The 135,000-nt window shown below is 41.5% G+C and overlaps 8 protein-coding genes and 1 long non-coding RNA gene across 28 annotated transcripts in view; 4 read left to right on the forward strand and 5 right to left on the reverse strand.

Annotated features, from left to right (window-relative positions):
- Nucleotides 1-3,380, reverse strand: part of LOC135103453 (uncharacterized) — a 28,347-nt gene extending 24,967 nt beyond the window's left edge. Inside the window, exon 1 of the mRNA XM_064009761.1 lies at nt 2,258-3,380. Within this exon, the coding sequence (XP_063865831.1) occupies nt 2,258-2,465 (208 nt within the window). The 5' untranslated portion in view covers nt 2,466-3,380. The remainder of the gene's footprint in view (nt 1-2,257) is intronic.
- A 12,621-nt stretch (nt 3,381-16,001) lies between these two features.
- On the forward strand, nt 16,002-56,088 carry LOC135103456 (ciliary microtubule associated protein 1A-like). 9 transcript variants are annotated; one of them, XM_064009766.1, is made up of 9 exons: nt 16,002-16,167; nt 21,606-21,762; nt 40,143-40,251; nt 49,291-49,416; nt 49,870-50,049; nt 50,905-51,164; nt 51,880-52,086; nt 52,964-53,179; nt 54,556-56,088. In XM_064009766.1, the coding sequence occupies exons 2-9, from the start codon at nt 21,751-21,753 to the stop codon at nt 54,631-54,633; spliced, it is 1,188 nt and encodes a 395-aa protein (XP_063865836.1). In that variant the 5' UTR covers nt 16,002-16,167; nt 21,606-21,750; the 3' UTR covers nt 54,634-56,088. The 9 variants fall into 9 exon arrangements, with proteins under 9 accessions (XP_063865836.1, XP_063865842.1, XP_063865837.1 ...); XM_064009767.1 differs by lacking the exon at nt 16,002-16,167 and adding an exon at nt 20,725-20,827; XM_064009772.1 differs by lacking the exon at nt 52,964-53,179 and having other exon boundaries at nt 16,005-16,167.
- A 5,746-nt stretch (nt 56,089-61,834) lies between these two features.
- On the forward strand, nt 61,835-73,718 carry LOC135103457 (ras-interacting protein RIP3-like). 6 transcript variants are annotated; one of them, XM_064009774.1, is made up of 14 exons: nt 61,835-61,999; nt 62,203-62,299; nt 62,861-62,922; nt 63,133-63,202; nt 63,289-63,513; nt 63,653-63,789; nt 64,463-64,682; nt 65,017-65,132; nt 65,426-65,500; nt 65,913-66,092; nt 66,334-66,387; nt 67,860-68,088; nt 70,781-70,859; nt 71,150-73,718. In XM_064009774.1, the coding sequence occupies exons 1-13, from the start codon at nt 61,835-61,837 to the stop codon at nt 70,810-70,812; spliced, it is 1,662 nt and encodes a 553-aa protein (XP_063865844.1). In that variant the 3' UTR covers nt 70,813-70,859; nt 71,150-73,718. The 6 variants fall into 6 exon arrangements, with proteins under 6 accessions (XP_063865844.1, XP_063865845.1, XP_063865846.1 ...); XM_064009775.1 differs by having other exon boundaries at nt 65,429-65,500; XM_064009776.1 differs by having other exon boundaries at nt 63,307-63,513.
- On the reverse strand, nt 71,563-79,259 carry LOC135103460 (general transcription factor IIE subunit 2-like). Of its 3 annotated transcripts, none has more exons than XM_064009788.1 (7): nt 79,110-79,250; nt 78,933-78,950; nt 78,642-78,746; nt 78,143-78,305; nt 77,060-77,227; nt 76,559-76,738; nt 71,563-76,119 (listed from the first exon to the last, which is right to left on the reverse strand). In XM_064009788.1, exons 1-7 carry the CDS (start codon nt 79,151-79,153, stop codon nt 76,009-76,011), a joined length of 789 nt encoding a protein of 262 aa, XP_063865858.1. In that variant the 5' UTR covers nt 79,154-79,250; the 3' UTR covers nt 71,563-76,008. The 3 variants fall into 3 exon arrangements, with proteins under 3 accessions (XP_063865858.1, XP_063865856.1, XP_063865857.1); XM_064009786.1 differs by having other exon boundaries at nt 77,060-77,263; nt 79,110-79,249; XM_064009787.1 differs by lacking the exon at nt 78,933-78,950 and having other exon boundaries at nt 77,060-77,263; nt 79,110-79,259.
- A 747-nt stretch (nt 79,260-80,006) lies between these two features.
- LOC135103459 (enoyl-CoA hydratase, mitochondrial-like) lies at nt 80,007-87,762 on the forward strand. The gene is made up of 7 exons (XM_064009785.1): nt 80,007-80,254; nt 80,934-81,134; nt 84,133-84,319; nt 85,457-85,599; nt 86,189-86,308; nt 86,680-86,747; nt 87,394-87,762. The coding sequence occupies exons 1-7, from the start codon at nt 80,128-80,130 to the stop codon at nt 87,457-87,459; spliced, it is 912 nt and encodes a 303-aa protein (XP_063865855.1). The 5' UTR covers nt 80,007-80,127; the 3' UTR covers nt 87,460-87,762.
- On the reverse strand, nt 87,146-100,867 carry LOC135103458 (tectonic-like complex member MKS1). 4 transcript variants are annotated; one of them, XM_064009782.1, is made up of 15 exons: nt 100,807-100,825; nt 99,561-99,851; nt 98,955-99,033; nt 97,602-97,772; nt 96,064-96,202; nt 95,689-95,762; nt 95,040-95,177; nt 94,462-94,572; nt 93,725-93,833; nt 93,438-93,612; nt 92,730-92,858; nt 91,786-91,884; nt 89,073-89,236; nt 88,317-88,413; nt 87,146-88,134 (listed from the first exon to the last, which is right to left on the reverse strand). In XM_064009782.1, the coding sequence occupies exons 3-15, from the start codon at nt 99,020-99,022 to the stop codon at nt 88,019-88,021; spliced, it is 1,590 nt and encodes a 529-aa protein (XP_063865852.1). In that variant the 5' UTR covers nt 99,023-99,033; nt 99,561-99,851; nt 100,807-100,825; the 3' UTR covers nt 87,146-88,018. The 4 variants fall into 4 exon arrangements, with proteins under 4 accessions (XP_063865852.1, XP_063865854.1, XP_063865851.1 ...); XM_064009784.1 differs by lacking the exon at nt 99,561-99,851 and having other exon boundaries at nt 100,807-100,867; XM_064009781.1 differs by lacking the exon at nt 100,807-100,825 and having other exon boundaries at nt 99,561-100,006.
- A 3,073-nt stretch (nt 100,868-103,940) lies between these two features.
- Nucleotides 103,941-109,779, reverse strand: LOC135103461 (calcipressin-2-like). Its single transcript, XM_064009790.1, has 4 exons — nt 109,427-109,779; nt 106,548-106,721; nt 105,929-106,103; nt 103,941-105,453 (listed from the first exon to the last, which is right to left on the reverse strand). The coding sequence occupies exons 1-4, from the start codon at nt 109,658-109,660 to the stop codon at nt 105,317-105,319; spliced, it is 720 nt and encodes a 239-aa protein (XP_063865860.1). The 5' UTR covers nt 109,661-109,779; the 3' UTR covers nt 103,941-105,316.
- A 6,664-nt stretch (nt 109,780-116,443) lies between these two features.
- Nucleotides 116,444-135,000, reverse strand: part of LOC135103462 (neural proliferation differentiation and control protein 1-like) — an 89,260-nt gene continuing 70,703 nt past the window's right edge. The window contains exons 2-4 of the mRNA XM_064009791.1: nt 122,348-122,509; nt 121,781-121,883; nt 116,444-121,292 (exon numbers count right to left, since the gene is read on the reverse strand). Coding sequence (XP_063865861.1) covers nt 121,179-121,292; nt 121,781-121,883; nt 122,348-122,509 — 379 coding nt within the window. The 3' untranslated portion in view covers nt 116,444-121,178. The remainder of the gene's footprint in view (nt 121,293-121,780; nt 121,884-122,347; nt 122,510-135,000) is intronic.
- The window catches only part of LOC135103463 (uncharacterized), a 152,920-nt gene continuing 140,404 nt past the window's right edge, over nt 122,485-135,000 (forward strand). The window contains exons 1-2 of one of the 2 annotated variants that reach the window (XR_010270051.1): nt 122,485-123,594; nt 127,788-127,855. This is a non-coding gene — a long non-coding RNA (uncharacterized LOC135103463). The remainder of the gene's footprint in view (nt 123,595-127,787; nt 127,856-135,000) is intronic. The other variant, XR_010270052.1, reaches the window with a different exon arrangement.

The following is a 135,000-nucleotide window of genomic DNA, read 5'->3' on the forward strand; positions in this document are numbered from 1 at the left end:
TGTGTCTGAGGTGGCAGGGCGTGTGTGTAGCCTGTATGTATCTATTGCACACGAAAGGAAACTCTGACTATAAATTTTCATCATTTTAAAACAGTTTTATGCACATGGCAGGGAAACAGAAGCGGAGTTAAGTGTATCTGGTGTGACCTTCCAGGGCGTGTGTGTAGCCTGTATCCTTGCACACGAAGGGAGCTCTGTATAAATTTCCTCATCATTTTAAAGCAGTTTTGTGCACATGGCAGGCGAGGTATGCGACAAGCGCTCACTGCTTCAAGGAGAACAACCGAGTGAGCGAGAGGCGAGCTGTGCCACGGGGAATCCACCTGATAACGTGGGTACACCGAGGCCTGTCAACAAAGGCTGGTTCTTTATGGCCGGGCCGCTCTGACAGCCTGGCGCAATGTTACCTGCTCACCATCACGCCGGCCGTCCTGTCGCCTCGCATCACGACTGCCTCTGTCTACTGGACACTTGTGAAAATGAATTAGGATTGTAGTTTCATAGCTCCTGGCATTCCTGTTGGCGTCCGTGTCATGGGTTTGTGTGTGTGTGTGTGTGTGTGTGTGTGTGTGTGTGTGTGTGTGTGTGTGTGTGTGTGTTTGTGTGTGTGTGTGTGTTTGTTTGTTTGTTTGTTTGTGTGTGTGTGTGTGTGTGTGTGTGTGTGTGTGTGTGTGTGTGTGTGTGTGTGTGTGTGCGATGTTCTCTCTTTACCCCAATACCTGGGTGATGGAGCTGAGCACAGCGGGAAAGCGTCTCCTCAGACTTTACATTTCCTACAGTTAATTTGCTCGAAGTAACCAACCCACTTTACTGTGCCGTGTCGTGTCCCTTGAAGCTGGCCATTCAGGGGAGCGTGGGAGCACAGGACTTATTAACTAAACACAGACACGTTAATGAGATCACATCACGCAACTTGGCCGATGTCTTCTTTTTCATTCCCTCTTTTCCGCTCGGCTGCCTCTTTCTCGTTCACCATGCCAGTCTTAATGTGACCCCGCTGGAGACAAAGAAAACTCTGCCAGCACTGGGACTCTCAGGACGGACTGTTGCCTAGGTCGGGGTCCCTTTGGTAAAACATCCGAGGTTCACTCATATAGCTCTGTCTCTTTTCGTGAGGCAGATGCGTGGGGGACTAATGCGTGCAGTGCAGAGACGATGTTTCGCCGTCCTCAATTTCAAAAGGATGAATTGCAAGGTAAAAGAGGAAGAAAACTGGGAAAGAAAACGTAACAAGGATGGATCAGGGCCTCGGAGACCTCCCCTTCCCTCAACGCTCCTGGAAATTTGCTTTGTTCTTTCTTTTTTAACGGAGAAGTTGCCTCAGTGAATCTCTCCGCGCCTCTTCCCCATACTCGCCCCAAACACATACATTCTAAATTCAACCAGCCCTATCCAGACACTTCCACTTCACCGTCTTGCATGTTATTCCGTCACTTCCCATGACCTCCACACATGCCCTTCATCAGCCATTCTTTTTACTCTCCCATCACTTGCCTTTCGTCTTCTGCTTCCATCTGTTTCCTATCTTCGTCCCTCCCTCCCATCACTACATCGTTCATACTGTTGTTATAGATACCCTTCACCTGCACCTGAATCCGTCACCATTACCATGAACCTCATCACCATCACTGGCACCATTACCATTACCAGGAAAGGATCCCCATCACCAAGATCCAGGAGGCACCATTGCAAATACTTCAATATACCATCGCACAATCACGTCCTGTCATCACTGTCCATCACCGTCACTGCCCACACACTCCTCACCAGCACCTCATCGCCACCACCACCACCACCACCACCACCACCAGCGCCGCCACCACCACCACGTCTCCTTCACCGAGCGGAACGCCTCAGTGACATATTGACACATATTTTCTGGCACCTCTCCTTGAACAAAGAGAACATTGAACAAAGGAGAGACAGACGAAAAAAAAAAAATGTGCATTATGCTATGAGAAAACAAGAACAAGAATAAGAACACACACACACGCACGCACACACACACACACACACACACACACACACACACACACACACACACACACACACACACACACACACACACACACACACACACACACACACACACACACACACGCACGCACGCACGCACGCACACAAGAAGCAACAACTACATATAGAGGAAGAAAATCAATTAGTCGTTACAAATGCATAAACACAACTTACAACTCGACGTGAGCATCTTTCACCCACTCCCGGTCCGCCCCGCCTCTCCTCACGCCCCAGCACTCACCCGTGTACTCGTAGATGCCCGGGCATATCTCCTCTAGCTGGCGGTCTTGCCCCTCCACCGTCAGGAAAAGGTTGGGCAGCGTGAAGCGCCTCATCTTCACGTCCGTGCTCGTGGTGGTGGTGGTGCTGGTGGTGGGCCGAGGGTTCCGGGGGGGCAGTGTGGAGGGGACCCCATCTCCCCCTTCCCCGGGAGCCGCGCTAGAGCACATGGTCTTGTCGGCCGCCTTGCTCAGGGGCGGCTCTGCTTCTACCGCACTATCCACGGCGAAGAGCGGGCATTCTCATCCCGTGGAAGGACAGACGCGCGGGGATGAGGCGTTCGTGGTGTGGCGTGTGCCTAAGTTGATTCAGAGGGTTTGTAGGTTGAGACAGAGGTGTTACTCCTTAGGATAAAAGAGAGAGAGAGAGAGAGAGAGAGAGAGAGAGAGAGAGAGAGAGAGAGAGAGAGAGAGAGAGAGAGAGAGAGAGAGAGAGAGAGGTTGATGGGAGTTACAGGAGCAAGGTGAGGGATAGTGAGGGGAAGTAACGGGATGGAATATGGTCTTCAAGAGGGAGGGTGTGGGTGCATGGAGATCAGCAGGTGAGGGGCGTGTGAGGGGCGGCGGAAGCGTGGCAGTGATTCATGGCGACGTGAACACCGTTTTTCTTTCGTACTCTCGCTGTTTCACTTTCGCAGTGTCTGGTGTGCGGAACACCAAGAAATGGTGAATATCTCAGACAAGAAGCTTTGCCGTTCACTATTTTCCCTGACGCATCACCGCACCGTCACCAGGATGCTGTGCTCGTAATGCCGTTCCGCACACATCCACACTCCGCCCCCACGGCGCGTCGCTCCTGGGGCACAGTGTTCCCCGCTTCGTAACTCCTCCTCTCTTTCACCGTAAAGTGTGGTCGCTGATGGAAACCTGCCCGGCGGAGGCGCTGCTCGCTCCTCTGTCCCTGTCGGGAAAGTGGCGGCGGCGGCGGAGGCGGTGGTGATCGACGGGCGACACACACTTGTTGAGCGTCCTGCGCCGACTGCCGCCCGCGCTACCCCAGACCCGCCCCGCCCTCGCTCACAGCCCCGAACCGTGTGAACGGGACGCGCGCCGCCCCTCGCCTCTTCTTGCACCTCAGGGCACCTGTTGGACTTTGTCCCCCAGGCTCGCGGCGTCCCTCGCACCGGGGACTCTCAGTCTAGTTGGAATGAACTAGAGAGTCGTTCATTCTGCGGCATACGCGCCTAGAGTCAAAGAGTGGTCCTTTGTATGCAGGGGTGTGGGTTCTGCACCTGAGGTAGAATAAACCAACGATAAAATGATGTTCTGAAAATGCCGAAGCCTTAAGGGATGCAACATTTTACCAAAGAAGGAAGGAAAATACAAGTATGGACCCTCTCCTCCACTACACAATACAATATAAGGCACCTCAAACAGATTATAAAGAACAGAATCGAAAACCTATTATGCCTCAGTGAATGCAGCGCTGAATGCCGCCATCCACACGGCGGGGCGCACCAACCCAGGCAGGACATCAAAGGCAGCATGGCGCGGCACTAAGGGGGGGTGGCGAGCGGCGGGAGAGGATGGGCGTGACCTGGTGCTGAAAATTACACTTTTGCACCGTAGAACAATCAGAGATGGAAGGCAAAGTGTTATGTACGATACATTGTCACGTCCTCACCACCCTCCGACAAACCTACACTGCGTGGACGTCGACTGTTATCTGCGTTTCCTTGATCATATTCTTTCTTACTGATCCACACGAAGGTAAAGGAAAGATGAACAACCTAAGTGTAGGCTGGACTCGGGAACCAGACACTGGATATATATATTGCACCAACCATTGTTTTCCCGGGCTTGTCATTGTCAGGAGTCGATCAATTTACCGCACTCGCTTCCAATGTATTCTGCGTTTCCCTCCAATTCCAAGTCCTCTGATACTGCAAAACCTGACCAGTGAGAGATTGTCAGGACGAGAGGCACTGAGAAACAGGGCCATAAGATTATATATACGAAAATAAACTAAGTAACAAGTATTAGATTGAAACGGTGAAGGGTGAAAGTGTGTGTGTGTGTGTGTGTCAGGGGAAGGAGGTATAAGAGCCTTCAGGTTATGAATCTCTGATGGGAAAAGTTGGGGACGTCGTGTCTCGTAAATCATGAAAGGACGAAACTCCACCTGCGGAAGTTTATGAGTGACGGCACGAGAGGGTGCTTTTTAAATAAATGGAATAGTGAGTGATTGGGTGAGGAGTTATCAATACAAGAAGGAGTGGATTAGTGAGTGAGTGAGTGAGTGAGTGAGCGCTTTTCAGTTGAGTAAATGGAATAGTGAATAAATGGATGAAGAGTTGTCATTGGATGAGTGAATTGATTAGTGAGTTAGTGAGTGAGGGAGGGAGGGAGGGAAGACATCAGATTGTGAATGAATAAATGAGTGAGTGTGAGTATATGAGTGTGAGTGACTGAGTTCGTAATATTGAATGATGTTCTCACTCACTGACTGGTGTACGCAATCCTGTCTGCTTCAGAAACGTGCGACAAACTAATGTTGTATTCCTATCAAAATCCTTATAAGATACCGGATTACCGAAATAGTAACAATTTGACGTCCTGCAAATGAATAATGGTTTTGGTGAGATTAAAATGTGTTTATCTATCTATGACTGAAAAGCATTCAAGGTTATTACGATCCCGAATAGTCTATGTTTTATGTAACTTTTTATTCATTATTTAAAAATACAAATATAACTAGCCATTTCATTTCATTTATATGTATATTTATGCAGTTCAAGTTTTATGGTATTTATTTTTCTTTGTTTCGGGATGCAAATGTGATCATCCATTTTATTTCATTTCTGATTTTGTATTTTAGATTTTTTTTGCAAAAGCAATTTCACACGTTATTTATTCTTTTTTAACGTGATGTAACAATTTTATTTATTTATTTATTTTTTTTTTTTTTTAGTCTGTTTCCAATGCTTGAGTGTCTGCTGCAATGGAACACGTAGAATATCCCTCGTAATTACTGAAATTATAAAACTCTCTCTCTCTCTCTCTCTCTCTCTCTCTCTCTCTCTCTCTCTCTCTCTCTCTCTCTCTCTCTCTCTCTCTCTCTCTCTCTCTCTCCTCTCTCTCTCTCTCTCTCTCTCTTTCTCCTTGATTATTTGTTAGTTTAGTTAGTTGACGTTGATGATGGTGAGAGTAGTGGTGGTGGTAGTGTTTGTAGTGGTGGTAGAGATAGCGGTGGTGATAAAATTATCTTTCCTATTGAGTATAGACGGTTATAAATGGACAGATGTGATATAAGGTCGCAAATGACTCAGATACCTAGCATGGACCGGCAATGTTTCCCTCTCTACATCTGTCTGTCTCACTGTCATGCCGTCATTGTTGTCGGGGATGACAAAGGAGGGGTATAATGATAGGACAGATTTTTTTCTTTTAATCTACACTTTCAGAAATCATTATTGATATGTGCTTTACTCCTCTTTTAGGTGTGAGGATTCTAAGTTCTCGATACCCATTATGATAGCAAGAAAAAGTGTCTTGAATTATATTATTAAAGTTATCCCTTGTCCCTCCCACTCATAGAAAATAAAGGTTAGCTCACAAGAGAAAACTAATTTAAGGGATTTCTGTGTTAAATATGCTTCGGTTGTCAGTCGAGGTCGATGTCTGTATTGCATCAGACTTGCGTCACAGCGGCACTTTTTCAAATTAATTATACGCGTACAGGCACAACAAAGACAGGGCAGCAATGGAAATGCTTCACGTTTCCATCTATAAATAAATATTCAGTAATACAAAGGTGAACGTGAATACATTTTGCTGATATGATGTTCCTCACTTGAAAGTGACATGCAAAGGGCTAGGCAGAGGCAGGTCATGAATTGCATTGAGTGTGTGCTGTGTGCCCGATGACCGCTTACTGAGTGTGGTAGTCACGAGGCTTTGGTCACCAGCCAGCAATTGACACAGGAAGACTGCTCTGTGGCCCCAGAAACTCAATTCCCAGGAGTGGGTCGTGTGTGGTGGCTCTGTTGCCGCTGCTACTCATATTATTCAATGTTGGGTGGAATGTTGCCGAGTCGCTGCTCCCTTTAGCGCTGCAATGTTCACATGGAAATGTTAAGCTATTGATCTAAGAGTGATGTGTAGGGATTGTTTCTGTAGCCGTGACCCCTCCCCGTCCCGCACTGCCCTGCGTGCTGCTGAGCGGAGGACGTCCACCGCCAGCAGTGACACCACCACCAACTCCACCGCCACCACCATCACCACCACCGACACCAACACCACCTCTATCACTACCACTACTACATAATCCATCGGCCACGCCAGCTTGATATTGTCTTAGCTGAGAGGCGCGCCATACTTCTGAGCAAGCATTAAACTTAACAGCATTGTTAATTAACCCTCACGCTGGCTCTGAATGGAAGGTCGCAACATTCGGGAGAAGGATGAGAGTAGCATCAGCTAAACTGCACTTTCTTTCCTTCACCGCTCACCTCATCTCCTTGGCCCCTCAGCCCGTGGGGGGAACACGCGTGGGACACCATTGTGACATCCGGTTTCCCACAGTTTACCTTCACCAGGTTTCCCAGACCGCCATTCATTCGCCGACCTGAAAGGAAGAATGAACAGCTGGTCTCTCCTTCATCTTTGTTGAAGAGGAACTTTAGTATTCTATGTGGCTCCTTCCTGCCTCACTCGCCTTGCCTTGTCTGCCGTAACTGCTCAGCTCTCCTTGCTCGGCTGGTGGTGGTCAGCCGTGGATGAGGTGATAACTGACCTCGGAATCAGCTAAGGCGTGGGAGGCTGTGTGACCTTTTGACAGCGGCCTGGCAATGCCGACTTACCGCAGTCAGGCCGCCATGAGCTGAGGGGTGGATAGTAAAGCCTGAATGTCACCGATCCCCACCTGCACCTGTTACCGCGGCGCTCTCTGCCTCGCCTCTCCTTCTTCAGGTGCTGGTCACAGCATCTTGATGAGTAACTGTCGCTGATGCCACTAACCAACAGCTGTGCAAAAACTGATTGACTCTTACTATAATTACCAATATCAAGAGCGATGATAAAATTAATAAGTACCAATAATATGAAATGCGGTAAATGTTCTCCTTAGATTTCTGCCATTGGGAAATCTGCGGGGCGGAGGTCAGGTGGGGGGCGGCGCGGTGCGGGTCATGGGAGATGGTCTGCTTTTCCCCGAGCTTAGTGAATGTTGCAACTGTTCCCTCGGATGCTGCCTGTCTGCTCTCTCCTCGCGTGAAGATCTAAGCTTAAAGAGAAAGAGAGAGAGAGAGAGAGAGAGAGAGAGAGAGAGAGAGAGAGAGAGAGAGAGAGAGAGAGAGAGAGAGAGAGAGAGACTCATATTACTGAACATTTTAATTTCCTTTATTTTCTCTTCAGCTTCAATTCCAACACTACAAACATTTTCACGTAAACAAATAAATGACTGTCCTACATTTCATCCACACGCGTGCCAGGCGACATCCACGAAAAAAAAAAAAAAAAGACATAAATAAAGGGTGGAAGAAAAACATGAATGATGGAAGAGAGAAATCACAGACGGTAACTTATGCGACAACAACAATAGTAAAAAAAAAAAAAAAAACATAGAAAGTGCTAATTGAATAAAAATTAAGGTGACCCACAGAGCGCTCGTGCCAAGGGAGCAAGAAAATGATTCTCGAGTACCTGTTTGTTTGCACGGCTGCTTCATTAACGAGAACAGGTGTTCAATTAATCCTGAATCCTCCCTAAATCCACGCGTGACTCACCTGCCAACACCCACCTGTGGCGCCGCGAGGAGACAACAGGTGCACGCCTCACCTTCTCAGCGCAGGTGACATTTGCGCACCTCAGTACGTCATAATTATTAGTGCAAGAGGAAGATTAAAAAAAACAGTATGTGTGCCTTATTCTTATTAGGATGCTTAGAACTAGTAGGTGGAAGGAAATGCAGTCGGCAGGATTAGCACAGGGCAGGTACATAAAAGAGTATTAGGGAAGGTAGCGTGAATAGAAGATAAGAAGCGTGTTACTCTTAATACGAGTAAAGTTTCCTCTGATAAATGTAATACGAAAAGAAAATTAAGCCTCAACAGCGAGATCATATAGCGATGGGAAGTCACGAGAGGAAAAAACGCTGCCTCTCCTGCTGAAAGATTGCCGAGGGCTAGGATAGAACTCACAGGCAGATTATGGAAATGCTATCACACTATAACACTAATTCATACATCAAATACCAAAATTAAATACGCGAAAGAAAGTATACAATAATATTACTGACTATAATAACTCCCTGTAATATCCAAGGACACACAGCAGTTAATAATACGAACCGGAAGCCCAAATAAGAACCACTAAATAAGAAAACATTATCCTCTTCCTTATAGCACCGAATGAAAGGGAGACAGGCAAAGAAAACGGCCTTCTAATAGTGTGGGACGAGTAATGGGTACAAGAAATGCAGCACAGGGGGGAAAAAAGGTGAAAGGCAAGGCAGTGGAGGATAACCCATAAAGGGAGAGTGTCGTGGGTGTCTTGAGGAGAGGAAGTGAAAGCAGACAGGCAAGCTCCCTCATTATTTTATTGGATGGTGGAGCGTTTTGTGCTGAATGTTTAGCTTTGTGGAGTGTGTGGGTCTAGACTGTGGTGAGAGAGAGAGAGAGAGAGAGAGAGAGAGAGAGAGAGAGAGAGAGAGAGAGAGAGAGAGAGAGAGAGAGAGAGATTATTTGTCTATCGTTCTATCTACTAATATTATAAATTCTCTTACTACTACTACTACTACTACTACTATTGCTACGTCTACCACCACCACCACTACCACCACCACTTATCATTATCCCTACTACCACCACTACAAAGATCACAACACACACACACACACACACACACACACACGGGGTCACTCTCTCGGCAGGTGTGATGGGCAACGACTCACACCAACACCTTATAAGGCTTCTCTTCCCTTGCTCTCCTCCGCCCCCTTCTCTCTCTCTCTCTCTCTCTCTCTCTCTCTCTCTGGAGTTCTCTTTTATCTACCTTTTGTCATATGTCTGATTTTCCATAAACCCATAAAGTTCCTGTGTGTGTGTGTGTGTGTGTATGTGTGTGTGTGTGTGTGTGTGTGGTGTGGTGTGGTGTAGTCGTACGAGTAGTAGTAGTAGTAGTAGTAGTAGTAGTAGTGAAAGAAGAGTAGGAGGATATAATAAGCTAAAGGGAAATAAATGACTTTCGAGTAACAGAAATACAAAAGAAAAGAGAAAATTTGAGAGAAACTAGGAGACCGAAGGCAACGAGGAGGAGGAGAACGAACACGTAAAAAGAAATCGGTGAAGGAGGAGGAGAAGGAAGAGGAGGTGGAATGAGTAATGATGAATGGAGCCTTGCTGATCTTGGCGCCTTTGTACCCTCAAGGCTTCCACCTCTCCTGCAGCCACTATCACTTCCTTACCGCCCACATCCAAGACACAACCGGGGAAGTAAATTGGTCTCTTCAGCTTCTTCATTTCCAGACTCCGTGTAATTGAAACAGTTAGTCGCGTTCCGGGCCACCGCTCAGAAACTGTTTCACATCCCTACCTGCTCTAGCTTTCTTAGGTGATGGGAATGCTGTAGGCTTCCCGTTGTTTTATTTTCATTTGTTTTATGTAAGTTAACTGGATACATCAAATCACACACACACACACACACACACACACACACACACACACACACACACACACACACATGAGAGCCTCAGCTTCATTTATCTCGAAGTGTCATATCTGAGCGAAAGTTTCTTCCATAAACCTGAAACTGCAAGAAAAGGCAGACGAGAGAGAGAAAAAGGGTTGAAGATGAAGATGAGAATGAAGGAAAATAGAAAAATGCCGTTCTCTTCACCCTGTATGAAAAACGATAATGTTGCAGTCTGTTCTCTTCCACTTAGTAAGAAAAATAAGAAAATAAGGGAAGCTGCAAGACGCCATCGGGTCTACACGTGGCGGCCCATGGGCAATGCGAGCACGTGACAAGGCAGGTAGGCTGAGACTTAGTTAAGGGATTCAGAGGGAGGTGACAGGTAATCATGCGGTGACTCTTCATAGCATAAGGGGAAAATGGCGCACGGGTCTTAAGTATATATAGGTGCTCATTTGAAGGTTTGATATAATATTACTTTTATTTATATGGATAGTCTGCTTTATTATCTTATTATAACCTTTTTTTTTATAGATAACGCTGAACAATAAGGCAATTTTAACCAATTTTCACTCCTACATCCTCCTGAGCCTTCCCACGCTTACTCGTTAATTAGGAGACTCGATATGGCATTAGTCTCACGCGTGGATGACCTGCATTATTTTTTTTGACCTAACCCTAAATCACACGAGCCGCCTTCCTACATCATCTCAGTCCTCCTACGCAGCCTTTCCCCCCCCCCCCTAACCTCCCGTATAATGTCCCATAGTCTCTCTCTAAAAGGCACTGGGCAGCCCTAACCCGTTCCTCTGCAGCCCTAAGAGTGAGGATTAAACAGCCAATACACGCAGTCCTTTCCTTCACCAAACATTTACTCTAGCCGCGATGTGAACACTTATGCGCCGCACCTACACTATTTTCAAAAGGCTCTACTAGATGAAGTTACACGTGCTTTTAAGAATGTTTTTTTACGGTTCTAGTGACAGATTGACAAGATTTCTACATTATCAACGGGAGAAACAGTCTTGAGAACCTGGCTTATCATCTATATAGCCTTTGAAAATAGTCGTGGTGAGAGAGCAAAGCGGTTCTGAATACTACCCATGAGCAGCGGACAAGCTTGCTGCCAGATATGCCTTCTTCGTGCAGCTCTTGCCGGTCCACCTCTCACATTCCTCGCGGCTGTCGTTAACCTGACGATAATGCCGCGACCGGTTACTGCGAGGAGGAGGAGGAGGAGGAGGAAGAGAATAGGAGGAAGAACAGGAAGATGAAGGAGAATAAGGAGAAGAAGAAAACGAAGAGGAAGATCTAATTGATGTTCATGAATAAAAGAATCTCAAGTAATATAAACATTGAGGGAAGGAAAAGAATAAGTTGCTGGATTATGCAAGTAAAGACGATGAGGAAGACAAGAAAGAGGAAGATGAATAGCGGGGGAGATTGTAGAGGTGGATACAAGGAAAGTTCAGAGGAGGAGAGAAAAAAAAAAGTTGGAGGAATGGACGGAATAGGACGGAAAGGTGGATGAGCTGGACAGACGGAAGAGAAGACGAAAAAAGAAGGTAAGAAGCAGCAGACTTGGGGAACCTTTAGGAAAAGATTAGTTTTGGATATTTCTTCTCGCCTTCAATAGGCAGTGCGTGGCTGGTGTCTTTCCATATGGCATTTTTCTTCACTTTTGATTACCTAGTGAGATTTTTGGTCAGCGTGTTTTACAGTTGAAAAAAAAAAAAAAACCGTTTGACGTGTTAAACGTGTTTCACAATTGAGAAAAGACAATATTAGATGCGAAAAAGAGAACTTACGCAGCGCATATTAAACAAAACAGGTGCTTCTTTTAAAAATCCGAGAATCATGGGTTGTAGTACCGATTCAAAACAGAATCATTGCAATGTTAGACGCATTTTACAATAAAGAAAAAAACAGCATGCACAAGACAAAGACAGGCGCCTCCTCCACACGTTGTCGCCGGCGGAGGGTGTGGAGGGCGCGTGTCAATACAGCGAAGTCTTATTTATAGATTCCAATCCTTTTATAACCTTACCGGAATAGCGCCCCCCAGTGTGCGGTTATAAACTTTTAGCGCGAAACAGACAGGTGGTGTGAAAGGTGGTGAGAAGGGGGGTGGCTTCTCCATGCTTATATTTTTTTCGATAATAGCGTGAAGTATTACATCATCTATAGTTTTATCGGGAGGGAAGATGGGATTGGCTTCGTAAACCTTAATTTATGACCCAGCTCCTCCCTGCCTTCTGAGTAACACCTTCCCCAGCTCTCCACAGTTCCCCTCATTGTCTTCCTTCCTCTGTCTTTCATAAATTGTGGATTCACCTCCGCCTGTGTGTGTGTGTGTCTGGGGCTGATGGTGATGGATGGAGGAAGAATAGGGTATAAGGGAATGAGGAGATAGTGAGTAATAGTGAACTTATTATAGATATGTTGAGTAGTGGTGGCTTTGATAGTGATGGTAACTGAGTGTATGTGTGTGTGTGTGTGTGTGTGTGTGTGTGTATGTGTGTGTGTGTGCATACTATTGAAGTCTTGAAGAAAAACTAATGTAAAAGAGTTGTATGAATCATAGTAGAGGTAGTAGTAGTAATAGTAGTAGTAGTAGTAGTAGTAGTAGTAGTAGTAGTAGTAGTAGTAGTAGTAGTAGTAGTAGTAGTAGTAGTAGTAGTAGCAGCAGCAGCAGCATCACCAGCAATGATGGTAATAATAAAAAGAGGAAGAAAGAGAATCAGGAACGGGAATAATAAGAGGAGGAACAGAAAACACACTGAAATAGACAGAAAAAGTAAAAACACATGTTGAAGTCTATTAGGTCTCCTCTTTTTGGCAGCACACTTGCTCCTCCACACCTCCAGCATGTAAACACGCAGGATGCTATCACACACACACACACACACACACACACACACACACACACACACACACACACACACACACACACACACACACACACAAGCATGCGCGCGCGAGGAAGAGAAACAAGAAAATATAAAAAGGGTAACCTAAATTTTTTTTCTTACCGGCAATTGCAAGCTGTTTAACGTCTGGTAATTTGAACATGAGATTCAGTTTTTTTTGTTTCTTTTTTTTCCAAAGACAAACATTGCTAGTTTTTTCTATATGTTCTTTATTTAGTAGGAAAAACATTACTGGCCTACTTTCCGTTTTCTTTTGTTTGTATCTTCGCCGTCATTTTAATCCCGTCTTTTAAATCAAGCGAAATCAAATCCTTTATTCATACAAAAATAAAAATATACAGTAGCGCATTGCAAAGTAATCTCTACCAACAAAAAGTAAAGGTAGACCATGAAAAAAAATAATAAAAATCTAGACGCTCATTTGTTTTCTTTACTGGAGCAAGAGAAGACAAACTTAATTTTCTGTGCTCCTCTTCTATGGCCTACGCCCTCCGCGTCGCGCCGCGCCCCGCCCCTCCACGCCCTGCAGTGTGCCGGATGACTCATGGGGCGGCGGGTGCCTCCTTCCTCCTCTTTTTTCCCACTCCTTCTCAAAGATCCTGCAGAAAGGAAAGAGTCCTTGTGCTGGCCCAGAATGTTGTGAGAGGCAGACTACTACTACTACTACTACTAATAATAATAATAATAATAATAATAATAATAATGATAATAATAATAATAATAATATTACTACTACTACCACTACTACTACTACTACAACCAACAACAAAAACAACAGCTTCTACTACTACTACTACAACCAACAACAAAAACAACAGCTTCTACTACTACTACTACTACTACTACTACTACTACTACTACTAAAGGATCTCCTCTATAATTCCCACAATGACACAAAACCTGACGTCTTACAAGGACTGACGTGTACAAAGACTGCATAACAACAACAACATTTTCCATGCTTCTTTAGGAAAACCAAAACAAAGACAAAATTTTCGTTTCAAAACAAAGACAAAATTTTCGTTTCAAAACAGACAAAATTTTCGTTTCATTTAAGAAAACTAAAACAACAACTTTTTGATGCTCCTTTAAGAAAAAAACTAATAGTACAACAAAATTTGAATTCTCCTTAAGAAAAATCTCAGGCCGGAGAGGTGCACGGAATTATAGAAAGACAGGGAAAAGTTAACAGACCTTAAGTTATTAATGGAAACGAAAAGACAATAGAGAAATTAATAAAATTGCTACAGAAGCCAAAATATACTAAGTGAAAAAGATGTTATTTGTTATCTGGTGAATGGAAGGCGTAAGAGCCAAGCAGTTGTGGCCTTGATGAGGTATGAGTCAGTGTGTGTGTGTGTGTGTGTGTGTGTGTGTGTGTGTGTGTGTGTGTGTGTGTGTGTGTGTGTGCGTGCGTGTATGTGTGTGTGTGTGTGCGTGTGTGTGTGTGTTTGTGTGTGTGTGCCGGCGGCGAAGGTGTGATGAAGTTTGAGAAAACGAGATGTCAGTAAAGAATGGCATGGCGGCGGGAGCTGATGACACATACACGCAAAATGATTAAAGGTAAATGTGGGCTGGTGTGAGGTAATGGTGTGTGGGGGGGGAAGGTTGCGTGTGAGGAGTGACGCTTGGCCGCCGCGCTCAGTTCGCTTCCTTGCTTGTCACACGATGAAGAATAAACAGCGATGAGAAGATAACCCTTTGACTTTCATGCCTTCTCTTCAGCTTTAATGGAATAATCTGGTACAAGTTAAGAGCATAATTTCGAAATACACAAATGATAGCAAGAATGATGGACTTCTTCAAATTTGTTAAAGCTACAAACATAAATACACCCAAGTTTTCACTCATATCTAGCCGCTCCTTCTCTTCTGTACCTCACTCCCTCCTTTATTTTCTCCACCCGTGTATCCTCCACTCCTCCACTCTTATTCTTTGCCCTCCCTCTCGCCATCTCTCTCTTTCCCAATACTCATAGTTATGTTCTTGCTCTGTAAAAAAAACGTCTAGTATTATTGAAATGGAGTGATTTTAGAAGTTAAAGGAGAAAGTACAACGAAGGATGGTGACAGCTGTTGACCTTTGACGAACAGGTGTCTCTTGCAGCACAACCAGGCTCAACGTGGCGGTGATGTTCAGTACTCAAACCAATTAAGATGAGTGAATTCCACGGTGATGACTTGTATGGTAAAGAAGACATTTTTACGAGCGTTTTAGGGAATGTACTGAATGATTATTACGTCCTTCACTAGCCAGGCAACGGAGACTTAACATTAAGACGAAAGTACGTAACGAGAGTGAAGTAGTACAGAGAAAACGTTTCATGAGCACTGAAGGGAGTGATGGATAATTACGTGTCTCCCACTAGTCAGGCAACTGAAAGCAGCGTTACGTTAAAGACAAATCTTGGCTTGTTTTTTCATCACCTAGTAACTGTTACGAAACTCAATGGAGGGAAACATTGGCCTCCGACAAGAGCTGTGAATAACTAATTTTCTTAATAATATTTTCATTATTACGTAGAGACAATGAGTATGTATTTTTTGTGGCTCTTTTTTTTTTTTCTCGTCATTACACCGCATCACAGAGCAGTCATAATTTCTGGATTTCTACTTAGAGCAGATCTCCTTGACATAGTGCACATATCGGTACAATTACCAGTCCAGGCTGTCAGTTATCTAAAATTCACCTTAATTTTCATTCGTTAATATGAGAATTTCAAACATTCGACAATTTTCATCCTCATTTCCAAAAAAAAAGTACAGGAAATTACTTCGGTAGTTTGTTTTATGAAGATGACGGCATGTTATTTTTAGGCCTACACTCGCCTCCAAGAAAAAATAATGACGGGGATGGCGGGCAGCGAGAGGCCGCCGTGGGAGGTGATGTGCTTGTATGGAGGTAACGCCAGGCTCTCGGGGGCGTGGGGGGTCCTTGGGGCTGCCTTGTGTGGGGATTGTGATGGCAGTATTGCCTGCGAAGTGCTTACTGATTTCATTCCTAGTCCGTGTTATGATCTCAGAGACGACAACACATGGCAACAAGTCTGCAATGACGAGCTGTTTATCTATTGCTTGCACGGCTGGCAGTGGACACGAGTGGCATGAAATGAAGCACGACTGGAGGTGTTCGAGTGGAAGGCGTAGGAGTGTGTAATGTACTGTGTGCGCGGAGAGTGCTGTGCTCTTATCAACACACACGGGAAAGCACTTAAGGCGAGACGAGCAAAGTAGCAACATGCACAATACTATGCTGAGAGAAGACGGAGAGGAACAGGACAATGAGAAATGAAGATGTAGGAAGGATGACTGGTAGGACAGGGATAAGGTTGATGTATTAGACTCCCTTGGCATACTACTGCTCTTAACACTGTATTATTTTTTTTTTTCCCTTGCCACGCGTTAAGGAAGCTGACCAAGAGCATGAAAACAAAGCAAAACAAAACAAAACGCTCATTTGTTTGTAGTTTTAACAAGTTTGAAGAAGTCCATCACTCTTGCTATCATTTGTGTATTTCGAAATCCTCCTCCTCCTCCAAAAATATGATAAATAAGATAAATTAATTGAATAAAACAAATAGGGTAATAGATAAAACTCTAAAAGAAAGAATACACAGAAATATTGAGAAGACGAACGGAACATAAAATCCTTGCCCACATCATTGATCTGAAATAGTAGTAGTAGTAGTAGTAGTAGTAGTAGTAGTAATAGTAGTAGTAGTGGTGATGGTGGTAGTGGTGGTGTAATTTTAGTAGTAGTAGTAGTAGTAGTAGTAGTAATAGTAGTAGTAGTAGTAGTATAGTAGTAGTAGTAGTAGTAGTAGTAGTAGTAGTAGTAGTAGTAGTAGTAGCAGTTGTAGTAGTAGTAGTAGTAGTAGTAGTAGTAGTAGTAGTAGTAGTAGTAGTAGTAGTTGTAGTAGTAGTAGTAGTAGTAGTAACAGAAGAGCAGCAGCAACAGCAGCAACAACGGCAGCAGCAGCAGCAGCAGCAGTAGCAGTAGTAGTAGTAGTAGGAGTAGTAATAGTAGTAGTAGTAGTAGTAGTAGTAGTAGTAGTAGTAGTAGTAGTAGTAGTATCGTAGATCTAGGCGTACATCCCATATGAGGTCAGCTGTGTGTCCCCTGCTTCCTTTAACCATTCCAGTCCTTCTTTCGCCGCGTCCTTCCGAGAGTGGTGATGTCAGGACTCATAGCCTCCCTTCCTCACGCCCTTCCCTCTCACTCATCACTCTCACCTTCACTTGCACTCACTCTTCCTTTTCCTCCTCCTCCTTACCCTCCTTTTTCATCATGTCTCCTTCTTTTCCATCTCCTTCTCCTCCCGCTGCTCTTCATCTTCGTCAACATCACCATTTCCTCGTTTTGGTAGAAAGAGACACAGTTCTTCCCACACCGCCAGCGTCACTCACTCAGCCTCGCGGTTTCCAAGGCCACGTGCTCCCCCCCAGGAGTCCCACGCCCTCCCAACACTCCCCTAATATGCCGTTGCTCTGCCAATATATCTCTCAACATTCAGATGTGCGATATGGCTCACTTATATGGCGGTACACGGCTCTCACGTAAATATTGTTCATCCCTCCTGCAGAAGCAATTGATAAGGAAATGTCGTACGCTTTTACTTTTGAAATTAAGTTCTTATTTTTTTCTTTCTTTTTTTTTTCTTTGTACTTTATTTTGTTTTATGAGTTTGTTTGTTTTTTCAGTGTATAGTGTCTCCCATCTCTCCTCCTCCATGTCCTTCTAGCTGTCCTCTTTTTTTTTTTTTCATCTTGCTCTCCTTCTCTTCCTCCTCCTATTATGAGTGTTTTTTTAGTAAAGGTGACCTCCTCCTCCTCCTCCTCCTCTTCATCCTCCTTGGTGTTCTCATCTCCTTTATCGTGTTCTCCTCCTCCTTCTTCTCCTCCTATTATGAATGTTTTTAGTAAAGGCGACCTCCTCCCCCCCCTCCTCCTCCTCCTCCTCCTCCTCCTTGTTGTTGTTCTCTTCTTCCTTATCTTGTTCTCCTCCTCTTCCTCCTCCTATTATGAGTGTTTTTAATAAAGGTGATCTCTTCTCTCCTTTCTCTTCTCCTCCTCCTACTCCTACTCCACCCCCCTCTTCCTATTATGATTGCTTTTACTATAGCAGGCACCCTCGCTTCGCCTCGGCGGCTTCCCACGTGCCCCGTCGTCCCCCTCCGCCCCTCTTCGCTCCCCCCCCCCCCGTAGCCCCCTCCATTACAACACACACTCTGCTCTTTGTATGTTACGTCACGCTGGTAATTGTCTCTTTGGTGGCAGCGGTTACGTGGCGGCTCAGGTTTCGGCTCTCACGACGCCTCGCTCTCGCCCCCGCCGCCTCTGTCATCGCCCCGAAAACATGACTCCATGTAAGGCCCATAGGCGACGTTGACGTAGGGTGGCCACGCTGCCCCGCGCCGCGCCGTGACTTTCTCAGCCGCGCTCCGGGAAAATGACGTGATTAAGTGACTCCGTTGTTTATTTTAGTTGTACTTTCACTTAGGTCTATATCTTGAAACGCTTTGCTCTCTCACATTCCGACTGTTTTCAAGGCCCACGGTGATGAATAGCAGAGTTTTCAAGGGTGTTTCTCCTGTTAATAATAGTTTGCATAGTTGTACTTTCACTTAGGTCCGTATTTTGAAACGCTTTGCTCTCTCACATTCCGACTGTTTTCAAGGGCCACGGTGATGAATAGCAGAGTTCTCAAGGGTGTTTCTCCTGTTAATAATATGGAAATCTTGTTAATCTGTCACTGAATCCATAAAAATACCATTAAAAATTCGTGTAACCTCAACTATATAGAGCTCCCTTCTGTCTGTTTCATGACTAGTAGATAGATCTCTCTTTTACTGGGATTGGTGCGGCGCAGGGCAAGGCGGGGCGGGGCACAGCGGGGCAGGTTGACGTCACACGCGGGGGCAGCAGTACAGGCTGACTCACCTCCGCCCCGCCCCGCTCCGCCGTCCCACACGTTCCCACCGCAGTGCTGAACGTCACAGATTCTCGTCAGTCGGTGCATAGGGGGGCTTGGGGTGTGCGTGCGCGAGGGCGTTGGAGAGTAGCGCATGAGGGGTGGGGAACGGTATAGGGTGAGGGGGGGGAAAGAGGGTGAGGGCGGGGCGGCGTGGGCGGGGTATTTGGTTGTTCCCGTCCCGTCGATACGTGGGTGTCTACTGCTGGTCTGGCGGTCACCTGGCGGGAGGAGGACGGGGGAAGAAGGAAGAGGAGGAGGTGGGAGGGAGGGGCTAGAAGTGACCTCCCTTCCCCTACTCCTCCATCTCACGCGTCTGGCAGCGCGACTCGGCAGGACACACTTGTAATCGGTTCACCTGATAACCATACCTCACCTTCCCCCTTCCCCCTTTCCGCGCCTCCCTCTTCCCCTCCTCCTTGTGTCTCGCTACCTGCTACTTCCCATTACGTTTTAGAGCCGCCGCGCCCTCCACTCGCCAAACACTAACTCATCTCGCCCCGCCCTGGTCTCCTGTGACGCTCCAGTTATTCACCACGACTTTTGTTTTGCTTTTTCGTTCTCTTATCGTGAACATTCTTTCTCTTCCTTAGCTTTTTCAGTACTACACACCTTCCAAACTTCGTCAAATCACCTTTTAGTTAGTGATAATGTAATAGATCGGATATAATTGTGTTGAATGAGTAATTATTAGTTTTTTATTTTTTTTTTCGTTTAAGAGGGATACTGGCCATGGTAACGAAGAAGAGAGAAAAAAATGATAACGAAAAGTATCATCTTAAACTTGACAAAAATTTCTAATGACGTCTAGAATATAACGAAATCGAAAATAATACTGTTGCTTTTTTTCTCTCTCTCTTACTGTAACAAGTGTAGAGAAGCGTCGTTGAATTAAACAGGCCAGTCAGGATCTAAGGGTTTGTTGTGGTTTGAAATTCACTTGTATTACTTGTATTCACTTGTCGTCACATCCACAATACTGCCATTTTCTCTGTGTGCCTCCTTCCTTCTCTGTCCTCGTCCCTTTCTCGCTCTCTGTGTCTCTGTCGTCTTCCGTTTCTCCATCTTGTGTTTGTGTCCCCGTCTCTGTCTGCCTGTCGGTCTGTCTCTATGTGCTTAAGTCTGTTTTGTCTGTCTGTTTGATGTTTATTTTTTTTCTCTCTTTCTTGGTGGGAAACAGATAATGTGTGTAGAGTTTTTCTTTTATAAATGTTGATACTGCTCATGAATAAAAGTGTTGTCTCTCTCTCTCTCTCTCTCTCTCTCTCTCTCTCTCTCTCTCTCTCTCTCTCTCTCTCTCTCTCTCTCTCTCTCTCTCTCTCTCTCTCTCTCTCTCTCTCTCTCTCGGGACAGCACCCTGACCTACATTCATGGTTTCCTTAAAGGGACATTTAGGGAACGTAGTACACTTGTTATGATTTGTTACCTCTCTCTCTCTCTCTCTCTCTCTCTCTCTCTCTCTCTCTCTCTCTCTCTCTCTCTCTCTCTCTCTCTCTCTCTCTCTCTCTCTCTCACTTATCTTGGGAGGAACTCTATGACCACTTCCATATAAGACGAACTGGAGGGACCTCTTGGGACACACACACACACACACACACACACACACACACACACACACACACACACACACACACACACACACACACACACACACACACACATCGGCCAGCATTCATTCTATAAGGAGGAAGGAAGAAAAGAGCTGTTACCTGAAAAGAGAGAGAGAGAGAGAGAGAGAGAGAGAGAGAGAGAGAGAGAGAGAGAGAGAGAGAGAGAGAGAAGGGGGAAATGAATGTGTGGGCGAGGTGTAGGAGTGTGCTACTGGCTGGGAAAGCGACACACACACACACACACACACACACACACACACACACACACACACACACACACACACACACACACACACGTTCAGGAAATGGCCCACAACATCCGTATTCCATCTCGCACTGAAGGTTATGGCTAAAAAATATACCTGCCGTTCACAGTCCCGCCCTCGCACAGGTAAGAATGTTTCTTACCTGTCCACGACTCCTCCCTCTCACTCTTACCTGTCTCCTCCTTCCTCCTCTTTTCTCTTTTTCTCTCTTTTCCTCTTTTCTTTAACATTTTTCTTTTGTTTGGGCCTGGTTGTTTTTCTTCACCTTTTTTTTTTTATCTATTATCCTACTTTTCTTCATTTTCCTTATCTTCCTCCTCCTCCTCCTTCTCCTCCTCGTCCTCCTCCTCCTCCTCCTCCTCCTCCTCCTCCTCCTCCTCCTCCTCCTCCTCCTCCTCGTAATTTACTATTAGCAGTTTGCACATCATATAAAGAATGATGTCAACGTAATCTCTCTCTCTCTCTCTCTCTCTCTCTCTCTCTCTCTCTCTCTCTCTCTCTCTCTCTCTCTCCTGCTCATGTAATCATGTGATATCTTTCCTCTTCTCCATTCTATTCTTTTCCTCACATTTTTTTCTCTCTCTCACTCTCTTACCCTTAATATCTTTCCTCCTTCCTCATCTCTTCCACTTCCTCCTCCCTCTCTCGTCTCTCACAAATCACTTCATTATTTTCCTTCCTCTTGTGTCATTTCCATTCCTTCTCCCTCTTTTCTTCCATCTTTTCCTTCTTCGTTTTAATTTCTTCTATACTCTTCCTTCAGGTCCTTCCTCTCCGCCTTGCAACTTCCCACTCTCTCTCCTTCGCCTACCTTTCCCCTCTCCTCTACTTACCCCCTCTCTCCTCTTCTCCTCCTCCTCCTACGTCTTTCCCTCCTCATCCCCCCCATCCCTCCCCCTCCAGTCCCGCGGCACCCCTGGCAGCGGGCAGCAGCAGCAGCAGCAGCAGCAGCAGCGGGCTCTAGGGCTTGGGCAGGGTGGCAGTCAGTCAGTGAGGATCCGCCAAACGGGACGGACATACGCTCGCTACTCCACGCCTTGCAGTCCACATGCGTTCAAAGGTACAGTGTCTTACGTGCATCACTCCCCCTGTCTCCCTAAGTGCCTCTATGCTTCCTCCTACAGCCTCGTCCCTTCTTGCCCTCCACCACCACCGCTTTTGCTTCATAGCCGTGTCTCTATTGGGGCTGTCTCTGTTCTGGAAGCAATTGGCTGCGTTTTTCTTTACGGATTCACTAAGCGTCAAGGTTGCTGGGCATGAAAGCACAGCCACCACGACACACACACACACACACACACACACACACACACACACACGTACAGGTAACAGTGGTGTGTGCAAAAAAGAGTAATGATAAAGGAGTGACATGCGAAGTTTCCTCTCTCTCTCTCTCTCTCTCTCTCTCTCTCTCTCTCTCTCTCTCTCTCTCTCTCTCTCTCTCTCTCTCTCTCTCTCTCCGTGGACAGAGAGAGAGAGAGAGAGAGAGAGAGAGAGAGAGAGAGAGAGAGAGAGAGAGAGAGAGAGAGACTCACTCGATACTGGTTCTTGAGGCTGCCTGTCATGTGTGTGTGTGTGTGTGTGTGTGTGTGTGTGTGTGTGTGTGTGTGTGTGCGGTGAAGTAACTCAGCACCGTGCATTCTTTCTTTTATTTTCCGCTTTCTTATTCCTGTCGCTGTTTCATCATGATTTAGTTATGATTCATTGACTTCTTTTCCTCTTATTCTACGCCCCCGTCCTCCTTTTACCCTTCTTCTCCCCTCCTCCTCAGGCAGTTTAGCAGAGGAGGAGCAAGAGGAGGAGGAGTAGGTTGGGTGGGTGGAGGGGGGGGCAGGTTCCGCGTAGTCATAAGAAAAAATTAAGGAACTGATAAGAAGCCAAATCATGAACGTTGTCCCCCTTCAGCTATCCACCTGCTGAGAGAGAGAGAGAGAGAGAGAGAGAGAGAGAGAGAGAGAGAGAGAGAGAGAGAGAGAGAGAGAGAGAGAGAGAGAGAGAGAGAGAGAGAGAGAGAGAGAGAGTGCCTAATTTGGTCATACTGGGAAAAGTTGTACACGAGAACCTGTCGAGAGTAAACTTATGCGACTGTCATTTGTTTGCGCCTTTGTCTCTGTCTTGTAGTAGTAGTAATAGTAGTAGTAGTAGTAGTAGTAGTAGTAGTAGTAGTAGTAGGTGGTGGTGATTTTAATGGTTGTTGTTGTTGTTGTTGTTGTTGTTGTTGTTGTTGTTATTGTTGTTGCTGTTGTGTTGTGATGGTGGTGGTAGAAGGAGGTAAAGTAGGAAGAGGAAGAGGAGGAGAAACAGCAAGAGTAGGAGCTAATGATAGGAGAAGGAGGAGGAGGAGGAGGAGGAGGAAGAGGAGGAGGAGTATTGACGTGAGCCTGACCTGTGTATAGGGCGCCAGCTGACTTGTGGGTCACCGCTCTCTCTCTCTCTCTTTCTCTCTCTCTCTCTCTCTCTCTCTCTCTCTCTCTCTCTCTCTCTCTGATCCTTATCTCCACTAACTTGTTCTTCCTTTCCATTTTCATTCTTTTCCTCTATTAATTTTTCTTACCTAGTATATTCCTTCTCTTTCTGTTAGCCATTTCCTCGTTTTCTGTTGCTTACCTCATCTTTATTCACTTATCTCTATTTCATCCCTTATTATATACTTTTAAAAAATTTTCTTGGCTAAATATTTCTTTTTTCTTCATCTCTTTTTCTCAGCTTTATATAAGTCATTATTTCCATCTTAATCCGTTTATTTTAGACTATTATTTGCTCTTTACCTCCTTTCCTTTTCCTGATTCTACGTTTCCTTTGCTCAATATTTCTTTTAATTTCCTCTCTCTTTTCCTCCTCTTCATACTTCATTATCTGGATCCTATTTCTTTTAGTATTCCTATTAATCTTTCTTTACCTTATTCATCTCTATTTAGCACTGGCACTCGCTCTTTACCTCCTTTCGTTTTTCCTGGTCTCATGTTTGTTCCTGCTTGACTTTCCCAGCCTCGTATTGCTTGTCATATCCGTCGCTGCCTCTCACTCCTTATATCTTGTGGCGGCTCGTGTTCTCTCTGGGGTGGGAGCGTGGCTGATCATAATGCTCTCTGGTGGTGTTTGTTCCTTGGCCTCTCTCACTCCAGCTGTTCCTGTGATGCTGTTATTATCGGTGTTGTTGTTATTATCATGATTTTTTTTTTATCTGTGCGTCTTGAGTTGGCTATGCAAGGAATGTTTTCTTCTGTTACTCGATCCCTTCTCTAAAATTTTCCTCATTCCGTGATTTTTTTATTTTCTTCCTTATCTTGTTGTTGTTATTTCCTCTATTGTCTATGCAAGGAATGTGCTTTCACTTTATTCTCTTCTCTCCTACACAACCTCTTCCCTAAACCGTATCCTCTAGCATCTCCTGCCTCTATTATTTTTACTTTTCTCCCTCAACAACACCCTCTATCTCTTCTCTCTTTTTTTTTTCTCTCTCTCTTTTCTTTTGATATTTCCTCGGTTATCCAAGCTAGGAACTGCCCTCCTCTCTCCCTCCCTCCCCTCTCCTCTTCTCTCCTCTTCTCTCCTCTCAATTCCTACCTCCCCAGCCCCACGCCTGCACGCCTCCTGCCTTCCTGCCTGCCTGCCTGCCTGCACCCTCCCTCTCTCCCTCCCTCCTTGTGTCCCTCCTTGAGTTGCCTTGCATAACATCACATCTTGCTCTTATACGAATGTGTCAAGTATAAGTAGTTCTTTCTATTATTGTACGGTGAAATGTTGTCTAGATCCAGTTGTTCTGACTGACATTGAGATCAAGTATAATTTTTTACTCGAGTTCAAAGTTATTTAAGATGAGCGTAATGATTTCTGAACACTTGACTTCTCTATACCAGCATCTTTTCACCTTTAACGTACTCCAGAATAAGAATCCTTTGTCTCGAAAGAGCTTCAGACTGACAGAGCGTTTAAATACCATAACACGATGTTCAGTCCCTCAGTTAGACAATATAACTCTTCTGTACCAGGATCTTTTCACCTTTATTGTATTCCAGAATAAGAATCCTTTGCCATAAACGCGCTTCGGACAGACATAGCGTTTAAATACCAAATCAAAGCGTCAAATCCTACTTTAAATACTATATCACAGTGTTCAATCCTACTTCAAACTCCTCCACTACCTTTAACCTATTCCTCTCTCCCTTCAAATCTTCCCCTTGCAACTGTTAATCGTCCGGCACCAGACACGTACCCCGCCCTAATTGCTCGTGCCTCACCGCAAGTCAATCCAGGGACAGAGCGATGCCTGGCCGCTCTTGTTCTCTTGTTTTGCAGCCTTAGCTCAGCGGGGGCCTGGGGCGGTGCGGAGTGGAGGCGGGGGCGCAGGGACGAGTTAGCGTTGTGGAGGCGATTCTGGAAGGCTCAAGGATCTGTGTGTGTGTGTGTGTGTGTGTGTGTGTGTGTGTGTGTGTAGTTTTTTCTCCTTCTTCTTCTTCTTCCTCTTCGCCCTGAGAATGTGTACGTGGTTTTGTTTGTGCGTTAACCCTTTTTTTTATCTCCTCCTCCTCCTCCTTCTTCTCATAATGCGGATTGAACCGGTAATATTAATGCGTTGGGGCTCACTCACACACACACACACACACACACACACACACACACACACAGAGAGAGAGAGAGAGAGAGAGAGAGAGAGAGAGAGAGAGAGAGAGAGAGAGAGAGAGAGAGAGACGAGTTGAGAATTGAGAATGTGGTAAGCTTAGCCATCTGTGGTTGTGTTGCGGCGGGTCACGGCTTGTGTGTGTGTGTGTGTGTGTGTGTGTGTATGCCTAGCAGCGCCCTTACCTTTACACCAGGGGAGGGAGAGACAGAAGGATGATTCACACAAGCCCAGACAGGCGTGTGGTGTGTAGGCGTGTGTGAGTGTGGGCGGCGCGGGGCACAGGTAGAAGGAGAGCCGCCGCCCATCTCCCGGCTCCCTCTAGAAGGCCACAGACGGCGCGGGCGTGGGTGTAGCAGCTCGAGTGTGGGCGTGAGTGTGGGCGTAAGGTGTAGTAGGGGTGTAGGGTTCCCTAGCGAAGCCTTAAGAGCCGTGAAGGAGGAGGAGGTGTAAGCAGCAAAGAGAGAGAGAGAGAGAGAGAGAGAGAGAGAGAGAGAGAGAGAGAGAGAGAGAGAGAGAGAGAGAGAGAGAGATTTAAGTATTGAGGAAAAGAATTATAGATTGATAAGAGAAGGAAATAAGAGTTGAGAGAGAGAGAGAGAGAGAGAGAGAGAGAGAGAGAGAGAGAGAGAGAGAGAGAGAGAGAGAGAGAGAGGCACATCGCCATATATAAACAAACCATGTACGTGCAGTAATCATCCTCTGTGCACACAAAATTGTTGTCGCGTGTAGTCATCTGCTGCCATAATGCGCACACAGAGGAGCAGGAGGAGGAGGAGGAGGAGGAGGAGGAGGAGGGGGGAGGAGGATGAGACTATGCATACTAACCCTTCCTAAAAAAAAAAAAAAAAAGTATCAGTGCACTTTAATACCAAACATTATGACAAAGGGAACAGAGATACACAAGCTATAATTATTGTCTGAAAACGGTAAACTTTCATTTCGTTTTAACACCGTAAGAAAATGAACGTGTCTCTGCATAGCTGTGTATGTTTTTTTCCGCGAAGTTCTCGTTGTATTTATGGATATGTAGTGAAGGAAAAAACAAGTAACAGTTCTGAGGAAAAAGTTGCAGCATTGTTTTAATTAAAGTGAGTAAATCGTCATTAGGTTTGTTTTGATGAGAAGAAATGGAAGTAATGGTTCTTAAAATCATCATAATGTGTATTTAATTGAAGGAAAAGCAGCTTACACGTCTGAAAATTAAGAGTCTCGTTTTGATTGAAGAAAATACTTTAGCTGGTCTGCAAAAAAAAAAAAGAAAAAGAAAAAGAAAAAAGAAAAAATACATCCTTGTTTTGATTAAAGAAAAAAAAAAAACTAATTGCTGCGTTTTTATTAAAGGAAAACAGGTAACAGTTTTGGAAATTATAAAAGCTTCCTGTTAATTAAACTGAAAAGAAAATGACCACACCATCTTTTAAAATTCAAAATAAAAAAAAAAAAAACTGAAAACGATCACAGCTGTTTTAATGGAAGAAAATGCGAACAATCCTTAAAACCACCCGGCTTTGTTTTAATTAAAGAAAAGGGTATTAAGAGTCTGCAAAACCACCACACCTGCATTTCAATTAAGAGAAAAAAACAATTGACAGTTCTGAAAATATCACCTTGGTTTTAATTAAAGGTAAAGAAAACGAGCGGACCTGAAAAACCATCACAACTTCGTTTAAAATGTAAATGTGTGTGTGTGTGTGTGTGTGTGTGTGTGTGTGTGTGTGTGTGTGTGTGTGTGTGTGTGTGTGTGTGTGTGTGTGTGTGTGTGTGCGTGCGCGCGCGCGCGCGCTGCCTACTTTTTATACAATGCTGAGGCGTCTTGCCCTGTGTGCTAATCGCTCCTTTAGTTGTTCTGAGACGACACGCTGCCAGACGTTTATGATGATCCTTCCTTTAATCTCAAGCAATCTTAATGCGACACACAGCGGTCATCATAATCCTGTTCTCTTAAGGCTAAAATATTGCTAATTCCATTCTATTTTGCCTTGTATTCTTTGTCTTTGGCTTGTCCTGCCTGGTATAGATTATGGGAATGAAGGTACGTGAATGACTGGGAGGTTAAAACAATATACATGACTAAAAATGAAGTATGTGTTTGGAATTAAATGCAGGACAAGAGGATTTAAGGTCTCACTATAATGCATTTTTGTTAGCCCTTGTATTCTTTGTCGTTGGCTTTTCCTGTATGGTATATTATGAGCATGAAGATACGTACGTTGATGACTGGGAGGTTAAAACACTATAATAAAACTGAAGCTAAGTATAAGAGATTAAAAACAGGATAGGAGGATTTAAGGATTCAGTATAATGCATTGGTTAGATTAGTTAGGAAGTTAACGAGATCAGCTGGGTAAATTGTCACGGGGGCTGCTTTGATTAAGATAAAAAGAAAACATGCATCAGAAGTTTGTGTATTTATTGCTTAATTAGTGTTGTCTTTGTATCATAGTGTGTAGTTGCTGTCAAAAGAGGAATTTCAAGGCAACTTCAAATATTAACTGGTTCTTATTTTGGAATTCTTCGTTTCTTTTTTTCTTTTCCCTTCTTATTTTCTTCCTTCCTTCATTTTTATTTTTGAGTGAAGAGAGACAATTAGTGGTTTTTCTATCCTAAATTTGTTTCTTGTCTTTTATCTACTTTCCTTGTGGGGTTAAAAAAAGAAACACTGTCAATTGAGGTAATGTACGCAGGGTTTTCTTTTAAAATATTTCCAAAGTTTGTGTGGTAAAGCAGAGGAGTAATTCTCGCTTTCGTCTTACCGAGTCGAGGTTATAGCATGTACGAAGGCATCTGTGTGTGGCACTAATGTAGCAGTGTGTAGCCGAAACAGTGACTTTACGATATCACTAGAAACAGCAGATGAGCCTAATGCATGATAATGATGTTGTTTATGATGATAGTACAGTAATGGTGGTGAAAGTATGTAATAGTGATGATAATGAGAACATGGGTTTATTAGTAAAACACGACACACACACACCACACACACACACACACACACACACACACACACACACACACACACACACTGTATACGATCACACCGCAAAACATCCTCCATTAATTCACCACAACTAGGCCTAAAGTAACTCCTCCTCCTCCTCCTCCTCCTTCTCCTGGCGGCCTCGTCCCTAAAAAAGCCACACTTTCTTTCACGCCCTTTAGGATCCCGTTCTCCCACCCGTAATAGACCCCAGTCAGTCCCCACCGCACATAACACACCAAAAACACAGTCCTCTATAATCAATATCACCTTACACTTAACAGTCCCATTACCCTACAGTTTATCAAGTCAAGGGTCCCTCCAGTCAACAGTTCATTGAGTAATCACGCCCTCAGTCAAGTCGCTTCCATTCATCAAACTTTTAATTAACAGTCCCTAGTTAACAGTTCTTCCAGTCAACAGTCTTTAATTGTCAATATCCCCAGTAAAAATCTTCCCAGTCATATGATTTCACAGTCATCTAGATCACAGATAACACCTGCAGAAATCCTAAGTTAAGAGCCCCACTCTGTTACTGTCCTCCTCAGTCAACAGTTCCCAGTTAACATCCCTCTTCTAGTCACCCAGTTAACAGACGCCACCTACAACAGGCTCCTCAGTCGCCAGTTCTACAGTCAACAGCCCTTACAGTTGAGAGCCCCAGTCGACGTCCTTGTTTCCTATTACGACGCCAAAACTCAGCATCCTTTACAGTTGCAAATCCCTGTAGTACACCTCCCATCACCTACTACAGATACCCAGTCAGCAGCCCCTACAGTAAAAATCCTTATAATCCACCTCCTTTTCATCCACTAGAGGCGCCCACAGCTCCGTATTTTCCTAACAGTTAAAGGTCCCTAGTCCATCTCTCTACAACCTACTGCAGACCTCAAACTCACCAGACCCCCATGAGTTAAAAGTCCACAGTTTACGTCCCTATTATGTATTACAGCCGCCAAGTCAGCAACCACGACAATTAAAAGCCTCTACAACCTACTACAGGCTATCACAACAGTCCCCTTATAGTTAAAATTCCTTACCTACCTCCCTATAACCTACCTCCCTATAACCCAGCTCAGTCCTCCCTACAGTTAACACACCCATACACAACTCCAGCCACCAACACCACTCTCCATTCTTCTTTCTACAGTTGATAATTATACCTCGCGCTACACCAGCCACCCACACCAGCCTCCCTCTTCTTCTTCCACCCCAAGCGCCTCCCAGCTCACTTTCCACGGCAGTTGTCGAAGTGGCGGTGCTTGGTTCTGGGTCGTTGTCATTAGCAATTGTAATTTGATTCATTGATTCGCCTTGTCACCTTTCTCTTTCTCGTCTTGATTGCCTGCCTGTGTGTTCATCAGCTTATCTGTCTGTATGTCATTACCAGTGTGTGTGTGTGTTTGTGTGTGTGTATGTATGTATGTATGTGTGTATGTATGTGTGTATGTTGTATGTATGTATGTACTATGTATGGATGTATGTCAGCTTGTCAGTTTCTAGATGTTTGTTTATCTATTATTTTTGTATTATTCTTGACTCTCTCTCTCTCTCTCTCTCTCTCTCTCTCTCTCTCTCTCTCTCTCTCTCTCTCTCTCTCTCTAACATTGCTTATAGGTTGCCTGTGATTGGCTGTTCATATGACCCAATCACACCGTACATGGCGTGCTTGTGGCCAGCTGTGTTGTGCCGAGAGAGAGAGAGAGAGAGAGAGAGAGAGAGAGAGAGAGAGAGAGAGAGAGAGAGAGAGAGAGAGAGAGAGAGAGGGACGTTGGTAAGGTATGAGTCACAATACCATAAGGAGAGAAGTGGTCCTTCCTCTCTCTCTCTCTCTCTCTCTCTCTCTCTCTCTCTCTCTCTCTCTCTCTCTCTCTCTCTCTCTCTCCCCTTAACTCTCAGTATTTTGTTTCCTCCTCTTAACACAAGTTTAAGTCTTTTCCTTATATAACTAACCTCTCGTGCTCTCATTCCTATCGTTCTCTCTCTCTCTCTCTCTCTCTCTCTCTCTCTCTCTCTCTCTCTCTCTCTCTCTCTCTCTCTCTCTCTCTCTCTCTCTCTCTCTCTCAAATAACGAAAATTAAAAACAGAGTAGTCTGTGTACTTATCTCTCTCTCTCTCTCTCTCTCTCTCTCTCTCTCTCTCTCTCTCTCTCTCTCTCTCTCTCTCTCTCTCTCTCTCTCTCTCTGTATGGGCCACTCATCAAGCAAACATACCAGCAGCAGCAGGCCCTGAAGTAAGCGTGTCCACCTCCTACACACACACACACACACACACACACACACACACACACACACAGACAGGTTGCGTGTGTACGTTGTTTTTATTTGTCTATGCAGGATTAAATGCATTCACTCTTGTTAACCTCCCCTCAGTGTGTGCGTGTGTGTGTGTGTGTGTGTGTGCGGAGGTGTTCCTGTGCACCTGAAGCATTGATTAGCCCACCACTGACCTTCACCCTCCTCCCTCCCCTCCTCCTCCTCCTCCTCCTCCTCCTCCTCCTCCTCCTCCTCCTCCTCCTCCTCCTTTTCCTCCTCTTCCCCTTCTCCCTCCTCCTCCTCCTCCTCCTCGTCCTTTTTTATTCCATTGCTAAATTTTTCTTTTCATTTTTCACAAAGTTTCATTCTTCCACTTATTATTTTTCATCCGTTTTTTTTTTTTTACATCACAACAACAACAACAACAACAAAACAATCTTCGCCTCTCCAGTTGTTGATTATTCTACTGCGGCTGTGTTTATTATTTTAGAGATTGTAGTAGCAGTAGTAACAGCAGCAGCAACAGTAGTAGTAGTAGTAAGAATAACAACAGCTGCATTACAACACGTGTATTAATGTAATGGATTCTATGAGACAAGACGACGAATTAGTTAAAAGCAACTGCCTCGTCCCTGCAACGTAAGGCGTAAGCAATATCGTGAATTACTTTCCCTTCAGCGAAAGGCAACTGCAGGAGCGAGGGGAGGGAGGAGGGGAGAAAGGAAGGGACAGGACAGTAGGAGAACAAAACGAAAGTGAGAGTGAAGAAGCAAGGGGACAAGAAGAATAGTAAGTGATGAAGGAAGGGAGAAAGAAGTAGAGAGGACACTAAAAGAAAAAAAATTGAGAGTGAGAAAGCAATGGATTGAAAAAGGAATGAAAAGTATGACGAAAGGAAAAGTAATAATGAAAAGTAGGAATGAAGGAGAGAGGAGAAAGGAGAACGAAAAAAAACAATGAAGAAAGAACACAAGAAAGGAGGAGGAGTTGGAAAGGAAGAAAGAAAAATCAAAAGAACGAAGGAAAAACTGAAGAGAGAGAGAGAGAGGAGGGAAAGAAAACTAAGAAAAGGTAGAAAGAAAAGAAAGACAAAAGTTACAACGAGAAGAAATGACGGGGAAAGGAGGAGAGAGGAATAAGGAACACGAAGAGAAAAAAGAAAAAACAGAGACGAGGGAAGGAGGAAAATAGAAAAGGAGAAATGAGGGAGTTGGAGGGAAGGAGGCCATAAAGAAGAAAGAAATGTGAGATGAGGGAGGAAAAACAAAGGGAAAAATAAGAGAGGGGAGAAAGGAGAATGACATTAAGGAGAGATAAAAAGTAGGAAAAGAGTATGGATGAGAATTGAAAGACTGAAGCAATATATGAAAAGAGGAAGAGGGAGAAGAAAGGAAGACAGAAAACACTGGAGTAAAAGAAGGAAGGAGAACGAGGGAAGAAAAAAGGAGACAAGGGAGAAAGGAAGAGAGGGGAAGGAGAAAACAAGGAAGGAAAAACTGGGAGAGGGAAAGAATGAGGAACGGGAAGAGAAACGTGAGGGAAATATCTCATAAACTGTTGTAGTGGAGGCAGTAATTACAGATGCAAAGACGTGTGTTGCAAATTCTCTATTTTCTCTAATTACACTCTTCGTGGGCGCGGTATAACCATTCCTCGTCTTTTAACCTGACCCAACATTGATCCCAAACAAAACAAACCTTGCCCGCGTTTCACCCAAAGTACGATAGTTTCAGATCAGATTCTCTCGCGTTTCTCCGATTTAAATAAAGGTCAGAGGGTATCATAAACTCTCTTCGTTTTCTTCCAGACGCAGTCTCTGAATACGTGTCTTGAAATCTCCTTCGCCTCGTAACTATTGCTCCGTAGTGGTTTGATAAATGATGATTCGCATGTTTCTTTTCTTTTCTTTTCGTTTCACATCGTTTGATTTTTTTTTTTTTCCACGACGCAGGAAGTCACGTCGAGTATCAAGTATGCTTTCTCGCACCTATTTTCTGACTCAGGCTGTTTATAAGAGTAGTTATGTAGAAATTTATTTGGTATTGTATTCAGCGCCCTGCAATTTTCTGATAAGCAATTTCCTTCGCTTTTCCTGACGAGATATATAGAAACCTCCCTCACATCGTATCTAACACCCTGAACTGGTTAAATAAGCCATTCGTATTTTACTTTTTCACTTCTTGCCACGTCGAAAACTTTATTTACGTTTACACGACGCCAAGTACGAGTACATTATAGATACGTTCCTTTTACTCTTCAGAATCTCTACATTATATAATACTCTATAGGGTTATCAAAAAAAAAAAACAATACCATGTCTTCTCAACACATTTAAAACCATCGTCAACATTCCTTACATTTCACACCACGTTAGGTAGGCCACGTTAGAAAGACCAGAGATAAGTATTCTTTCTCTTCTTCTTGTCATAATTCATCACCGTGCTTAGGAGATACTCGACTTAATGCGTAACTAAGTAGCGTGTAAGCCGGACCCTCTCTCTCTCTCTTTCTTTCTCGCACATAATTTCTACCCGATGGCTTTGGAACATGATGAGCGAGTAACATAGAAGAATGACCCGTGACTTGTGTTGTTTGCCGTGCCTTCCACACACTTAACACTCTGCTGGTCCTCCTGGTCCTTGGTGGCGCCGTCTAGACACTCATCAACACAAGGAGAAAGAATACAAGGAATGAACTGCCATGACTCCGGCGTTAATGTTTATTGTCTTGTGTGCGATTCAGGCGCCATCTAGATGTGAGAGAAACAAGGAAAGGGAGCAACAATAATAACTTTACTGCTTATATTTTACAGCTTACAGGCTTTGTTTAGACTATTATTCTTATAATTTACTACTTTTTAAGCGAATAAAGATTGTAAGAATACGTATATAAAGTAGACGAAGTGCATATATATATATATATATATATATATATATATATATATATATATATATATATATATATATATATATATATATATATATATATATATATATATATATATATATATATATATATATATATATATATATATATTTTTTTTTTTTTTTTTTTTTTTTTTTCCATGTATTTTCTTGAGGAGGAGGAGGAGGCCTGATGGTGTAGAGAACAAAGGACCTTAGATGGCTTTAGGTCCTCCTCCTCCTCCTCTCCTCCTAAGCAGCGCGAGGGAGGAGAGGTAGGAAAGGGGAGGCGGGGTTGTCGTATTTGGAGGAGGAAGGGAGGAGGTCTTCTGGCTTAATATTAAAATACAAGACCTTGATTCATTTTTTTGGTTAGATGTGTGTGTGTGTGTGTGTGTGTGTGTGTGTGTGTGTGTGTGTGTGTGTGTGTGTGTGTGTGTGTGTGTGTGTGTGTGTGTGTGTGTGTGTGTGTGTGTGTGTGTGTGTGCGTGCGCGCGCGCGCGTTAGAAGGGGGAAGATAGGATGGTAAAGTTTAATTAATCATGTCCACGTAATTACAAGGAAGGAGAGAGAGAGAGAGAGAGAGAGAGAGAGAGAGAGAGAGAGAGAGAGAGAGAGAGAGAGAGAGAGAGAGAGAGAGAGAGAGAGACTACAAACACACATCTCATCAGAACACAACTCGTCACAACAAATCTCTGCTCGTATATCAACAAACAGTCACACGCACACAGCCCTTCCATTGAGCTATCGGTAGCGGGGGTGTGGCGCCTCGATTAGCTAACCTTCTGCCATCCCGCGCTACCTTGATGCTTCCAATTATACCAAAATGGCTTTGTAATTGTACCTGAAGGCTGGGATGTCGGGGAGCAGGTGCCGCGGCCTCGGGGTGTGGGGATTGGAGGTAGGGGAGGTAAGTGGGGAGAAGGAGGGGCTAGGCTATGGAGAAAGAGTCCGCGGGGCATCAGCCTTGCGTGGCAGTTCGTAAATAACACTTGACAGCAATGGAGTTATAGGGTCGGGATACCTATGATTGGGGGAGTGGGGAGGGAGGGACCACACACACCTGGGCGTCACAAGGGAAGCAGGTGAATGCGAGTAATCCTGCTTGTGTTGGAGGCCGTAGCTGGTGCACGGAGGGAGACACGATACTCTTAAAAGGCGAAGAGGAAGAGAGGTATCTCGTGGTGGCGAGGGCGGTGTTTTAGCGAGTCAATGGCAGGCGGGGCGCAGCCAGGAGGGAGGACCCGCCCGCCCGGCAGCCTTCCCTCCCGCAGGCACGCACGCTGCCACCCATTACTCCCTGCCCTCTCCGTCACATGATGATTGGGTCTTTAACGACGCGGCAATTATCGACACTCACTTTGAGTTTCGTTATTGAAATCTCTGTTGTCCGCCGCGCTAATCACAGCGGCTGTTTATGGACGTGTGATTTGCGTCCTGTCACCAAGAGCAGCAGCAGCAGCAGCAGTAGAGGACGCAGCTCACAATTACACCAACAACTATGGATGTGTAATTTGAATTTTGTCAATACAATCGCAGTGGAGCAGGTTTGCTAATTAATGCTGCTGTTTTTGGCCGAGTCCTTGTTTAGCGCATCACCGGCCAGTGTGAAATACCGAGGGGCAGTGTTGAATAATTATGTGGTCTGGATTTTAACACGACCGTCTCGAGGCAACTCGCTCCTGTCCACAAAAACATGTCTCCGGTGCGAGCTGCTTCCGCTGCAACTGGTCCCTCCGGAGGCCGTCGTGCCCCTGCCGCCCCGCCCGGCAAGAAGCTCCCGTCCAGTCCTCTACCAGGTACGAGGCTTTGGTCCTTCCACGCCAGGTACAAGACCCTCATCCTGCCCCGCCAGATTTTAGCCTCTTTTTTTTTTTTTTTTTTTTTTATCTTGCAAGATGTGATGTCCTTCTCTTGTCTTGGTGTATACAGGGCTCCTGCGTCTTGCTCTGTGTGATTTCGACCTTCGTCCCGCCCAGATGTGAAGCTTGGCCTACACTATCACATATATTTTTGTCTTCGTTTAAGTACAAGTCTTGGTCTACACTGCCAGGAGTAAGTCCCAGCCAGCGCCGTGCCCGGGACCACCAGGCCGCTCTTTGGTGTAGGCATGGCGGGCAATAAAAAGTGGAACCTACACGCTCCCTCGGATAATTTCTCCCGCCAACGCCCACGCTCCGAGTCAACACCCGACCGCCCTTAGTCATGTCACCTGACGCCCACTCTCCAGGCAGCCCACACCCGTGTCTTCCCGGGGGCCTCCGCCCATTCTGTAGCAGCGGTATGATAAAAATAAGGTGGAGGTGGAGAAGGAGGAGAGTTTAAGGAAAGTGAAGAGAAGAAAGAATAGATGTCGGACGAGGCAGAATTTAGTAACATCTTCATTGCGCAAAAGATTTAATGTGTTAATATTTTGTTTTATTCCCTTGGGTGCAAAAGAGTAGAGGCCGCGGCAGGTGTGCAGGTAAACCTGAGGCCAGGCGGGTAACACGATTCAGGTGTAGTGCAAATTGACTCATCCACGGAAGTACAGTAGTTGTTCTCAAAATCATAACAAGCGCGGGACATACGAGAGAAGTTCATGGACCAGTACTGATTTACTCACCTAGAAGATTACTGGTAAAAGGTGAACAGCAGGTGGTGATTCAGATGTATACAAGTATCCTGAATATTGAGAGTAAAGGTTAACAAAATCCTGACGGGCGGGAGTGTAGTACATGTGAGAATATATTCTTTCTCGCCCAGAAAATTGTTACTTATCAGTGCACAAGTAGTGGGAACACACGCACACGCTAGCATGTTTCTGCTCACCCTCAGAAGAATTAGTAGTGATGCAGACATTGCGTTATTTATTTTTCCTCACCCACATCGTCTTATTTACGTACTGATCAGAAAGCTCACCAAAGACGAAATGTTACTTACAGAGGTACTTATTTACATACTCATAACTTCAACTGGATATGGATGTCAATGCATAAGTAGTCATTTTGGCGTAAGACAACATGACTTGAAATGCGGCGTTTTGTCAAGGGCCGAGAACCATTGACTTTATTTATATAATACTCAATGAAACAGTGATGTCGCACTCAGATAGCATTCACCACGTGTAGCTACTCAGTATTGTAATGAGGCGGCGGCTAGGTGCGGCTTGGCATGGCGGCAGGTGTGCAGGCGAGCACCCCAGGAATCCTCGCTCAGCCTTGGTCGCCTTGCTGAAAGAATTCCTGCATATGAAGATCGTTCCTTCACTGGGCTTTTTTTTTCTTCTTCTTCTTCTTCTTCTTCTTCTTCTTCTTCTTCTTCTTCTTCTTCTTCTTCCCAAAAAAGCCTCATTTCCTAGACTGAGATTTTTTTTTCCCCTTCCCACGATCCGTTCTCTGTCGCGTAGGTGGTCACAGCAAGATCTATATACTTACGAGTAAAATGTATCTTGGGTCACACATACACTGCTGCGCTAAAGACTACCAGATTTTGACACCTCTAAACATAACACGGCATACATTTTCTAGTCATCTTATGCACTTTCAAACTGTTTGTAAGACAAGGACCGTGAATCTACACTTAAAACAAAAATCACGCATATAAAGTAAAACTAACTAAAAAATGAACTACCATGCGACGCTCCCTTCTGTATGACCCGTTTTCTTTCCCAGCACGCATGCCATCACACCGGCAGGACGCTCTATTTCCACAAAGACGCTCTCGCTTTCACTCGACGCCTGCCCTGGATCGATGCCCGTATTCCTTCCCTTTAAAGGACGCGTAATTATGTAGAGGACCAATGGTTGACCAGGCGACCCGAATCCCGCACCCCAGCTGATGAGCACGCCAATCGCTCAATGCTGAGAGGCTGGGACGTGTAGATCCAGCGACTGACATTTCGTGTTGGAGTGTTAATTATGTTTGTCCGGACGTCTGTATCGAGTTTTTTGTTCCCACGGGCTGATTATGAAGTCCAGTCATGTTCTTACGCCGAAGGAATTTGTGTACGGAGAATATGAATGAATGTAACGCTGCGTACGTAAAATTGCTTGCAGAAAGAATAAAAATAAAAAAGAAAAGTGGTGGACGTGAAGAGAATAACAATTAGTCATTTGCGTGTGTGTGTGTGTGTGTGTGTGTGTGTGTGTGTGTGTGTGTGTGCGTGTGTGTGTGTGCTTTGTTTGTTTCTTATTCACATTCCTTATACAGGTTGAAGCATATATATTACTGTAACAGCAAGTACTTAACACCACTTCCTCCTCTTGGTAGCGCCGCACCCCGCTAGGAGGCCACAGACAAACACATTTACGGAGCCTTGGACAACATGGAAACTCTTGTAGAAGTCTGGGTATTTGGCGAGTCTTATTTTTAGAAGCGGCGGTGCGGAAGATGAAAGCGCCGACTCCTGGAGATTTATCAGGAGTCATGCGCGTACGACCTCGGTCCGCCTCGCTTCCTACAGTCCGTCGGAATTTGATGGTCGATGAGGAAGGTCATGAGAGACTCCACTCCTTTTTGTCCTCCCTCATACTGTGTTCAGGGGGCAGCCTCGTACTTCCTGCATTTACGAGCCTTGGCAGAGCATTAATAAACAACTAAAAGAATACCTAAACCTCGTAATTCTGTAACTGTGCTTGTTTTTATTGACTTCATAAATGGTGTGGTGCTGCGTTTCTTAGTGTTGGGTGCTACAGAATCCTTAGGACTGCTGGAATCAATCTCATAAAGCACTAGAAGAGGGTTTGTGTCAAGTTAAGCGTCAAACTCCAGGATGCATTAAACATGAGGCACTTAAACTTAACTCAATGTTCCGGCCAGTGAGCAGAGGTAAGAATAACGATACTTGATTGTGTTTAGAAAGACTGTTTTTCTTTACTCACTATCCCTTCGTATTTCAACTATTTCTTCTCATTAAGGAGGGAAAATCATTAAATATCACAATTAAAACGAACATTAACGTAACGTATAGTATTTCCTTCACTGTATTTTCACGTATCGGGTGTGCTCACGGTAACCATGTGATGGGGGACTGAAATACCTACTAGATCTCACAACAGATGGCGCTGCTCGGCTTGCGAAAGGTTAAGAAACGCTTGAAGGGCATCCAGGAGGCTCTCAATGTTGGAGTGTCGAGGGGCAGCTGCGGATGGAGTAGGAGGCGTTGGGAGGGGGGCGTGCGTGGGGAGGCGGTGGGGGGCGGGGGGCGTGCGTGGAGAGGCTCGGGGGTGGGCGTGCGTGGGGAGGCGGTGTAGGAGGGCGGGGGGCGTGTGTGGCGTGCCGGGCAACGTCTGGTCAGCGTGATGACTTGTGTAATCGATACCGCCTTTCTTTCCCCCCACTGACCCCACGAGCGTCCCTCCCATTCCCGCCGCCCCCCTGCCCTGCCCTGCCACGCATTCCTCTACCGCCCCTCCCCACGCCCTGCTCGCCCCTGCTCGTGCCTCGCTGGTGTTATTTTCCCCGAGAGTCACCTGTGTGCTCCTCCTGAGGGCCCGTGTCACCTGTGCTCCATTCAAGCCATGATTTTTTTCCCTCTCACCAGCTCGTCCGGTTTTTATTTATCTGTGGTAATCAGTATAAATATATTGCGTAAGGATTAAGAATAATGTTCGCTATAGTAAAAAATAAATACTTGGGTTTCGTGCAGGTTTGTTTATCCGGTTATTTCAGGGACCAGATTTATCGAAGGCGTGTCTCGCGGATGTCGTTGCGCGCTCTGAGTATCGCAGAAGTGAGATCCGCTTTGTAAAGTCTCTCATTCGTGCAGCAGCAAACACTGGACCAGTTGCCTTAGCCTGCAGCGGTGAGGCGGCGGTAATGGTGGTGGGGGGTGGCACGGAGCGAAGGCTGTCTGGCGAGTTGCGTGGGTGGCTGGGTGGTGGAGTGGTGCAGGGGCGGGGCGGTGGAGAGGTGGCGGGATGGAGTGACGCGGTGGTGGCGTGGTGGCGGGCTGGTGGTGTGGCGTGTGGCCTCCGGGAACTGATTATTGCCATTACATATTTGGAGGGGCGAGGTGGAGCAACTCTAAAAAAATATATAAGATAAAAAAATAATAATGATAAATCGAAAGATCATAGAAAACAAGGAAGTCAATTACTCGATATGAAACTCCGTTATTTTGCGTCATTAGAATATTCCTACAAGATCTGAAATGCAATAAAGTCAACTACTTATATACAGTTTCAAATGGTCGTCTCTTATAGTCACATTACTCTTATACAATCTCGAATACTCTTATATACGTAGGTTGTAATACTCTTATTCATTATCGCTCATCTACAGTCTCAAATACTCCTTAATGGTTTCAAAGACTCGTACAGGTTCAAACACTCTTTTTCGCTTATGGTCTTAATGCTGCTAAGATACTGCACTTATACACTCAGACTCAGAAGTATTCTACTTGTTTTTCTAAGTGGTTCTCTCACAAATTATTTATTTATTTTTCCAACAGCATATTCTGTTCTCGTGCTGCCTTTCTACATCGCTCTAAACATGTATTGCTCAATTGTGGTTTTGCTAGATATGCAATTGTAGGGGCGTATATGCTTAATTAAGTTTAATTATCGTGTTTTTTGTGTTGGTTTGTAGTCTTTGTCAAGCACTTTGGAATAAAACTCACATTGACAGACACATATATCAAGCGTGGTACAGTATTATCTTCTCGTCACACTCCTAACACGCACTCCTTCCTTCCCGCCACAGATGGGAGGCCAATCAAACGGTACCTGGACGCCCACCAAGAGACGCGGCCCCATCGCTGCTGAGTTCTCCAGCCCCGGCCCGGCAGCCATCGCCCTCAAGTCATCCATCGGTAAGTCTGCCAGTGGTGAGTCTGATCCTTGTTACTGTGCAGCCGGAGAAGGAAAGATTTTGAGCGAATGAGACTGAATTCCGTTGATATTTTCCTCCTCGTCGCGTTTTCCTTTTAAATCATCAGATATTTTCGCTTTTAATCGTCGGTCACTTATTGTAATTTTTGCATTTTCTTCATCAACGGTTATTTATTTTCGCTTTCTCTTAAATTATCAGACATTTCTTTCCTTTTCTGATTCCTTTATTCATTTCCTTCTGTATCCCTTACCATTAGCAAACTATTTTCCTATTTACTTCTCTCTCTCTCTCTCTCTCTCTCTCTCTCTCTCTCTCTCTCTCTCTCTCTCTCTCTCTCGCTCTTCCTTCTGGTACTCTATAATCAAGTGCTACGGAACGATAGCGCCATATGATCCCGTTCCTGTGACGTCCTAAATCCGTCAGTCAGTGAATCAGTCAGTCAGTCAACCAATATTCCTTCTCCGTCTGTGAGACCTTGTTCGTATGTGCGTTTGTTGATTAAGTGCTTACAAACGTCACATTTCCGGCTTTATTTTTTGCTTTCCTAACTATTCTTAATCAAGTTTTATATATATTTTTTTTTTTCATCTCTTTAAGACAGAAGTCAACCACCCGCTGTTTTCAATCATCTGCTGGCAAATGTGTATCTTCGCTATCTTACGTTCTCTCTTAATCGTCCTTCCATCACCTTCAGTTCGCTGTTTTGTTTATCTAGACCTTCCCTCGCTTCCTGGATTCAAGCATAGAACCTTAACCTTAAAATAGTAATAATATTAATGTTAATAATACGAAGAAGAATACGAAGAAGAAGAAAAAACAAGAACAAGAAGAACAAGAACAAGAACAATGATGATGATGAAGATGATGATGATGATAATAATAATGATAGCTATGATTAAACACAGCAGGTATTCAAAACTCATGACGCAGGAGGAGGAGGAGGAGGAGGAAGATGGCGGCAGGAGTACGGTATCATTTTATGTCTCCATCCATTAATTAAGCAGTCACTCCCTCTCTCTCCCACTCGCTCATTCCCTCCCACTCGTCCACCTCTCCTCTTAATATTCCTGCCACTTTCTCAACTACGCCGCATGATCCCAACTGTCTGGGCGCCTTAAGTCAATTGGCCAGTCATTCAGTCCTCTTTTCCCGTCCTCTTTCTCTCCCAGTGCTCTCAATTTGCTCTTACCTCTCTCACCTCTTCCCTAACTTCCTTACCTTTCCCATTACTCATCTTTTCTCCCATTACCTCCATCCCACACTCTCTTACTCTTCTCCCTGCTCTCCGTTTCTCTCCTATACCTCCTCTTCCTTCACAGTACTCTTTATCTTTTTCTCTTGTCTCCCCCTGTGTTCCTCTTACGTCTCATCCCTTTTCTGTGTCTTACCTTCCACAGTACTCTTCACCTTTCTCTCCTGCCATCCCACACACTCTCTTGGGGACGCTGGCTGGCTTGTGGGCGGCGTGCTCTCTCCCGCCATCAGTAAGGTCACCATCAGCCGTCCCTCGTAAAAGCAGATGACCGTCCCGCCGCTGGAAACACATCTGCTAATAAGGCGACGAGCGGCGATTTACATCCAGCGACACACACACACACACATACACACTCTCTCTCTCTCCTCCCTGCCCTTAGTTACTAGGTTGGTTACTGGCACATCCACACTTACAGACTCTCTCTCTCTCTCTCTCTCTCTCTCTCTCTCTCTCTCTCTCTCTCTCTCTCTCTCTCTCTCTCTCTCTCTCACACACACACCGACACGTTTATTCTTGACCAATTATCAGGCGAGCCGCTTCAACTGTGAACTAACGAGGAGGGCGTCGCGTCGCAGTAAAACACACACACACAGACATACACACACACAGGCAGGAAAGGAGAGCAGGAGGGCAGGGAAGGAAGGGAGGTGGCGTTGCTGCGGTCACTCTAAGGGCTCCCTCACTTCCTCTCTCCGGTGCTTGGGTAAAGCAGGTCACGTGACGTCACTCATATTTTTTGGTCTTTTTTTTTATTTTTTATTTTTTCGTGAGCATGGAGTCAGCTTCAGATAAGACGCATAAGTGGGTAGCGGCGCCGTGGTTGGTGGGCTTAGGCTGGGATAGGCCGGTCTGGCTCCACATGTCAGTCAGGCGGGAAGAAAACGGACAGTAGGGCGCCACCGAGAGGTCGTGGGGTGTGTTATTCCGGAGAGAGAGAGAGAGAGAGAGAGAGAGAGAGAGAGAGAGAGAGAGAGAGAGAGAGAGAGAGAGAGAGAGAGAGAGAGAAAATGCAAGCAATGAAAGTAAATATAAACAATGAGAACAGAGCAAATAAAACATGGCGTAGGATCGGTGTGAAAAATACGGTACAGACTTGCTACTTCTGAAGGTGTGAGTGAGTGAGTCATAGCCATTTTTTGCCGGGCTTTGTGTAAGGGCCACTCAGCCACACAGGTAGTAGTCATCCTCACGGCCAACAGGTGGCGATAGCGTTCCCGTGCATACATGACGCATCACCAGGAGTAAACAGGTGCAGGTCCTCAATGCCTCACACACACACACACACACGGCACACAGATACGCTACGTAGAGCCAGGTGTTTGTCAGAAGTGTACCATGGGAAGTAAGGTGACGGAGGGCAAGTGCCAGGGTTCTGAGGGATGATGAGGTCCATACGGCAAGGGGGGAAGTAGGGGAGACCATTAGGACAGTGAAAGTTGGCCCCGAAGTAGCAGCCGCACAGCACGAGAACCCGTCCAGCCTTCAACCCGCGGCCCTGAGTTGCGGCGACGGCAGGTCAAGGTAATGCGCCTGTTCCTCCTCTCCCCTCTTCCCTCCCCTCTTCCCTCGCCCCCTCCCAGCCTGCCATCACACCCTCAACCGCATTCCCAGCCCTCTCTGCGTTTCCTCCACCCGTTCCCTCTCTCCTGCCTCCTCTGCTTTTCCTCCGCTCTCATCTCCTCCTCCTCCTCCTCTTCCTCCTCCACACGACCACTCTTCCTCCACTCAGTTCAGGTCTCGGTATGCCACCTCGCAGTCTTCCTCTCCTTGTACGTGCTCTTTCTTTTCGTTCACTTCTTCTTTAGTGCATTTTTTCCTCCTCCTCCTTCTCTCTCTCTCTCTCTCTCTCTCTCTCTCTCTCTCTCTCTCTCTCTCTCTCTCTCTCTCTCTCTCTCTCTCTCTAGTTCCCTCTCCCTCTTGCTTTCCTGTTTCTTTCCTCTCCTTTCTCTTTCTCCCTCTACTTTTTTTCTCCTTTTTCTCCTTTCCCTTTTTCGTTTTCTTTCTATCTGATCCTCTTCCCTTTCTTCCTACTGCAGGATTTTTCTGTTCATCTTCTTTCCTTCTCTCTTGCATTACTACTTTCTTCCTTTCTTTTTTCTTCTTCCTTTTCTTCTCATTGATTTCCCTCTTTCTCTTTCCCATCCTCCTTTCCTTCTTCCTTCCCTTCCTTCATTCTTTTTTCCTTCATTCATTCAGGAGCATGCATCTTTCCTTCCGTCCTTCCTTTGCTCCACACCATTCACTTCCTCCTTCCATCTTCCTCCTTCCATCTCTTTTCGCTACCTCATATCGTCGGTGTTCTGCTCTCTTTCTCCGCCCCGCCCACCCAGCCCTGCCCGCCTCGCCCTGACGATCCTTCCCTCCGCCCCTGTTTGTGTGGCTTTAAATCTGAATATTATCATGTTAAAAGGTAACGTTCACACTTCACTCATGTGATGGCGACGATGCGACCGAGAGATGCTCTTATACGGGCTTCCCTCCGCTCAGCCCACGCCCAGCCCACACTCGCGCCGGGGCCTTCACCCGCACCCACGCTCCCTCGCCTCACACCTGATCCCACGTCCTCATTCCCCCGCCCACTCTCACGCCCAGAGTCTTACTACAAGCACTTTATCTTTACCTTTTATTAGATTCAACCTCGTGTCACTTGTTTTTTAACTGGTGGTAGTGGTGCTAGTAGTTGTAGTAGTGGTGGTGGTAGTAGTAGTAGTAGTAGTAGTACCACTGTGGTAATGAATGATGATGGGGTGCGTGTAGCAAATAAAGGGAGCAAGGCCGGGGAGGACGAGAACGAGTTGAATAATGAGAGAAGGAAAATGAACACGTGCGGAGAATGTAAACAACAACAGTGGCCAAACACCATTAACAAGAACTGGGAATTTCTTGACGCTGACCCGAGGGATGGTCACTGAGGCTGAACGGGGCGGGGCGGGTCGGGGTGGCATGGAGACAGATTGTGAGGAGGAAGGATGGGACGCCCTGCTGTGGTGACAGAAAACAGGAAGGCGGCTAAATTCTGCAGAAACTATTGGCACATCCATGAGGCGTGTTTGGAGTACCACAGGGCCGCCAGCTGGTGCCCGTGACGTCACAATCAGATTAGCCACCTGCAATCTTTCTCCCTTGTTTCTGTCTTCGTCCAGGGGCGCGACATTTCAGACAACAGTTTTCTTTCACTCCTCGCGTCGTTTTCTCTCTTTAGTACTGCATCCCTGATCTTCTGTTGTCACCTGCAGTTTTGCCTAATCAGAGACCAAATGCGGCGGCGGTCTGCGTGAGGGTCGGTCAGTGCCGTGTGCCAGAAACACCCGCGTAGCTTCTTTCTTTCCAAATCCTCGTCAAGGCTGATGCTGCGATGCTGGGCATGGCCTGCTCACGCTCCCCGGCCCTGCCATGTCCCTGCTGGTGGTGTTGATGAGTCCACGGGTGCTAGCGTGCCTGCATGATAAGGAGGGGTGTGTGGAGGAGGCTGCGAGTGAATGAGAGAAGGCAGAGAAGCAAACAGGGCTGAGCTGCGGGTAACCTGAGCAGTGTGTGTCAATTTCAGCCTCGATCGCATGGCGTCTGTGCGTGATTGCAGTGCTGAGGAATGTTACGTATGCTTAGACCAACAAAGTGTTTCTTCTGTAGAGATAAACAGATGATTTGCAACGTCTCCTGTCACGTCCTGTAGATGATAAGCGCTCTGGGGATGAATGCTTCCACGCTCTCCTGTCTTGCTGCGTGTGGGTGTGGCCTCAGAAGGTGATGCTTGCTGTGACAGTCGTTGGCGGCTGGGTCGTGATACTGAGATGCTGTAGTGAAGCAAACCACCAAGTGTCAGATGTTTATAAATGCTCCCTTGACATAAATGCTTATCAGGCGAGCTTGTTGTGACCACACACTGCCCTCTGTTTCCTTTGCATTGCCCGCTTTGGTGTGCCCGCCACCTGCTCGTCCCACACCTGAAGGGAAACTAGAAACCCTTGATGCATACAACAACAACAACAACAACAACAACAACAACAACAACAACAACAATAATAACAAATAGAGAACAACCCTGATGACCTTTCTGAATGTTAATCACAGACGGACTCCCCTCACCACGCCAGCTTTTATCAATGAGCATCCACACGTACCACTACAAGAGCCACGGGTTGTGTGGGGCTCAAGGAGACAAGGTGATGTGGGGCACCGAGGAAGCTTAGGTGTGATGAATGACTCGGAGGTGACGGAGGAGGAGGAGGAGGTGGTGGTGGTGGTGGTGGTGGTGTTGGGCCGAGAAAGCTAGTGACGTCACGTTGTCCCTGAGTGGCGGAGTGGCGGGCCCTGTGACTCACCCCACCTCTCTTCTCCCGCACACCTGTTCCCTTATTTCTCTCTCTGTGAAGCTATTAGTGTATCTACCCGACTCTAAACCTTCCGCGAGCATCATTCACACCCCAAGACTACAAGGAAAGACGGGGAGTGCTGTAGGAAGGCGCTATGCATGGGAAATTTAGTTGAGTAGAAGGGGGACCCGGCAGTGCACGCAGCTGGATTACTGTACAGGTCGAGACACCTCGCTCACTCATTCTCCGATAATTCACTCTCACTCTTAATGATGGTGAGGCTGTGCATGTGCTTAAGAGGCTCGGTTCATTACCCTGCTTGTTTGTCAGTGTGTGTGTGTGTGTGTGTGTTGTGTTGTGTTGTGTGAGGTGGAGGCGGGAAGAGAAGAGACACAAAGGGTTTAAGGGGGAAGGTAGTAAGAACTCTAAGCAAACAAACTCAAAAAAGGGTAAACGTTTAGCAGATCTGCGACGCGCGTGGGCGAGCTTAGGTATGCTTGAGAGAGAGAGAGAGAGAGAGAGAGAGAGAGAGAGAGAGAGAGAGAGAGAGAGTTGAATGGGGTCAGAGATTACAATGTACCCAACTTTTGCTCCCCAACAAACCTCGGTCAGACAAGCCCCGTTAATAAATTAGTCTCCCTTTCAAACCCTTTTCTCCTTAACATTTTCTTTCTTGCGCGATAATAACAAACTGCTAATTTTTTTGCTCTCTAAACACAATCATAATGCCAGCCACTATCACGAGGGTGCGGAGTCGTGTTAGTATTGTTAATGTTGCTCTTCTCGTATTGGAAATAATGTGGGCTGGAGTTCAAGGGCAGATAAGAAAGGGAGAGAGAGAGAGAGAGAAAAAGAACCTTCGCTATCGTCGACTCCTCTTTCTCCTCCTTCGTCCCTTCTTCCTCTGTCATCTCTTCCTCTTTCACCTCACCTGTGAAAGAGCTCATTGTTCTTGATGTTATTGTTGTTGTTGTTGTTATTTTTGTTTTTGTTTGTTGTTGTTGTTGTTGTTGTTGTTGTTGTTGTTGTTGTTGTTGTGTGAAATAGGTTACCATATGCAGAGAGAGAGAGAGAGAGAGAGAGAGAGAGAGAGAGAGAGAGAGAGAGAGAGAGAGAGCCTGCCTGCCTGTCAGCTAATGCAACAGCAAACCTTTAATAAATTTCTCCACGACAATTCTTAGAGGTATTTTTAGCCATGACTATTTTTACTAAGAGAGAGAGAGAGAGAGAGAGAGAGAGAGAGAGAGAGAGAGAGAGAGAGAGAGAGAGAGGAAATACTACTTACGTCAGAAGAAAAGTATGATGAAAACAATAATCATTAAACTTTTTACAAACTACTCATCAATTCACACCTGTCGATTCAGCCTATGTGTAAAAAACTTCCTCTAATGAATTGGTGAATATAAGATGTTCTTGTATGTATGCATGTATGTATGTTTATTAGTAATACGAAGTGGTAACCATTATGTATTGTCAGGATATGTACTAAATCTTCATATATATATATATATATATATATATATATATATATATATATATATATATATATATATATATATATATATATATATATATATATATATATATATATATATATATATATATTAGTAATACAAAGTTGCAAACATAATGTATTGTCAGAAGCAACCAGCAATGACGTGTGTGTGTGTGTGTGTGTGTGTGTATACAAGGGCGGAGTCGGAGTTTCGAACAAGGAAGGACGCGAGCAAAGGGGCGTAGGATGTCGGGTGTTAACCTCAAGAGCAAGTTTGATTTTTTGTACCTCACTAACCCCACACACACCACACACACACACACACACACACATGGGTTGGCATATCTCTCTCTCTCTCTCTCTCTCTCTCTCTCTCTCTCTCTCTCTCTCTCTCTCTCTCTCTCTCTCTCTCTCTCTCTCTCTCTCTTATTTACAAAAACTAGTCCAAATTTGCATCTTTTACTTTAAATCTTTAAGTATGAATAAATATGACAATATTTAGAAAACCCAACCCCTCTCTCTGTGAGTGTGTGTGTGTGTGTGTGTGTGTGTGTGTGTGTGTGTGTGTGTGTGTGTGTGTGTGTGTGTGTGTGTGTGTGACCTTTCCGTGATCTCTCCGTGACTGTGACCTTTTGGGGTTTGCCGTCACGCCCACAGGTCACAGATGTCACAAGATAAACATGACAGCCACTCACGATTCCTCCATTTTTCCTTAGGCGTGTGTTCTGGAGTGCCTAGGTGCCTGGAGGAGTGCCTGGCGGAGCGGTGGAGTATTTAGTGGAGTTTTAGTGTATATAAAGCAGTGCCTGGAGTAGTGGTTTAGTAATGAAGTTCATGAACGCCTTAGAAAGTGTCTGAATGCCTAAGAAAGAGGCTGGCAGTGTAGTGGAGTGCCTGACGAAGCGATGGAGTGTTTGGTGGAGTGTTTTAATGCACAGGGGAGTGTCTGGTGGAGTAAGTGAAGTACCTTGGTGCCTTGGAAAGTGTCTGAGTGCTTAGGGAAGTGCCTGTTGGTGCAATGGAGTGTCTTTGTGCTTGTGAGACTGCCTGGCGAGTGATGGCATGTCTATGAGGAGCATATGGTGGTTGGGTACCTTTGGGAGTGTCTAAGTGTCTGTGCGAGTGTCTGACGTGGCTGTGAAGTGTCAGGGTGCATAGGGGAGAACATAAGTACCTAGTCATGAGAGAGAGGGAGGACGTGCCTGACTCTTATTGCAGCTGAGTGTTTTGTTTAGCAGGTAACTCGTTTAATCCAAGAGTGAGCGATTTAATCTCTGAGTGGGAGACAATTATATACGATTGTCTGGTTTGGTTTTCTAAGTGTGTGTGTGTGTGTGTGTGTGTGTGTGTGGGTGGGTTATTTTTAGTAGTGTTCAAGTATTCACAGAGTTACCGGATGTTAGGGTTATTTTTGCAGTGTGTTGTTGCCTCGGTTTAGTTTAATTCTTGTTGAAGGTTTTTGCCTTTCGTACATCTTTATAGCTGATTTTGTTTATTTGGTTGGTAATGAGTTTTCTGAGAATGTGGCTTCGTCCCTGGGCTTGTTAACCCCTTCCTTATTAGTGCGTGGCTTCGTTTTCTGGGAATAATTCAGTGATCCGTATCTTTAAACGATTTATTCTCTCTTAAGGACTATTATTAAAGACTACAGGGATGATTAGTCGAAATCTCATCAATGTTTTTATTTCCCCTGCTGATGGTGCAGAATCCTTATTATCACTATCACAAGAATCATGAAAACAACCCTGGAAACCCTAACCTAGAGCGTTAAAAATATTCAAGTTTAAGGCGTAGAAACGTTGAGGAATACGGTTAAATGTTTCTCAGTATACATTATCTTGTTTGGGGCAGCTTCGTGTTTCATAGACTGATTATTAGTCTTGCTAATTCCAAGAGTGCCCAATTAGGTTTCTGTGTGTAAAGCTTTGCCCTTAGTCGCATGTGTGTGCCTTGCAGGGACGAGCAATGCCAATGTGGGTTCCCGCGCTCCGGCCTTCACCATGGCCAGCCGCCACGAATTGAAGCTGGACAAGGCGGGGCCTGGACCTGGCCAGTACAACGTGACTGGACTCTCAAACAAAGGTTAGTTTACTTCGTGCAGAAGGAGGATACGCTTCTGGTAACTGCGCGCGCGCGCGCGCGAACACACACACACATACATATATATATATATATATATATATATATATATATATATATATATATATATATATATATATATATATATATATATGTGTGTGTGTGTGTGTGTGTGTGTGTGTGTGTGTGTGTGTGTGTGTGTGTGTGTTTTGAACATTGTTTGAATTTGGGCACCTGTAGAATGGAATTTTCTTTCACACATTTCTTTGGAATTTGTATTTATTTTATAAACTTTTATTCTTTTTATCTTCTGCAAGTTTTCAGACACTGATTTAATGTCAACAAACGTATAATTTATGTCTCTTTGGAATTTATATTTATATAATTATGTCATCGAACAACCACAACTCCCGTACGTTTGTGGGCCGGCGATGACCTTCCTCCATGGTCCGTCAGCAGGCAAGGATGAGCCAGTAGCCGCGTCCATGCACATCCGCCCTAAGGACCCCAAGGCGTACGTGACCCCCGCCCCCTGCGACTACTCCCCGGACAAGGCTGAGGCCAAGGTGGTGGAGACCTCTCCTTCCTTCTCTTTCGGCATCAAGGTGGAGAACGGCCGTGCTTCTGACGCCCCTGGTAAGTCTTGCTGCTGCCTTTCTCGTACTCTGCTATCCTACTCCTTTCTGGTAACCTCTCACATCACCTCATACCTTGCAAGGTCCCTAACAGTTAGTGACTGCTCAGGGCACGCTCTCGCAGCCCGCGGTATACGCTGAGTTCGAGAGGAAACGGAAAAGTGTTCCTGTAACGCTGGGAATACAGAGGATTAAGCTAAAAATGTTGCATACTTAAGAAGGAAAAACACATCTTTTCCGGCAACTCAGCGAGGGTCGTGGGCGGTAATTACTTTCCAAAAATACTACTACTACATGCTCCTTTGCCGCCTTCGCCCCCGCCTGCCACGCCACCTGTTGAGGCGCCGCTCAAGGCCCCTCCTTCCACAGGCTCAAAGTAACTTGATTATTTTTTATTATGTTTCATATTCATTTATTTTTTCTACCGTTTTAATTGCTGATATGATGCTATACTTTCCAGTATAATTGTTTTCTAAAGAGTTACCGTATTTCATACAAATATCATAATTCGCGGCTCCATAATATTATAACGACAGATGTTGCGGTTCGTCGAAGGTTCTATACAAGACACCTAATATCCCCATGCTTAGGGCGTCGTGGGGTAAAGCCAGTGTATTGAAATAGTTTCCTTTAGCGGCATAAAGGAGTGACGCAAAATCGGTAAAGAAAACTTTAAACATCCAAATTAATGTACTTGTAGATGGACTGTCCTTTATCTTAATTGGTCCACTGTGCATCTGTTAACACTGTACTCACATCCATCACTTATCTTCTTCCCAGTGCATCACCATATTTTTGTCCATTTCTTAGATTCCAACAACGTACACCTCTATCACCTTGCCCACTCTCTCGGCAGCTCCCAACAGCTACAACATCCCCTCACTGTTGGGCTCCACGAAGGAAGGCTCGAAGCAATCCGCCCCGAGCTTCACCATGTCTGCCAGGGCGCGGGACGAGGAGGACAAAATGAAGGTACCAGGGCCTGGCAGCTACAACGACGCCACGGTGGACAAATACAAAACGATCAAGAGCCCCAGTTTCAGCATGGGCCAGCGCACCACCATCCCCTCCGACCACACCATGAAGCCAGGTCCGGGCGCTCACTGCCCCGAGAAGGTATGTGTCAGGCATCCACTCCGCTGATCCTAAGCCAACTAACCCCGACCTGGTCTCTGTATCTCTCTCTACCCTGAACACTCATCCCTGCATCACCTCATTACGGATGCAGATGGGTCTTCTAGTCCTACGTTTTTTGTTACTACTATTTTCTCTGCGTCCTCTTCTTCCTCTTTCCTCCTCCTCCTCTTCTTCCTTCTCCTCCTCCTCCTTCTCCTCCTCCTCGCCCTCCTCCCCGTCACCACCATCACCGCCCATCGCCTTGGACTGCTACAGATCAGGTCACAGGTCAGGTAGGATGGAGTCAGTCGGTCAGCCAGCCAGTCAGCCAGTCAGCCAAGTCCTCCTACAGGTGCTGTCCTCAGGTGCGTCCTTCCCGCCTCACAAACGAGCTAGTAACGCAGCAAGCAAGCAAGCAAGCATTAAGCAAGCACTAAGCAAGCACTATATAGCATGTAGCAGCACATTATAGTATTATTAGCACAAGTATTTGGGTTATTATTACTATTATCATTACTATTATTTCGTTGTTGTCAGCATTTTTGCACTTATGAGCACTTTTGCACATGAGTTTCCCAATATATCATTTTACACACACGCTGCCACACTCATGCACATGCCCCGCACACTCCCCGTACCTTCCCTCACTTCTCTGACGACTCGCCCACACTAGCACCTCTTTCCCCACGCATGACCGCCCCTCCCCTACCACCAGTACCAGGACAACGGCCCCGCCTTCACCATGGCAGCGCGCATCGAAGACTCCGGCGATAAGATGAAGGTGCCTGGCCCTGGAACTTACGATTCTGGTGATCTTGACAAGTGCAAAGAGAAGCTCCCCGCCTTCACCATGTCCCCGAAGACCGTCCTGCCCACTGACAACACACCCAAGCCCGCACCCAACGCATACGCCCCAGAAAAGGTGGGTCTTAGGGTATGAGAGCCAGGATGAGGGGAAGGGCAAGGGAGGATGGATGGGGAGTGTAGGTATGTAGGAATGTATACAGATGCTAGATACCGTAGGGAGGGGAGAGAGGGAGATAGAGAGAGAGAGAGAGAGAGAGAGAGAGAGAGAGAGAGAGAGAGAGAGAGAGAGAGAGAGAGAGAGAGAGAGAGAGAGAGAGAGAGGGATCAGATAACAGAGGTAATTTTCTTATTTCTTTATTTTATCTTTAATGTGATACAGGTTAGGAAAGACATTAGGAGAGAGAGAGAGAGAGAGAGAGAGAGAGAGAGAGAGAGAGAGAGAGAGAGAGAGAGAGAGAGCGTCTAGGCACAGTAATAGAACAAGTTGTGTACGACACTTTTGATCACAGGTAAGAGATTGCTTGTAACTTTTCCAGCATTTATAGTTTTATTTATTATTTTCCGGGTATAGGTTTCAGTTATAGCAGTATTAGTTTATTGTATTCTATTTTATTTGTTTAATATTTTCATTAGGCTTGCTTGCTTATTTTAATGTAGATTTTAAAACTTATGCTTAACTACCATTGTGGCGAAGCTGCTTGCATCTCTATATTATAAAAAGAACAGTCAGATCACCACTTTGGAGACATCGAGAGAGAGAGAGAGAGAGAGAGAGAGAGAGAGAGAGAGAGAGAGAGAGAGAGAGAGAGAGAGAGAGAGAGAGAGAGAGAGGTGGGGAGGAGAGAATGCAAGCTATCAAACTTTTTAAAAAAGAAAGCACAAACTCGCCACAAGAATCAAGAGTAAAAAAAAAAAACTTTGCTCGCTCGTGTGTGTGTATTGGCGTGTGCGTGGCGCCCCTGGTGACTCCCTCGGCGTTGCGGCAACAACAGTACGCGCCATCGGGCCCCAAATTCACGATGGCGGCGAGACTTCCAGACGACGTAGATAAGATGAAGGTGCCGGGCCCGGGAACCTACGAAGCCGGGGACCTGGACAAGAGCCGCGAGAGCCAGCCAGCCTTCACCATGGCGCCCAAGACAACCCTGCCGGGCGACCGCACGCAGAAACCCGCCCCGAACGCCTACTCGCCCGACAAAAGCGAGTCGGTGAGTGAGCTACGCAGAGAGAGAGAGAGAGAGAGAGAGAGAGAGAGAGAGAGAGAGAGAGAGAGAGAGAGAGAGAGAGAGAGTTTCAAATCACCACAAAAGTATGAATATGTGTGTGGCCGTGGTGTGCGTGTACCGTTGTGTGCGTGTGGACATTTCAGTGGTGTGAGGTAGGTGCTGTACATGTCACTAGTACTGAAGGGAATCACGAACGGCTAGGAGTGGTGGTGGTGGTAATAGTGGAGGCGGCCGCCCAGGTCTACATAATGACAGGTTAGCACACTTGTTCACGAATACCGGTTGCTACCACGCCTGAGTATTGTCAAGGCCCGTGTTCTCCTTAGGCCTTGATAATACTGATGCTATGATGTCATCACGCGGGGAGTTTCAAGTTCAGTCAGCGGCACTGGCACACCTCGGCACTGATGCAGTCTTGGCCTCTCAGTCTTTCATCATGTCTTGAATACAAAAAAAAAAAAAAAAAAAAGCCAATCGCTGATTTCGTGCCAATTCTGCTGCCCTTGATTCCTTGTACGATATGATGCAGCTATTGTTCGTTCAAAGTTATGTTAGGTTTTCAGCGTTTTTCTTTCTTCTTTTATGAATGGCGATTTTTTTTTCTTTTGTAGCACATTACTTTTACCCTCCTCTCATAGCATCCCTCGAGACCTTAGCTTTAAGAAATACTTCTCGACGGAGCTGCAACAAGATGATCCTTCACTTCCGCACTGGAGTAAATTTGATCATGTTCACGTTTCACAAACCTGCATCAATTAGTGATTGGATCAGGAACAACGTCACCTTCTCAGACGGCGAGATGAAGCTGTCATGGGCTGCTGATTAGGTAAATTACGATCGTATGTAAGCGTATGTTTCACATGACGTCACGCACTCCTCACCTCTCACCCCGATGTTTGTGTCCTGACCTGTCCTTATGTAGACCTTGGCGGCGATGGCGATGGCGGTGATGGTGGTGGTCAGCGTCAAGGTTAGTGATTGTAAATAATATTAAGATAAGATCAAAAACTAACTGCCTTGATTGGAAATTTCTTGTGATGTGGCGGTGAACTAATGTAATAAATCACGCCATGTCCTTTTCTAAAAAAATAACATGGAAATAATATATTCCTGTGTCTATTGGTCTATTCATGTACTTTTTATGATAATGGAATGTGAATAGTACTCGAATTGGTGATTTTTTTTTAAGGAAGTGTGTTTGAGAGAGAGAGAGAGAGAGAGAGAGAGAGAGAGAGAGAGAGAGAGAGAGAGAGAGAGAGAGAGAGAAAAAAAAATTATTACATATTTGCTAACTTTTGCTCTTGTTTTTTTCCTCCCTCTTCATTTTTAACCCTTCCCGCCCCGCGCCGTCCTTACAGTCGGAGATCCCAAGCACCCCTCACTTCAGCTTCGGCATCAAGCACTCCGTATACCTGGGCAAGCTGCGTGACCAGTAAGTCACCGCACCTCGCTCCGCCTCGCCCTGAACAGCCCAACCCACCCCGGACAGCCCACCACAATCTACCACAACCCACCACAGCCCCTGAAAGCCCAACGCCGTCCACTCCAGCCCTGTGTCAGCCCACCAATATCCAGCTCACTTATCCAGTTCCGTGTAATCAAGACCAGTCCAGCCCAGTTTTAAGTCTTAGACAGACCTAGTTAAGCCCGAGTCCACCCCAGGTCCTGCCCATGCCCTGTTCCCCGCAGTCCAGCCCAGCCCAGCCTACGGACAAGCTTCGATTTCATGAAGTAGAACGAAGAGGGATTTTTCTGTGTTTTCTATAGAATTAAAAAAAAAAAAAATCGTTGTAAAATGGTCCAAATTAGGGGTTACGTATTTTGATGCTAACCTTATTTTCTAGTAATTACTATATACATTGAGTGAAAACAAGATACATAGTTGAAATCGAGCTTTAAAAAGTACTTCATTCATTGTACTGAGATATATTTTTATACAAGGGAGCGAGCAGCCTGATATTCATGGTGATAACGTAAACAGATAAGAGAGATTTTCCAGCACTGCCATCTAGTGAGAAAACTGAGAGAGAACTTTATGCTCTTCACCCGAGGCTCGCGTCGCCTCCCGGGGGATCAGCGTCACCCAACCACGTGTTACTGTCGCACCTATTATTAAACTGTTGACACCACCACTCATTCTAGTGAACTAAGAGGAAATTCACAGAAGAGCATCATATTCCATTAACGTCCTCTTGCCTTATACATACATAGTCCTCACGGCATCCATCCATCTGTGTGACAAGCGAGAGGAGACACTCCAGTCAGTCAGTCAGTCAGTCTGAGTCACGCTCGCCCTCAACCATTGCTGTTCACGTTCAGACACAACGCATTGTCTCACACGCATTGAATCATTACTGAACATTCATTTAATGAGTAAGATGTCATGCTTAGAGTCTACTTCGATAGCTGTGTTTTCTAATGCCTCGACTTAGGAAGTAGTGGGAGCTTCAGTGGTCCTTACCAAGCACCTTGTCAACTTTCCGGCTCGCTATTACGGTGATATGATCAAAAGATGTGCTTTGTAGGTAAGGATCACATCATTATTGTAATTTTCTAGCAGTATGGCTCGTTTGTTATTAGAAACCACGTGTTAGATTTCTTGTGTGATAACTTGGGAACTGCGAACACCGTCTCCGAGCTTGACTGCCTTTCTTCCTGTAACTGTGTAGGGTCTTAATCCGTTTCTTGGCAGGAGATCTCATTTAGCGCAGTTAGGTAGAGGCTTGTTTGCCTGTTTAATAAATGAGTTTCCATACTTTTTTTCTCTCGCCGCAGGGTAATCAGGTTATGCCTATTCATTCCTTTAACATGTTAAGCTCATTGTGTTTACTATTAAAAAGAATGTATGTACACGTTGGACAAATCTTCAACTAAGAATTGACTCAAACAAATATAGTGTGTTATTACTGCAGGTCCAGACTACCTGGACCGTCCCCGCGCCCTCCTGTACTACCCACCACCACCGCGGCCCGGGAGAAACTTGCTGAGGATGGAAAATGTTTAGTAGTTTGCTCAAATACTTAATGCCTGTCTGTCCAACTTGGAGCTTCAGAAAGCAAGGCAAATAAAGAACATCATATTATGTGGAAGATATCAGTTGGTTCAGAGGCGTGGTTCTGGTAATAACAAAACATTTCATTCATCTTGTGAAGCCAACATTCCGTCCAGAGGCGACAGCCCCACCCCTGAACCACCGCCTCCTACAGCCACCTACCACCAATATATATATATATATATATATATATATATATATATATATATATATATATATATATATATATATATATATATATATATATATATATATATATATAATGTGCCCACATGACATTGTGCCAAAGTATGTTATTGTAAAGCATAAAACATTTTAAAGAGTTACATTAACCTGTTCAATGTTATCTCAAAGAAGTGTAATAAGAATTACTATTATTATTATAATTATTATTATTATAATAATTAAGAGGTATATAATTAGGTATGCGTACAAGAAATATAGGAATTTCAGATTTTTCAGTATAGCTAACGAATTGCTGAAACTGTTGCACCGCAGCAAATCTAATATGAATGCGATGGATGCAAAGTACGTACTACCTAAGTCTACATTTGTTAGAGTTAAGATTCGCACAACCATGCCAATTCAAGTTTATTTAAGTTTCCGAACCTGCTTCCTTCACGCCACTGTGCAGGGTAAGCAGGTTTAGAGAATAAAAGTTATTTTCATCAACGAATGTCGTGAATCAATCAGTGTCCCAGAATCAGTCACGCCCTCCACACACACACACACACACACACACACACACACACACACTGTTGAAACTCTAAAGTTACTTTCCCTTCCTTGCTCTTCAGAGCCATCACGGAACGCATACTGGTGACTAAGGAGTGAGTAAAGGTATAATTTGTTCATGGATATTAGAGACAACTTCACAAATTCTTTATAACTTAAAAGACACAAAAATTAACAGTGTAAACCACTAATTTAAAGGACCAGGAAAAGTAGAAAATTTAATTGTTAGTGTACTGTATGTGTAGCAAAAAAACAACAGGTCGACGCTGACAGATGAAGACGAAAAAGTTTAGCAAAGTTTCATTAAACAGGATAGGGACTCAAAAATACAGCTTATGTGAACGATAGGCGGAACTCTTATAGGGCTCCGAGCCTCCCCAGCGTCAAGGACAGACAGATAGAAACACTGACTTGCGGAATAGTGGAGATAAACTGAGAGGTCCGAAAGTATCAGAGTTTATTTATTTATCTTATATAAAAGTGTTGTGCTCTAGGAAAAGAGATGGCAATCATAGTTTATGATGCTTATATGTTGAACGTTGAGATGAAAGATGGAAAGGGAAAAATGTTGATGACATTATTGGCTAAATATGATAAATGGTAAGTCAAGGCTTGGAACTAGCGATGTCTTGTTGGAAAGAATCTCCAGAGAGTTATACTTACGAATGTACTTACGAATGTATACTTAGTAAGTTTCCGTCGAGATATTTAAAAATTCTTTAGCATATAGTACAAAGAAAAGTTCTTAACATCAAATTTTATGAAATTGGAATCAGAAGTGTGTGAACAATGTGCTTTCATGTCAATATCAGGCATAGCACGCTTGGCATGGTCAGTTAATCCCTGACACACAAGCAGCAGTTAGTCCAAGAAATGAGAATAGTTTCAGATCCTTTCACATAACACTACAAGCACGCCCGCTGCGGTGGACCTAAAGGTGGCACAGGAACCACAAAACATGATACGGTAATCAGATAATCAGATTATGAATGAGAAATCCAATGGAATGAGAAAAAAAAAAAATGTAGCACCGGAAAAAGTCAATAGAATTTCGGGTTAAGAGTCACCAAAGGCACCACTAGAGCCTCGGAGTGTTGCGTGCCACGCCAGCAAGAAGGTTACTAATGCAGTGCGTGAGGTGTTTCATGTCTGTGAAGGTAGCAAAGGTGAAGGCCCCTCGCCAGGATGGTCAATCAAGGACAAAGGACACGGAAACAAAAAGCAGCATCACTGTTAATAGCTTCAGAAAAAAAGAAAAAAAAAAGTTTAAAAGAGGGGAGAATGAGGAGTGGTATATGTGGATTGGATAATATAAGTAAGACAATGAATGTTGCATTATCATTTAGTTATAAAAATATTCGAGAAAAAAAATCATGTTGCTCTACATATGAGGACACTGATGTGATATATATATATATATATATATATATATATATATATATATATATATATATATATATATATATATATATATATATATATATATATATATATATATATATATTTATTTATTTATTTATTTATTTATTTATTTATTTATTTATTTATTTTTTATTTTTTTTGTGGGTTTAAAACATATACCGTGTAGTACATGTATGATGTGTTTGATATGTGTCAACAGGTACATTGCATCCAGGGAGCAGGCTAGAGTGTTCATTGGTTTTACTGGGATGAGAGAGAGAGAGAGAGAGAGAGAGAGAGAGAGAGAGAGAGAGAGAGAGAGAGAGTTTAACGTTGAAATAACAGGAATAGACGTCCACCGTGGCAGGTGAGTATGGAGGGAGTAGAAGAGCAGCAGCTGCCTCTCTTTCACCACCATGCATTCTGATGGGCCGCCATGGACTCCGGCACCACAGGCAGCACCACCAAGGCCGTTTGAATACTAATCGAAGCACAGTGGTGGCCTTGCCCGCGCCAGGTAGTTTCGTAACAGGGAGGAGGTTTACCTGAATTGTGCCCCTGAGATGTTTTGGGACCATGGCGAAAATTACGAGGAGAAAGTGTTGAATATGTCCCCATGTCTGCCTTGATGATGGAACCTGAAATTTGTAGAAAAAGCAAAATATTAAAAAAAGTACATATTTTGACGAAATTCGTGCTAAAACCAGTTTGAACCGTGATAAGACTATTAAATATGTACACAGGAAGGTTCTGGTAACACCGTGAAGCCCCACAGCAACTCTAATACGTATCGTCTGTTGGTAGAGGCAAACGTTCTGTTCTAACATTAAGCAGGAACTCGTCTCCACGGCATGACCACCCCTGTATGTTACGTGTACATATTCAACAGCAATGAGTGAGTGAGCAGTAAGGACACCGGAGCACTGAGTAGTCAATGATACGATTGCGTCAGATTGACACGTAGACAGGTAGGCATGAATATATATATATATATATATATATATATATATATATATATATATATATATATATATATATATATATATATATATATATATATATATATATATATATATATATATATATATATATATATATATATATATATATATAGATAGATAGATAGATAGATAGATAGATAGATAGATAGATAGATAGATAGATAGATAGACAGATAGATAAATAAATAGATAGATAGATAGATAGATAGACAGACAAATAAATAAATACGCTGATATATAAGCATAAACAGATGGATATGTATATGGATAAATGCCTCACAAATCACAAGTCGGAATAGGGATAAGCTTTATTTTCAAGCTTCGCGCCACATTCTGAGCAGCCAATGGCGGGACAGAGACGCCACTTGCCCGCCATTGGCTGCCGCCGCACGTCGTAAAGCTTCCGCCACAAATTCTATTTTATCTCAAAACAGCCTTGCAACGCCTTGAAATTAAATCTGCAGCGATTAAATAATATAAAAATTTATTTTTGGGCGGCAGTATAGGCCTGAACACCGGCAGAGAGCACACACGTCGGCCCCAGTGAGCAGACAGTTTCCAGTGTCAGGCTGCGTGTTGCCGCTGGGAAAAGGACATTGTTTTGGTATTGACACTCTGGCGTCTCAAGGCCTTCAAGGTAAGTATATTCAGTGGAGTAGCAGCACACGCAGTTCCCCCTTGCCGTGAAGTTGCCTGGGGGCGCGGAGTATATGGCGGCGGCGTGGCAGGGGCGTGGGGGCGACGCGGCAGGGTGGCGTCGGGCAGCACACAGCCAGGCAGGGCAGCGGCGCGCCATCACCACCTCCTGCACCGCCACCACGCCGCCGCCACCGCCGCCGCCACCCCTATCCTAGCCTGACCGTGCCACTGGGGAAGGTACTGTGCATGCCTCGCCACCCCCCCCGTGCCCCCCATGCTGCCTCTTCCCTGTGCAAGGCCCCCCACTCCCCCATGCTGCATCATTCCCTCCAGCCTCCTTTTTCTTCTCCCTCATGTTCCATGGAGATGCTGCTCTCTCTCTCGTGTGTACGTGTGTTAAGCCTCAACATACTAGCCAGACTGACATCCCAATTCATATATTTAACGTGCCAGGTCATGCTTTTTGTTATTGTTAATATAAATGGTAGTTATTTACAAGTCCTCTGGATTGTTATTTATTTTTGTTTTGGTGACAAATTAGTCCTTCCAAGTTAATTCGTGGGTTTTTATTCCTGTATTATGTATTTGGTTTAGTTAATTTCTTTGGAAACTTGTCTACTGTACTACATAAACAGTTTGTTGTAGTGAATAAAGGGAATCCTTCCTTCCATGGTTAAATTATTGTTGGCAGATGATGTGATAGCTGATTAAGTGCTTCCAGTGTGTGGCATGTTCCTTACTCCTTGGTGTGTGTGTGTGTGTGTGTGTGTGTGTGTGTGTGTGAAAAGAGTTGTGTAATTAGGAAAATGAAAATCACTAAAGCAAAACTTACCCTAACCATCCACTTACTTATTTGATATATGACCTGCATTTAGGCTGTATAGATAGCACAAGGGATGTAATACCTATATTTCTAAATCCTTTATAGGCCTTCAATGATGCAAAGAGAAGTTGATAAATATAGTAAGATATCATGTGTTTTGAAAAATGACATGATTTATCTCACTTTACTAGTACAATTGAGGTTGTAATTAATGTTTATTGTTTGAAATATAAAGTGAGGAAACATATTCTGTGCTGAAAAATGAGGACAACTTAAACTTACTAGGACAGCTGCACCTAATGGCAGGGGTCTCCATAGTGCAGTGGCTAGCATGCCTGGCTATGAATCTTCAGGTCCTGGTTCAAATTTGGGTTGGGGCAGTTGGTGCTCTTTCCTTTAGGTTGGTCATTTGCATAGGGAAACCTGGAGAATCTAAACTGGAAACCCATGTTAAGTGACGGCATCCTAGAAGGGATCAGATGACTGCTAAGGCCATGCACAGTTATAGTGTAAGTTAGGTTTATTTTACCATTATCTTTCACTCCATGTGGCAGGAAAACTCGGCTCCATTTGCAGCACTTATACATTTCTATTATAGTGCTTAATAGTATCTATCACACATATAAAGGCTGTGGTGGTACGACAGTGACACCAGTGTTAACACTTCATGACTTGTCAGCATTATCTTGTATGGTGGGCACTGCACTCCTGTTCAACTTTATCAAGCATTTAATGGTGAGCTTGATCTCATCTTGATTGTCATTAAGCCCTTAAACCACTCTTCACACAGTGCCCTACTGGGCTTTTGCTTGCTCACTTACATTATGAAATGTAGAATTACAGTCCTTGGTTTATGAGTGAGCACAACTTCTTGCCTGCGAAAGACAAGAATGAGGCTGCAGATAGTTGGTGCAAGCCTCTTGTAATGTTTCACAGTTTATCAAAATGTCTACCATTTGCTCTTCAGATACAGACTAGCCAGGAAAATGCCTCCTGTAGAAATTCAGTGGTGTGATCACTCGTCGGTGTTGTTGGAGTACCTGCGGCAGCTGTATGAGGAGGGCCGCTTTGTGGATGTGGGCCTTGAGTGTGAGGGGCGCCAGGTGAAGGCTCACAAGGCTGTCATCTCTGCCTGCAGTCCATATCTTGAGGTAGGTCTGGAACATGAGAAATGAGAATGAATCTTTCAGTGCTTCTTTCTTAGAAAGAGATGCTTAAGAATAGAGGAACAAGGCTTCTGTTTCAAGAGGATTGTATGTAGGTTCCTTTTTGTATTTTCTATAGGAAATGAAAGATCAAAGTTTTGTATGTGATTGAGAAATTTATTTAAATTTAATTTACACCTTAATCTCAGGGTCTGTTGAAAGGAAATCCTGCCCGGAGTCATCTCATCAAGTTCAATGGATATTCCTACAACAGCCTTCGAGCAGTCATAGACTTCATGTACAATGGTGAGTTATGGCTGTGTTGGAGGTCTAGCCTTTCAAGCGATCAAAGTTGAATAATTATTTGTACAATCTTTCAAGAGTTTTATTATCATAGGTGTAATTTTAAACAGTATTTGTATTTTCATGTCTGTTTGGCTCAGCCTGTCTTAACACTACACCAAGCTGGATTATTATGTGCAATTTTTTTTTACTGTTCTCTCCTTTTGTTTCAAAATACTAGTGTTATATTATAGTGCATGTTTTCCAGCCAGACATCAACTGGTTCTCTGGTTTTCACATCAGAATATTTAGTATGTTTTATCCCCAGGTCACAAAAATGCTGTCTATATACTTTCTTAACATCAGTGATACATTCTAGTAAATGGAGTAGAATGTACTAACTCTTAATTATGTTTTTATATATTTAATTGTTTTTATTTCCCTCATATATGTCTACAGTTAAACTCCAAGGGTGTGCACATAGTATAGCAGAACATGTCAATGCAAGCAAACTTTTTTTAACAATTGGAAGGGATTTACAGGAAATTTGTAAATAAATGACTTACATAAAACTTGTGTCTGTAGGCAAAGTGATGGTAGAGCAGGAGCATCTTGCTGCTTTCCTGAAGCTGGGCAGAGCACTCCAGGTGAGTCCTATTCTCTTCAGGCAGGGATCATTCATATATTAATGATGCAGATTGATGAAATTATTTCTACTGTGGCTGCCATTTTGCCTAGAATGGTCACCCAACATAATTTTCCTAAGTAACATTCTTATTAATAAACTTTCTTTCTCAATAGACCCATGAATCTAAGTGTTGAAAAACATTGTAGACTATTTGAGTTCATCTTGGCAGGTGCGAGGGATCCTGGACATCGCTGCCCAGTGTGAAGAGGCTGGCCTTACCACAGCAGAGGAGACAAAATGTTAGTGAAGTGTTTCAGGTATTTGAAGATTGTAGTCAATAGCAAAACACATATGATTTTGTGCAGTAATATTTATGTTGATGTAGTCAATAAATCTGTTGCAGCCAATGCCCAGTACAGCACAACAGTCCAGCAGCCACAGAAGCCTGTCAGTCAACCCCTGGCACAGAGCAAGATGGTACAGCAGGCCACAGGGGTCTCAGAACTGAAGCCTGAAACAAAGAAGTATGCCTTCCTGCTAGACAAAGGCTCAGCCAACACCCCCAAAAAGCCAGGCCCACAGTTCCGAAAAGTCATGCCAAATATCATTGGTAAGATCCTTTCTTTCTCCCTCCTTGTCTCTCTAATTATACATAACAAATACTTATTTTGGAGTCCTGATATTAATGTGTGCTTGAAATTATTAGTAAGATACATAAAAATACTGACCATTATTTTGTGTGTGCATAGGTTCAGTCGACCAGCAAGGCAACATCAATAAAGTGACCAGTGTTGGGGCTGCCCAGGTGGCTCAACAGCAGCAACAGCAGCAACAAGCACACCAGCAGGCTGTGCACCAGACACAGCCACAACAGACGGTCCAGCAGGTGGGACTCAGCAAATCTGAAAGGAACATTGGTTATCAGATCTTTATTACATTAGATGGCTTAATTTTCAATTCAGGTATTGTCAGGAAAAGTCAATATATTGCTATATTGGGCTTCAATCTTATGTGTTATCTTTTAATGTTAATATGATGTGGTTAGCAATTCTCTCTCTCTCTCTCTCTCTCTCTCTCTCTCTCTCTCTCTCTCTCTCTCTCTCTCTCTCTCTCTCTCTCTCTCTCTCTCTCTCTCTCTCTCTCTCTCTCTCTCTCTCTCTCTCTCTCTCTCTCTCTCTCTAATTAGGACCTATAACACTGGAGCAGTAGAGTGTAGGAGCTAAGGTTTTGTGTATAGGAGCTTAGAATTGGTAGTATGGTTTGAACAGAAAGACTTGTAAAGGCTTTGTATTACTCACTGGTACTATGCCCATGTCACTGATGTTCTGTTTTTCCATGATTGTCCTTTAAAGCTTTGTATGATTTTTATCCCTTAACTTGAAAGAGATACTTTTCTAGAATAATCTTAACCAATATTGCATGCATATTTACATGCTATTAGATTTTATCTTTTGTCTCAAAATAAAGAAAAACATTTTATTACAAACATTATTTCAACCTTGTGTACTTTTCCACTCATGCAAATTTTTAGCAATGCAATCTTTGTAATTCACAATCAGGTGGTACAGGAACAGCCACAGCCAGTACAAGAGGAACCACAGCAACAGCAGCAGCAACAGCAGCTCCAGCAACAGTCTGAAGAGGGTGGCCAGGGTCAGCAGCAGGAGGCAGCTCCCACCACACTGGAAGAATTACAGCAGGCATTGTCCTCAGGCCAGGCCATCCTCCAGACTACAGACAATGGTTCAGAACAAACCCTGCAGATGGTAGAAGGACAATGTAAGGATTTGTCTCTTGTCATCCCTTAATTTATTCAAGGACAAGAAGCTCCGTTAAAAAGAGAAACATTTGCTTCTCTCATGTTTGTGAAAAATGTATCTTTTATAAGATTCTTGAAAATTTTTGTTGAACTACTTTTTTTCTTCAAAATTTTACCTTTTTTGGTATGGTTATTATTCTTGACTCTTACTGACCTTCTGTATTCCTATGCATACTGCATGCATCATTGAATATACTTTTCAGTATGTGCCTTACTATAGAGTTTGGGCACTTTTAGCTATGAGGTGTCTGAGGCACAAGGAGGCATATTCATTCTTAATTTCTTCTGCTGCAGGTGTGGTGACGGGTTCTGGCCAAACTTATGTGGTAGTGCAAGAGGGCGACAATATCAGCTTTGTACCAGCAGAGATGGTCCAAGGAGACCTTGGTGCTGCAGTCAATGGAGGCCAGGTCAGTCTGCTCTGCCTCTTGGAAAGTGTCATTTTTACCTAAGCTTTACTGTTCAGAGATGTGTATTTGACATGCAACATGTTGACCTGTGTATAGAAGGAATTTTAAGAGGAATTCCCAAATAGGGAAACTACAAAAATACCGTAGTATTTTTTAGTTCAGTGTTAGGATTACTTTTTTTTTTACAAATTATAAGAATTACTAAGACTTTTTTGTAATAGATAAGCAAAGTGTCATCCTCATCCTGGAAATTTTTCAATGATGCAGTAAGAAAAGAGTGAATTTTCCTCTAGCAGGTTGTAGAAGGCCTTGACCCTGTGGAGCAGCAGCTTGCACAGATGGAGGGACAGGTCCTCACACACAACCAAGTGAGTGCTTGAAAAACTTGTTCATTGGTCAGTACCTTTGAGGCTGCAATCCCACCACAAAGTTCTTAGTGCCATATTTAGAGCCCTTTTTTTTACAAACACATGCACATACTGATGCAGTCCTGTACTACTTGTTTTTTGGTATGCAAGATTCGCTGCTCTATTAGATGTACACTTGTTTTGTAAAATGCATTCTGGATAATAATTTTATAAGCGTGTTGGATGCAAGTTAAATCTTAATATTTTTCTTCCTGGAAAAAGTGTCACCTGGTGACATACAGTTATATTTAGTTAATTTCATGCTACAGTGCACTCAAAGCTCTGCATGTTTTTTCTGAATTTAAGTCTTGTTTTCAAGTCATGAGCTTGTAAAGTATAAAATAAGTTTAACAATAGGGTTGCAATGTTCTAGGTTACAGAAAGCACAGAACCAGCTCAGCAGGAGGCTAGTGGGGTGCCTGTCAGTAGTGGTGGGACTGTGACAGGTGACAGTGGCTCTTTGGAGACCATGAGTGTGGTAGAGTCTCTTGTCAAGTTGGGGGAGAAGCAGCCAACAGAGACAGAAAATGGTTCTACAGAGGAGACACCTGAGGTATTTATGTCCTTCATTCCTTTCATCATTCCTCTAAGGACCTTTTGGCATCAGCATTTTGGTAGGACTGTTAAGCGGCAATGAATATTGTTCATTTCTCTTCTTTCCTAAGCTAAAATAATACACATTTACTTTCTCTCTGCATAGTCTTAACATTTATCTAATAAAATTGATCTGAAGGTGTTTTGTCGTGGCACATTGTTTATCAGAGTTATTCACTAATTCTTGTTTGGTCACTCAGGTTGGACCAGACATGCCGAGTCTTGATGGGGATGGAACTGATGACAGGACGGAGGTAAACAATAGGCACTGCCCAAAGAAAATTTCAAATTGACACAAAATCTAATCAGAATAATTGGAATACTGTCACTGCAACTCATGTTGTCACTGTGGGTTGTGAATTTGAACGTAGTATAGGACAGGCATTGCCATTCTGGGAAGCATCATTTGACCTCATTTTGATTTTGTAGGAATGAAGAAACATTTAAAATTCATAAAACTTGCAGGTTAAAGCCCAGATCTTACTGGACTATTGTGTTCCCATTGTTAACTTTTTTATTTATTTATTTATTTTTTTTTTTTTATGTGTGGTTTTATTGTCTATTAGCTTGAGCTGAATTCAAGTGTGGTTTGACAACTTTGCTTTCTTATGCATTAATTTGGCCATGAACCAGAGCTGAAGCAAGTTTATGCTTGACTTATGTGTATCCCGTGCCTTGTGACTTAGTAAAACAAACTTTTGGAGGTATCAGGACTCATAATCCCAAAATTACTTCGCTGTGTTATCTTGATGATGTCCAGCATCCCACATGTTCATGCCACTCTCATTTGTTTATGAACTTTTATGTTGTTTGAGTGCCATCACCCATGCTAGCATTATCAGGATATAGAAAGCAGTCTCAAAATATAACATGAAATTCCTCATTTTATAGGGAGTGTAGATCTTCCTTGATCCTTTCATAGCATTGCATTTGGTTGTAAAAATTAAGCATAGAAGTATGCATGTTGGACATTCATTATTCCGTTCTTGAAGATTATTCCACATCAGCATTTTGCCTACCAGTCAGCCATTAAGACATGCGAGACAAATGCTGCGGATCGACTTGTAACAGTGAGCCACACAAAACAGACCAAATTATGGCTTTAACATTTTTCCACACATTTAACACCAACTCTGTTTTCTGATCTAAGTACAAGTTCTTTTTAGAAATTGAAAATATCCAAGTATCATCCAGTAGCTGCTGTAAAGATGCTAGTGATCACACTTCTAACATTGCATGTTTTATACATTATGATTTGTTATTCCAGGAAAACTGATGTTCTAGCCATGACCTGGAACCAAAGCTGCTGTGTTTTTAGTGCCCCGCCTTTACTGTGCTGTTCTGGTTGCTAATGGGAAATATCTTTTACAAGCTTTGTTGCTGTTTTGGGGCATTTTCTGTCAGCAACCAATGCAGCATATCTTCTCATATTCAAGCCCAAGGGGTCAACACTAGTTTGGAAAGCTAGAACAGTATCCATGGAAAGGCTTAAATGCTTATTTCTTTTGCAGCCTCTCTTTTCAAGAATCCCCAGAAGGAATGAGGCTAAGAGATAGATATGTCAATAGATTTTTGAAGCAGCTGCTGTCTTTGGTTTTGACCAGCAGTACACCAAGATCATTGTAAGGCTGTTTGATCCTGTTTGTTACAATCAAACATCCTGACTTACCAGAGAATCAGATATTCAAGATTTAGACCACAATTTTTCCACATTATCCTTTTTAAGGTTGGAGCATCAATGCCATGCTTGGGAGATGTGACTGAAGAGGAGGAAGGTGTCCCAGCCTCCAGTGAGGGCGGTGAAGGTGAGGGTGGTGCTGGCCAGGATGAATCAGAGGATGCTGCTGAGGGATCCACTGGGGAGGAAATTGGCAAGAGAAAGAGACAACCCTCCCAGAAGATGATTGAGGCAATGGGCATGCTGAAGAGGAAGGTTCCTGAGTCTCCCACACAAGGTAATGTAATTTTTTGTTGTTGCCAAAGATCCAGAGTTTTATGCTTTACTAACCTCACCCTGTGATAGGAGAAACTGTCGTGCATATTTTATAGCTGAGTTGGAAGAATACTTCCCCTATGTTCCCTTTATGACCTAAAAACTGGGAAATTTCTGCCACATTTTCAGTTTGCAGTGAGAATATTTTTCTTAGCCACCACCCTTTGCTGTCAACCAGGAGTCAGTAGATTTAGGAATTATTGTTATATAATAGGATGTAGGAATGTGAATGACAGAATTAGTTTATTTATTTTGTATTTATTTTATATTTTCTAGTTTTGCTTTTAGTTGTATGTCAATTAATGTGTATAAGAAAGAGATTATTGCACAAAAAAACTTTGGTTACTATGGATCACTTATTTTTGTGTATTTTAGAAAGACCTGGACTTTTATATATGAAATCTTAAAAATTGAGCTACATGAAGTGAGGCAGTATTTGTCATTTTCGGTATTCTTTGTAGTGTTATGGAATTCCCCAAACAGGAATTAATGTGTGGCCCAACCACAGCAAAATTTAATAGGCATAAATAGTCATGTTAAGAGTGGTAAAATAATGATGTAGCTTGTTTTACAGGTGAGTGACATTAATTTACTACAAGCTACCCAGCCTTATGTAGCTTGGTGTTTATAACACTTGAGATATGTATGTTTACTCCATAGAGTTGGCCTTCTGATTCCCTTTGCATGTAAGTGAAATCTTCCATTCAGCAATTTTGTTGCTTTGTATGTCCTAGTCCACATATTTCTGAAACTACCATTTGTATATAATTATATAAAAGAAAAAAAAAAAAAAAATATATATATATATATATATATATATATATATATATATATATATATATATATATATATATATATATATATATATATATATATATATACAGTGGTACCTTGACTTATGAGCTCGTTCCATGACAGAGCTCGTAACTAAATTTGCTCATGTGTCAAATAACTTTTCACCATTGAAGTTAATTGAAATACCATTAATCCATTCCAGCCCCCCCACAGAAAAAACACCCAAATTTTTTTGTTACATGTTTTTCAATACAGTAATCTGTCAATATAGTGAATCGCTGTTTACTGAATTTCAGATATAATGACCCTTTTAAGGTTATTGAATACTTGGTTTATTTTATGAAACTTCGCAAATTATGGCATATTTCAAAATGATTGAATGCTTGCTTTATTTTACAAATATCCTAGGTCTTAAAATGTGAGAGAGTTGGCTTACACACCGTCAGCTGCATGTTTAAGAGACGAATTGTGGCTGTATGACAGCCAATGAGTGACCTTGACAATGTCCGATGATGCAGTGCTCTCCCTCTCTCTCTCTCTCTCTCTCTCTCTCTCTCTCTCTCTCTCTCTCTCTCTCTCTCTCTCTCTCTCTCTCTCTCTCTCTCTCTCTCTCTCTCTCTCTCTGTCTCTAAAAACACATGAAGTGAAGTAGTGAGACGAGAAATGCTGGGTGATCGTTGTGGCGCTCACTGTGCCATATGCCAACTAGTGATTGAGTATCTGAAGCTCACGCGTATCTCGGATTTTGGCTCACGACTCAAAGCTAAAAATCATCCAAATGACAGCTTGTATCTCAAAAAATTCATAAGATGGGGCACTCATAAGTCAAGGAACCTTGGTTCTCAAACTGAATTTGGCCCTGAAAGCTGTTCAAAATCTGAAATGTTTGGAATCCGCAACTATTTTCCCCAGAGGAATGAGTGTAAAATGGATTAATGCATTCCCAGACACCAGTCCACCATTACTTAGCATCTTATGATGGTCGCTACCTCAGCCAAGATGGCCGCTTCACATCTTGAGCTCAGAAATTATTTATCCAGAAAGGATATATTGAATGAACCTAGTGACATGGAACTTATCAGAAGATGCTGTTAAGACTGTGCAGGTATTCTCTTTGTCACAAGTCTTGTGAGGGAAGCCTTACAGAGTGACAAAGAGAGGAGTAATCCACTTACCACCAAACTGAAGGTAATCATAACACTTAGACATCTTGCTGCTGAGAAAAGCTACTGGGAAAATGCAATTTTGTTGTACTGATGGTGTTGTGGGACATTGAGAGAGTCACAGGTTGCTCATGATTATTTCTGAGTGCCGAAAACTGTTTATTTACATTGAGGCTCTTCATTGGCATCACATTTAACTTATTTCAAAGATTGAATTACTGTCTTACCTACTGTGCCCCTCCTCCAAATACATAAAAATGAAGGAAATATTTTTAGAAACTATGAATTAGTTATAAATTGCAGCTTTTGCTTTGTCTTTTAGTATTTGAAATCAAGTAACTTTGTTTGAGAACTCAATTATGGTATGACAACCAAAGCAATTATGAGTGTGTGTGTGTATATATATATATATATATATATATATATATATATATATATATATATATATATATATATATATATATATATATATATATATATATGCACACACACACACACACACACACACACACACACACACATACACAGTGAGCATTTGAGTTATGAGCATTTGAGCCCTTCCCAAACACACAAATTCTTTATAAAGCATGTAATATGTTATAAACAAGAGTTTTTGCTTTGTCTTAGTATTTCAAGATATTTATATATTTATTTATCTATATGCCCACAAATTGTAATGATTTTTCTTTGTTTCAGGTGGTGGGAGAGGTAAAAAGTTGAAAAATTAATCATACATCTTGGTGTCCTGCTAAGTGTTTCCGTAGAGTAAGTTCAGGTGAGTAAGTCATATTGTTACAAAATTTTGATTAGATTACTTGTGGTACTGTCAGCCTATAGCCCAAGAAATTTCACTTGCTTTAGTTGTGAAAATGTCTTACCATAGTAGTGTTGAATTGTACTTAAACATTATGCATGTTGAATGTATTGTGTAAAAAAAGATACTGAAGGTATAGAAAATCTATGGAAAAAAAGGTTAATTTATAATTATGATAAGTTAGGAAGACCTGGATTCATAAGACTGTTTTTGATTGCATGACATACCTGACATTGTGCTTTGATTTGCAGACTGGGGAAATCACTCAACAAGGCCGCATCCGTGTACAGTGTGTGGATATCCCTCTCTTTCTTTTCCCCTCCCATCATTTGGTTATTAAATTTACCTTTCTGATATTGATGCATTTGTGCTATTACATCTTTTACTATGGGCCTCTGTGAATTTCCTTTTTGTCGGATTTGTACATATTTTTGTTTAGCTCAAGATAACATACTGAAAAAAAAAGCATTAGGAGAATAAGCATGGAATATTTCATTTAAGACTAGATACCAATACCAAATATGTTTTTTTTTCATGTGTGTTAATTTTTTTTTTAGTAGTAAGAATTTTCTTTAGAATTCTATTTTAGTTTAAACAGAGAATTGGGATCTTCATTTAAAATATATCCTGTAATATTCTATGCCAGACCTTGAATGGCACCTAGTTTCTCTCTCTCTCTCTCTCTCTCTCTCTCTCTCTCTCTCTCTCTCTCTCTCTCTCTCTCTCTCTCTCTCTCTCTCTCTCTCTCTCTCTCTCTCTCTCTCTCTCTCTCTTAGATACATTTGGGTACATACAAAAAGGGAAGGGTTATTCCGTCAGCTCAGTAGTGTGTGCAGTCACTTTTCAAGGCTCCTTGGGGTCATCCCATCACACCATCCTGCCATTCCCACATCAGAGAAGAAAATAGCAAATCACCTCAACTTAAATTTATTCTGTGAACTTTATAGAAATATTTCAATTTAATAACCTATAACTATTTTTCTTTTGGAAGGCACCTTTTTATATATTTTTTTTTTATTGTGCTGTAATATCACATAATAAATGTTGAAAGGCATTGAGTACGATTTCATGATAATGACATATGCAAAGGAATATTGATTTTGGACTATGTTCTGTACTTTAGTACTTAAAATGTAAGTACATTTTTGGAGTAATATTACAACTGTTGGTTGTTGAGATGCTCCCAACTTTGCACCCTGGTAGTTGTACTGACTTTGGCTATGGGAATTCTTACCAGGGTAGGGTTAATGATGCTTCACTGAACAGGGAAGAAGTGATGAATGAATGTTCATTTTTAAATGTTGATTCTTATTTTTCAATGATAGTCTGGTGTTCTCGTTGCCCATAAAAAAGGCTGTGCTGGAATGTCATTCGTGGTAACATTCAGTGGCTTAATTCTTTTAACAGAACTTTCTTGCCCAGGGGCATGTAAGAGGTCCATTAATAATGTCAGCAGTTGCAGAAAGCTGTGTCACACTGTACTCCTTCCTGGGGCTGCTGATGCCACTTGCCACATGGAAGGAAGTTACAATCCTTATGTATGAGGGTGTCAGTCATGTCAGCTTGTCTTGTGAAAGTTCATTGCTGTGCCAAATTGGTTTTCACTTATCGTAAGAATGATTATTCATCAAGAACTTACTATCCATGAGTTTCTTATAATCTTGTCACTGTAAAAAGAATTTTTTGTTAATATAAGGCCATCGAGCCACATACTACAGTCAAAGCAGGAGCTCAAGCATTTTCTTTCAAATGTTGCTGTTTACTGTCCAGGATTCTATTATGATCAGGTTTTTGGCTAGACGGTTATGTGATGCAAAGACAATATTGCTTCATGTACATTATGTCAGGCACATGCTGTTAGTTATGAATCTATGGCCAGAAGTCTGAAACAAGGTAGGAGAAAAATATGTTCCATTCACGGACTTTTCTATACTGTGGAGTTGTTAATGGGAGCATTAGATGGAGCCATACAGAGCACATCATTGAGAGCAACCAGTTTCTGTTTGCTAGATTTTGTATGAAGCTGAATTACTTGTACACTGCTTTTCATGATGCCTGAAAATTTGTATATTCGGTATAATGTGATTGCAAATCTTACTTTCATAATTATATTTTCCCAGATATATAGTATGTACACACTAAGACCACCAGTAAGATCACGCAACTGTGTGTGTGTGTGTGTGTGTGTGTGTGTGTGTGTGTGTGTGTGTGTGTGTGTGTGTGTGTGTGTGTGTGTGTGCGTGCGCATGCGTGCGGGGGTGTGCATGCTTGTGTGTGTGTGTGTGTGTGTGTGTGTGTGTGTAAGAGAGAGCATGTGAGTGTGTGCATGCGAGTTCGTGTGTTTCATACTTATGCTTACACACAAGTTTTAGCTCTCTTAATATTGTCTGTATTCACATTAGATTCATGGTAGATTAAATGCTGTTATATGTTGAAAATAATTCAGAATGGTATGCTTGATTTTCTTTCTGTGGATTCAGCAACATCGTAGAAGATATGTAATGGGAAGGATTAGAAAATTGATGTGGAAATGTATTCATTTTAAATTAATTTCTTTTATGCTGTGAAAGCCACTGTTCAATGGTATAGCAGTTGCATTGTTGCCTGAATATAGTTATAAGATTTAAGAATTTCCACAAGCTACACTTGCATTTTGTGGCGTGTTTTGTTCCTTAGTTTACTTATAAAGTGGATTCCTTTCCTCTGGAGTAGGCATGAGGTGAGCAGTGATGTACAAATTGACCTGTACTGCCACCCTGTCCAGGTTCCCAGCAACTTGTAAGACATGTAGCTCAAAACATAAACATTGAGGAACATGAATCATTGTATCTTAGCCTTGGTCACATTTAATTAAGTAGCTTCTCACCATCACCCAGCTTGTGTTTTGTCACTTGCACCCATAGTAAGTTTCACTTGCAGTTAGGTCAGAGAAGTGGGATTTTTTATAGTTTTATGGTTTCAATTTTAGCAGTTGTAGAGTTGTTACTACAAAGATTAGCATTTGGCATGTTCTGATCATGTTGCAGGGGTGAAGCAGTGATATGCTACCTAATAACAACGCATTTAATATAAATATATTAGCCTCTGAATGTAGGGTAACACTTTGTAGAAAGTTGTACTGGATGAAGCTAGTTTTGAGATGTGATCCCTAGTATTTATCAGGAGGACTGAGGGAAATCATTGTATTTTGCATATATATCTGGATGTTGATTTTTCTTGGGAGGAAAATTATTACAAAAATTTCATCAAAACTATCATTCAGCTGTGGCCTTCAGCCAGGAACAAGTTTAGGTAGGTGTTATGTGTTGATGGAAGAAAAAAAAAAAAGTCACTGGGGAGCCTTAGAGGAGGACTAAACCAAACAGATCATTCCTTGGTCTTTGAAAGACTACTCCATTAAGTGGAATATGTTTTCATTTGTTTTTAATTATGAAGTTGTATATACATGGTTCTTAATTACTTTTGGAAGGCTGGTTAAGTACACTCATCTGCAATGAGAGAATGGATTGTAAGTTCTGTGGCAAGTTCTTTTCTATTATGAAGAGTATTTTGTGAGCATAGTGAAGAATGAAATGCAGTAGTTGCTTTTATAATACCCACCAGTTGAAGATCCATACAAACTGGAAATTTATCAAAAATTAAATCTAATTGTAATATTGATGTTTATGTGACCAAAATTTATCATTATTTTTCTTCATCACTGTTTTGGAAAGTGTTCATGCCTACCAATGTCACCTATCCAACTGTACTGTCCATCCACAAGTTTGTTCAGAATACTGATGTCCTGGAAAAGAGTTATGCAAGGAAGAATGCAGAGGTGCTGTGTTCTCATGAAACTGAACTTCATGGCATGTTATTATTTCTTCATTATACATTATTATTTCTTGAGTATATATAATTTTGTTCAAGCTTGATTATTTCATAATTTCATAGTAATGATAATGCAAGAATGTAGAATGAAGTCAAGATCAGGAGAGAGAGAAAAAAAAAAAAAAACTGCCAAAATAGCAGTTGTTCATCACATAAATATCCATCTTCATTTTTATTACCTAGTTATTTGTATTTCTGGTTTCAAGAAATGTCACCATACTCACTATCATAAAAGGGGCCTGGGAATTCCCTCATGTTTTAGTCCAATTGTAGGATAAGGCTGTATGTGTATAAGTCTGGTACAGATAAATATGTTTAGGTTTGAGTGAGGTTAAGTATTGTTGGGCTGTGGTTGAGTGGAGGATGGGCTGAGTGGTTGGATTGAGTATTCATGTCTCTCAGGGATCATTTATACAACAGTGGATTTTAATAGGGATGGGGAAATTCAGTTTAGTGAGAGCTATACATACAAGGATGCAAGGCTGTGATCAACCATATTCAGGAGAGAGAACCCATATAAGACATTGTCATTCTCCATTGGGGGAATAGAGAGGGAAAAAACATGGGAGGGTCCTCATGTCTCTTGCCCTGCCTCAGTTTTTGTCAGCTTTTATGATGCACAGAGAATATGGTGGCATTATTATTCTTAACCTATTTATAAAGAAACTATGTTTAAATCTTTTTAATCCCATTTAACTCAATTATTCCCTGCCATCCTCTCATCATGCCCAAACCATTTCTGCCTGTATTTTCTCATCACCACTAATGCATACACTCAACTCCAGTCTCATCTCTTGGTTCACTGCCTTTGATCACCCCACCCTACATGCTTCACATTCAGACACTACACTGTCACCAGCATGCTTAATTCATAACATTTCTTGTACAACCACAAACCATATGCACTTTATAAAATAATATCTGAAGTTAACCGAAGAAACCATATGTACATTTACATACATGTTCAAGTGTACAGTATTTAATCAGTATCAATGAATATTATGAAAACTAAACATGAGCAAAAAACTGGTATCGTCTTATATGAAACAGGAATATTCCTTACCAGCTAGCACTGCCAAATGGGCAAGCTATTCTTTTAGCTTAGAAGTAATATAAATGTTGTAGAAATTAGACTAAAGAAATAAATGAATTATAGGTCTTCCTTGAGCAAACAAAATCATTAGTGAGCAAGAGAACCATGAGAGGGAGGCTGCTCATCAGTTTCTTGAGTCCTACAAGCTCAAAGCCCAGCGTGAGCCTTGGTGATGGCAGATCGCTTTGGTTTTCTTGGTTCCTTGATATTTGTAGGTGGGAATCTTTTTGTCTTAGTTATCTGCATGGCCTTGAATCCCTTGGAAAGGAACAGTACTTTTAGTGATGGGACTGACTGAGGAAATAGGAATATACTCTGTGATAAACAAGTTGCATGGGAATGGTATTAGGTACTCTCATTTGTATATGCAAAAGTCAGAACTGTATGATTAATGAGAAGGAAAGAAAAATAGGCAATTCATTGCTGCTCTAGGAAAAGGTTGAGATAGAAGTCTGGGTTGAGGACACTGATAATTTTGCCATCTGTCAGGCTGAGTGTGGCTAAGAGGGATTCAAAGACATTACAGCAAAGTGATATTACCAAATGAAGTTATTCCTGTGCAGGGAGAGAATCTCTCTCTCTCTCTCTCTCTCTCTCTCTCTCTCTCTCTCTCTCTCTCTCTCTCTCTCTCTCTCTCTCTCATATCTTTTAATAGGTATGTCTAGTTATTTATGTGTAGAGACAGAATTTCTCTCACCTCTTGTAACAAGTATGTCTCAATATCCTCATCAGTCTTATTTGAGTCTGAAAAAGAAAGGCCCCGCCACACCCGCACTAACTCTTCACTCACAGAGAGGGAGAGACTCTTGTCTTTGTGAAAGATAATGAGCTTCCTGTCTGCTTTACGCACCACCTGCAGCACCTCCCTTTCCACTTGCTGCATCCATGTGGATAAGATGGGAAAAAGTGGATGATGGATTATATACAATATTGAATAACTACTACAGCAACTGCTATCACTACTACTACTACTGCTACTACTGTACTACTACTACTACTATCACTACCACTACTACTGCTGTTGCTGTTGCTGCTGTTGTTGATGATGCTATAATAAATGTAAATACTACTAACATAAAACTACTCTAAATGTATGTGAGTGCTATCTTTTGGATTTCATGTATAGTATTTCTCTCTCTCTCTCTCTCTCTCTCTCTCTCTCTCTCTCTCTCTCTCTCTCTCTCTCTCTCTCTCTCACCCTCATAATTTTCTTCCACCTGGGCCCAACACACTCCTGGACATCAGAGAGCATCACGCCACCCAGACCCTTCTTATACTTCTGTCGCAGCAGCCTTAGAAGGGAGTGTCTGCCAGTTATGGGCAGCGGTGGCTTGAAGAGGTAGTACATGCCCTCTGTCACCTCAACCTTTAAGTTGTGTGGAAGAGCTTCCTTTACTAGCCACTGGAAAGCAGATACTGAGGTAAAGGTGAAAATTATTTTTTTCAAAACTGAAAAATTCATGCAATCAGAGTGGAGGGAATCTTGCTTAACAGCAAGGAATATGATGAAGTACTGCTCTAATCTGGCACTAAGATGAACAAGGAACACGTGAGAAGATATAAGTTTGTAAGTACAGTACATACTGAGAAGTACCGGATTGAAAATTGAAATTACTTAAATAAGAAGTAAAAGGGATAAATGTATATATATGTATGAAAGTGCATATCAACACTTGGATTCAAAAGTTGATAAAACAATGCAGAGCTATGTGCCAATTACCATAAAAGAAAAAAAGTACAGTAAAATCCCTTTTATCCAGCATCAACGGGACCGCCGACATGCCGGATACTTGAATATTGCCGGATACTTGAATAGAAGTGAAATTATGTCCACAATCACCACCCTACACTCACGCATCTTACCATAACAAAGATCAGCTGATCTGATCAGCTGCTTAAGTGTAAGCACAACACGCTTCCTCTTTTCTACAACTTTAGGCATGATGAAGGCGTCAGGCGATAAACAATGCACATGCGGGACTGAGTCACTGAGTAAACACAGTGCAGTGGGCAGCGGATGGCGCGAAGCAGTGCGCTCTGGTGGCGAGGGAACAAAGTATGCCTCGCGCGGGAATTATAATCGATTTTATGAGTACACATTGATTTTTTTTATTGATTTTAAGGCTCGGGGAAAAATGTGCCGGATACTTGAAGCTGCCGGATACTCGAATGCCGGATGAGAGGGATTTTACTGTAATACGCAAAGTGAAGAGTCAACCACTTGTGTCGGTAAACTAAGGAATGAATACCGCGCTCACATTGCATGCTATACTATACTTACCTCCTTGACTTCCGCATTTAAGTGAAGCAAACCGGCCTTTTCAGTCATCTCCTCGAACGTATAGTGTTCGGTGTCCTTCTCCTGGTACCGCATCTTGAGGAAGTCCACAACTGTTCTCAAAACTGAAAACTTGCACCTGCTGTATCCGTTTTGGTGGATGTACCTGTCACGAGACGGAAAGATGCACAGTTGCAAGTTTAAATTTAGACTATTACAATATTAATGTCACTCATATACTTTAATATTAGTGTTTCCCATGTACTTTCACCCATGCACTAGTATCTCCCATGTACTTTCACTCATGCACCAACTAGTCTCCCGCATACTTTCACCCATGCACTAATATTTCCCATGTACTTCCACCCATGCACAAGTGTCTCCCATGTACTTCCACCCATGCACTAGTGTCTCCCATGTACTTCCACCCATGCACTAGTGTCTCCCATGTACTTCCACCCATGCATTTGTGTCTCCCATGTGCTACTGCCCCATTACTTACTTGGGGCACGTCTTGTACTGCGCAATGGATGACGACCTGGCGTCCACCAGCAGACCGCAGAGGGAAGGAGAGGAAGGAGGTATATGGGGATTTTTGGTGCCTAAACTGAAAAGTAAGTCAAACTATATTCGGGAGTTAAAATAGCTTAAAACTGAAAGCTTAGCAATGTTGTTGTTGTTGTTATCGTTATCATTATTATTGTTATTGTTATTATTATTATTATTATTATTATCATTATTATTATTATTATTATTATTACTAAGTAGTAGCAGCAGTAGTAGTAGTACATACAGTTGCTGCTCCACGTCACTGGTAATCACGTGTGAGGGAGATCACCCGGGGATCGTGTGGGGAGGGAAATTCAACGTTAGTTAACGAGGTCATCACTTACTTGCTCAGAGAACTGACACCATCAAAGTACTAAATATTGGAACAGCGAGTTAGTGCAGGCCGTTTAAGTGGACTCACAGTGACGTTGGAGGTTCAGAGAAGGTTTGGGGCGGGTTCTCCATCGAGCATACGAAGCGGCTGCCGCTCGCTTAGCAGTAACTCTCGAGTGTCTCCACCCACCGCTGAAGGAAATAAGGGAGGCTGCGCTGTGTGGTAAAGGTAAAAGTAATACATTATTACATATCCGGTTCAACATGTGACATGTTTGAATTATCCGATAAGAAAAAAAAAATGCTTATGATGGCTAACTTAAGATACAAAAAAAAAAAAAAAAAAATCGTCACTTAGGTAATTACAAAATTTATGTATTTGTTTGTTACTTTACTGGTAAATTTGCTAATGGTAAATACTATGACTGCATTATAGGGGTTCATATGCGTTTTACTGCACTTCTATTTATTAATTTTTTTTTTCAAGGATTAAGTCTTGCCACCCAAACCGTTTTTCGCTTCCGACAACGATTTTAGGTTAAATTATGGTCGTAAGCCAAGTACTATGAAATACACAAGTTCCGCACATCGCTGTACCAGGCTACAACAGCTCTTACAGAAAGATGAAGAAATAATGATTGGGGGGGCGGGGAGAACGACGTGACTAACATCTATAAGTTATTTACTCATACAGTTCATACTGTGGAATTGTGCCAATTATATATATATTCAATTTCTTCTCATATTAGAAACTGATCATAACCAATTATTGTATTATCTCTGCGAAAACAAGCTTGTTGGACCGATCACAACTGGTTGTACAACTTGCTTGTAATGATCAACAGTACAACATGTATATTCAACACTAAGGAACGTATCATCCCATGTATCACTACTGATATGCACTGACGATTCACGGTAATAATCAGAGAATACATGGAAAAGATGCAATGCTGCGGCACGACATTTCTTCCGCGGCTTGGCAACAAAAGTAGCAGTGCCAGTGTCCAGCTGGCGCCACACCGGCCAATCACAATCTTGCGGCCCGGCGGAGAGACAACAGGGTCGAAGTCCTCCTTCATCAAGCCTTTACATCATTCTTAACTATGGCGTTCTCTGTAAGTTCAAGACTACTTCAGCTGCACCGAGTCATCCGGCCGGCCATCGTCAGCCATGCAAATGCAATTCGTATGGGTCCCCAAACCCCGGTAGTCTCCAGGCTCATGTCCTCTGGTAAGCTGGGCCTAGTAACCGAGGCTTGCTGGTATTTGTGCCCTTAGCTGTCAGGGTATGTACGCTTTAGTAATGGAATATGTGATACTTAATGTTCCGCTAAACTAATTATGAAGCATGTCAGGTCTTTCCTAATCGTATTTTGAAGGCCGTCGTGGATTATGGGGAGGGCCAGTTGAGTACCAAGGTCATCATGTTCTTGTCGCCCGTGTCATCACACAGTGATAACTTTAAAGTATGCAGTACTCTTTTTGTGAAATTGTTAGCATGTATTGTGGAATCTTGCACCCAAGTGTTTATTCAGGGGACCACTGACGGCACACCCGGCCAGGTAATAGGACTATGAATGTCTTATCTCGTGTGTAAAGTGGTCGATCACTTTTTTATTATATAAGTTGAACCGGTAAAAATTTTCAATATCTTATTACATAACCCCTCCCCTTTCTCCAAACAAGCTTTTTGGACGTGTGGGGAATCTGCTTTTTTTTTTTTTTCGGGGGGACAAGAAAAGCGGAGTTTTAGGGCGGGGAAGCCAAATTAGGCCTAATAAAAAAAAAAAAAAGTAAGGATGAGATGCCATATTTTGAAGACTGGGGATATTTCTAGCCTAACCTAACTTTGGCCCCCTCTGGACACACCCCCCACATAATTTTTAGCCAGAATTACTTTTCTTTTCCAGTACCCAGCTATAATTATGTGACAGTAGAAAAGAGAGGTGAAGGGGACTGTGTGGGATTGGTCACCCTTAACCGCCCCAAAGCTCTCAATGCCCTGTGTGATGGTCTGATGAAGGAGGTGTATCAAATAATGATTGAGATGGACAATGACCCTGGTGTGGCTGCTGTCGTTCTCACAGGCAGCGAGAAAGCCTTTGCTGCAGGTGAGGCATGTCAGTCTTGTGATTGATGAAATAGTTAAAAATTCTTTTCATTATGCTGAAAGTAATTGTGAGAAGTGATGAACATTTAAGTTTTTTACTTATAATTTAGCATTTGCTTGTATTCTTTATTATAATATTCCTTCCTGTGATTGGGAGATAGTTTGGTTAGACAGAGCAGTGACCCTTACTGTGGAAGGGAAAGTACTGTAATCCATTCATTCTTAGCTTGCAACTAAAGCCTAAGCTACTTTTGTAATCTTACTGCTGATTGGTCTCTGGTTCAGTTATCCTGTCTTTACTTAGTATAGATGATGACTTCTATACACTACAATTTTTATTCTCATTCCTGTCCCACATTTTGCAAAATATTCATATGGTTTTTTTTATCACTGGAGAGGATGATAGTGGATTATGAATGCTAAAACAATTAAAACTGAGAAAGAATAATTGAGATAACATGAGTTGAATTCATGAACAGAGATGAAAATGTGTATATTGCTTTTTGTTCACTGTTGTTTTTTTCATGGAATTATGATACTGTATTTTGTATATATATATATATATATATATATATATATATATATATATATATATATATATATATATATATATACAGTGATACCTTGACAGAGCTTGTAATTTAGTTTGCTTGGATGACAAATCAGTTCCGTGACAGAGTTCATAACTTAATTTACTCATATGTCAAATAAATTTTCACAATTGAAATTAATTGAAATGTCATTAATCCATTCCAGGTGCCCCCCAAAAAAACTCGATTTTTTTTTTACATGTTTCTGAATACAGTAAACTGTTGATATAGCAAACTCTGTTTACTGAGTTTCAGGTATAGCGACCCCTTTAAAGCTATTGAATATTTGTTTTATTTATGAAACTTCACAAATTTATGGCATATTTCAAAATGATTGAATGCTTGATTTACTTTATGATTATCCTAGGTCTCAAAACATGGGAAAGTTGGCTAACACACAGTCAACTGCATGTTTAAGAGATGAATTGTGGCTGTATGACAGCCAGTGACTGACCTTGATAATGAACCATGACTCAGTGCTCGCTCTCTCTCTCTCTCTCTCTCTCTCTCTCTCTCTCTCTCTCTCTCTCTCTCTCTCTCTCTCTCTCTCTCTCTCTCTCTCTCTCTCTCTCTCTCTGTGTTTGTGTGTATTTACTTAGTCGTATTGTAAAGGGCACGAGCCTGTGCTCATTTTGTCCTGTCTCTATAAAACATATTTATCCAGTTTCTCTTTAAATGTGTACACTGTTTGTGCAACCACCTCTTCCTTCAAATCATTCCAGATCTCATTAATTCAGTATGGAAAGCTGTATTTCTTGATGTCACTTGTACATCCACTCTTCTTTATTTTCTTCCCATGCCCCTTCGTCTGTCTCTCTCCCTCCTCCATCTGTTGTACCAAGTCATCTCTGTCTATTCTTTCTCTATTGTTTACTAATTTGTACATTAGGTCTCCACTTTCTCTTCTCTCTTGTAGTGTTAGTAATCCCATCTCCAAGTCTTTCTTCATAACTTAAGTCTTTTGATTCTGGTAACATCTTTTTGCTATCCTCTGTATTTTTACCTGTTTCTGTATATCTTTCTAGCTGGAGCTCAAACTGCTGCTGTGCATTCCAATTTATGAGAGAGAGAGAGAGAGAGAGAGAGAGAGAGAGAGAGAGAGAGAGAGAGAGAGAGAGAGAGAGAGAGAGAGAGCACTGCATTGCACTACTGGCCACTTTCAAGGTCACCCACTGACCGTCACCAACCACAATTCATCTATCTCTCTCTCTCTCTCCATATATGTTTGTTATATCAAGTGTTTACTGTAAGAAAAATGTTTATAAATAACAAATGTATAAAAACGTGAAGTGAACAAGTGAACGAGACAAGGAATGCTGGGCAGTTGTTGTGGTGCTTGCTGTGGCAAGTACCAACTACTGGCTGAGTATCTGAGGCTTGCTTGTATCTTGGATTTTGGCTTGCCACTCAAAGCAAAAAATCATCCAAGTGACAGCTCGTATCTCAAAAAATTCATAAGATGTACCACTGATGGGGCACTCATAAGTTAAGGTACCACTGCATGTGTAAGTTGTGTAATGTGATAGAGAACATTTTCTTGAACATGATAGTGTCACTAGACTTTAGATAGGGTTGAAAGGAAAGATGAAAAAGCAGCTTTTTATAGTGCTTAAACTATTGGTACAGGGTAACAACAGCCTTGCACGTGTTTATCCACATGACAGCGACAAGATAAACAGCCACTGTTGTTTTGAGGATGCAGCTTGGGATAAAAAGTTGCCACCATTCCTTGCCACCTAATATAAAATCTGTTAACTCTTTCAATTTCAGGAGAACATTTGCTACCATTTACTACAGCTTGAAATTATTTTCATTAAAAAAAATGGCATAAACATTTTCAACTGCATGACTTCAACTTGCATTGTCTCGGTAAACATTTATAATCTACTACCATTCTTTTATCCAGTGATCAGGGAACCAATTAAGTACTGCACAAAGCAAGAGAAATAGAAGAGAGATAAAATGTGTAGTGTGGAGAGGCCAGCACCTACACAAAATGGGAGACATGATGACTGAGCACTGAGGTTACAAGAGCCACTGTCTGATTAGTGATGGTTGCAAAAGTAGCTTAGGCTCCAGTGGCAAGCTAGGAACAAGTGGACTATAATTGTTAAATACAACTTCTGGTGTCAATCTTGCAGTCTTGTGCCAGACTTATGCTATTGCTTACAATACTTCCTCAGTGCATGCATTTTCTAATCCCTTTAGAATATCATATTACCAAAGTAGTATTTAGAACTAAAAGTGGAAGGGATGTGATTTTGATTGAATTATGCACACTTAGAGCCAAAAAAATATCCTTTTTAAGATCTAAAACTAATTTATGCAAAGAGCTGTGATGTTAATGTACTGTAAGATTTTTCATGTAACAGGTTTTGTACCATACTCATTGAGTATCTTACTCCATAGGTGCTGACATCAAGGAGATGCAGAACAAAAACTTTGTAGACTGTTATCTGCATAATTTTCTGGAGGGTTGGGATGGCATCACCAAGATTAAGAAGCCTGTCATCGCAGCTGTCAATGGCTACGCTCTTGGGGGTGGCTGTGAACTGGCCATGATGTGTGACATTATCTTGGCAGGGGAGAAAGCCAGGTAGAGTGTTCATAGCTCAGAATGTGTGTGTACTATTCACCTAATTGTATTGACATAATTCTTTTATACATGGTCTTGTGGTTGTTTCTGGATATCTTAAGCTCTTTTGCGTTTATTGATATGTTTAATAATAAGTTCAAAGTATACATCGGAACATACTTTGAACTAATTATCAAGCAGATCAATAAAGTTATAAATGCAAAAGAGCTTAAGTAATCAAAACTTGCAGATAGGGAACAATGTGAGGTAAATATTGTGAGATAGATGGAAAGATGAATGAAAATGCTAAGAAAGGTGGCCATGTCATATGGTCACTTGCAAGTCACAAATGGGAAGAATGTAGAGAAATCTGCCAATATTGATGTATGGATCATAGACTGGGATACAGAATAGGTCACAGCATTCAAGGGTGCATGCTGTGGGAGTGAGTTATCCGAGAAGGAGGAGAGCAATGAAAGATTTTTCTGAGAGGTGTAGTATGAGCACATGTGCAAGTGGTGTAAATTGTGGAATGGTGAAATGGGTGAATAGGAAGGAACACACTGAGATGGTATGGCCATAGTGAGAGAGGATGATGAGCAAAGAGTTTGTGAAGAAAATCTTTGTGAGCAAAGTTGGAAGTAAAAAGAGAGGAAGGCCACTTGTAGGTTTGAAGGTTTGGATAAGAGAACACATATTATATATATATATATATATATATATATATATATATATATATATATATATATATATATATATATATATATATATATATATATATATATATATATATATATATATATATATATATATATATATATATATATATATATATATATATATATATATATATATATATATATATATATTAGTATAGGAAAAGTGCCTGAACAAGCATAAAGATCAGACTCACTTGTTCTCTCACATATGTCTGCACATATGTTTGTGTGCATGTGCTTGCACAATGATGCCTACCAGTCAAGTGATAAAGTTCTAGATGGATTTTGATTAGCTTTTGCTATCCCCACAATTAAACATGCATGTCCTTTACCTATCCATGCTGTGCTCTTCTTAATTGAATGATTGAATAGGCAACAGGTAAATTTCATTCCTGATATTTGTGCAGCTGTATACAAGTAATATCAATACTTTTCATAGGTTTGGCCAACCAGAGATTGCTCTTGGTACCATCCCTGGGGCAGGGGGCACCCAGCGGCTTACCCGTGCCATTGGCAAGTCTCGTGCCATGCAGATGTGTGTCACAGGTGACCCCATCACAGCACAGCAAGCAAAGGACTGGGGTGAGTATTGGCAGGGGCGGACATGAAAATTGATTAATTCTGATTTGCAATTATTATACTGGAAATTATTTGGCTTATACAGTCTGATTTATTAGTTCACACACACACATGTGTGTTAGCTTATAAAAAATAGCAACTTCTAGTGGTTAAGGCAGGTGACCCCATTTTCTTGCTTGAGGAGGACCACAACTCCTCACTCATTACTGGAAACCACTAATACTGAAGTACAATAATCCCTTCAATATCCAGACGTTCAGTAACTGTACAATACATAACCATGTCTGGATAGTAAAATGGACACACTGGCATGCTGCAGTAGTGTGCCATCTCATTTGTTTGATCAGTGATTAGGAGGCAGGACAGTATCATAACTGTACCTTTGCCCTAGTATTCTTTCCTGTTTTTTTTTCCCTCCTGAAATGTCAGTCATTTTAATAAAATCAGTCTTCATATTCCCTAGTGTAAATTAAATTGCATTGCAGCCAATTTCAAGAGTACCCATTTTCTGAAGTTAATTTAGCTGTATAGTTGTGCTCTGAAATGTGGTGGAAAGGTAGCAGCATTCTTGTTTCTATTTGGTAATTCACAGGCCTGGTGAGTTCAGTGCATCCCCCAGACCAGCTGGTGGCTGAGGCAGTTAAGATGGGGGAGAGGATTAGCCAGCATTCTAAGTTGGTGGTGGCCATTTGCAAGGAATCTGTTAACAACGGTGAGCTCCTGGAAGACATTTCCATGTAGACGGATGACAAGTTAATAACACAATGTTTTCAATCTCCTCGGTAAAGCTTCTTGGATGGTTCTTAACTCCTTATCACATCAAGACTCTTTGGCTTGAGTAAATAAAGGCTTGAAAGGAGTATAAATTTTCAGATGTTTTTTATGACATTAGGCGTTTAATGGAAAATTTTAATCCTACAGAGGAAAAGGCAAACTTTGATAATCACTTTTGATAAAGAAGAGTAAAACCATCCATTTAAGAAAATTAAAGTAGTTTTTACTTACAAAACAGTTTTATCAACACATTTACATACATTATTTATGTGTACAATTATTATAATTCAATATTGTTCTTCATGGCAGCTTCTGAACTGTCTCTGAAACAAGGACTGACAGTGGAAAAGAAGCTCTTCTACACTACATTTGCTACAGTAAGTGTAACTGTAATTATATTGTTATATTATATGGTCAGAAAAACAGTCTGAACCCTTTATTTTATTAGGGAATGTTCCAATTCCTGTGGTCTCCTCTGCTAATCCTGATGAAAACATATATATATCAGTGTTGAACTAATTAATATTTTAACAGTATTCCATTTTTCTTATAAGTTGAACCATGCAAGCTGGATGCTGGATAGGAAAGAAAATGGACCAATGAATGTTTGTTTAGTATGTTAGTTAGGCAGCACTGCCACTGCATAACCACCATATTGGTACATGTTGCTTCCTCAGAATTTCCTTGGTTATGGTTATAATGCATAATAATAACCAGTAAAACAATGCTGACATCACTAAATTTCTTAAGTTTGGGGAGATAAGAAATAATACACTTGAATTTTACCACTTTTATATGCTGAATCAGCTTTTCCATTGGATGGCCACATACACATACTAATATGTCTTCCTTTCTCCCACTCTCTATAGTGATGCAAGCAAGCACCAAAGCACCATTTTTGCTACAATAGCAGCATCACCATTTCAGTTAATATGTTTTACAGATTTCTTGAATGTAGCTTCGGCACTGGGAAAGTATGCACACATTATAATACAATTACAAATAAAATTTTTTATTTTCCAGAATGATCGCAAAGAAGGCATGACTGCATTTGTTGAGAAGAGGAAAGCAAAATTCACTGATAGTTAGGAGGGTTGTGGCTTGTGGTAACAAGATGAGACTACATGCTGGGAGAGTATTTTGCTTGTACAAAGTCACTTATAAGTTATATGAAATGCATTACATTAGAAAGCTTGGAAACTCAATATACACTGGATTTAGGAGCTGGCTAAGTGTGGATAATATTGAAAATATCCAGTATCTATATCATAATAAAACTAATATTTGCCACATGAAACTCTTGCTGTGAAACAAAATCCAATATTTTCCATTAAGTTAATACTGAAGTTTTCTATGTATGAGACTACTATAATTAATAAATATAGTTTACAATTCTGTTTAAAATTCTGTTTCCCTTTTCTTCAGTAACTTCTAAAGCAGATACCATGACTGATATCACAAATTCTCATTCAGGTACTTTCCACATGAGCAACTTCCTTGAACAGTTATAAGAGCCTTGGTTAATCCTCTCATAAGAGTGTGAAAATTGGCATCTTGCATAATCAGTTACCTGAAACTTACATGTATGGTGTGTGGACTAAGCCTTAGTGATGTACTATATTTTGGTGAAAGTTACATACTCAACTGTTCAGAGAAGTCCTTGTTTAGCTGCTCGAAGCTTTTGTCTTGATTTGTTGAAAGCGTCTATCACAGCAACTGTGGACAGCTGCCACCCAGGAGGCATTTCAAGAGGTGTCTGTAAATCTGGGTATGTGAAACACAGAATGAACACTTGATGCAAATATTGTAATTACATATAACACTAAATACTCTTGATTTTGCAGGTTATTTTTACATCATGGTCTTAAAAATAATGGACAACCATGAGATATAATTTGGAAAATTTTTATCAGAATTAAATAAATGAGAAAATTATTGATGTTCACCTTTTCCAATGAAGTCTGCCTGCACCACAGTGGATGCCCGCAGTTCTATTGTGCCACTGGTGTTAGTGTTGAAACCCAAGCGGCTCACTCTCCCCACCTGAGTTATGATGGCTTTTTAAATTATGATGACTTGTGTTAAGGAACATAAATTTTGGAGAAAAATCTGAAAATACACTGTAGATGAATTAGGAATGAACCTCATACATGATTGATTGACTCCAAGTATCAAGATGGACAGAAAAGTGATGAAACTAAGTAGAAAGTCATTGTGCAACGAGTCTGCAGTTCATAAGTCTGGAAGAGCAATATCCATGGAAATAATGGCAGAAGGCAGCAAGAGATGTAACATTGTGATGGTTAGTGAGACAATCAAAAGTCTTTTGGAGGAGAGAAATCTATGAGATGAAGAGCTTTTGCCTTCATCCTGCTTAGGAAGGTTGTGTGGGTTGAACCCCACCACATCTGGGAGCAATACTCCATATGAGTGGAGTATTGTGGAGTATTAATTTCTCCTTGTGTAGAGAAAGCAATTGGGAGGAGGAAAAGTATTGGTGGGGGGTGACAACATCTAACTTCCTTGAAGTTAATTTACCAAGATGAAGTTTCCAGTTGAGCCAAACAACACAATTTTTTATTTACTTCTGTGCCAACTGTGCCAATTTTAATGAAAACTGTACTGTATCTCACACATTAACTAATACCTCTGGGCAAACTTTTTTTCCCTGAGGAGAAATTCAAGCTACACTCCCAAGTCACCTGAGAGCTGGCCTGAGCCCCAACAGCAAGGTAGGAAGGATCACTCATCAGTTGACAGCCTCCCAGAAAAAACCTGCGCATCTTGGCTAGTGGGGATATCTGTGCTGGCCTCCAAGTGCCCACTTGATACAATCCATCCTTCACCTGGTGCTTGTCATGTGGACCTGTGGAAAGAGGCTACCATGATCCTATCAGTGTTAAATATAGGACTGCCAAATTATTAGAAAAACTGAGTCAAGACCTTGCTTCTTTACTACCTTTTTTTTTTTTACACGAGGGTCACTGGCCAAGGGAGGAAAAAAAAAAAGGTGCCAGTCTCAAGAGATGTCAAGAGAATCATTGAAAACTGAAGGATGTCTTGAAACCTTCCTCTTGAAAGAATTCAATTCATAGGAAGGAGGAAATACAGAAGCAGGCAGGGAATTCCAGAGTTTACCAGAGAAAGGGATGAATGAATGAGAATGGTGGTTAACTCTCACATCAGAGAGGTGGACAGAATAGGGATGAGAGAAAGAAGGAAGTCTTGTGCAGTGAGGCCATGGGAGGAAGGGATGCATGCAGTTAGCACAAAAAAAAAAAACAGTAGAGGATAGCATGAGGTGCAATATTGCAGTGATGAGAGAGAGGGTGAAGACAGTCTGTCTGAGGAGAGGAGTTGATGAGAGCTTTTGATTCCACCCCGTCTAAAATAGTGGTATGAGTGGAATCCCCCTATACATGTGAAGCATACTCCATACATGGATGGATAAGGCCCATGTACAGCTGGGGGGTCGGTGAGAACAACTGGCAGAGCTGACTCAGAATGCCCAACTTCACAGAAGCAGTTTTAGCTAGAGATGAGATGTGAAGTATACGGTTTAGATTATAAGTAAAGGACAGACCTAGGATGTTCAGTGTAGAAGAGGGGAATAGTTGAGTGTCACTGAAGAAGAGGGGATAGTTGTCTGGAAGGTTGATAGATGAAGGAATTGAGTTTTTGAGGCACTGAATGAACAATACCAAGTTTGTTCTGCACCAATCAAAAATTTTAGAGAGATCAGAAGTCAGGTGTTCTGTGGCTTCCCTGTGAGAACTGTTTACTTCCTGAAGGGTTGGATGTCTATGAAAAAATTAGGAAAAGTGCAGGGTGTTATCATCAATGTAGGAGTGGATAGGCCAAGAAGTTTGGTTTAGATCATTGTTGAGTAATAGGAAGAGAGTGGGTAACAAGACAGAACCCTGAGGAACACTACTGTTAGTAGATTTAGGAGAAGAACAGTGACCGTCTACCATAGCAGCAACAGAATGGTCAGAAAGAAAACTTGGGATGAAGTTACAGAAAGAAGGATAGAAGCTGTAGGAAGGTAGTTTAAAAATCAAAGCTTTGTGCCAAACTCTATCAAAAGCTTTTGATATATCCAAGGCAACAGCAAAAGTTTAACCAAAATCTCTAAAAGAGGATGACCAAGATTCCATAAGGAAAGCCAGATGATCACCATCAGATGGTGGAGTGGCCTTGACAGAACTCATACTGGCAATCAGATAGACGGTTGTGAACTGATATACGTTTGAGAATCTTCCTGTTGAGGATAGATTCAAATACTTTAGATAAGCAGGAAATTAAAGCAATAGGACAGTAGTTTGAGGGATTAGAGTGGTCATCCTTTTAAGAAACAAGCTGAATGTAGGCAAACTTCCAGCAAGAAGGAAAAGTAGATGCTGATAGACAGAGTTGAAAGAGTTTTGACCAGGAAAGGTGCAAGCACAGAGGAACAGTTTCAGAGAACAATAGGAGGGACCCCATGTGGCCCATAAGCTTTCCAAGGGTTTAGGCCAGTGGGGGCATGGAAAACATCACTGTGAAGGATTTTAATGGATAGCATGAAGTAGTCAGAGGAATCATCCAAGGTAGAATTTTTAGCAAAGGTCTGAGCAGAGTTCAGCTCTAGAAATAGACGAGATGGCAGTGGTGCCATCAAGTTGAAATAAAGTAGGGAAGATGAAGAAGCAAAGTTATTGGAGATGCTTTTTGGCTAGGTGCCAGAAGTCATGAGGGGAGTTTGATCCTGAAAGACTGACACTTTCTATTAATGAAATTTTTGGCTAGTTGAAGAACAGACTTGGCATGGTTCTGGACAAAAATATAAAGCACACAAGATTCAGATGATAGAAGGTGACACTTTCTATTAATGAAGGAGTTTTTTGGCTAATTGGAAAACAGACTTGGCAAGATTCTGAACAGAAATATAAGGCGCACGAGATTCAGGTGATAGAAGGTTTGAGTACCACTTGTGGGCTACCTCTCTATCATGTACAGCACGAGAACAGGCTGTGTTAAACCAAGGTTTGGAAGATTTAGATTGAAAGAGTGAGGAATGTACACCTCCATGCCAGACATTAACACCTCTGTTATGAACTCAGCACACAGACAGGTCTCTGACACGGAAGCAGTAGTAGCAGTGGCATAGCATAATATCTCCTCAGGTCCCCCAAATTACCAGAGGTAAAATGCCAGAGGTACCTCTGCTTTGGGGAATCATGAGAATGGATTGGAGTGATAGGACAACATACAGATATGAGATTGTGATTAGAGGAGCCCAACAGAGAAGATAGGGTAACAGCATAAGGAAAAGGATTAAAGGTTAGGAAAAGGTCAAGAATGTGGTTTACACTATTTTTGCTCTTCAGTAGCAAGCATCTAAGAGTGCTTCCAGAATCAGACTATATTACCCACCTGAGGCTGGAAGAGCAAAGGCAGCATATCCTTCATCTCTGTCATGCCCAAACCAGTCTAGGGAAAAAGCCGCCAGAAGCAACAGTGGCCAACCCTTCCCTGCCACATGAACACATAAGTACAATAGTTCCAGAGTTTCCTGAATAAAGATACCTGTGATCAATGAAAGTATCAACCACAGAAGGCTGCAAATAAAATATAAGATAATCATGGAATCGATGATGATGATGATGATGATGATGATGATGATGATGATGATCTATCTGTCTATATGACAGGCTAGCAATCCCACACACACACACATCATTCATACTCGTAGCCCTGTCAGCCCCCTGGTGGAATGGTACAGTCATATGGCCCACAGTACTACACCTGTAGGAGCCTAGGCACAATTAAACCAATATCAACAACAAATAATAATAAATAATGATAATAATAATAATAATAATAATAATAATAATAATAATAATAATAATAATAATAATAATAATAATAATAATTAATTAATAATAGTGAGGATAATGACCCATCTATACATAAAATCTACTATAAATTGTAAATTCATATTTGAGGTATTGAATGTTTACTATTAATATTCATCAGACTCAAACTTCTACCTAACATTCATGATGATGATGATTATAGGCTTACAAACCTGACTTACTCATATTGATACCAGTACATTCAATTTAAATTATATCCAAAATATTTTTGTTGTCATATGATTGTCACCATCTGAATGAAAGACTGTGTTAACATGGTGAGTCTTTACTACTTAATGCACTTCAAGGATTTAGTATTAGAACAAAGAATTGATACTAGAAATTACCCCTGACAGTATACAGTCACTCTCTAAAAAAAATCTGCAAGGATACAACTGAATGTCATCCACACTTTCCTAGCAGTCATGCATGACAACACAAAATATCAAGTTGGTAGCACACCTGATGAAGAGCGAGTGACATCAAGGGAAAAAGGAGTGGAGAAGTGTGCTGCTGCGACTTCATCACTGTGACTCAGCCAGCAGGTTGGGGTGAAGCCCTCACATTCTGTTCCTGGATTTACTCTCCACCCTAGAAAAACAGAGCTATTTAATTACAAAACCTACATACATGACATGTACACATCTATACATCATAAAAAATACAAGTTCTCAAAATACTATGGTATAGTTGATTAATTATGTCCAATTAGGTTCAGGGCAAATGTTCCACACAGTGGAACACCTGTGACTTATGTCAAGTAGACAAATACTAAACTTTCATTGGCAAGTGGTATACCATATTATCATGTAGGAATTGATACATTCTATAGTGTCAGTTGGCCATGGACACCTGTGAGTGTGGCAACATCTGATGACTCCATTTAATCATACAAAGCTCCATCAAGAAAATTAAGAATGAATGGTATCCTCACATAGGCATTTGCCTTTAACACATTTCAAGTAAAGTTTCATAACAGAAGTTTTACTTTATTTAAATTTGAACAGGTTAATTATACCAATACCAGCAAGAAAACAGACTCAAGTTGTTTATCCCTTCTGATAACTTGTGAAATTTTTTCTTGTTCTATGCAATTTACAATGAACATCTTTCAACTTTTAATTTGATTTTTATGTGTAAATACTTAAAGACCATGTTATATATTCTCACCTGGAGGCAAGTAGAGAGCATAGTGGATGTAGAGAGAAGATGCCTCTGGGAAGTAAAGGGCTCTGGTGATCTCTCCCACAGTCATGAGGCGCAGCTCTCCTTGCCCTGGTTGCCCTTCAGTATCCCAATCAAGCCTTGCCATTTGCTGAATCTCTTCTATCCTCTGTCTTGCCATCTGAAAGAATTAGAAAATTAAGATATTTTATATTCTAAGCTCATCACAAATTTGCCTCATTTCACTAATCAAATGAATGTGAATGCAAGGACTAGCATCTACATATTCATACCTGGTTTGCCAGCTGCTCCTCTTGGTTCCTTTCCTCTGCTGAGCGGGTCAGGGAAACATTCTCAATCTGGTACTCATATAATGCATTATCAGGGCCAAAACTTTCCAGTCTGCAAATGGATTCATCAGCATCACCACAGCAATCAAGATACAAAACACTTCAGGACAGCTACCTAAGCCATGAATTAATCTGCAAATATTAAGCAGGGAATACATCTAATTGTTCATTGTATGCGAGACTAGAGATTCCACATCAGAGGTACTGAAGCAGTAATGTACTTCATATAACCATACCACAATTTTAATTCTCCAAACTATAACAGTCTCATGACACTATCACAACAACATTATCTAACATTTATTGTACAGCAGAACGTTGATTTAACGCGAGTTAAGCTCCATGTGAATTCACTTTAAATCAGTTTTGCACTAAATTAAAACAGTGCTTTAATATAAAGGTTTTTGTAGCAGAAAAACAATGTGCACCAATTTCAATTTGCTTAAAAATGAAATTGTTCATTTTAGATAGATTTTTGGTCTTTCTTTTAGGTGTCATTTTAAATCAATAACTTTAAACAGATTTGTGTTTGACATTCTACTGTATACTTATTTTTATGCTGGGGTCTGTGTTAAATGAATTGCACCAAAATCTCATGTTAAGTGAATAACATCAAAATCTCATGTCTGAAGTTACAAACACTTTCCTTAGATCATGAATTAACCATCTAGGGCCTTCACCTGTAGGCTTTGGTGGTGGGCATGTTGAAGTCTGGTGTGACTGTTAGCTGACTCTGGCCATCATACTTCAGGACACACAGGACAGTCTCATAAACACGACTCTCACCAAGACTGAGAATGCAGACAGCACATGGTCCTCATAATACTGATGAACACTCCTTCATGATATAAAAAAAAAGACTACTTTCAAATCCATTTTCAAAGGCACTGGGATACTAACATGAAAACTACAAAAAGTGAACAATAAGCAGGACATGAACAAATAGATAGGAAACCTTTCCTTTAGGATTATTTTCCTATTAAATGAGTCACATGATTGCTGCAGAAAATATTTTGTCTATACTAAATGTAAATTATATAAATGAACAAATATATAAAACATCATGTCATCAGAAGATTCACACATTATTCTTGTATGCTAGAAAATGAAAAGTACTTTATACATGAAGGCCACAAAATGACAAATGCATGTTCAATCAACAAGAAATAAATATGGATATAATCAAATTTACATTTACTCTAACAAAGAATATTCATCAAAAGAACATGACAATCAACTATAATTCTAACAATCTTACCTCTCCTGAGGAGCAAGATCTGCCATGATGTAGAGGTACTGCTGCTGGAAGGTGGTGGGAGGCCTCTTCTTCTTGTCCTCCTTGGCCACCACACTACTTTTTTCACTAACTTCTTCTGAGTCAACAGAGTCATTTCCCCTGTAACAATTTCTATTACCAACAACTTGTTCTGCACTGAATACATGAGATGTTCTCTCAATTAAGGAAATTAAACTACTTTTCCAGTTTTCTATGTTCCTTTACACCTATGTCACTATGGCTGCCAAACCTCATTTTTTTTATATTCTTCCAAACTGCTTCTAGAGTTTATACATTACAATTTAACCTTTTCACAAGAAAATTATTTTACACATTCAGTGTTAAGTTCATAATGAACAAAATTTTTCCTGGACACTGGTGATCTTGTTGCTACCACTAGAAGCTATTATTCATTGACATGACACTTCTTCATCCCTCATCCACTCAATTCTTCATTATGTTGCTTCACCCATTCAACATAACACTGTCCCATCTTCTCACTAACAGAGGCCAGTCCAGCAATGTATCATCCACCAACAAAACAACACTATTCCAGCAAATCACAAATCACAGCTGCACCCATTTATCAATCCCTCCATCCCATCACAATACACATCACCCACTCACCCACCTGGTCCTGTTAGCTCTCTGCCGTAAACAGCACTCTTGTTCCATTTTTTTGGAAGTGGTGGCACTGTGCTGCTCCTGTCACACCATGAACAAAATCGTTTAAGATTTTTTTTTTTCTCCTTCAGGAATGTATGAATGGGTGCAAGTATCCATAAGTGTGTGTGTGTAGCCACATGTCTAAAATCACCCCATTTATGAGTATCTTGCCATGGAATATAGACAGAACAAAATCTTTCAAAGACACTGGCATAAAAGCAGCAACACATGCTTCCATATCACTTTTAAGTTTCCAATAAATCTTACTGTTAAGCATTCCATGATAATCATTTAAGCTACTTTCTTTTGTTTTCCATTGCCTGAAGTGCATTCACCTCACCTGCAACTGATAATTATCCTCATGTACGTAGGTAAAGATGCGCTGGTATTTTCGTCGTTTTATGGCTTGCTTGTGCCTTGTCCTGTACTTTGGGTCATTGGCATAGATGGACCGTCGGTACTCCAGAGCCTCACACACACTGCAAACCAGATGTGATCAATTTTTCTGGTGCAAGTCTAACCAACTTCATTGAAATTCACCCGCTCTTCACTACCATTCCCTTCTGTATAATAATTTGTAGAAGCTTTAGCTGATTGGTTTAATTATGATTTGAGTACACACACACACACACACACACACACACACACACACACACACACACACACACACACTCTTGACAAAGTACTGCATAAGACGTTGTTATGGAAGCTGAAGATTTTTGGAGGATTGCGACAAGGGCTACTAAAGTGAATGGAGAACTTGGAAGGTAGAGATGAGAACAGTAATTATAGATTAAAGGTAAGCCTGGAAGAAAGTTTTAAGCAGGGTTCCGTAGGAATCTGTGTTGACACAAGTCATGTTTGGTGTGTGCATTAATGATATGCCAGAAGAAATAACCAGCTATGTAAGCCTATTTGCACATGATACAAAGTTATTTGGTATGTGCATTAATGATATGCCAACCAGCTATGTAAGCTTATTTGCACATGATACAAAGTTATTGAAAAAAACAGGGAAGAGAAAGACTGCATTGCACTCCAACAGGACCTATACAAGACTTGGGAATAGAGCCAAAAGTGGCAGATGGAATTCAATGCAAAGAAATGCAGTGTGATAGAAATTGGCAAGAGTGGCAAGAGATAGATGGGAGGTTATTCATTGGGGAAGGAGAGAATCAGCAAAATGGTGTAATAATCACTGATAAGCTGTCACCAGAGAAACACAAACAAGATTACATGCGAAATATATAACCTACTGAGAAACATAAGGACAGCATTTACACATCTGGATGAAGAAATGATAAAAAAAATTGTAACCATGATATGCCAAAGATTGGAGTATCCAGCTATGGTATGGTCACCTTGTGACAAGATATCTGTAAGAAAATTGGAAAGAATACAAAGAGCAGCAACAAAGTTACCTCCAAGTTTGAGGGATCTACTGTATGAAGACAGACTGTCAAAATTGGGTCTTTTAACATTGGAACAGAGGAGAGAGAGAGGTGATTTCATCACACTGTACAGTGATAACTGGAATGGAGAAGTTGGATAGGAAGGACTTGATATGGGATACAAGAGTCTTGAGGGAGCATGGGAGAAAACTGAAAAAGGATGTTTGTAGAAGAGATATTAAGTAAAATAGCTTCCCACATAGAACCATGGAGTTCTGGAATTATTTGGGCAGATTTTTTCAGACTGAGGAGGGGCAAGTTGCCAGTTTGTGCAATGTGATGCTCATGTCAGAGTGAGTTCTAATTGCCAGTGTCACCGACTGTAGTTAAGTTGATCATGTAGATTTGCCACAGACGTGATAAAAAACAATAAAAATGGGAAACGCTGGAAACTCTGAAATTCATTATAGCTTGGGGGGCAGCATACCTGAGTATCTTTTGCTGCCACTTGACAGTAACATGGTGTGTGGTGGGATATGTGGCTGCTGTGGTCAGGGAAGCAAGTGGCACCTCATTCTGCCTGCCTGCCTGTGTGTCCTCTACCACCCGAGGGGACACAGCCACCAATTGTGATCCGGTGAGTTGCTGCAGGGTAATTCTGTGGACAAAGTCTTTCGTTGATCATCTGTTCCACTCTCTTCTTTTAATATATCTTTTTTATCAATGTAGACCATCCTAACTTCTACTAATTAATTAATCTGTCCCTCTTCATAAAAATATAAATTTCAAAATGCTTTAACACTGGCTGATAAAGGCACATAGGAAAGGTTACTTAATTCCCATAGTTACAATTAACAGAAAATTTAAAGTGTTTACTGTGATATACCAAGATCAGAAGTGAACCCTAGCATGACAACGTTGGAGCCACATCACCACTAACGGGTTAAGAAGTGAGACACCAATCTGTTTTACCCTCACCCAAACCTCATCTTGGGGGTGCAGCAATGACTTTAATCTATCTCAGCACAGCATTTACTGAACACAGTATTTACCGAAAAAATTTAAATTGGTAAGAATCCACAACAAATTAACAAACTGACATAATCTGATTCACCTATCACATAGTAAAAAATAATTTAAGTGTAACCAGTGTCAGTCAGGATCCAATAAAGATGACTGGTGCAGCCAAGATCCAGGTTGTGCTGGGCAAATTTCTGCCTATTTCACTCATTTGTGCAACAACTGATTGCCAAATCTGTGTTTAGACAGCATCAGTAGTATTCACATATATATCTCAAATTACATTTTTTAAACTTTATATAGATGCAAAAAAACACAAATACTGAAACTGGTAGTTCATGTATGTAATTAACTTTCTATATTCTTAAGCATTCCTGGATTTCTTCTAGATTTCCCCAAATCCGCAGAATCTAGCACCAGAAAATAGGTCTAATGTTCTTACATATGTAGGTCTATGCTTGGAGTTAAGGTTTGTATAAAGGTACAGTACTTTATTTTGAATTTTACATGTATACTTATTTTATCAGTTAGTGTTTTGGATTGATGTAACTCAGGTTGTGCAGGGCACCTCTGATCTGTTATCACCTCTATATTTCAGTCTGTTAAATGCCTGTCAGTTTTTTAACCTGAGGTGCTGAAGCTACCTTAGTGGGTACTGAGAATTTATCAACAATGTTAATCTATTACAAGTTTCTATTACTATATTTGTTTGTTGATGGTACCTTTGTAACTTTTCCTTTTAATGAAATAAACGTCTTATAATGTAACCAAAATCTAAAGAACTAAGTCCTTGAAAACTTATGATATGAAAGTTTCTCACTTGATTTGAAGGTTTTCAATATCATCTTTGGTATAGTAAAAGGCACACTGGTCTCTGGAGGGCTCCATCTTATGACCACCTGAAAACCAAAGTTATCTCAATACAAAGACTACTACATAACTGTGTTGATAAAGAAAAAGATGCATCACAGCTCCTTGAATACTATAGTGTGTTCAAAATAATGATCTAATCTAGGTCATAACTGTATAGAAATGCATAGTTGTTACTATCACCCACAATGGTAACACTCAGCACACAATGGTAACCTTACACACACACACACACAAGTAACACCCAACACCAGTACCTTACACACACACACACACACACACACACACACAGGTATCATCCAGCACTAATACCTTACCCACACTAACACCCAGCATCAGTACCTTACACACACAGGTAACACCCACCAATGGTTCTTCATCGATAAAATACCTAACATTAGTACCTCACCCACACAAGTAATACCCAACACCAGTTAATCACTCACACACACGACAACCAAGATCGGCTCCTCATCCACACAACACCAAAACATGTCACTAAACCACACAACTAACGCCCTAACACTCAACTGTTGATGGCCAAGGGAATACTCACGTCTAGAACACCGAATTCGTGAAAAGTAACTTAAATTCTCAAGCTCCCTTGGTTAGTGACTAGAGATTGGACTAGAGGCACTGGTGAAGACGGTGGTGTGGCTGTTACGTAGGCCATGAAAGTACTAATGGCCTGTGGTGGTCATGCAAATTAGGGAACTACTGCTCAGTGCGCTTGTTTGTATGATGCGCCACGGCTCGTCCCCGACTCCCCGTCGCCTAGGAACCACGCATCACGTTGACAACTCACTCAGGGTCGCTCCTGCTCTTGGTGTCTTGATAACACAAAGAACTATACAAGAGAATAGGGGAAGATGTAAGAAGCCATTAGGCCTAAACATATAAAATATACCTCCCTTTTACCTACTACTTCCTAATGACTCCACATAACTCGTTACTTACTGGTTCTTACCTGGTTGGGAACCCTAGCACGGCCAGCACGCCAACCCTAACCAAGGAATGCGTAGCAATATATATATATATATATATATATATATATATATATATATATATATATATATATATATATATATATATATATATATATATATATATATATATATAAGCTGGAAAGTGTGTTATAAGCCCAGAACAAATGTCAAGGATTTATCAGGAAGATTTGCAGCGGCAATCAAATATTCCGTCACCCAAGAATTTAGTCAATACCTTCTCAAAACTATCAAGAGTGCTTCTGCCACATCGATGGGAAGCGAGTTCCAGCAGACTTTTACCACTCGGACTAAAATGCCTGGCATCACAATGATTTTGTAACGATGTCCTCTCGTACCAATAGTTGGGGGCAAAGTAAATAAATCAGTAGGAGAAATTGGGGAGAGATCGTGAAAAAATCTTCCGACATTTATCAAGGTTAGCCCGTAACAGTTTCCCATTCATTGAAAATGAGTCCAGATACACAAGACGCTGAGCATTTGACATTCTCGAGACCATGAATCCTTTGTCCACAGTAGCTGTACTGACTTTAGCAGCTTTAGGTCAGTAACACAGCCACTATTCCAGACAGCGGATCCAAACTCCAGAAGTGGGCGCATGTGGGTAGTAAGGTGAGTGACCATAAATTCAGGGGAGCGGCATCATGTGGACTTTCTAAACTGGTTCGAAGGATCACAGTGGTGACCAAGGAACTGCATGACGACTTAGATGTGGAACCTACTTTATGGAGAGGCAGACCTACAATTTAGCTAAGTACTACCTATCAGTATACACAGGCCTGAGACTTATCTAGATACTTAGCTGAAATCTTGGGTGGAATGTCTGCCTTGAGAGTGGCACGTGGAAGCGGGTTCATTGCCTTGCTGGAGTGTACGGCACCCTCTACTGATCCTTGATTGTAGTATCTGTCTGGGCCGCATTCGGAGTTGGGTCTTAATGGTTTGGGTCCGCGAGTTCGGATCTGTTCGATCTTTTGCTGGTTCACCCACTCATTTAAGTGGGTTGTTAGACTTATATTGACATTTAACAGTACCCATCATCATTAAATCATTATTTCTGATAACGGGACAACTATTATCACGCCTTTGTCATAGTTCGTGGGTGCGAAATACGAATATATATATATATATATATATATATATATATATATATATATATATATATATATATATATATATATATATATATATATATATATATATATATATATATATATATATATATATATATATATATATATTCTTGAAGGTAAGAGACGTACCCTCTTTCTTTTTCTGCGTAATGGGTTATTCTTTTCATTTATTTTCTTTACCATCATAACGCTTTTACTTCCCATAAACATAGTATTTTTTTTCTAATTTAACTAACCTGATTGCTTAAGATCAGGGATTTTGGAACTGATCAATCTCTGTGGTGACATTTTTTTTTTTTTTAATGAATTAGCTTTTTTATTTTTTTTTATTATTTTTTTATACACATATTTCATGCTGTCATTACCACGGCTGAATCCTCTCTCTCTAGTCCACCCATGTAATGCATGAATATCTATGTTCAGTAATAATAATGCAAATAAATGTAAATAAAATCAGATGGAATAAATAAATTAATAAAACAAAATAATAATAATATCTATCTCATTTCCCATAAACTACACTTACTGACCAACTTTCACATTCCTGGTCATCGCCAATTTCAGACAATAAAGGTAGAAGTAAAAGACTTGGTCTGAACACACTTCTGAAAGGCTTTAATTATGTTCATCCTCAGAATTGGCAGGTGCAAGAAGAAACACGTGCAGCAAGATTTATCTATATCACATAAAAACTGCAATTTCTGAACTTGCACATGAGTAAATGTTATCAAATAATGACATAAGAAACATACAACAATAATTTTTGTTATTCTGAGAAATCTCATTACTTAAAACCACTGTTGCTTGACTTTTCAGTGGCCACTACTATGTGCTCCATTTTATTCTCTTGTAACTAACTCATATTGTTCCTTAACAGTACTGAACACAACAGATTACATGCTTTTTAGAGTTCAAAACTCTCCACAGGTCTGTTGTCAGGAATAATATAATAACAAACCAAAATTCTCCATTAGCCTGTATAAGAAATTAAAGAGTAGCATTATACATATTAATAAATCATAATCTTTACATAGTTATCACCAGTTAGGCAAGTCATTTCTTATTCACAACTAAACTGATGCAAGTGCTTGAAAACTAAATAAAAGTTTTGAGGACCACCACTGTCCTGTTAATGAAAGATACATTATTGGAAGAAATTGCTCATCAATGTTAAAAAAGTGTCATCACATGAGAATCTTCATATTCTGCTTATGTGTAGAGTAATTATAACAAAAAACATTCCACAAAAATCTGAACTCAACATTCTGCACCAATTGATTTGCAAATAAAATGTTAATATCAAAGAAACATTAATATACGATTCTTATAAATAACTGGGTGACATGACAGCTATGTAGTAATATTGTCCTTATGATTATATTCAGCTTTTCACTGAAGCTGAACAGAAAAGGTGCAGAAACCTAAGGAATCTGACTTCAGCACATAACTTGGATGACTTATTAGAGCTTTCTATTGTTTTAACTGGTGTAATTATATAATTAAAAATGGAAATCTACTTGACATGTTGCCAGGCAATAAAACAATGAAAAAAATACAAAATATCTTCAAAATCCCAATCTGAAAGTTAACTAGTCCTCTTAGTATGATTAATGCAACAGAACTACTAGCTGCATTATTACTGACAAAAATTCACTGAGACTAATACAGTATTTTGTCCAAAATCTATGATAAAGAATAAAAGGCATCACACTTGTCATGTTTTCCTATTAGTTTCCCTTTATGAGAAATTATCCCTGCTTTGTTTTTTTTGTGTCAGGAAGAAAAAGGTTAAGTTTAAGCTGGAAAAAAAAAAAAAAAAAAAAAAAAAAAAAAAAAAAAAAAAAAAAAAAAAACAAGGAACATGAAATGCATTATGATTTGTAATGATGTAAAAACATTCTTCATTTAAGATATTTAAGTAGTCAGACAAAATTACATTTAATTATAAGCATTCTCAAAACAAGCTTTCTTTAGTAACTGTGATTAAGTACATATTAAGTGGATGTGCAGAGAGCAGAAGACAAACTTGCTGAAATTTCTAGCTACTTTAATTCACCAAAGTGCTGACCATGTTGGAAACATATATATTATCAAACTCTATGAATCCTATGTCGAAGTGATAAGTTATATTTACTTCACTAAGTCAGAAAAACTAAAAAGATGTGCTGCTTCTCTCATACTGATAAATATAACAACATGCAAAATCTAAGTTAGCAATTCTTACTATTTCCTTCATTAATGAATCCATGTTGAAAATGAAATACCAAATCAATAAGGGTCATGCCTGATTAATTCAGTATCATAACACTACTGTTGCTCCTTAGTTTCAATTTATAACTTGACACCAGTCATGCTATTATTATCCTAAAATAAATTTTTTTACTATAATATAATTTTGTATATCTAATTCATTACTATAGACAATGTCTAAACTTCATAGTCACTTACTGTTAATCGAAATTGAGTAAATAAACACACAAATAACGAGTTGAAGAGAAATAAGGGATGATTTTTAATCACTTGGTTATGAACTTTATCATCCTCAACTTAATAAACTCTTCTGATGGTATCCAGGGCCAAATGACTGATGCTGTGGTACTAAAGGAATTCAAATTATTTGCATTAATGGAACTACAATACTACAAGAGGTATGCAAATTTGTGGCTATGGAAGTGAATTTTTTTTTTTTTTTTTGCAGTGACCAGTTCTGGCTATAGCAGCTCCCTAAAGTCATGGCTGATGATGACTGAGAAATCAAAATTACTGAAGTGGGTCCTTTTTGTTGTACAATCTATCCCATCATGAAGGTAATAATTTTACAATAAACTTCTGATACAGCTTTCGTTTTGTAATTTAATTAGATCTATAAAATCAAAGCTTCAACTATATTCCATAAATTCAGTTTGGACAATTCTCATATTTATTTTGTATTACTTGGAACATATACTAGATAGAAATAGATTTCATATATTATTCCAAGTCTTGTTCCATTATATCAATAAAATACACAGAAGGGGATTTCTCTAAACTTGGAAAAAAAAAAACTTAAATGTGCAGAAGTGCAAATGAAAAGGAAAGTTCAATATGTGTACATGTAATGGATGACCCACCAGTGCTATGGGGTTAGGATAGTGCCATCAACACAACAATAAGGAGCCCAGCATGACATCTATCATGACCCATGTTCCACATACATTGTGTTAAAACTAACGACTAGTATTGGCATAGTCACATAGACTTTACAGAAAAATATGTTAGACTGTACACTTTTATATGTATCTGTATTGCACTGACTGTAAAGTAAGCTTAAATTACAAACCTATATACTATTTTCAAAATATGGAAACCACATTTCATTGTAACATACACAACTGAAATACACCTCAAGCATTCGATGGAGCTTCCCAAGTTTGGAATTCAATTTGCATAATCAAATGTGGATTGCTACAAATTTAATAGCTACTTGCACAAAGCAATAAAAATGGAAAGCAAACATACCATCAAAGATTTAAACACAAATTCAGATGACAGCAATACTACTTATGCTTGAATACTATGTAGAGCAAATACATCCGTTTATGTTGCAGGCTACTTCCTTTTTTGGTTTCTCTGGCTACAAATTTATAACTTTACATAAATATATACAATGCATATACACACACACACATTCATAACACTCTTACATACATATATACATCCAAGTACTCTACAAATTTATCAGCATTGAATATTATGGGCATTTTAAGGAACTTAGGAAGCTCCACTGCTATAATCAGCATTGTTTTGCCAAGTGGGAGATGGTGGAGGCACTGGTATTATTAGATAGTTGGCTTGAATTATACACCTACACACTGCATAAATAGAGTATGAGGACTATCAGCTTCTTACTAACTACCATTTGGGTAGTGAACAATCGACATATGCTACTAAACATATATTACTTCTTTAGTGAGAAAATAGGCCTCTGAGTAAAGTTTGCAGGACTTTCCCCATTTTAGCAAGCTCAAGAGACAATGTTTTGGTAGACTCTAGCCCTGAGCTACCACATGGAGGATTGTCAGGTGTCCTAGGTCTGGAAACCCTTAAGGCGTCCTCACACCAGCCTCCCAGTAAATTGTATAGAGCCCACCTACCCCACAAAAACTATTAGCTATAGGGTTAAACTGAATGATGCATTAAGTGGGTGGTCTGCGAGTCTGGGTAATTCTGGGTCTTGCTCCCCCTTGATGATCACATATCTGGCACTCCTCACACACATGCACAATGATGCCAGGCTTATCTTCAATGGGTGGATGCAGCTCATGAGCTTCACCTGAAAGAAATCAATATATTAAATAAAAAAATCTAAAAATACTTTCAGTTCCATCTTCATGTAACAATAATTGCATTCTATTGCTCAACTCAGCTTTGGTCAGAATTCCTGTGAAACTATTTCTGCATTTTTCAAAATTCCTCTAAAAATATTTCCCCCAAAATGAAGTTAACTTCGTAAAATATGAATTCATCAACTATGGTATTTTTAAGAGCATATCCTTGTCATTTATGAGATTAACATACAGCCATTTTATTCAGTTTATATTATATAACCTTATATTGGATGCTTTAAACAAAATACAAAGCTAGTTTCTTATGAAAGAAAAATTATATTTTAACGGTATCAGTACTAAACTTACACAGGTGAAACAATTTTATAATATAATAATCTAATAATACCAGCAGGAGCATCAATTTCACACAAAACTACAGTGACTGACTAAACCTTAATCAAATTTCTCTTATGGGCTAACCTGGGGCAAGGTTTGCTACAGCCGAGATAAGGTCATAGTTGACAACAGGTTCTGCCTCTGGAGCAGGCTCCCAGCCCACAGGGGGTGAAGCTGGCGGTGAGATGAGGAACTGCTTTTCTGGTGCTGGTGGCTGCAAGTGTGGGTCTCCCCCTCGGCTGCTTCCCAAGATGATGGGCTATGAAACAAGATTATTTGAATAAAATTCTGATATACATTGGCAGAGTTTTACTAAATTAGAAAGCTACAAAGTTCTGGAACACATACATAGCAGCACATATCAAAGCTGAATTTTTATTTATATTATGTTTTATAATCTATAACCTAGTTAACTAACTAGCATAATGCACGATACACTACCCTGTGAGGCTCAACATGTACTTGTACACTTCATCATAATATGAATGCAGTCAGATTTGCAGGTTCAATATTCACAGACTAGGTTATTCAAGGATTGGTACCAGAAGGGAAACAGACACTTATTAAATTCTTCAGAGGTTGCCACCAATTCAGATTGTGCACACAATGTGTGGAAGTTTCTGCTTGCCAACTATTTTATCTATTTTTGTTAGAAGATAATTAGTAAGATAATTATAAAAGGTACATATATAACCTTTCTTACCTGAGTAAAGTAACTCTTGATGGTCTCACCATTGAATTCAGTCATGTGAACTTTCTCTCGACCCCTGGTAGCTTGCTCAGCTGTGGCAAAGTTAACCCGAACTCTTCTGAAGCTCTTGAAGTATTGGAAATTCACCATTTCATCAATTTCATGGAAGAGAGACTCAAACTTCTCCTGAAACAAATATCCATCATAAGTAACAGGTGTGGGCAAAGGTCTGAGGAAATTATTTGTACTTGGTGAATTTTTGTCTAACACTTTACATTAAGTTCTTTTCAACACAACTAGAACAGGGTAATGTTATGATAACTGTGTTATGTCATTTTTTAAAGATAATTAATAGAGCATTTACTAAGAAACAAACCAAATATCTGATAATAATAAACATAAAATATACATTTCATATATGAAAATTTTAGTCTCCTTTTAGGTTTCCATTTGTATAAAACTCTATATATACACTTAATACAGAAAATGTTCTATTAAGTTACACAAGATTAACTTTTGGCCAGTGTGTAATCTAGGAGGAGGTAAGCACCTGTGTCCTACTTCATGATAACGCTAGTGCTGCTGCTCCATCTCCATGTGCCCTGCTTCTCTTTATCAAGCCTGATAAATAGATATATTCTAGGTTCAAATTTCTGATGGGAATGAGATGTCATAAGAATGTTTTACTTTGCAAAGCTTATAGGAGGAGTCCAAGAAAGATTCTAAAATGATCATCCGCACAAGTTCCCCCAACCTAGAGAGAGAGAGAGAGAGAGAGAGAGAGAGAGAGAGAGAGAGAGAGAGAGAGAGAGAGAGAGAGAGAGAGAGAGAGAGAGAGAGAGAGAGAGAGAGAGAGAGAGAGAGAGAGAGAGAGAGAGAGAGAGAGAGAGAGAGAGAGAGAGAGAGAGAGAGAGAAGGATGCAGGAAGAGGAAGGTAAGTGGAAGACAGATCTTTCCTAATTAGTTATAAGATTCATCATAACCAGAAGCTTAATACTTAATGCATACACTAAAGAATGCAAAACAGGGATGTTAAGAATAAGTATTTAACAGACATAAGAAAGAAAAATCATCTGACCTACTCATACATTAAATGAAAGAAAATACTGAAAACATACAAGCTTACAGACACACACACACACACACACACACACACACCCAGTATGATGTTTGTGTTGTGTTATCAAAACAGTGATAGTGATAAGCAATCATCCTCCTTGGATATACATACTTGTGTTGGTAAATGATCAGAAAACGAAACATTACTAAGGAGAAATGTTTCTCCTACTCCCACTGAACTATTTTCCTACCTTCCATCTCCAACTCCTATCATCCCCCTCCCTTGTTGTCCCATCTTCTTTTCACCTTATTTCTATACTCTTCTGTTCCCTCATTCACTTGCTTACAGTCCTTTCAATCCTATTTATCTGTTTTCATCTAGGAGCAAGCATCTTTTGTTCATCTCTCTCTACAACTGCTTCCCTTTCTTCATCTCTATTCCCATCCCTCACCTTCCTCTGATCTGTTATTTTTCCTTCTCTCTATACTATCCTGTTTTAGTCATTTCAAATTATTTTTCATATTAAATTGGTTAGTGAAACATGACAGTGAAAAGGAGAACTTTTAGAGTTAGCTATAAGACACACAGAAGTATGTTGGACAGCAGTTATAATCTAAATCAGTATACATATATAGTCTCCTTATCTGGAAAATAACAAGACTATCATTCATACACTTTTGCAAGCATCAGAACAAACAAATATGGTACTTCAGTCATGTAATCAGTAGCACTGGTTACGTAGTTCTCAAAGTTAACAGAATGCACCAAAACAAGCAAATCTCTTATTGCGACAAAAATAACTCATATTTTCCTGAAGCAGCCATTAAATATTTTCTCATCCAAGAGATAATCTCACTCCCATGTAATTGATCAACCCATGAGCTGGGGAGCATTCCTATCACTACTGTTTACAAGGATGCTACTCAAGTACACAGAACAGATCCTCTGGCCAGCCATAATGGTCTCAGGGTCAGCAGATCAGGATGCATGACAGATTTGTAAATCTTTGTATACATATTAACAGCTTTGGTAGCAAAATTATGCTTTATTTCTGATACATGTCTTCTTGATTATACAAACTCAATACAGGTTGAGGTTAGGTTAGTGTCCTGAAGGGGTGTCAAGGGGGCTTTGCCCCCTCCTGGACACCCCCCACCCTTAAAACTTGTCCCCACCTGGTTCCCAAGCTTGCTTGTCCTGGAGAGGAGTGGCAATAGAATACATAAGGAGCTGCTGTTGGTAAGATGTACCTATAAAAAATAATGAAAAACTGGTGCCAGACGAAAGTGTAGCTGTCAAGTAGCTCAGGAAAACCTTCACCTCACCTTCATGGCAACTATTCACAATGTAAAGATGTATTGAAAAATATTGGTTTTATTGCTGTTTCAACCAATATACCATACATAACTACGGTCCTTCGTAAGGTCTACATCTCACTGTTTGAAGCATTTCTAGCCCCATTTAACCTGTTGAAAATTAATAATTAGTTTAGCTTTGGGAGGGTCCAGGTAGGTTACAAAATGTTAGGTTAGGTTAGTTTATCATATGGGAGGGCTTTCCCCCCACCCGATTAGGTCACAAAATGTTAAGTTATGTTGGTTTACCTTATCGGGGGGTCCAGTAGGTTAGGGAGGTCGAGGATTATTGGTTGAAACTGCAAATTTACCCGAATATTCATCAATTTGTCTGATGGTTTACCTCCAATTTTGTTACATTCACACCTAACACTCACTGGTCAACTACCATCTCAACACACAAAAGCCAATGTGTTCTGCAATGACAGCCTCGCAAGATCAGCCTTCCCCAACCCTTGCCAAGTCCATCAACTCACGCGTTCCACTTGGTGCTCGAAGGTTTCCAGTGTGAGGTTGGTGACGATGATAGAGGTGGGCGGCTCACTGGAGGTGTCAGGGTCCCCATCCACACTCTCACCTCCGGCGCCTCCCTGCAAGCCTGGGTCGTGTCCACCAGCGCCTTCCTCCACGCCACCTCCACCATTCTCGTAGCCTCCCCCCGCCTCGCCCTCCTCGCCTCTAGAACTCTTATGTAGCTCCTCGATCAGCATGTCTCTGTTCCCACACTGTTCCCGGCCACTATCACTGGATGTGCCACCTTCGAGAGTACCAGCAGCAGGAAGACAGTCACCTCCAGCCCCACCTCCAGCCTCCCATTGCAAAACAAATATATACAAAGAAAACACGCATTTGACGGGGAGACTCGTCAGTTTTGCCTTGCGTCTGAGCTTCAGAACGCTGTAAATGTACCTACTTATATTTCATCACTCTGTTCTTCATAGTGTAGCTATCCTCTTCTGCTATTCTAATTTTTATTTTATTATTTTCTTGCTGTCATTATTTAAGTTATATAGCTTTGTTTTCAAGTCACCTGCTTACGGTTTGAGATCACATGCATTATCACAGGGATCGCAAATTAAGGCAGTTTCTCCCTTGAAGTTATAAGTTCCATTTAACTAGCACTTGTCATATTTACATCCACTACATTTAAGTGTGCAAGATGTTCCAAAGTTCTCAACAGAAAATATAATGATCTATCTGAGAGGACAAGTCATGTTTCCACTATGGTATTGTATCACATTAATTTGCGTGTCTACAGTTATGTGGTTGATTCTTATTGATAAGTAATTTTTTGATCCTTCATCGTTGTTTGTCAATGTATGAGAACAAAGCCTTTCAAAATAAGGATTAGCTTAGAAAGAATTATTCCAGTTAATTATAAAACAATGTCTAAGATTTTTTTTTATGACTACGTAATCATATCAATGTTGCGTGCACCCGTGCCAGTTAAGTCTTTACGCGCATGCGTCAAATTTTCTAACATGCTTCCTTGATCCTTATAACCTCTGCAGAGAAAGACACCGCCACCAGGCATTGGAGGCAGAGACATCAGGGCTGGAATATTCCTCCTGGCAAGCTCCTCTGCTGGGGCCGAGTGAGAGCACAGTTTCACCACTACCTCACCACACAACAATTACAGTAAAACCTTTATAACTTAGCAATCGGCATGATAGGGGGTTCTAGCCTTGTTGAGTTATTGAATTTTCCGAGGTATGCAAATTCCCCATTCTCCTTCCCCTCATTTCAATAAACAGTCAAAATTTTGGAAATACTGCACTACACAGCAACAATAAAAGTTTAAAACAACACTTACCAATGAAGGGGCTGCTGTATTCATATAGTCCAAGCAAAGGGAAGCCTTGTGGTGAGAAGTAGATGTTAGGTGGGACTCAGTTGCATGCAAGGAAGCTTCCTTGGTCGCATGTTTTCACAACAATACTGCCTTACATACACAATCATTTGTATTCAGTGCACTGTTCTGTACTGTACTGTACAGCTTAAATCAACAACAAGATGTGTTTAAAATTCGGCAGCATGCTGAGATGCATGGATTGGTGTTTTTTTTTTTTTATGTTTGAATTTGAAATTGATTTTTAACTAATATTTCTTTACAATGTCGAGTTATATCAAATTTAGAGTTATACAGTGCCGAGTTATAAGGGTTTTACTGTACTGTAATATCACTGCAACTTTACAATCTTGTACCAACATTTCTGAATGAAAATAACGAAAATAAATAAACAAATCAAACATACTGCGTAAGAAACTCTAAGTATATTTTGTGATGTGTTTTCATCAGTAATTAATGCAAATCATGAGGTTTTTAAAAAATATTCTGAATGCTACATAAAACATTTCCCACCAAAAGCCAGTGTTATTCGACGTGACTCAAGGTGACGTCAGTTGTGACTCACCTTTCATTATTACGACTTTTTTTTTTAATCATATAAATAAGATAAGTATAAACACTTGAGGACCATTTATAATGGCAGGGAAAGAAGAAATAAGAAGCGTCTGTCATCAGTTTCAGGGTTTGACTAAAGTAATCGTCCTTGGGTTAAGATGTACCTTCGTTCCCCCTGGCTCCCTCGGTTTACAGTCGATCAACCCTTGTGCTATTGCACCTCAAGTCGATCCGCCTCAACTTTTGGGGCGGATTGACTCGTGGCTGAGTTCATGCACCCCAGTGAGCCCTATACTGAGTCGTCGCGGCCCAATTGCATATTTTTTTTGTCTTCATTATACATCCATACATTCTCTCTCTCTCTCTCTCTCTCTCTCTCTCTCTCTCTCAAGGTTGTAACATATTAATAACTGTTAGATTAAATGGCACAATAAAACGTCTTTATTCATGAATACTCATACGATGTAATGCTAAATGTTTCAAATGACAAAGCATAAAATGACAATAAAAAGTCACATATGTACATAACCGGAACAGGCTTATTCGGACATTGACTCATTCGGCGCCGGCTGACTCGGACCATTTTGTGACCTATTCGAGCCTTGTCCCTGGCTTATTCGGCCCTCATAACCAATGACTGATCAGACCAAGAAAGTGTGTGTGTGTGTGTGTGTAAAAGCTGATATTAGAGGAGGGGTTGTGACCAAACAAGTTGAGGCAGTTGTGCCAACCTTCTACGTCATTGTTAGTTCTCACATTACGCATGTAAACAGTCCAGCAAGCTGGGGGAAATTTAGATGACGTGATCCATTGGCTGCGAATGTATGGCTGTGAATATGTATGTAATTAGGTCGGCAGTAAATGCAGTGCTCGAAATGAGCAGGTTAAATGTGTCTGCGACAGTCTCACACGGCAGATACGGCAGTGCAATCAGTTTCTTTGTGAACTTGAGGATAGCACGGTCATGGCCATAAGTGATTTGCAAAAAAACTGCACTTGTCGCCACTGAAATCCGCAGCCGTGGATGATAACTGTGGGAAAGCTTTTGGGATGGCCCGCCACATGTTATGGTTCGTAATCGATAGTGACACGCTTCACAGCCACACTCCCAGCTAAATTCATTATAACTTACAAAACATGCTTATAGTCTCGTTTCCTGCGAGACAACATGAAACAGAAAAGCAGCGGGACCTGTTTGATATAATCTAGAGTTTTATCAAAGTCGTGAATAGAAAAAAAAGTTAATAAAAAGGTTTTCGCAGCAATTTGAAAGTGGCATCCATGTACCAGAGTCGACATTTGCAACGGATGTCTAATTGGGCTGTAGTGGCGAAGATGAGGTGTCGACCTACACACACATTTATATCGCTTTGTAGGAAGTCCAGGCCAATAAAATCAAAGTCAAGTGTAAAAAAAACAAATTTGTTGGATCAGTAGAGCGCTGCTTCTGTCTGTGTTGGTTGGCAGTATGCGCAAGATGGACATGCTTAGGAAGACTCGGGTAAGGTTGTGCCGTATGCACACGTTCACTCACTACTGTTGATACAATCTCTCCTGCTGATTTGAAGATGTTGTTGCACCCGTCCTCCATCACGGCTGCTCGGATTTGGTGTCCTGTAGTCGTGTTGGGTTCAGCGGGATGACAATGTTCAGCGGTGCCAGGTGTGAAGCTGTCTCCCACTTGTTTCATGCGTTGCACGACATACTGCATTTCGGGACCCCTTGCAACATTGCCAGTCAATTGATCCATTCTGTTTCTTTCTGCTTTACGTTATATGAATATCCAATCGAGTTCGTTCGTTTGGCATGTCGCTGGCGGGATGACTTTTCAACAATATTTCCTATAATGTGATCGAGAACATCTATATCCATGGGGGTGGGATCACACAGTGATATTTCATTGTCCATATCTGTTGATGCAGGAGGAGATAGTGGCGACAATACAGGATACAGACTATCCTCACGCATGGTAATGGATGCTTGCAGTGCTGGTGCTGGTGCTGATGCTGGTGCTAATGCTGGTGCTGCCAAAAAATAATAGAATAATAACTAATTTTGGGAATACGTGACTGTTTGAACCCGCCTCCATGGAACCGCTAGTGACCTAATGCAATATTATAAACAAACATGCGAAAATTATCATCGCATATCAGTATTGATCAAGTATCACTCATTTTTATTAACCTTTTGTTGAGGCGTGCCTCCTATAGTAAGGTAGCACTACGACATGAGAGTACCTGTACTTTGCGGTAGGCACTTGTTGCAAAACCACTTTGCGTCATCCAGCTCCTCGTGGTTCATGCGGCGATAGTCCTGCTGACTAATTCCAGAGTCACACGTACGGTGCTACCATTGACGACAGCCATCACACTGTAGTGCTTGCTGCCTTGACCTTACCCCAACAGGACACACGAGGCACGGACGTGCAGCCATGGTGAAAGTGTGATTATAAGCAAACTTTCTACTCCGAAGTAACTTCATATGACTTTGGTTCAAACAATTTATTTTGGTCTAATTAGGGAAGGACTTAATTGGGTGGTAACTATGTTAGTTGTGACACAAGTGGTGGATGACAGTTGTAGATGTTTAACTTGGCAGTGAGGTTGATTATTATTATTATTATTGTTATTATTATTATTATTATTATTATTATTATTATTATTATTATTATTATTATTATTATTATTACTACTACTACTACTACTACTACTACTACTACTACTACTACTACTACTACTAGTAGTAGTAGTAGTAGTAGTAGTAGTAGTAGTAGTAGTAGTATCGTTAGAATTATTGTTATTCTCATTCTTTATTCTCACCTGCTGTTGTTTATATCTCTCCTTCAAAATTGTATATCTATGGCCGGTAATATTAGTGTGGATAGTTAGCATTAACATCGATATTAGTAACTACACAACAAAAGCCTTCATCATGTAGGAGGTGACTGAGCTTACCACCTCACTGCCCAGCGGTCGTTCATGGTAGAACTACTACTGGCTTGTTTGACGTGGCCTGCTTCCTCCATTACTCAGTATTTCATTTGGTATATCATGATAACTATTACATTACAACTTGAGAGAGAGAGAGAGAGAGAGAGAGAGAGAGAGAGAGAGAGAGAGAGAGAGAGAGAGAGAGAGAGAGAGAGAGAGTTGGGGCGCAACAACTCAATATAGGGGCGCATCAGAACAGGGGATGATCGACCTGCTACCGTTCTCTCAGTGACCAGGAAAAGTTGCCGAATTTTGTTATATCTTATTTATTGGATCAACTTTTGCATTTTTCTTCCAGCTATAGCTAAAGAAAGCGGTGATTTATCCATATATGCCCTTAGAATCATCATACAGCATATAATAGTGAAGAAATCTGTGATGGCGATGTTCGCAGCAATCGCAAGTGGCTTGATTGGGGGCGAAGAGCGGACTCATTTTGGCTTGTAATATTGTTAATGGTGGGCGCTTCACATTGAACATAAATGTGGAGATGCGTAAGTTATTCCTTTGTGTACAGTATTAAAAGAAACGTGAAAATCCATCGGGTTACTTTAAGAATTGAAAGTGTGCGCACCTTTATCGAGGCCAGCGGAACTGATTTTGATATCAATAATATAAAAAAAATCTTTAGATTATATTATATGCCTAGATTTTCATAAAGTACAATGGTAAAAGAAACAAAAGTAGAGTTCGAAGTATATTCTGAAGGCTGTACCAACACAACTGATACATATATCTGTTAAACTGGTTTAAACAACATAAGTCTAAGTTGTATATTTTGAGTATACATGCATCACCACCACTACCATCACCACCACAACTGGTACAGATATACATTAAACTAATTTGAGCCTTGATCAGTTACAATAGCTCGCACATCAAATCTAATATTCAAAAGTTCCTCCACACCCTTCTTTATAATCACTTTCAGTGTCCCCTGACATGGCATTACCAGATAGAAAGTATCCAGTGGGTTATTTCCTTTTAACAAACAAACATCTTACCATTACTATTAATACTTCATTTGCTTTTGCAGTTGTTTTATCTATAACGAGTCCCAAATCTTGAAAACCAACTACCTGATCTCCATGCATTTCATAATGTAAACGTGGACTCAAAGACATCAACTAGATAGGCATCTCTTTAAGGATGTAAGAGAAGGCAGAACAAACATTGTTCGTAAGAGGCGGTATATGATGATGGGCTCTTCATGTGCATACCAAATGCTACCATTTTTCCTCAGCAGTCCATCGCCTCCCTTTACCATGCTTGATATACATGCATAACTGTTGTTCAAAAAATTTTAGGTATGGCCCATCAACATAATCAGAACATATTTTCAAAATGCTCCCTATTGGGTCTTCTGCCTTCTTGGCTCGCAGCTGCTTGAGGGTACGTCTAAGACGCTTCACCTGTAACTGCAGGAAAAGGTTTATGTAGGTTATTAGAAGTGGGAGTACAAATGCTCTACTCATCGGTAAACATCAATAAAAGAATTAGCATCAGATGCTGCAAAGTAATTAATGGGAAGATTTTAGAGGCTTGATGAGTTATCTCAAATGAGCCAGTTCTGCACAAAGAATGCTATGATTTATTGTATTTACTAGAATGTTAATCTTAATTTACTAATCCTGTCTTGAAGTAGTCTCACTTTACTATCAGGATCCATCTGAGGCATAGCGTCTTGCACTTACGGTGTCAAAGAGGGACCATCAGTGTCAGCCACGGCTGAGAAAAAAATGTTGAAATAAGTTTACTCACCTCAACACCAAAGGTAACTCTAGAAGAAAAACAATATTGTTAGAACCTTGGGAGACAACAGTAGGTCTAGCCAAAAAAGAAAAAAAAAATCAATACTGTACCTGAAGTTTCAAGCTCATCCTGATTTACAATCTTCCTCTTCTTAGGTGGAGGGGCTAAACCTCAGGATGTTGGTGCTTTCCTCTTGGGAGATCTGCTGGGGGGAGGACTGGGGACGTCAAACAAACCTGGCGGTGTCTTGAAGCAAGAATAAGAAAATTGTGTGTGCATGTGTTTTCCAGTACTAGGTCCTGTTGTCTGATGAAATAAATGAAAAAAAAAGGATGAAATAAACAGCATTGGCGGAGCAGAAAGTTGGTTTATTTTGCCATACAGTCTGATGAGGGACTACAGTGGTACCTATTGAGACTCTGTGGTCAACGTGTCCGTCCTTCTGGTGGTGGTGTCCTGGGGCGACCTAGCCAAGGTTCTCTAATCGTATGCTGGCAAAGAGAAGTGACTATCTTGTCCCTGGTTATTATGACAAGTTGTGCTGCTCAGCGTTTCCCACTGCTACTAGCTATTTGAGGTAACTTGTATAACGTGTAAATGTTGTGTGGATATCCAAAGAGGCAAAACGGCGTAGGCATTAATTTTTCTACTTTGCTTTTTTATTGAGAGAAGTTGTGTTACTGAGGGAAGGTAAGAAGTTTTACAGAATATTTAAGCAACACTTAGTATTTTGTTTCTCGCGGTTTTTCAATACGGTAATACGTACAAATGCAGGCTGTGGAGTACAAATTCTGTCGAAATATAATACACTTATCTCCAACGAAACCAACGTGAGTGAAAAAAAAGACCTGCAAGTTTTCTTCTAAAATTTATTAGTCCGTAGAATGTACTCATTTTAACCGACCTTAAGAGCCAAACTAGTATTCCCTGATAGGATGGTCGTGAGTGCTAACTTCCGGTAGCTGGTAGCGTACGTAGTACATTGGGGCAAAAGTGGTGGTTTCGTCAGGATCGACCGCGGCGAGCCAGCCTGAGGGTCTCTGGCCGCGAGAGGGAGAGCTGGGAGCCGTCGAGAAGCAGACCAACGTGACAGTCGAATCTTAGATACTTAGTAGTTTGATATGAAAAACTCTCCTTTAATATGTAGGTACAAATGCTGACTCATTTGTTTAAAAGAAAACAGACATGTATTTTCTTTTAAACACCGTGCAATATTCAGCGGTTACGTTGACTACAGCTGCAGTAGCTAAGACGATTGAAGACAGACAGGGCCACGACCGACTGGCAGCGGTGTCCGTCTCGGGTGGTCAGTTCCCAGCTCGGTGGCTTTCTTTCAGTATACAATCTAATACAGCAAAAATATACTTGTTTCCAGCAAGCTAACTAGGCTCTCCTTAATGCTAAATCACACCACACTAAGTACTGTATGTATATATTTCTATAGATATATTTGCTTTATAATACTGAACATAGACTGTAAGGAACAATTAAGGCATGCAATATTTTGTGTGTGCATATATATATATATATATATATATATATATATATATATATATATATATATATATATATATATATATATATATATATATATATATATATATATATATAACTTTTTATAGAGTTTATCTAAACGTAACACAACATTGATCCTATGTAAGATGGCTCAGTAATGACTACATAAACTTATATTATTTACTTCAGTATACTCTACTAATAGTTTCTCTCAACGAACATAATTATTTTTTGACTCATGAACGATACAGTACCGGGACGCAGTATTTCTCGTGATATTGATGTATTTTCCCTATTTTTGAGGAATATCATAATTTAGACGACCATTTTTTTATGTAGTGAATACATGTTAATATTTTATTGTTACTGCCTCAGCCTCGTTGGCCTGCGGGAGGTGGGTGGTGACAGCGTACAGGCAAGGCTTGGGAGGAGAGCAACTCAACCTTGGCAAGCGTGAGGAGGTCGTGCTAAGAACATACAGTGTATGGTGGCGTTCAATTGTGTGTGCTCTAGCTATTAGAACGAGAGAGAGAGAGAGAGAGAGAGAGAGAGAGAGAGAGAGAGAGAGAGAGAGAGAGAGAGAGAGAGAGAGAGAGAGAGAGAGAGAGAGACGTAAAAGTTGATATGCTATCACTGGAGACACTTATCAAGCGAGTGCTCTACCTTCTAGACTAAGAGGGAAAAATAACCATATCACTGAATACCTCTTCTTCTTGTGTGTGACAAAGTGTGTGTGTGTGTGTGTGTGTGTGTGTGTGTGTGTGTGTGTGTGTGTGTGTGTGTGTTCGGACATACATATGACCGTAAAGCAACAAATCACCACGTCAGAGAGAGAGAGAGAGAGAGAGAGAGAGAGAGAGAGAGAGAGAGAGAGAGAGAGAGAGAGAGAGAGAGAGGAAAAATAAGCATCCCTCGTCATTGTTTACCATCGAATCTTTATATTTCCTCCATAATACTTTCGCTCACAAAAATGTCACTACTCGGGCATATTAAGGAGAGGGAAGACTCACGAAAAAAAAAAATAGTAATCTGGTGAAAAAAAAAAAAAAAAAAACTCAATAATTAAGCATTCCAGTTAGTACAGTGGCGAGTGCGCTTGTTTGAGAAATACATGAGTGAGGGGCATTTGTCTTAAACTAATCAATCATGACTGTACAATCACGCATCGATAAGAAAATACAAGGAGAGCTAATTTATTTTCTTCACTAAACTTATATATAATTCAAAGGGACAAACTATATAATATATATATATATAGATCCATTTTTTTTCTTTCATATTTTTTTCTTTTCTTTAATTGAAGGCATACGTAGACAAGGCTTGGAGACAGAGCATCTATGAAACGGTTAGTTCGGGCTATATAGACACGCATAACTATGAATAACGTTTATGTATAGTACGTATATGAAGTCAGTCAAGTTATGTGTGTGTATATGTATGATAAATGAAAAAAAAGAGTATATCATAATGAGATAGATCTATATGACTAGGGTTAAATAAGAAGTTAAGCTCTGAGGATGGTACAGTTATAAAGGGTTAAATGGGAGGGATGAGGATATGCCTTTTAATTTCTTTACATTAAGGAGACACAATCCTGCCGGAGCTACGTGTATGTGTGTAGTGGTAAATGCGGGAACTTGTGGAAGCAGCGAGCTTCTGAACGTTAATGGAGACTCAAGAACGCTGCTGCAAGATTGGAGCTGATGTGAAGTGAAGTTTTCAGTTCAAGAGTTACGACAGGAAACCCAGAATGGCTGTTGACATTATTATTTTACTTTATTATGAGTGTACGTGTTGTGGATAGAAAAGAGAGATCTGTTGGTGACTTCTAGACTTCTAAATATTTCACCTTTTTTTATTATACATACTATATATATATATATATATATATATATATATATATATATATATATATATATATATATATATATATATATATATATATATATATATATATATATATATGACTTTTTTTTTTTTTTTTTGCTTTCCCTCTCGTGGTAAGTGAACTAGTAATAATACTGTCTCGTGTTTGGCATGATGGTGGATTTTGTGTAGCGTGTACGGGATTAATCTACGTAAGATGAGGAGGCTCTTACCTGTATATATAATTTTTCTACCCCAAAAGTGCCACACCATCTATCTAAACTCACTATCAAAATCTCTGATAAATTCATCATCGTCTTCATCTTCAACATCTTCATCCTACATTTGTACTAAACGATGAAAGGTTTGCCAAGTTTAGTAATGTAAAAGAAAACGAAGGAAAAAGAAGAATATGGAGACAAATTCTTCCTCATTTTGCAACAGTGACAATATTAGTAATTGACAGGATCCGTGCAGCGTTTTCGTTAAAGTCTTACGTATTTATTTATCCATTTTATCGACCTTCTGATGGTTTGCGATCAATTTAATGTCCGGCGGCTCTACGTGACTTGCTCCGTTAAGTGACGAACAGAAAATACAAGACAGAATAATCTTTACTGGTGACTGTACTCTGGCTAACTGATCTCTTCCACATTATCGATCCTTTTCTTGCTCTCTGAAGGGATTTCTATAGATGTAAAGGTCAAAGAACTTCTAGAAATGCATCTTTTGTATCATATCCTTCCAGCTTTTCCTTTTCTTTTTTATCTAAATAATTTCAGAAGGTGCGAATGTAAAGAATTTTCTAGAAATGATCTTTTTCTGTATTAATGGTCTTTTCTTGTTTCCCAAAGAAGGAAGGAAGATAGGAAGGAGATAGGAAAAAATAGGAAGGAGATAGGAAAAAAATGGCTCTCAAATAGAGTGGTAGATGAGTGGAACGGACTCAGTAATCATGTTGTTAGTGCTAGGACACTAGAGAGCTTTAAGAGAAGATTAGACAGGTTTATGGATGGGGATAATAGATGGAAATAGGTAGGTATATTTCATACAGGGACTGCCACGTGTAAGCCTGGTCGCTTCTTGCAGCTTTCTTTATTTTTTATGTTCTTATGTAAAGAATCTGCAAATGTAAAAAGTAGATAATTCGTAGAAACTGATCGCAAGCTCTTATCAACATGTCTTCTAGTTTGTATATATTTGTTTTCTCTACCTTGTCTGGTTTGAGTTTTTAGCGAAGGAAGAGTGACACTGATAAATTTCCGACATTGCACAAAATTACTTTAGTTTTCCTTTTTTTTCCCTCTTGCAAAACTGATCCATTGCGCCGCGAGCCGAGAGTTGTGCGGGTTGATCTTTTCCGGAATCTATACAGGCATTCACTGGGAGTATGTGTGTATGTGCATGTATTCATGTATGTGTGTGTATGTGTAGCAGGATGTACAACTCTCTCCATATATTTTCCTGTTGTGTTTATGTTTCTTCATCCAATTACAAGCTTGTTTTCGTCATGACATCTTCCCACACGACTCACACAACAACAACACTGCTGCACATCACAATACGTCTTCTGTTACATCAATACACGCCAGACACTTCTTTTAGTTCACTCTGCCTCATAATTTGCTGTAACATTCATTTTCCTATTTACGTGGGATAAATTAAACTCGTCAGCCGCTTGAGCCTTGCAGTTCATGCCATTCACTTGTTACTCTTGTCTTCCTCGTGGTCCTGTTCAGTTTCCTTCCTGATGGAGGGCGTGGCCGGTGTCGGGTCATCGTGGAAGAGCGGGTTCTTCACCTCCATCTCTCCAGTCTGCGAAAAAAAAAAAAAAAATCACGTCAATAATGAAAACAGCTGACCGGTCCACCCAGTCACGTCATTCTACCTCTATATTTCTATTTTTCCTGCTGTGAATTTCTTCCTGTCCCTCTACCGCTTTTCCTGTATTCTCCATTACTGATAATGCTAGAGAGAGAGAGAGAGAGAGAGAGAGAGAGAGAGAGAGAGAGAGAGAGAGAGAGAGAGAGAGAGAGATAATAATAATAATAAAATCACCCTTATCTTGACAATGTAAACACGTGACGTAAGAACATTATTAAAAATCACCAATTATCGCCTCATGTACTCGAGAGATATACGAGTAGAGAAAAAAAAGTTGGAAGGGAACGAATATACGTTTCATTACTAAGAAAACTGTACTTAACATCAAACTCTAAAACAAGTATGCTTAATTAGTGCAAAAGCCAAACCACACACACACACACACACACACACACACACACACACACACACACACTCACCGGGGCCAGGCCAGGACATTCGTATACCGTGTACTCGTTCTCTTCACCGTCTTCCTCGGAGTCCACGTCGGAGGTGGACCCGTGACGCTCCCCTCCCGAGGATCTGCGGGGAGGAGGCAGCCTTAGCGTGGCGCAAGAACATAGGAGTATAACAAAGTAAGGGAAGCTGCAAGAAGCCATCAATCCTACACGTGGCACTCCCTGTGTAAAACATGCCTGCCTTTTTCCACTATCTTCACCTATAAATTTGTCTGGTATTCTTTTGAAGCTCCTTATTGACTCGGCACTAACATTCTGATTTCTGAGTCTATTCATCTACCACTTCATTTGGAAACCAGTGTTTTTCCCATTTTTAAAAATTCACCCTTGTAATATACTATCATACCACGTTAGGATTCCCTCTTAATCTACGCCTTTCTAAGGAATATATGAAAAAAAAAATCATTCTCATTTGTGTATATGCGGCAGATGGGATGTAATTAAGACTGATAGCTTGACTTTCTCTTTGCGTGCTTTGAATACAATGGTAGAAAAGTATGATGTTTATATAGTGATGCTGAGTCTTACTTTTCCAGAGCGATCATCTGCTGCTTCTGATGTTGGTAGTGGTACATGTGGGCGGACTGAGCGAGCTTGCGGTCTCCGGAGGGCGACAGATCCTTGTTAGGTCCTGTCACGCCGTAGGCCGGGTACTCCGCGTCCTGAGCCGCCCTGTGACTCTTGTTTAGCCTGGAGAAGAAGGGAAGGCAATGTTAGGAAGGGAAGTAAGGCTCACAGATGGTTAGTAGTGTGATACGTGACAAAAATGGAGGATAGATTTATGAAATACATGTGATTATGGTATATAGAAATATACATGTGATATATGTATATAGATCTTTTGCTCCCATATCTCTCTCTCTCTCTCTCTCTCTCTCTCTCTCTCCTCACCATTTATCAAAAAAAAAAATATATACTTATATTACTGTCCGAGGTGGGGAAAAATTAATTTTCATCAAAAGCCCAAATACAGCGCCACCTACAATGCAGGCACTCTCCCGAACTAGGAGTCTCCCCAGCATCCTTTTCTTTAACGGGACAGTCAAGTTAGTGTTCAGCGGGTTGGGCTGTGTGTGGTGTTGTGCTGTGTCGAACATGATATTTATTGATTTGCTTTAATTTTTGAAAGTTTTCGGTGCACATTGGTGGTTCAGGAAGGAGGTGAATGTTTCCTGGATGTTAAGTGGCCCTGGCAGCCAGGATGTAAGTGAAGGAAGGGCGCTTTTAAGTAATGTAATGATTGGCGGAACCCGCGTGAGGGATAGGCCGGAGCCAATCTAAGGCAAGGCGCACATTGAGACGCAGGGCAGCACAGAGCAGGGCAGACGCAGGGCAGGGCAGGGCAGGTCAGCACAGCGCAGCACAGGCGTGGTGCGCACATTGAGAAGCAGGCTGTCGTCCTGTGCGGAAGTGTTGATGATGGCTGTTGCCAGAAATTACTTTGGAAACCTTAGTTCCGATTCCGACTCAGAAAACGAGTTCGAGAAAGTAATGTTATTATATGACATTTGTAGAGCAAAGAGGTCAGTGTGGAGGAGTGAATACATAGAGAAGAGGAAAACACATGGAGAATTTGCCCATAACTCGTTCTTATAAGTTCCTCTCATTATAATCAGGATGACTAGTGTCATACAGCACTCTTTGATGACGAACAGCCTCTATGAGTTGCTCCGTGGACGACATTGTGAGTACTAAAGAGTGAGTTGCTATCAAGCTGCGCCGCACGTGGCACAGGAAACTGCGTTCGAACGACTGCGTCGCGCAGGCCGACACAGGTCTGCATCTGTGCTGTGCTGTCCTGCGTGTCAATATGCGTGCTTAGGTTTAAACCAGTGAGATGCAGTTTTCTGCCCTGCTCTGTGCTGTGTCGCCTGTGTTGCCTGCGTCTCAATGTGCGCCCGGCCTTAGATTGGCGGTGGTCCTTTCTCATGATTATACCTCACTTTTCATGCCATTTCTAAAAAGTCGCTTGGAAGATATTCAGCGTGTTTCACCCTCAGAATGTTCATGTGCATATTGTTGCCCAGTCAGTGGTCTCGTTACCTGACGGCGTTCCTCTCATCCCTCCTCCCCTACTGTTTCCCTCCCTTCCGTCTAATTATGGCCTCACCCAGACTGGTGCCACCTATTGCAGTATAATGGAATTTTAGCTCATCTATTATTGGCTTACTCTGTTTTCTACGTTTACATAATAGTAAGCAGTAAGCAGCAGCAATATATTATATATAATGAGTCGTAGCAGAAAACATATGATTTTGGAGCAAAAACAACACATCCGGGACATAAGGTGTACACTGGACGCGCTTCGCCTTTCGAGGTATAATTTTTTGTTAGCGAGTTCATAGTAGTTTCATTTAAGTTTTTGCTGTCGTTAATGCAAGACAAATTCGTAAGTTAGTTGAGGTCCACTCAAAGCAGTCCTAGCCATCCCTCGAGCTGAAGCGCACGTCCTCCTTTCATGCCTATAAACAGCACCCAGTGACACTCCCAAGGCTTCGCAACGCTCCCCAGTTCATAGAATACGTACCCTTTGCCCTTCCGATCAGAGAGAGAGAGAGAGAGAGAGAGAGAAAGAGAGAGACGCAGTTAATTTTCATCAACACAAGTTTCGGCACCATCCGAGCCTGGGTACATGTCTTACTTACCTATCAACATACACGGTCTTTCTCGTCCTCACAATACCACGTCGCACCTATTAGAATTCTGCCACACAGCTCGACCCAGTCCTCTCCCTCCCGCAACACGCACAATACAGGGCGAGTTTCATTTTCCGTTGCTACAGATTACACAGTTCCCCACGTATGCGCGTTTACCTAATACTGAAGGGTAACTTAGGAATGACATGAGAGGGGAAGCGAGGTAGGAACTAGATGGGAAAGACGAGATAAGTACGCGTAGTTTGCCTTAGATGGTCTGGACTAGATAGGTCTCTGATAGGCGTTTGTCTTGTTGTGGAATCATATTTGTAGAGATTGATAATGATGATGATGATGATGATGCCTCCTTTTTCACAAACTTTATTTCTCTGACGCTTCGTAATGTTCCTCTTAACATAATTAGCAGAGTAAACAATCATGATATGTTAGTCTAACGTAGCTGATGATGTTTTAAAGCGACTCATTTGAAACTACATAAACATGCAACAAAGAAGAAAATCCAATCTTTTGCTTTTTTTTTTCCTTTCCTTTTCCTTGAAGATATTACGAGTTAAGCTTAAAGTGCTTATTTCCAGGTCGTCCTTGTTATCCCCCGGTACATGTCTACCTCTCCTTACTAACACCTCTTTCCCTAAATCTCCTCTCCTCTGCTCGACCCTTTCTCGCCTCGCCCGGCCAAACTTATCTCGACAGAAATACTTTTTGTCCCTAGTCCCCCGGGAAGGGCATGGCTCAGCCCCAGTCATCTGGCGAGCGGATCTCTTAAGTCCCTGGCTGATGGCTGCAAGTCTCCCTCGGCAACACTGATTATGAGCAGGAAAGCCTGAGGGAGGGAAGGTACGGAACAGGAGGTAGGGACGGAAAAAAAAGATAGATTGGAGAGCAGGGAGAGTAGGTAGAACAGACAGACAGAGAGAGAGAGAGAGAGAGAGAGAGAGAGAGAGAGAGAGAGAGAGAGAGAGAGAGAGAGAGAGAGAGAGAGAGAGAGAATGTGGAATGTTGAAAAGTTTGATGGAAAAAGTAAGGCACTTGATAAGAAAAGGGGGAGAGAGAGAGAGAGAGAGAGAGAGAGAGAGAGAGAGAGAGAGAGAGAGAGAGAGAGAGAGAGAGAGAGAGAGAGAGACGTGGACAAAGCAGCAGATAAGTGACTGCTTGATAAGATAACTTCAATAAGAGACTCATAAAGAAGCACACCATCAACAACAACAACAGGAATATGAGATAACAAACAAAAGAATAAGAGGAAAACCGAACAAAGAAAACGAGACATACGATAAATAACGATAAAAAAAAACTTTTGTAACAAGAAAAAAAGGCTTCATTATGAAACCCGAAGACAATTTCTTAGATAATTTTGACTCATCTTCATTTTAAGGAGAGAGAGAGAGAGAGAGAGAGAGAGAGAGAGAGAGAGAGAGAGAGAGAGAGAGAGAGAGAGAGAGAGAGAGAGAGAGAGAGAGAGAGAGAGAGAGAGAGAGAGAGAGAACGGAAATTAATTGAATGATAAATAAAGAAGCGATAGGAAAAAAAAAGAAAGCATTAGGAAAGACTGCACATGGAAAACAAAGAGAGTCATTATACGCAAGTCACCATTTAATTCTCACTTTTTTAATTCTCACTTCTCTCTTCTTACTCCTACAGTTCTTCGTCCTCAGTTTCCTTTATTCTTTTCTTTTATCTCTCCATTACGTTACATTATTCTATTATCGGTAATGACACTTTTTTTTATGCTTCTTTTGTTCCCCCTTCTTTTACTTTCTCGTCCTTATCCTGTTCCTTGTTTTTTGTTCATTTCTTTATTGTCTTCCTCATTCTCCTCATTATCTTTGCACTAACCCTTCTGCTCTTGCTATTGTTCTTCATTTTGCTTCCTTTCTTCTTATTCCTCCTCCCCCTCCTCCTCCCCCGTGAAAAGACCCTTAAATCCTCACAGCGCTAAGCTTCTGCTAACTATTTTAATATCGGTGGGACATAACTAGTGGTCTATCGGTTCCATTTCACTCACCTCATTCCACTTTCCCCTTCACGTGATCACGCTGGTCTCTTCCTGCCTCCCTGCCTTTCCTTTCTGTCTGGTGCTCTGTCTAGCTATGTGTTTGTTTGTTGTCTAGTGTGCTTGTATGTCTACGTATGTTTGTATGATGTAGGTTTATATTTGTTTCAGTAATTATGTCTCCTTTCATGATCTGTCTGTGTTTGGTTGTTTGTTTGTTTGTGAGTGTCTGTCTGTCTATCTTTCTGTCTGTGTCTATCCAAGTGCGTTTTTCTGGTTGGTTAGCTGTCTTTCTCTCTCTGTCTGTCTGTCTATCTATCTGTCTGTCAGCCTGTCCCTTTTCACGGTATTCCATCTTGAGGTGCTCGTCAATCTAGTCTCTTTGTCACCGGCAAATTTCGACACCTCGTATTGCTTCTCGTACTCTCTTCCTTTCTTGACTTTTTGACTTTCCTCTTATTATTCCCTCTCCTTTATCTTCGTGTTCTTTTCTTATCTCCCTTCTATACTATTGCATTCTTTTCCTTCTTCTCCTCCTGCATTTTTATTCTCTTTGTGTGTGTGTGTGTGTGTGTGTGTGTGTGTGTGTGTGTGTGTGTGTGTGTGTGTGTGTGTGTGTGTGCGTGTGTGTGTGTGCGCCTGTCAATTTTTGGGCAGTAAGTGAGTTAACAATTCGTTGTTTTAGTCATATTTCACTTGTCTTTGTTTATTTGTATGTATTTTGCTTGCTGGCCACACACTGTTGTTGTTGCTGTTGCTGTTGTTGTTGTTGTTGTTGTTGTTGTTGTTGTTGCTGTTGTTGTTGTTGTTGCTGTTGTTGTTGTTGTTGTTGTTGTTGTTGTTGTTGTTGTTGTTGTTGTCATTGCTGTTTATTTAATCCAGGTTCATTACACGATGTCATTAGTGCTACGTGATTTTTTTTATTGTATGGAAATTGTATGTTATTCAGTTTCATGAAAGTAGATTATGCATTCATGTTGCTTATTTCGTATTCATTCACAACTATTTACTCTTTCACTTTTTTTATTGCAGAAATTTATAAGGTTATATTTTACTACCGTCTTTTCTTAGTCTTTACTCTTCCTCAGTTAACAAAATGACGTACTGAGAGAGAGAGAGAGAGAGAGAGAGAGAGAGAGAGAGAGAGAGAGAGAGAGAGAGAGAGAGAGAGAGAGAGAGAGAGAGAGAGAGAAACACCACATACCAGCCTTAGAACTAATGAATACTTGTCCTCTCATTAACAAAAATTTGCCCCAGGTATGACATTTCATTACTCTCTGTGGCTTCTCCTGACACCTCATAAATCTACCACTTCCAGGGACGCTATTCTGCTGCTGAATGAAGAAGGCTTGGTTGGAGGGCGAGGGCGAGGGAAGGCAGAGAAAGGTAGGGGAAGATGGGAGTGAGGGAGAAGAAGAGACAGGCTTGGGATCAGGGAGAGGACAGAGTGAAGGGAAGAAAGGAAGGGTGGGAAGGGCTACTGTTTGTTTTAGTAGAAAGGATGGGAAAGGGTTGAGTGCTCTTGGTATTTGTCTAACTGGAGTTTTTGTGGTGTTTTAGATGTTTAGTGTCTGGTTTCTTCTACTACTACTACTACTACTACTACTACTACTACTACCATTAGAACTACTGTTACTATTATTACTACTATTACCACCACCACCACCACCGCTACCATCTCCCCCCGTCTCCTCTTCTCTACCCTCCTCTCAGCACCCAGCAAACAACACCTGTTCCAGACCCCTCCGTGTCCTGCTGCTTTTTTGTCCCTCACACCTTTACGGTTCCTCAATCGTTCCCTTCTTGACCTTTAAAAAGAAAAGTCCTCGTCGAGCCGCAAGTTGCAGGCCAAAAATGCACGAAAGTTTGCTGAAGGAGATTAGTAATGTTTCCCGACGACAGTTAAACTCTTGGGGGAAAAATAGAGAGTCTAGAAGTGGAAAATGTTTGAGAGGACTTGCGTTTCTACAAAGTGAGGCAACGAGTCCGTGTCGTGGCCCGGCAGTAACGCTAGAGAGAGAGAGGGAGAGAGAGAGAGAGAGAGAGAGAGAGAGAGAGAGAGAGAGGTGGTGGGGGGGAAGGAGGAGTTCAAAGGTCAGACCATTAAGTATATCTTTCCTTTCCACCCTGTTTTCAAGTAACAATCGCTCCTACGAATTCCTAGAAAGCATTATAATTTCTTACACGCACATGGTCATCAGGGATTATGTTGTTCAGTAGTTACATCATCAGCCCAAGTGGTGATTGTTTTAATGTTCACGGCAGGGCATAAGACTGCGTGTTTTTTGTTATCTTTACTGCCACTGCAACCTCGCTACATAACAGTTTGCACGTATCATCGCTGAAATTGTGTCACTCCCAAACACTGGACTGGCTCACATTTGGCAGCGGGGGGCAGGTGGGCAGGTGTGTGCCGGCAAGTTAATGATCTGCCAACGTCACTTCAGCCTCACTTCAGGTTTTGTTCAAATATTAACATTACGAAGCTGGATAGTGTGTGTGTGTGTGTGTGTGTGTGTGTGTGTGTGTGTGCGCGCGCGCGCGCGCGCGCGTGTGTGTGTGTGTGTGTGTGTGTGTGTGTGTGTGTGTGTGTGTGATTAATTAATTGAGTAATTAGTCTTAATCCAGGCATGCAATTATGCTGCATTTTGCGCTGATGGCAGGGCTGTGCTGGCGGGGCTGATGGCACAACACCTTTATACGTCAGGGCCATCCTGCTCTAATTTACCAATATTGCAAAGTTAGGGATAATGGGTTAGGTGCTTCGAACCACCGAGCGACACGCGAAAAAACAAACCGATCTCGTCCTGCTTCGTGCCACCATCTCGCGCAACGCTGAGTGCCCGCCGCCACCAACCTGCCACCGCTGGCAGCATGCCGACTGCATGTGCGCGGTAACTTGAATTCGAGGGGATATATATATATTTTTTTTATTAGGAAACAATATCCAAATCTGACGAAATAAACCAAAGTGTTCTCTCAAGGTGACGATAGATAACACAAGTCACGGCGATAGAGCTAATTGTGTTGAAACATCAATCGAATGTACTGCTCTATAAAAGACCGATAAGGGGAAGAAATCTGGACCAGAATTGCCTTTTTTTTTTCTTAATTTTCCAGTAGATCCTTACTTATTATAAGAGTATGATGTGATATCACCTAGAAGCTAACCTTACAACACCTAAATGTGATAATGGTGAGTACTGAATTAATGTAGAATCTTAGTTTACTTGTTGTTATTTATATTAGAAGCGTAATGCTACTTCGAGATTATAAATGGGTCTTTTTGTTGTTCGTATGATGTACGAATTTTGTTTTTCTTTTCCTTATCTATTACATTTGTATTGCTATTTTCTTTACAATTTGAAATACGTCAAAATATTCCAGTGTTAACGACGATCGCAAAGAATAAATGTTATTATGAAAAAAAGCAACATCTTATCCGAGAAAGTTTAGTATTATTGTATTGAAAACAGATGGAGAAATGAATAAAGAAGTCATAATATTTGAAAACAATAAAAGGCTCGCGGTCCAGGTATATTGGAAAACGAGAAGAAAAAGTAAAAGCATAAAGAAGAATAAATGTGTAGTCATGTTATTGAAAATGACTGAAAAAGAAACAGTGAAACAGAACCATAGTTTCACCTGAAATGAAAGTGAAATGAGAATGTAGTGACGAATAATTAACTTTTTTTTTATTTAATCTAAAAGTAATAAAAATAATGAAGAATGAACTAACGTATTGCTGTAAAAATAAATAAATAAATGGATAAATAAATTAATAAATAAAATAGAAAAACTGAGTAGAATTTGGCAAGGCATTAGACTAAACCAATACTATTATAATTTTAGTTACTCATTTGTCATTTGCCTGTTATAGAAAACTAATAATACGCGACTCTAGTTTAAGAGGAAAGTGCTCCTTCAGAAATAAGTAGAGAAACCCATGGAGTTTAATTTGACTTTGGATTCGGAGTCGCTTTGCTTTCCCCTCACTTACAATATTGCTGGGAGTAGTGAAGAAATTAACCCCATAATTGTCACGAGAATAAAAATTAGTATAATCATTGAACAAATAGATTCAACGCAACTATTATGTTTTAATTAACTCCCACTATAAAAACACGTAACTTTTATTTTTCATGATAATTATGCTGATTATAAATGCAGCTTGGAAAGAATTGACAATTGCAAGCACTTACTATTTACTTTTTAATTAGCATATGATAGATGCGTCCCTCACCACTGGATGCCTTTGTCCTGCGGGGGAATCATGGAGGCTGGTGGTGGTGGTGGTGGTGGTGGTGGTGACGATAATGATGATGATGCTAATGGTGACTGTGGTAATGGTAATGATCAAACAAGACACTTCTCAAATTTAGGTTAACCTTTTCTCAACCTTCAGTGGGTTTTTCTTTTTATATAACTTTTGGTGCCTTATGATAGAACCCATCTTAGATATAAAACAAATAAGTAAACAAACAAACGTCATATCTTCATTAAGCTAACTGTCCTAAGCACACTAATTACAGCTGCAGATTACCGCAGAATTATAATTAATGAATCCTATGAAACAACAAAGATTTGACAAAAAAAAAGACAAAGAATATTATAAAACAATGAAAAACAGTAAAAACAAAAAAGACGGTGATGATAATGATAGTGATAATGACGATGATGCTGATTGCTATAATGATGACGATGATATGACCAACCAAATCTACATTAAGCTAACTGCCCTAACTATAATAACCACTGCTGCAAACTAATGTAGAAATGAAATTAATGAGCACGATAAAACAACAAGAATCTGCCAAGAAAAAAAAAAAAAAGACAAAAGGATATTATGAAAGCAGGGAGGACGAACACAGAAAAGACAACAGCGCAGGATATTAAGGGAGAGTCGAGAGAGGCGCGCGTGAACCTCCTGCAGCCTTGTCTGTGATGTCCTACACGACCCAAACTCCTTAATTGTACGCCGGTGGTCACGGTTCGACGCGGCTCTCGCTCCAACACTGACTGGCACACTAATTGTACGGTACGTGTTTGGAAGCGGGTGTCACTTTGCATCGCTGTGTTTCTATTCTCCCCTCCTTTTCTTCCTCCTGCTGTTCTTCTTCTTCTCTTACTTTCTCCTTCGTCACTACTTCTTCATTCTTCCTCTTCTTTTCCTTTGGATGACCGCGATAACAGTGCCCCAAATTCTTCTTCTCCATCTTCTTTTCTTCTTCTTCTTTATTAATATCATTCTTGTTATTTTTCGACTTAGAAAACACAACATACTAAACTTTTCCTCATCTGTGGGCAGCATCAAGATTTTATGAGATGAGCACTTGACTCGCCCGCTCACCCTCAACCCAGAAGCTTAACATTACGTCACTAGCAGAGGGAAGGGAAGGCGAGACAGGGTTCCTTAGAATTTGAGAAGAACAGGGTAAGGGGAGCTGGAGCAGGAGGCATTGGTATTGGAAGTCCTTAGGGATAATGCGATGATCGAAGCAGCAAACAGGACGATTGGTGAGCCTGGCAGGGAATCCTATATTGGTGGTGGAGTGTTGCAGGGTAGTGAGAAGGGGGAAGATACAAGGCGGTGGCAACGGTAAGGGAACAGGGCGATGGCAGGGTAAAGAATATCAGCGGAGGCAGCGTGGTGGCAGTGAAGAAAGTGCCTTAAATTATCGGGTATTGGTAAAAGATACGTGTAGGGCAACGATAAGGTATTGGATGCGTGGCTGTACATAATATTGACTCAGGTTAGGTGCGAGTGTATGGCGCTGGGAGGGAGTGAGATAGGAAGTATAAGATGGTGGTGAGGTATTAAGTGCAGGTTTAGATTGTGAACTGGAGGAATGGTGACGTCTTCAAGAGATGGTGCTGGCATGGAAAGTGACGCAGCGCTCGTGATTAATTGTGATTCAAGGTCTTGGCCGCGGAGACAAGGCTGGGTTAGCAGGAGCCGTGGCCAAGACGCTGCATCTTCTTATCAGTTGACAAAGAGCTTCTCGCGTCCTTTTTGGCACAGATTCCGAGCCCTGACACGCCGCCAGGACCCCTCCAGCTGTGACGGGGGTCTGCAGCTGGCAACTCCATTAGTAACTTGGTCTGTTAGGTCCGCCAGTGCCCCGCCCCGTTCTATCCCGTTTCGCCTCGTCCTTGTCCAGTTTCGGTTCGCTCATCTCAGCTTGAAATGTAACGTAGTGCCTATGCTTGGCTACTCTGATGGCAGGCAAATGCTAATGCTATTATGGTCTTAAAGGCTTAGAGAATATCGTATTACTTGTATTACTTGCGTAGCGTTGCCCCTTTCCTGCTTGATTTTCCATGTTGTCAGTTTGGATTTAAGTTGGAGTTAGTTAAAATGACGATTTCTATCTGAAGTGTGAATGTCTCTGTTGATGATACTACGAGACAAAAGACGTGTAAGAGAATATAGATTGTTTTTTCCTGTATTCAACAGTAAAAATATTGGCTTGTCATATTACTAATAAAAAAAACAAAACAAAACAATTCAGTATCATAAAATTTCTACAGATCCATTGCAAAAAAAAAAAAAAAAAAAGACCACGGATGACTGACGCTTTTGTACTCGTCAAGTCAAACAAGCTATTCAGCGAACTTTCCTTTTACCAACCACGTTTGCTGTCCGATACTCTTTTGTTATCACGGTGCCTTAATCCTTGGCCTGCTAATGGTAATTATGATGACTGGCGTTACATCTGGTTAACTCTAAACGATTTTATTGAGAAGAAAGTATATATAGCTACACACACTAAGATATTTCAGTTTGCAATCATGCCGTTTCTGTTAGTCGTGTCTTCAAAAATTATTCGAGACTAAACGTGTCTGACAATTTTTTTTTTTTTTATGAAACGTGTGGAAAGCTGTAGCAGTTAACTCTCTCACTGCGACATGAAACAATTAGCAGCCCTAGAAGCAATGCGTGAAGTCTTTATATGCATAAGGCTTAGAAAGTTAGCAATGAAAAAGAATACATTTTGCAATTTCTTCTCAGCTCAGACTGTATGTGGTTGTAGAACACGTAAAGATGTCCTAGAGTGATTACTAATTAGGGAAGGGTGTACCAAGTGGCAGTCAAAGGGTTAAAGGATTAAATGGACTAGTCAGTCAGTCATTCCAGGCGAGCGGTTCGTGTCGGAGCGTGTCAGAGCCATGCCTCGCCTCAAGACAGCGGGTGGGGTGCTTGAAGCCAGGGGGCCGCGCCGGGGGCGATGACGGGGCCGCTATTAATTACTGGGACAGGTCTTCCGGAAGGCGCCAATCCCGCCTGAGAGGGAAGGGGACGTCCGTAAGCTCCTCAGGCTCAGGCTCAGCGAGGTTTATGGCGGGTCAGAGTCGTGTCTGCGATGCCATTGAGGAGGCTTTGCTGAACTTCTTGGATTCTTCTCCCGCATTGGCTCCTTCCTTCTCTTCTCCTCTGTCTTTTCCTTATTCGTCTCTGCTCTCCTTTCTTGCGTTTTTTTCTCATCCTCTTATTCTCTTGCTCCTTCTGCTCCATTCCTTCGTCTTCCTATTGCTTCTTCTGCTCGCCCTTCTCTTCCTCTTGTCCTATTTTCTCGTCACGATGCTCTGAGTCCATCTTCTCAATCACATTTCCCTTTTTAATTCTTTTTACCCTTCTGATCCTTCTCCTTTTCTTCGTCCTCGCCCTCTTCTTCTCTTTCCATCTTTCTGGTTCTGCTTCTTTTTCTTGTCCTCCTCTTCTCTTTTTATTTTCTTGTTCCTTCTGTTTCCTATCTTCGTCCTCGTTCTCCTCTCCCTCTCTTTTCGTTCTCCTGGTTCTGCTTCCTCTTCTCGTCCTTGACCCTTCTCTTTCCTTTTTATTCTCTTGTTCCTTCTGCTTTCTATCTTCGGCCTCGTTCTCCTCCTCTTCTGCTTTCATTCTCGTATTCCTGCATCCTATTCTGTTTCTTTTCATCCTTCCTTCTCTTTTCGTCCTCATGTTTCTTCTCCTAGTCCTCGTCCCCCACTTTTTCTGAAGGTGGTGGTGAGGAGCAGAACTTGGAAGGAAAATTCTTATCTGGCGCGGTCGAAAACTCGCTCCCGAAATTTCGAACTCCTTTCACAGGACTGAGATTGCTTGTCAGGTCGGCGGGAACAGACATGCATACCTCACCACCTCCGAAGCCCCTCTCCTCGCTTGTTCTTATCCCTCCTGCCGATTCCCCTTTTTCCCTGCACCTTCCATGTTGTTCCTCCACGCTTTTGCCTTCTCCTCCTGCATTTTTTGAAGTTAAAGCCTTTCCCCACTTTCCTGATACCCCGTAGAGTGCCCTGAACCATTATATTTTCATGTATACCTCAAGTACCTATCTTATCTTTCTCTCTGCTCTGGAAACCTTCATAAGACGTCCATTCCTTCACGCCCTGCCTTGCCTCGTTACGCTCTCCCCACTCTCCTCCATTCTTTCCCATTCTTCACCACTCTTCCTACCTCCCTACACATCCTCGTGCCACGAATTCCGTGAAGGAGTGGATGGCTGGAGGTGATGGAATGCCGTCTATGTTTGGTG

The sequence above is a fragment of the Scylla paramamosain genome, chromosome 9 (genome assembly GCF_035594125.1).
Source record: "Scylla paramamosain isolate STU-SP2022 chromosome 9, ASM3559412v1, whole genome shotgun sequence".
NCBI lineage: Eukaryota > Metazoa > Arthropoda > Malacostraca > Decapoda > Portunidae > Scylla > Scylla paramamosain.

Bases quoted from the DNA above. Each gene is read 5' to 3' on its own strand.
- LOC135103458 (XM_064009784.1), bottom strand. From the start codon at position 99,022: ATGGAGCCCTCCAGAGACCAGTGTGCCTTTTACTATACCAAAGATGAT. The intron at 95,763-96,063 runs GTGAGGTGAATG...ATGGTGTGACAG, and splicing joins AGGATAATTATCAGTTGCAG to GAGCAGCACAGTGCCACCAC. The intron at 94,573-95,039 runs GTAAGATTGTTA...CTGCATTCTCAG, and splicing joins GATCTTGCTCCTCAGGAGAG to TCTTGGTGAGAGTCGTGTTT.
- LOC135103457 (XM_064009774.1), top strand. From the start codon at position 61,835: ATGCCTCCTGTAGAAATTCAGTGGTGTGATCACTCGTCGGTGTTGTTG. The intron at 62,300-62,860 runs GTGAGTTATGGC...TTGTGTCTGTAG, and splicing joins CATAGACTTCATGTACAATG to GCAAAGTGATGGTAGAGCAG. The intron at 66,388-67,859 runs GTAAACAATAGG...ATCCTTTTTAAG, and splicing joins GAACTGATGACAGGACGGAG to GTTGGAGCATCAATGCCATG.
- LOC135103459 (XM_064009785.1), top strand. From the start codon at position 80,128: ATGGCGTTCTCTGTAAGTTCAAGACTACTTCAGCTGCACCGAGTCATC. The intron at 81,135-84,132 runs GTGAGGCATGTC...CTTACTCCATAG, and splicing joins CGAGAAAGCCTTTGCTGCAG to GTGCTGACATCAAGGAGATG. The intron at 84,320-85,456 runs GTAGAGTGTTCA...TACTTTTCATAG, and splicing joins TTGGCAGGGGAGAAAGCCAG to GTTTGGCCAACCAGAGATTG.
- LOC135103456 (XM_064009764.1), top strand. The intron at 49,417-49,869 runs GTTAGTTTACTT...ATGGTCCGTCAG, and splicing joins GACTGGACTCTCAAACAAAG to CAGGCAAGGATGAGCCAGTA. The intron at 50,050-50,904 runs GTAAGTCTTGCT...CTCTCTCGGCAG, and splicing joins CCGTGCTTCTGACGCCCCTG to CTCCCAACAGCTACAACATC.
- LOC135103461 (XM_064009790.1), bottom strand. From the start codon at position 109,660: ATGCTGATCGAGGAGCTACATAAGAGTTCTAGAGGCGAGGAGGGCGAG. The intron at 106,722-109,426 runs GTGAGTTGATGG...TATTTGTTTCAG, and splicing joins TCGAGCACCAAGTGGAACGC to GAGAAGTTTGAGTCTCTCTT. The intron at 105,454-105,928 runs GTTAGCCCATAA...GATTTCTTTCAG, and splicing joins TGTAGCAAACCTTGCCCCAG to GTGAAGCTCATGAGCTGCAT.
- LOC135103460 (XM_064009786.1), bottom strand. From the start codon at position 79,153: ATGGAGAACCCGCCCCAAACCTTCTCTGAACCTCCAACGTCACT. The intron at 78,306-78,641 runs GTAAGTAATGGG...GTCTCGTGACAG, and splicing joins CAGTACAAGACGTGCCCCAA to GTACATCCACCAAAACGGAT. The intron at 76,739-77,059 runs GTGAGAGAGAGA...ACATGGATGCAG, and splicing joins GGTGGAAGAAAATTATGAGG to CAAGTGGAAAGGGAGGTGCT.